This window comes from Periplaneta americana, chromosome 4, assembly GCF_040183065.1.
Source record: "Periplaneta americana isolate PAMFEO1 chromosome 4, P.americana_PAMFEO1_priV1, whole genome shotgun sequence".
Classification (NCBI taxonomy): domain Eukaryota; kingdom Metazoa; phylum Arthropoda; class Insecta; order Blattodea; family Blattidae; genus Periplaneta; species Periplaneta americana.
The window spans coordinates 57,383,579-57,527,757 of record NC_091120.1 but is presented as its reverse complement, the minus strand read 5'-3'; positions in this window follow the sequence as shown (position 1 = coordinate 57,527,757).

Sequence of the window (144,179 nt, the reverse complement as noted above, 5' to 3'; positions counted from 1 at the left end):
TTAATGTAGATGTAGGAGGTTTGTTACATTTTTCAGATAATGAGAATGGAATAATGGTGGTTTTATTTTCGTTGATAGAAAAATAATTTATGTCAAACCATTTTTTATTAATTTAAGACCATTATTTGAATTATTATATGCATCATACTAGGTTTTTCCACCAAAAAGTAAAACTGTGTCATCTGCATAAGAATAGTGAACACCATTGTATTGTTGTAAGTCAATTTTTAATAAGTCATTAATATATATTAAAAATAATAGGACCTAGAACTGTGCCTTGGGGAACACCTATATTCATAATTAAAGGTTCACTTGAATAATTGTCAATTTTCGTTATTTGAATTCTGTCGTTAAGATACGATTTTATTAAATTTCAAGTATTACCTTTGATTCCTAATAAGTCTAATTTCTCAATTAAGATATCATGTTTCACTGTATCAAATGCTTTTCTTATGTCCAGGAAAATACCAATACATTTGTTACCTTGATCAAATTCTCTAACAACTTTTTAGTAACTTGATATATTGCATTATCTGTACTGAATTTTTTTCGAAAACCAAATTGATTATCACTTAATATATTATGTTTATCAAGATAATTCATTAATCGAACTTTAATGCATTTTTCTAGTAATTTTGAAATACATGAAAGTAATGGTATTGGTCTATAATTGTTCATATTTCTTTTGTCTCCTGTTTTAAAAATAGGTTTCACAATTGCATTTTAAAATTTATTTGGGAATTTGCCATTTAGAAAACATAAATTAAAAATATGAGTTAGAGGTTTGGCAATATAATTTATAACCATCTTAAGTATTTTAGCACTAATGTTATCAGGACCAGGTGATACATTATTTTTTAAAGATATATTCATACAGTTCGTACAGAATTGTTAAATAACTGATAAAAGAACTACAACTTGTAACACATCTTAGAGATAACATATATGACCATATTTTACTTTCTTATCTTTTTAAATGGTTCATGGCAAGAATAAAGAAAGTACATTGCCACATATATTATTTTATAAATATTAAGTGTTTATATGAAGGCTTCAGAGCCATAGTGGGCCAAGTGCCATTTATTAAAAGCAGAGAAAGCAAGGGTTAAAGTTAAGTGATTACCATAGTTTAATGAAGATTGACATATCATTCAGGTTTAATTTGCATACTTTATATTACTTGCTACATGTTTAATTAAATTATGGTATTGATTTAATGTTAACTCTTGTTTTTTTATGTTTTTAATATATGGCGCTTGGCCCACTATGGCTCTGAACTCTTCATATACTAAATGTTATTATAATTGCAGTATTATTTTAAGTGTAAATGTTAGTGAAAGCATTATCCTTTAGCCTTATTGCATGCAGAATCCAGTCTTTAAAATATGAAACATCTTGGAAACAAAGCCCTTGTGGTGTGAACCTCAGTGCATAATTTTATTAAGACTGGATATGAGTAGAATGGAATCAACGGGATGTGACGCGTGGCGAGGCAGCACATACAATTTGTAAAGCACGTCTTTCCGCTTAGGTCCAAATCAATGGATTCAGGTCATGTCCCAATTACATGTGAATGTCAATACATCATGTCATCCATACTGGAACTTGAGCTTGTATAGCGTATTAAACGCGGTATTCGAACCGAGGACACAGGAGGAATTCTGAGAGGCGTGGTATAGTAGATTTTACCTACCTAGACAGTAGAACTCCCTTGATGTACAGAACGGGGTTTCTATTCTAATCTGGGCAAAGATCTATCACAATGCATTCCATGCAATTTCGTGGCTATACAAGCTGTCACAAAATTCAACAAACAATCCTTTAGAACGCGTTCTGCTGAATAATATGAGTAAAAATTACCAAAACAAGTAGTTTCCTGGTATCAGGATTTATTTATTTATTTATTTATTATTGCTAGTAAGTTTGAAATGAATACAAATTAATAAATATAATGAAAGATAAACTAGCCCACTCCTGAATGAGTAAGACTCGTGCTCAGGAGGGGATTCCAATAGAGACAAAAATAAAATTAAAATTGAGAGTGAATACAGATTAAATATTGTTGAATATGTTTAAACCCAAACTATAAATCCAATAATTTTTTTTTAATTTTTTTATTAATTTGGAGAGGATTCGTGGTTGAAATATTATTGGAATAAAATTTGTTTAATAATCTGGGACCTTGACTCATGCTATGATAAAAAGCTGCATTGGTTTTACATTTTGGTTCAGACAAACGCAGAGAATTGATATTTTTAGTTCTATATTTATGTATATACCTTTCAAAGTTATTAAAATTTCTATGAAAATATTTTAATTAAATAAAATGATACATTTGTTTAATGTTGAAAACTTTGAAATGTTTAAACAACAATTCAGTTGGGTAATCTTTATGCTTTTTTAAACACATTTTTAATACTTTTTTCTGTAGTAAAATTAACGGATAAAGGTTGGATTTATAAGTTCCATCCCAACCTATAATACCATACATAAATAGATTGAAATAATGCTAAATAAATTACACGTAAACAGTTAATTGACAAAATATTTCTTAGAATGACAAAGTAACCTAATGTTTTACGTAATTTATTACAAATATAATGAATATGATTATTCCATTTTAAATGATTATCAATAATTATACCAAAGTATTTAACCTCATTAACTTCATTAATAACTGAACAATTGCAATTTATATCGGAACAATCAGAATTATGCATTTTAATTTGTAGTATAGATGAAATTGGTTTATTACCTTTATTATTTAGAGAAAATGGGATAGCTATTGTTTTATCTTTATTAATTGCAAGTGAATTTAAATCGAACAATTTTTTATTAATAAGCCTCAAGTTTAAAAGTGCAAGAAATAAGCCTAGTTGTGACGCCATCATCGGTAATTATATCTCGCGATTTGAGGTGTACAGTTCTGTTGTTTCTATTGTTCACAAAATTAAATTAACAAACTGTTAAAGTGAGAAATGCTGAATAGAAAATTTCTAAGTGAGGGTCAGAAGCAAAGAGGTACAAGTGACATTTCTAAGAACAAGAGTTAAGTGCATCCAGAGCAAGATAAAGCATCTAAAATTTTAGTGGCAAAGGAATATATCTTTTAACCAAATCACACACTAAGATTGAAATAAAAAAATCACTGAATTTACAAAAGCTTAAGTACTTTCAACCACATTTTCTCAAAAATCACTTAAGTGCACTTATACCCATTTGCTTCTGACCCCCTCAAATAAGAATTGGTCTATTCCTCATTCATAGTATAAAAATGCAAAAATTATATTCAGTTGTGGCTATAACAACAGTGTTTTCAAAATGTTCTCAGCGACATCGAGAAGTTAATCAAGTACAGATCGAGAGGCGAGACCTGGCATGTAAGCTATGCGAGAGGGGAAAGGATGGGAGACCAGAAACGAAGTTCGTTTCAGTTTGGTTAATATTACACAAATCTACCGACTCTGAAGTTTATCTCAGACTAAAAACTTATTTCCCCCCTCCATATTCATTGGTGATATAGACACGGTGCGTGATAAGGTTACAGGGCAGGTCTTTCCTCCCGTACTATATGAATCAGGGATTGCAGAAACAGCACATGTCACTATTTGTGGCGAAATGAGTTTATTCGAGTTTCATGGACTGTTGATGTAGGGCTAACTTTCCAAGCAGAAACCATTTAGGACCAGTATAGCCGTCTCACATTTAGAGACCTGTGAAATCCTGGAAGGGCGCAGAAACAACTCATGTCAAAGACATTTGCCGACACATTGGTTCCGATTCCATACGGCAGACATCTACGACACAAGGATACAAAAATTTGTCCCACTGAATGACAAATGTCTCAGTTCTGGTGGTGAATACGTTGAATAATAACTCAACAGTTGCTATATCTGTTCCAATAAAACTTTCCATGAAATTCTGTGTTCTTTCTGTAAACGGCCCCAGAGAAACTTATTTTTTACTACTTCGTAATTGCGCTCGAGTGGCCAAAATTTGTGTAAGCACTTTTTTGACGTTATTAAAATGGTGGAAGAAAAAAGGTTAATTTTTTTATCTGCTTCCATGAGAATGTTTGCTTGTAACTACAAAGTAGAATACCATATTTACCTTCTTCATTGGCATATCCAGACAAAATCGTGCCAATTCAAAGAGAGAAGCTTGACGATATACGCAAACTAATGTGTTACATACCACATGAATATCAAGAATTTTATAATAATATTCTTCAGTGGCCTATTGTGGAAAAATAAGTTCATTTATATGCTGAACTTATGTATTAAGTACGCAGTAAGCCTATGCATATATTATATTCCTAATTTGACAAATAAACTTTATTATAGATTTATTAATTTGTCCTACAGGATAATATCTGTAATATTGACAATTAATATTTGAGGAGAAATAACTTTAGTTGAACTGAAATTATTATACTACAATTTTGATTCCTTGCAGAAACAGCACATGTCAAGCTAATATATATTGATTTATTTAATTAACAATTCGCCAGGAATACCGTTTTTTGTGTCTACTGAAAAATTTAGTTTTCATGACGTGCTGTTTCTGCAATCCCCGATTCATATGTACCTATACTCATGGATGAATTCTTGAACAAGGAATGGTAGGCCATCAAAGTTGGGGTCACTGAAAATTACCTGTAATATTTCAACTAATTTTTATGTAGTTTGGCGTGCTGATTTTACATATGACCATCATTTTTCTCTGTCACGTAAAGATTTTCTACAAAGTGAATCGGAATAAATGGGGAAAGAGTAGTGAATACGTATTCCTGTTATTCCAGTTTCTTAAAAAAAGAAAATTTCAATGGTTTAATACGAATAACAGTAATTAACAGAGTATCATTCACAACACTTGTCAATTTCATTTTCAACACTTTTTGACCTTTAGAAGTCCTTACACAGACTTTTTTGTTTCTCTTGTAAGCTCCTTTTCGTGTTTCTATCTTGTAAGCATCTTGTGTCTGTTCTCTGTACAGCATCCAACAATCTATCTGTAATCATGTGGACGTCAATCAACTCTGGTATCTGTGTTTCATCTCCTTGACATTTTGATGAAATACTCGTAGTCCTAATGAGAATGCAGGAAGTGCACTTTCAAGCTAATCGAACATCCTGAATGTTTGATATTAATTAGCTATTTTCCATCACATAAATTACTTAATTTGGAGTCCTTATAGTTCCAAGAAAAGTTTTGCATCACTTCTCTGAAAGCTTTCCGTGCCTCTACTTGAATTGTTTCCAATTTTAAATACTTCATCTTTCATTTCGGGGTTTTCACGGAAATACATATTTTCAATACCCTGAGTTTTCTGCGTACAGGTTACTTACTTACTGGCCTTTAAGGAACCCGGAGGTTCATTGCCGCTCTCACATAAGCCCGCCAATGGTCCCTATCCTGAGCAAGATTAATCCAGTCTCTATCATATCCCACCTACCTCAAATCCATTTTAATATTATCTTCCCATCTACGTCTCGGCCTTCCCAGAGGTCTTTTTCCTCCGGCCTCCCAACTAACACTCTATATGCATTTCTGGATTCGCCCATACGTGCTACATGCCCTGCCCATCTCAAACGTCTGGATTTAATGTTCCTAATTATGTCAGGTGAAGGATACAATGCGTGCAGCTCTGCGTTGTGTAACTTTCTCCAGTCTCCTATAACTTCTTCCGTCTTAGCCCCAAATGTTTTCCTAAGAACCCTATTCTCAAACACCCTCAATGTCTGTTCCTCTTTCAAAGTGAGAGTCCAAGTTTCAGAACCATACAGAACAACCGGTACTGTAATATAACTGTTTTATAAATTCTAACTTTCAGATTTTTTGAGGACAAAAGCTTCTCAACCGAATAATAACAGGCATTTCCCATATTTATTCTGCGTTTAATTTCTTCCCGAGTGTCATTTATATTTGTTACTGTTGCTCCAAGATATCTGAATTTTTCCACCTCTTCGAAGGATAAATCTCCAACTTTTATAGTTCCATTTCGTACAATATTCTGGTCATGGGACATAATCATATACTTAGTCTTTTCGGGATTTAGCGTGTAGGTTATCTTTAAAAATTTATTGTTGCCGAATAGGCGATAAAATGGCTAATATCAGCTTATTCACCGGCAGCTCATTAGACAAGTTGTGCGTAACAATGACTAGAAATACTACTTGCTCGTTTATATTTGAAAAAAAAAAAAACATGCGGCTTGGAGCCTAATGTATTTCCAAATGTCTGAATTTATGTAACTCATACACTCTAGAAAAATCTCGATTGAATTTTATAGTAAATATGCAAGAACGTGTATTGTGAATCTTTAACAAGCGAATAGTTATACTTCACAATTGACACATTTTTGCGGTTAAATATCTAAAAAACTGTAAAATCTAGGGTGCTAGGGTGTTAACCCTCATGATCCCGGCCACTTAGTCACTCGTAATGAGTGCACCTCTGCACATAGTGTGTTGGACATTGTGCCACTGTCACACATCTGTGACACAGTGCATGAAGGTTGGCCACTAAAGGGAAACTAAGAGGTGGAACTTAAACTGAGAGGATTCAATCCAGTATCGGAAATGGAATCCGGTGTGGCTTAGTGAATAAAGCGTCAGAACGTAGAGCTGAAATCCCGGGTTCGAGTCCCGGTGTCGGAGAGAATTTTTCTCCGCTCCAACCATCCTTCATCATAAGAAAATTCAGGATCAATACTAAAACCAATCACTTTAAGAAGTAGAAGATATAAGAAAAAATGTAGGATTTACGGGCAGGGAAATGCCAAAAATAAAGAGGAAATTTTACAACATTTAAACTCATAAATGGACGTTTAAACTGAACGTAGCAAATTCTCAGTTTGTGCAGAACATATATCCACGTTAAATGATAATGGAAGTATTTGACAGTCTCGTATAATGGTAGACGTTGAACTGTATAACCGCCATCTATTTAATGCAATTGGATAAAAACGAAATATTTGGTTAACTACATATCATAACTTGAATTAAGATTGGGTTTAAATATTTTTTTTGAAATAAGATCAACATACACTTCACTTCACTTCACTTCACTTCACTTACTTCAGAAAGAGTTTCAGCATACGCTACAGGTACAGTATTTTATTTCCTTTTTATTCTTGCAGTTACTTTAGTGAACGTACTGTGTTGACGACGGAGATATATAACCTATCGCAGAAGAGCAATTTTCTTAAAAGTAGAGTTAACCGAATTTACATTCAACAAACCAACCAAGTGGATGTAAATTAAATTGGAAAGGACTATAAAATTACTTCAACTGCAAATGTCTACAATTCCTTGGAGGATAGGATATCGAAAGTTACTATCGTTTATGAATTGTATAACGGCTTGAACCTAATTGGAAATTAGTCAGCCCATGGCTTTGTCACTAAGGACATAGGATTAGATCTCCGTTAAATCATGTGAGTGTTATAAATTAAACGACTACTTCGTAATCGTCATGTTAGTTTTTCGTCTATAGTTTAAAAATAATCTTAAGTAAATAATTATCTAAAAGAAAAATACATTGCATGACAGCCCATGGAGGGTCAAGATGTACTAGCTGACTGCTGTCCTCACGTCCATATGTCTTAGCAGAGGTTAACGATAATCAAGTACGGAGAAAACGTGTGATTAGCACAATGATCCTCACAGTCTTGCGAAACCGGATTTCGCTCTAGCTTCCCAAATTCATTACGATACTGGGTGGGGACTATTCCCATACATTGGCCGAAATTTCAAGAGAAAATGTCTTCTCCTATGAAGGCTGGAACCAGCGCTTATTCAGTAACATCAGTTCAAGTATTATTTCTAGGGCTAGGATTTTGATGACCTATAAATCATGAAAAAATGTCCTAAAACAATGCATTTATGACCTAAAAATCTTTCAAAAATGCCTTTAAAATGCCCTAAAATTGATCTTGCATAATTGGCTTAGTAGGGAAAGAGGATTTGTACTATTTAATGTTAATACTACTGTATCTTCTATTTATATTGCTTGTATTATTTTATTTCTATTTCTCTTGTTTGTTTATATTCTTTATTCTGTATATTTAAATTTCTATTTCTAACTTAAATTAAATTATAATACGAACATTTAAGTTAATTTAATTTTACATAATTTTTTCTAAATGGTACACTTTAATTAATTATTTTACCTGATGTAGTTTCCATGTAGTTCACTACAAGATCACTCTTATCCGGAATTAGCAGGTATAGAGGAGTCTCTATTCAAGGGTTGGTTGGAGTGTACTACGTTAAAATGGCAATATTTGTGTGGAAAAACAATTAAAATATTATACAAAATAATGGTGCTTGCCTGCCGATCCGGAGTTGCGCTCTGTCGCGGGTTCGATTCCCGCTCGGGCTGATAACCTGGATAGCTTTTTTCCGAGGTTTTTCCCAACTGTAAGACAAATGTCAGGTAATCTATGGCGAATCTCGGCCTCATCTCGCCAAATATCATATCACTATCACCAATTCTATCGACGCTAAATAACCTCGTAGTTTATACAGCGTCATTAAATAACCAAGAAAAAAAAATAATGGGTATTAATGGACAAAAATGTAGACAAAATATCAAAGGAAATATACATTATTTTGTATTAATAGTGGGGATTTATGGCCAAATTAAATGAAAATGCCTAAAAAATGTCCGAATAAAACAAAATATGTTCTTATGAGTTGAAACAGGCAAAAAATGCAAAAAAAAAAATGCCTTAACAAATATGTCTTAAAACACTCAGTTTATCATATAACATATAAATACTAAAGCAGCTATGTTTCTGGCTTACTAGAAAAAGATGAAATTTCATCAAAATCCTAGATTATTTCCTTATACCCCGTGTACAATTCTGAATGGGAGCTTCTCGCACTTCTTTCTGTACTGGGTAATTTAGTAAAAGCGTGTAAAAATTAACCAGGAAATAGAGGATGCCCTACTGAACATTTTGAGATAAGGAACTTGGGATCTGGGAAACTGTACATACTAATTAACTCTTCGAATGATATGAAAGTGCCTGTCGTTGACTCATAGCATGTTTTGCTGTGTGACATTTTAAAGGTGAAATGAATGTTACAACAGAACATTACAAATTTATTCTTGATACTTACTTCGGCACAGGTGTTTTAGTTGGAGAGCAGTATCGTTATGATTTTGATCATTGCGTGAACGAATTTCTGGCCAATTGGCCACAATTCCAGCAACTTCTTCGACGAAACCTTCTCAGAATTGTTAACAGGTACCTACATTCAATATTTTCTTATGTGACAAAATAATACGCTTTTTTAACCGGGCATAATTAAAAAAAAAACTAACTGCGAAACTTAGACATTCCAAAATACACTATCTACCAAAAAGTAATTGGGCACTGTTTTTGTCTCTTTAGAAATTCGTGGTACCACCTCTTGTTGCTATAACAACAGCCACCCTGTCAGGCATCCTCTCCACTAATTTGTATAGGATATCCACTGGAATGCGTCGCCATTCCTCTTTCAAAATGGCACTCAGTTGGACAATGGAAGTTGGCCACATCTCCCGAGACCTCAATCGCCGGTCCAATTCGTCCCAAAGGTGTTCAATGGGATTGAGATCAGGACTCTGTGCAGGCCAGTCTAACATTATTGTCTGCATACCACTACATAGTAGCCACCGAAATATGGAGCCAACTTCCATTGTCCAACTGAGTGCCATGTTGCAAGAGGAATGGCGACGCATTCCAGTGGATATCCTACACAAACTAGTGGAGAGCATGCCTGACAGGGTGGCTGCTGTTATAGCAACAAGAGGTGGTACCACGAGGTTCTAAAGGAGAAAAAACTGTGCCCAATTACTTTTTGGTAGATAGTGTACCATGCATTATTAAATTAGTAAAATCGTCTGTCTTTGGTTAGATCCAGTAAACAAAACTATGACGTTGTGAACATAAAAAGAAGTACCCTATAGGAACCCCCATTCAGAATTGAAGTTTGTTTATTAAAGCACCTGAAGTAATTTCAACTTTTTCTCCGCATTCGTAACACAGTTTCAAGATATCGCGTACAGGACGTACGCTGAAGTAGAAATGAAAATGTTTAGAGTGCACGGTCGGTTGCCGTTGTGTCGAAATAAACAACTGCGGTCTAAATAGATTTTGTTTCCAGAGCAGCGGGCTGAAAATAATGCTAAAAGAGATTCAGTAATGTGCCTATTATTTGTGTGCTAAGTGAAAACAAGCTACAGACTTATCCGATGGATTACTTAACACTCGGTTGAGTCCTGCGTCACCTGAATATACACCGCAGCGGTACCGATTCATAGAAACGTGAATGCGAGAGGGTTTGACTTTTTTTTCCCCAAGTCCTATTCCACTGTAATAATTAGCCGCGAGCATTGAACTGTAAAGGGATACAAGTCATGACAGATATTGTTGTAGCTGACGTGCGAATTATACGTTAATGCTAGAGATGCAAATGTGATTCTGCACTTCACTTAAAACCAGTGTTGCCAACTTAGGGGTTTTCCCCTCAAATCTGGGGAGGTTTGGGGGGATAAAAATGTTAGGAGAATTTTCAGGGGAAAGATAAATTTTATAGGGTTTTCTTGGGGTGTTTTTTAAACTACGTCATTAATTTTTTTAATTAATTGCAGTCAAACTACTGTGTTGTGTAATTGAACAATGAATATCATGATCATGAATCCTCTCTTCGGCCGGTATCGCATATTTCCTCATTTGCAAGCATAATATTTCCTCACTTGCTCTCTTTATTACTCGTATTATATTATTATGACGCTCTGTCCCGCCCACTGTCGCGTTGCACACGTGTTCTCATTGTCTTACTTAAGTCATGGCCTGCACAACAATAGTGCCTCCAGTAAAATGCAGTTAAACAATTTCTCCAATCTAAATTTATGCTTTTGATACAACTGATTTTCATTTCTTTTATATTCTACATATATGTGTTCTTAATTAGATTTCTATACTATAGTCGCGACGCTGTTATTCCCGGCGTGACTCCTCCTCTTTGCTTACGTCTTAGGAAGTGAAGGCTCTATAAAGTCTAGGTAGGTAGTTTCGTTCGCCATTTTTGTTCTTTCGTTGCCGAGCTACCAAACGAGGAATCTATTTGCCACACCGTTAAATATTATCATGTCGTAGCTCCTATGATAAAAATCAAACGCACTGTAATTCAGCAAATAATTGAGAGGCAAATAACGTCCTCATGTGATTTCTGCGAACGCGAACGAAAGAGTCAAAATGGCGTAGATTTTATTAAGTATTTATCGAGCCTTAGGAAATGCATAACGTCATCATCAGCGAATCACAAGACACACACGTTTAAATGTAGCCGACCTGCAACGTGATTGCCTGCCGGAAATAAGAGCGACGGGACTTTAAATATTATAAGCAAGAAATACCAGTCATGTGAGCTGTGATAACATTTTTAGTTTCAAACTGTCTGCTTTCCAGAGTAAAACTCGGCACTCAGCAAGATGCAAGTGTTAGGGACTTCCAGTGTACTGTGGCAATACTTGCAGAATGCAACACAATGTTGTCCCGATGCATCAGGAGCCAACCAGATCGTACTGCAAGGACATATTATGAGAAGTACAAAGAGTATTCTATTCTGTTGCATGTCAGTGTGCAGGATGTGACTATTTTTTCTATTCAATTGTGTATGTATGGAATGGAATGGAATTTAACTGAGGGGGGGACGGATGGCCCAGCACTGCGACCTGTTGAGATCTACTGCGCTAACCCTCGATATGGAATGAGTTGCATGCCACAGATCCCCTAACCGCCCTAACCACATCACTCCCTTTAACGACCGGTCCTTACAGCCGACAAAAATCCATATATCATTCCTGCTTCGGCAACTTCCCCCAAGGCCCCCCTGTCGGTCCGAAGAGAAATTCTTCCCCCGAGTAGGTCTGCCTCGGGTGCTCGTTGTAGAAGCCATCCAACGTCGCTTAACTACATTCCACGGAGGCCGGTCGAGAGAGCCAGTGACTTCGGAAGGCCGCCTGTAGAGTGATCTGAAAAACCAGAAACGGGATGATGAGGAAAGGATGATGGGGGAGGAAAGGAAGTCACGAAGATGAGTGGGGTTCCAATCGCCTGATCAAGTTACCCGATATTCATCTATAGGTGTGAGGGAAAAATCTCGAAAAAAACCGGGACCGCTGGGTTCGGAGTTAGATCGCTAACCTCTCAACCACAACGGTGGACGTTGTATATGTATAATCACATTTTCTAATTTTTATGTTGCGTTTTTTCAATACAAATTATAAAATTTAGGAGGTTTCTCTAAATTTTAGGGGGATTTTAAATATGATATTTGAGAATTTCTAGTTCCTTGGTTGGCAACACTGCTAAAACACTGCAGTAAGTCAGATACTGCGGAAAATAGAAGACTCAGCGAACTAGTTACCACAAACAAAGTGGGTGGCTTTCTACATTTTAAAGTGCATTGCAACATAGTCCTGGTTTCTAATTCCATATAAGACAATTTAGTGTTGCCCTGTTGTGTCTGAAATAGATGAACACAATGAACTTTGCCAAGGGAAAGCTTGGCAATGTCTTCCTCAGTTGTCTATCCTTGCACTTCTCTCTCTTACTTTAACGTTTATCCAACTCCTACAATTTCCCCTTTTCTTCTTCATCCAGATTTTCATGTTTTTCCTTTATATACGCCATTCCCTTCTTTTCCTCTGTATCTTTTTCACTTTTTATCTCTTAACTACCTCTCTTCTGTTCTTCATCTTCCTTTCCTTAACAACTTTGTATCCGTTGCATCAATCCTTTCGTACTAATTACTTATCCTATTCCTAATACTATTTTTTTCTTCGACTATTTATCTTCCTTGTTTTATTTTCTAGTCCTATTTATTCATTCTCCTTCTCAGTCTAATTCTCTTTCTAACACTAATTCTTTTAATCAATTGAATTGTCTTCATACTCTTAATTTTCTTCTTCGTTCTACTTCTTTTACTAATCCTACATCTCTTCTTCATACTTTTCTTTCTTATGTTCATGTTTATGATCTTCTTATCTCCATCATTTTTGCCACTGTGTTTCTTTACTTAATTGAATACTTATCTACTTTTCTTGAATATTAACAAGACGAGATATATTCACTTTCATAATTCTTAAAACAAAAATTTGAAGGGCATTAATGTTTCTATTTCTATTCATTTACTTACGCACATTTTTGAGTGTTACATTTGATGATTGTTTGTCTTGGAGACCCCATTGTATAAGTTTGATTTCTAAACTTAACAGCATTTGTTATCAAATCCGAATTTTGAGGACTATAATTAATCATGATGTATCAATGTCTTTTTTTATTTTGCACAAGTTGAGTCAAGGATTTCACATGGCATTCATTTCTGGGAATCTGGAACCATGTTGAACCACATTTTTATGGCTCAGAAGAGTATTTTCAGTTGCATAGCGGGTGTTGATAGTAGAACTTCTTGTAGGGAATATTTTTTACATTATAATATAATATTCTTACTGTTTATAGTATATATATATAATATATATAAGATTTGAATAAATTAATTGCAATACAATATATATATATATATATATATATATATATATATATATATATATATATATATATATATATATATATATATATTGTATTGCAATTAATTTATTCAAATCTTTCTGACTTTCACCAAAATAGTAACTTTCGTATTTATGATATTCGCAATAAGAATAGTTGAATACTTAATATTTTAGGAGAAAAATTCGCTCCGAAGCCGGGGATCGAACCCGGGTCCTTGGTTCTACGTATCAAGCGCTCTGACCACTGAGCTACGCCGAATTCAATCCACAGCACCGGACCGAACCTTCCTCCTTCGATGTTTCTCTTTGTGGCCTGACTCCAAGTTAGACATATGTTGACGTATATGTCTAATGTCAACTGCCATTATACTAGGAGCGCACTCAGTTGAGTTGGCCGGGAATCCGCAGTTATTATGCACTGCTAGCTGAGAGACTATTATAGACATATTAATTTATCCCACAGAATTTATCTGTAGGGGAGAGTCGGGTAGTATCGGACATCGGGTAATATCGGACAGTGAGTTTCTTTAATCTACCACACGATGATAGTACCTGATTGACATGGTTATGTTTCTGTGATGTCGCATAGAGAAACATAACCATGTCATTCAGGTACTACCATATGGTGGTAGATGAAAGAAACGCACTGTCCGATACTACCCGATGTCCGATACTACCCGACTCTCCCCTAATGTTGACACTTAATATTTTAGGATACACGTCAACATATATATGCCTCACTTGGAGTCAGGCCACAAAGGGGAACATCAAAGGAGGAAGGTTCGGTCCGGTGCTGTGGATTGAATTCGGCATAGCTCAGTGGTCAGAGCGCTTGGCACGTAGAACCAAGGACTCGGGTTCGATCCCCGGCGCCGGGGCGAATTTTTCTCCTAAAATATTAAGTGTCAACATTACAGATAAATTCTGTGGGATAAATTAATATATCTATAATAGTAATAGTTGAATAGTTTAAGTATTCCGGTACACCGCCTTACAAATATTAGCAGCTTGCCTGAGGATATTAAATATATAAATAATACTCTTAAATTCAGGACATATATAAACAATAAATTGATGCAATTGTGTCCCTACAGTCTAGAGGATGCACGTGTGAGCATTTTAACTCTTGCCTAATATATTTTATATTTGACTTTATTGTAATTTTAATGTATTTTATTGACAATGTCTATGCATTTTTATGCCTCTGACAATAAAGTTTATCTTAGCTTATCTCTTCTTTATCCAGCTACTTTTTCACACTATTTCTCTTCCTCACCCTATTTATCTCCTTCATCATACTACTCTTTTTCATCCTGCTATTCTTCCACACTAACTCATCTTTTTCTTCTCGTTAATCATACACCTCTTATTAAATTTCCTATTCTTCTATAATCTATTTCTCTTTCTCGTTTTATTTATCTTTGAATCATACTTCTCTCCTTGCTTCTGCTCCTATTCGACAACCTATCTTTCTTCATCATCCTAATCCTTTTCTTAATCCTAAATCTCTTTCTCATCCATGACTTTAATTTCCATATCTTCCTCCTTTTGGTGAAATTTGAAGATATTTATAGCTATACTACGCAGGGACACGTTAATACAAACTGTGTAAGAAGAGGTGCCTCAGGAAGAGCAAATCGACTGGCTTGATAATTTATGAGAGCGACCATCTTTCCGGTGCGCGGACCAAGCTCTCACAGTTGCTCTGTGCGAGGGTCTAAATAATTGAAATAGTCGTGACGTGGGGTCTGCAGGTAGAATGGGCTTATTTATAAAATACGAATCACTGTGCACAGTCGAGCGAGTGAAAGCAGTGTTGCCCACTTCTGTGTCAGGTGAGGATTTGATATATAGGAATCTGTACCGCTTTGCTCAGAAAGATAGAAAAATAGCTCAGGCCCACCTTTTAACTACTTTACACATAAATTCTTCACACACTCTGCTGGACCTAGCTCCCTGGCACTATAAAGTCATCGAGGACATGTAACTGAATACTAAACGTTTTGATTGGATGCTTTCTTTTTATTCCCGCTTTATACAATTACTACCTATACATACTAAAGTTCTTTATTCCTTTTTCAAACTCTCCTAGCTTTCTATTGCATCTTGAGCTGTTAAAGTGTACCGATTTTCAGAACCTAACAAATGGATTTCTTCTTTCTGCTTGTATTTTATCATAATATGTTACAAATTTTCGCAATCATAAATATTATTTACTACTGCACTAGAAGTAACGGTGAACGGGAGAAGAGTTCGGGACAGAGGAAGATATCAGATGATAGACAACATTAAGATATTTCGATCAAATGTGGAGACTAAGAGAAAGGCAGAAAGTAGGAAAGATTGAAAAATGCTGGGTTTGTAGTAGACGACCTGCCCTTGAGCAGAATACTATGTATAAAGGGTGGAACGGAATGGAATTTAAGTGAGGGGGGCACGGATGGCCTAATACTGCGACCTGTTGAGATCTATTGCGCTAACCCTCGATATGGAATGAGTTGCGTGTCATAGATCCCCTACACGCACCAACCCAATCACATGACTCCCTAACGACCGGTCCCTACAGCCAACAGAAATCCATATACCATTCCTGCTTCGGCAACTTCTCCCAAGGCCCCCCTGTAGGTCCGAGGCGAAACTCCTCCGCCTCGGATGCTCGTTGCAGAAGCCATCCAACTTTGCTGAACTACATTCCACGGAAGCCGGTCGAGAGAGCCAGTAGTTTCGGGAGGCCGCCTATAGAGTGATCTGAAAAACCAGAAACGGGATGATGATGAAGGATGATGGGGGAGGAAAGGAAGTGGCGAAGATGAGTGGGGTTCCAATCGCCTGATAAAGTCACCATAGTAGTGAGGGGAAAACCCCGAAAAAACCTCACCTCATTCTGACCGGGAATCGAACCCGGGACCGCTGGGTTTGGAATTAGACTCAGCCACAACGGTGGAAGAGAACTTATTACGTTAATTAACAGAGGTAATAGATAAAGTCAATGTGAACAAGTTTAGTCAAATTTTTTGATATGTCCGATAGTTTTGAGAATACAAAATATAACGTGTTGCAATGCTGCAAAGAGTAGCAGTGCTCCTTAAGATTGGTACCTATAAAACAGTAACATTTGAAGTTAAAAATTTTCATAAAATATTGTTGTAATATAGGCTTAAACATTTAATTAAGAGTAGTGCAAGTAAAAAAGTAACATTTAATTTAAAAGTTTACAGCAAAGGTTATGTTTATTTTTTTTGTAATACACAATACAGTCCCGTCCTTGATGCGGGGGTAGTCTGTTCTAATCGTACAGCACCACGCGCTACTACTTTTCGTTAAGTCATTTGGCACATTACACAAACTCCGTACTCACTTAACTTCAAAGAGTAGTGGTTAAGATTGCGGTCTCTAGTTACAACATTGCAAATTGCACATACACGCGCGCACACACACATGTGCGCAAACAGACACACACAGACGGACAGACTATATATTCAAAACTCCCTTTTTTATCAGAGATGCTCAAGATGTGTGGCATAATTTTTTAAAAACTTCGAAATCGATTTTTAGCATCATCACTGTACTTTCTCCATAAACTTCGCATATAATAGAAAGTAAAGTCTTGTGTTATCCGAGCTAGATGCAACAATCACAGCTAAAATATCTTCCGAAACTGTAGCAGGAGAGGTCTGCTGTACATCAGCATAACGCGGTACTAAATTAGTGATACTTGGTCTAAATGAGATTGCAGAAATACAACCTTTAAGTCCCAGACATCGTAAAAGGAGAATAAACTGGTTTCTTCATTCCGTAAATGAGGGCGTTTATAAATGTTTCAGACACAATTTTAGTGACTAGAGACAGCTGCCTCCGGCATTGCAAATCAAGTGTTTATTACTGTAGTATATGCATTAGTTCATAAGTTCGAGAAAATAAGAAAGCTGGAAATAACGTGTTTCAGTAATGAATATTAGAATAATTCTATGAGAAGTAATAATGTACAAGCCACAGATAAAACAAAAATATTGGCGGACAATGTAGGCCTAAGTGATGAAGCGATTCATGAGTTCAGAACAGGAAGATAGTCCACCGCTGTAGAGTAACGGTTAGCATGCCTGACCGTAAAACGAGCGGGCCTGGGCTCAAATCTTGGTTGGGACAAGTTACCTGGTTGAGGTTTTTTGGGGGTTTTTCTTCAACCCATTAACACCAAAGGGTGGACAACTTTCGGCGTTGGACCCTGGAATCATTTTGCTGGCATTATCACCTTCTTCTCCTTCAGACGCCAGATAACCATTGCAGTTGATAAAGCGTCGTAAAATAACCAATAAAACAGGAAGTAGGTTTCCTAATTCTTCAGTGAAAAAGTAAAAGGAGATATGTATAGTAAGATTTAAATTTGAGTTTTATTTGTAATATTATATATATTATAATATTGTACATGGATAAATGTTTTAATTACTGAATATTTTTGAAGTAGCTTATTATTTTTCCTTTTTTGCACCTAGAGAAATTGTTCTCGGTTTATGTATTTTACTTACTGTAATTCACAAATATGGCCACCTTCATTTTCAAGTACAAAAATTATAAAAAGTCTCTTAAAATATATCGAAGACTGGCTATTAAAATTAGGCCTAATATATAACCATCGAAGTTTATTTTCAGGTATAAAAACGTCAGTAAACTTCAACAAGTCTCGGCAGTGTCTGATTGGTCAGACTTTCGACCTGCCACCTGCAGCGGGTCCGGATTCGAGTCCGGTCACTGAAAATCTACAGTGACACTTGTGGCGAACATGATCACAGTTGGTGGTTTTCTTGGGGTTCCCCGTTCGCCCACGTTAGGCTTAACATAATTGCTTCCGACCTCAACTTCATTATCATTTCATAGCATTCTTCGATCGCCTAGAGCAGGAATGCAAAACTGTGCTCCAATTGAAGCACGCGTCATAACCCGAAACACGTAACTCATCCCTTCCCTTCAGCTCTCGTGACATTATACGGTAGGGGGAGAGGAGAAGAGAGAACAGTGTGTATTCCAAACGTCATTGAAGGCTCCGGCCTTGTGGACTGGGGAACGAACTCTTTCCCATGTTTCCACCCTTCTCTTCCCCAGTTTTGCAACCCTGCCCTAGGGTCTAGGAACGAGTGGGGGTTGCCTTCTCGAAATCTCAATACTCAGCGAACTTTAGTATAGTCAGCTTGTGTGGATTGGGAATGCGCTTAGATAGAGGGTAAGATAGATGTACTAATAGATGTACTAGGTCGCAGCGCTGGATTGTTATGACCCCTCCCAATAAATAATAATAATAATAATAATAATAATAATAATAATAATAATAATAATAATAATAATGAACTTCATCTGCGAATTCTTTCTAACTTATATATCTTACTCCCAATTCACCTCAGGCTCTCTCTGTGCATTTTTTAATTGACAACAGTCCATCAACTTATTATAAATGAAGGGTTGAGAACCATAGTGGGCCAAGCGCCATTTACTAAAACCGTAGAAAATAAGGGTTAAAATTAAGTTATCAACAGTAATCTCACTAGACGTTTTGATTTTATCGATAAATCTGCGAGTGGAACACGAGCAGATTTATCTAGAGAAAATCAAAACTCGAGTGGGATTTAATTGACTATTACACGATTAGAAGAAAGTATATAAAGATTAGAAGTAACGAAGTACTCCAATACAATAAAATATTAATTGACTTACGAAAATACAACTGTCTTCAAATGTATTATTGTACCATCTCAACATTACAAATATTACGCTAGATGTATGCTAGATGGCAGTAGTGTCTTTATACAGACACTGTAATGATTACTATTCAATAAATCTTAATATTAAACAATCTCTGATACGAGACTATCCATAATATCATATAGCAGAAGTTCTTTTTATCCTCTCAGAGCAGAAGCTATAACATAACCTAACTAATATACACAAGTGTTAGGAAAGTTTTAATTAACGACGATGACATAAAAAATAAACATGAATAATTTTAAAAGGAATAATTATTGAATGTACAATTTTCAAATTTGGTTGGTGGTTCAATTGATGTTATATTGGACGTCTGCGTAATAGAAGTGGAACTCGTTGATTTAGGCCTACATGGTGTATTCAACTTATTCAGAATTTCCGAATGAATAATTTTAAAAGGAATACTATTGAATTACAAGTTTCAAATTTGAATGTGGTTGGTGGTTCAATTGATGTTATATTGGACGTGTGCATAATACAAGTGGAACTCGTTGATTTAGGCCTACATGGTGCATTCAAACTTATTCAGGATTTCCGAATGGTTCTCTTCATTTATTTGTAAATCGGATTTCAGAAGATGCATAGGTATGATCAGTGATTTTTATTAATTCTTGTTCTTGAATGCCAATGCGAGTCATATTTGAAACTGCTGTGCATCGACTGGAGTGGTTTGTAATTTTATATATATTTTTGACGTCCAGACCAGCGCAGTTTCAAATGTTGGCAAACAAAGAAACAAATGCTAGGGACGCGATAAAATTGTGCGATAAGCAGCCATGATTGGTTGAAATACGTCCTTTCGTAACGTTTTATTGGTCAAAAGTAGTATGACGTAGTAAGAGTGTAATAGTCACCATAATTCAATGGAAACATATAGCATGAAATATAAAATATACACATTCAAACTAAATGATATGTCAATCTTCACTAAACTATGGTATTCACTTAACTTTAACCCTTGCTTTCTCCGTTTTTAATAAATGGCACTTGGCACACTATGGCTCTGAACCCTTCAAATATGGTTTCAGTAGCAAAGTCGGAAAACAATATAAATAAACAATTCTTTTTCGTTTCAAGCTATGAAGTAAAAACTCACTTATTCTACAGCCAAGCAGATTGAACGACTTAAACATTTAATAATGAAAAAATGTACCAAGTTTCATACTGAGAGCTTAGAAGTACAAAAACAGTTGCTATGAATAGCACGGACCTTCCTACGCAGCTTTCATTGTTTGAAAACGAAGATCTGACGTAGATACTAAGAAGATTATATATACCGTATATGAAATAATAATAAATGCTAAAAGCAGACTTCCAATAGTTCTGGGAAAAACTATGGAATTCTGAGGTACTGAAATCTTACAGTGGGAAAAATGAAACGAGTTCACATACTGACTTATTTGTTTTGGAGTAATTACATTTTTATTAAATTAATGCAATCTGTTGTACAGAATTTTACAACCTGATGTCAATGCTTCGAGTTTCAGATTTTATACTACTATTAATAGTGTTACTGACATTATTTAAACCTTGCCAATCTCTACGTCTACTGTCTGCATGTATCCAGCTGACGGTATCTGAGCCTGCCCAGAGAATGGGACGCCTGTGTGAATGACTATGGATCAGTGGCGATGCGTCCTATGCCTTCAATGGTTCAGAGAACCTCCAGGAAAAACAAGGAAAACCAATGTAATTGTTTACATACATTTATTTATAATTTACACTATCATTCTTTGTTTCTTGTTCATCTTTAATAAATTTACTTGCGGGTCTGATGTATTTTTGTAGTATGAACCACAGAGAACGAATACCTACATGCTTGTAAGCTCCCGAGGTTCAATTTGTCCTCTGAACCTTGCCGAATCAGCTTCAGGACTCGATTGCGGGGCGAGAGGTAAATGGAAATGCTGCATGGTAGATGTGTAGTTGCGCTGGTGTTTGCACCAGCGCAGTTGTAGTCACGTGATCGTGAGACAGCCGACACGCGAAAGACTTCGTGATGCAAATCGGAAGTTAGCTCCAATCTGTAGCTGAGATCGCGCTTTTAGCACGTGTACGTGTGTGTTATTAATTGTTGAATTTATTAATGGTTTCTTACAATCCTCTAAATGTCCATTTAGTCTTTCTTCGTGTTTTAGTCTAATATATTCATCTGTGAGTGTGACCAGTGTTAGTTTCCAAAGAAAATGAATAGTGTTTAATATCATTTACAAACAAATTTTTCAGTTTTATTCTTGGAAGATAAGTGTAAAATAAAGAAGTTTGGAAGGCCGTTACATCAACTAGATTTAAAGAAAGCACAAACAAGCCGAGGTAAGACATTTTTCAGGATTTTTAATGTAAAGATATATGAAAGAAACAGCTGGATTTGCGGTTGTGAATCTACAAATAAGTTATTTTGTTTCCCTTGCCTGCTAATTTGTTAAGGGTAAAGGTACGAGCAGTACATCAGTTATTCATAGATTTCAAAAAGGCATATGACTCGGTTAAGAGGGAAGTATTATATGATATTCTTATTGAATTTGGTATTCCCAAGAAACTAGTTCGATTAATTAAAATATGTCTCAGTGAAACATACAGCAGAGTCCGTATAGGTCAGTTTCTATCTGATGCTTTTCCAATTCACTGCGGGCTAAAGCAAGGAGATGCACTATCACCTTTACTTTTTAACTTCGCTCTAGAATATGCCATTAGGACAGATCAGGATAACAGGCAAGATTTAGAATTGAACGGGTTACATCAGCTTCTTGTCTATGCTGATGACGTGAATATGTTAGGAGAAAATACACAAACGATTAGGGAAAACACGGAAATTTTACTTGAAGCAAGTAAAGCGATTGATTTGGAAGTAAATCCCGAAAAGACAAAGTATATGATTATGTCTCGTGATCAGAATATTGCACGCAATGGAAATATAAAAATTGGAGATTTATCCTTCGAAGAGGTGGAAAATTTCAAATATCTTGGAGCAACAGTAACAAATATAAATGACACTCGGGAGGAAATTAAACGCAGAATAAATATGGGAAATGCGTGTTATTATTCGGTTGAGAAGCTCTTATCATCCAGTTTGCTGTCCAAAAATCTGAAAGTTAGAATTTATAAAACAGTTATATTACCGGTTGTACTGTATGGTTGTGAAATTTGGACTCTCACTCTGAGAGAGGAACATAGGTTAAAGGTGTTTGAGAATAAGGTTCTTAGGAAAATATTTGGGGCTAAGCGGGATGAAGTTACAGGAGAATGGAGAAAGTTGCACAACACAGAACTGCACGCATTGTATTCTTCACCTGACATAAGTAGGAACTTAAAATCCAGACGTTTGAGATGGGCAGGGCATGTAGCACGTATGGGCGAATCCAGAAATGCATATAGAGTGTTAGTTGGGAGACCGGAGGGGAAAAAACCTTTGGGGAGGCCGAGACGTAGATGGGAGGATAATATTAAAATGGATTTCAGAGAGGTGGGGTGTGATGATAGAGATTGGATTAATCTTGCACAGGATAGGGACCGATGGCGGGCTTATGTGAGGGCGGCAATGAACCTTCGGGTTCCTTAAAAGCCATTTGTAAGTAAGTAAGTAAGTAAGTAAGTAAAGGTACGAGCTGGACATACACTGATGTGTCAGATTTAAGCCTTTGACACAGAAAAGTAAGAAGCATGACGAATCTATTGCTCATAAGAATGCTTGCCTAGATTTATCAGTCCTTGGAAGAACAGAAATTAGGCAACAGCATAGCTCAGCTTTCAGGCAGAATATTGAAAGACAGAATGAAAACATAAGGAAATCGCTACTTTCTTTCAAAGATCAATTGATCATCATCATTATTATCATCATCATATTTTTTTTCGTAAGGAAAATCGCTATGTTCTTTCAAAGATAAATTGATCATCATCATCATCATCATCATCATCATCATCATCATCATCATCATCATAATTTTTAGTAGGTTATTTTACGGCGCTTTATCAACATCTTAGGCTATTTAGCGTCTGAATGAGATAAAGGTGATAATGCCGGTGAAATGAGTCCAGGATCCAGCACCGAAAGTTACCCAGCATTTGTTCATATTGGGTTCAGGGAAAACCCCGGAAAAAAACCTTAACCAGATAACTTGTCTCGACCGAGAATCGAACCCGGGCCACCTGGTTTCGCGGCCAGACGAGCTAGTCGTTACTCCATAAAGTGTGGACATAATCATTATCATCATCAGACTCATCAATTATCTACTTTAAAGAACTGTAGTATTTTTTTAATGTTTCAGAAATGAGATATTGTTTAAATTGTTGCAAAACTATGTAATATCATAAAAGTAAGTGAACCACTTGTCATTTTAGGCACGAACCGCCACTGCTATGGGGACTTCTAAGTAAATCTACTATCTACATATATCCACTAACGTTTCTGATGCCTGCCCAGAGAATGGGACGCTTGTGTGAATGACTATGGAGACTTCTAAGGAAACCTATGCTTGCATGTACTGTATCCAGCTGACAGTACCTGATGTCTGCCCACACAATGGAACGCCAATGGATGCTTCTAAGGAAATCTACTGCATGCATATATCCTTAAATATTTATCTTCCTAAATCTGTAATACTTTTTATTTGAATGAATGAATGGATGTTAGCCATGATGTCCGATGTTGGGCACAGGCCTCCTGAAATGGGGTTAGAACCCCTTCGACAGGGATGGCTCAAGTGTACTCGCTTGGTGAGCCAATCCAGGCCAGCTTGTCATGTATACTACTTTTGTGACATGGTTAATAACCCTGTTAGACTTTCACTAGTCTCAGCACTCTGTTCTTTGTTCATTTTTTGCACTACCCACATTATACTAACACCAGCACTTTGACAAACACTGATTGCTATTTACATTATATAACTAATACTTTCTCAACACTGACTTTACTATTTACAAAACTTATCTTACACTTTCGCTAATGCTGACTTTACTATTTACAATATCTTAACACTGATTACGTTATCGATTTACAATAACCTTGCCTAATTCTTTCCACAAAACTCTGTTCTTTGCTGTCCTCGATCATTGTTTCCCCGCCTCTTTGGTAAACATGTCAGACCATCTGGACGTGGTCTTCCCTGTCCTCTCTTTCCGACGTAGGGGTCCCACATCGTGACTGTATGGGTCCGTTTTGCCTGGTGTAGTCTCGCCACATGTCCCCCCCCCCCCAGGTCCACTTCGTTGCCGTGGCTCGTTCTGCTGCGTCAGTAGTGTTCGTCAGTCTTTGTAGTGTTTCGTTTGTCGTTCTGTCTCGTAGCGTGGTGCCCAGTATTTTTCTTTGCATCTTCCTCTCGCATGTTTGTATATTTGAGCGTTGTCTCTCGGACAATGTCCAAGTTTGGCAGCCGTATATATCTTGAAAAATAAATTTATAAATCGACTCAAACGAGTTTCATTTGATAATACGTCTAAAAAGTAAAACGTTGAATATATAACATTTACGTGGTGTATATAGCCTATTTTTAAACATGGTTCGAACAGTTGTAAGTCAGCTGCTCTGTTGTATATTTATTTTTAAATCAGGGCAGTTGTTTAAAATGTAACAGAGTTACTGATGAGAAATAATGCAGACGAGTTGAAGATCGGAACAAGAGAATGAAGCAAGAATAAGAAGCTGAACGGGCAAAGATCTTATGCTAATCTCAAAGAGCAGCGAGGAGCAAGCTGACGCGGTTATCCATATTCAGACAATAGTAGAATTTAATAGATAAGGAGGGCTCATGACGTCAAGAAGCGTCGATATTAAAACCGGCGCGGGCATCTGAGGAGCGGAGAGCTCCAGAGCGGTGAAAACGGGATGATATGTTGCTCCATTGTGTTCGAAATCGATGAACTCGTAGCTGATAATGAATAAGAAACTTGTGTCTTTGAATGCGTCTACTTCGTAGAACAAGATCCCACATCACAACTGCGACAATCCATTCGAGCTGGGGTTCGCATAACTTTGCACAAGTTGGATAATTAGGTTTCCGGCCATCGTATACGCATTGGCCAAAGCGCTACTTTAACGCTACGTGAAAGTAAAGGCTGCGGATTCGAATGCTGCATATGGCAAGGATGTCTGTCCGCTTTTAATGTGTTTTATCATTTATTTGTCTATAACAGGACAAAGATCAAATTACAATAGAGAGTATAAAATTATACTTGCTTAAAATAATAATAATAATAATAATAATAATAATAATAATAATAATAATAATAATAGCATAATAAAATCGACATTAAACAACATGAAAATAATACCATAACAGAAAAAAGGAAAGTCAAATACATTGGAATATAGTAAAAGCAACTCATTTAGTACAAATGATTAATATGGAAAACGTAAGGAAGAATATAACAAAATGGAATGTAATAAGATAATAATAAAAATGAAAAGAAATAGGAAAATTAAAGAAAATTCACAATAAAAAGGCTATGATAATAAATTCATCGGCTGATAAAGAGAACAAAAAGGGGAAAGGAAGGAAAGAAATATATAATATAATCTAATAATATTTTATTTAGAGTGCAGTCTAATTGACATATCTTACTTACTTACAAATGGCTTTTAAGGAACACGAAGGTTCTTTGCCGCCCTCACGTAAGCCCGCCATCGGTCCCTATCCTGTGCAAGATTAATCCAGTCTCTATCATCATATCCCACCTCCCTCAAATCCATTTTAATATTATCCTCCCATCTACGTCTCGGCCTCCCTAAAGGTCTTTTTCCCTCCGGTCTCCCAACTAACACTCTATATGTATTTCTGGATTCGCCCATACGTGCTACATGCCCTGCCCATCTCAAACGTCTGGATTTTAAGTTCCTAATTATGTCAGGTGAAGAATACAATGCGTGCAGTTCTGTGTTGTGTAACTTTCTCCATTCTCCTGTAACTTTATCCCGCTTAGCCCCAAATATTTTCCTAAGCACCTTATTCTCAAACACCCTTAACTTATGTTCCTCTCTCAAAGTGAGAGTCCAAGTTTCACAACCATACAGAACAACCGGTAATATAACTGTTTTATAAATTCTAACTTTCAGATTTTTTGACAGCAGACTGGATGATAAAAGCGTCTCAACCGAATAATAACAGGCATTTCCCATATTTATTCTATATTTAATTTCTTCCCGAGTATCATTTATATTTGTTACTATTGCTCCAAGATATTTGAATTTCTCCACTTCTTCAAAAGATAAATTTCCAATTTTTATAATTCCATTTCGTAAAATTTCCGTGTTTTCCCTAATCGTTTGTGGATTTTCTCCTAACATATTCACGTCATCCGCATAGACAACCAGCTGATGTAACCCGTTCAATTCCAAATCCTGCCTGTTATCCTGAACTTTCCTAATGGAATATTCTAAAGCGAAGTTAAAAAGTAAAGGTTTTAGTGAATCTCTCTGCTTTAGCCCGCAGTGAATTGGAAAAGCATTAGATAGAAACTGACCTATACGGACTCTGCTGTATGTTTCACTGAGACACATTTTAATTAATCGAACTAGTTTCTTGGGAATACCAAATTCAATAAGAATATCATATAATACTTCCCTCTTAACCGAGTCATATGCCTTTTTGAAATCTATGAATAACTGATGTACTGTACCCTTATACTCTCATTTTTTCTCCGTTATCTGTCCAATACAAAAAATCTGATCAATAGTCGATCTATTACGCCTAAAACCACATTGATGATCCCCAATAATTTCATCTACGTACGGAGTTAATCTTCTCAAAAGAATATTGGACAAAATTTTGTACGACGTCAACAAAAGTGATATTCCTCGAAAGTTACCACAGTTGGTTTTAATAATAATAATAATAATAATAATAATAATAATAATAATAATAATAATAATAATAATAATACTTTATTTATACTGGCAGAGTTAATGCCACAGGGCCTTCTCTTACACTCTACCAGGTCACAAAGTATACAAGCAGTTAAAATTTAGCAAAAAGTTAATGAACAGAATACTAACATATTACAAAAAAAATAATAATAGCATAATAAAATCGACACTAAACAACATGAAAATAATACCACAATAAAAAAAGAAAGTAAAATACATTGGAATATAGTAAAAGCAACTCATTTAGTACAAATGGTTAATATGAAAAACGTAAGGAAGAAAATAACAAAATGGAATGTAATAAAATAATAATAAAGAAAAAAAAAGAAATACGAAAATTAAATAAAATTCACAAAAAAAGGCTATGATAATAAATTCATCTGCTGATAAAGAGAACAAAAAGGGGAAAGGAATGAAAGACATATATAGGCTACATTTTTACAAAACTATCGCAGAGAAAAGGGCCTATAACTGAAAGGAATCTGAATTGAAAACGTGCAATTTTAATTTATTTTTGAAACTAGACAATGTCCGACAGTCTCTGACATGTTGTTGTAGAGAGTTCCAGAGATGAGCTGCAGAGTCGGTGAAAGATGAAGAGTAGAAGGATGTTCTGTGTTTAGGAATGGAGAGTGTGATATGGTGTTGTGAGCGAGTATCTATTTCGTGATATGAGGACAAATGTTGAAAACGAGAAGCTAGGTAGCTAGGGTTAGAGGTTTGAAGAATATTGAAGAGTAAAGTGAGAGATTGAATAGTTCTTCGCTCTTTGAGACGGACAAAGAGGTAAATACAGATATAAATAAAAGATACAAATGTATAAATGAAGGTTATGAAGTTAAAAAGAAACATAGCAATATTATTTTAAACCAACTACCTTCAATATTTTAATAAGAAGTTTAATGTAAAAAATGCTCAAATCTAAATCCCATATTTTACATAATTAATTGAATTAGGAATACTATTTTAACAGTGGTGAATTTTAATGTGATAAGGTGTTTGTTTTTTTTTTAGTTTAAAATTGACCATTTCTTAAATTTGATGTTCGAGAGTTAAGTTGGATTAGTGACAATATTTCGTATTATCCAGTAGACCGTTGAACACCTATGCAATAAAAGTTGTTCAGCATGTAATCTGCGACTGGCAATAGACATTAAATTAAATTCAGTAAATAGATTGTTGTACGGAATTTTGTTACGAAAGGCCGAATAATGATAGACTACTTTTTAAAAATAAAGGTATCTTGAAAATCGTGTGAAATTCGAACACAAAATCATGACTTGTGCACAACACTGAAGGTGCTGTTAGGTAGTACATAAACTAGAGAAAAAAGACTGTTCACAATATGCTGCTGGTAACACAGTAAACCTGACGAAATGAAAACAAGATGTAAAATGTCGCATTTGATCTTTAAAAGGTACGATTTAAATTTAATATAAAACTTATAATATAAAATGAAACTTACGATTATAAAAAAATAAATAAACTAATCTCCAAAATTGATTTTAAATGAACAACGGTTAGAAATACTACTTAATTCAAATCAAATAATTTATTTTAAATTGAAACAAAGTTGGAAATTTATCTTAGTTGACTCATACTGAATAGTAAACATAAAAATAATCCTTATAAACTAATACATGAATGACCACAAGAATCCTTAACTTTAATCACAACCAAAAGGTGTATCTTGTGTTACAATTAATAATTTGATAATTTAATTAACAATTTACAATACATACATTTCTACGTTAAAAGTAGAAAATGAAGCAGCTACAGTAGAGCGTCTCGTTTAGGCACAGTGAAAACGTAAGCAAAGTGCAGGTAACGTGGTGTGGGGGGGGGGGAGGATGAGCCGTACGATAAACACGAGGGATGCACAAGGTTTTAGTTACAACATTTATGGCGAAGCATTAATTGAAATTATATTTTCCAAAAACACACAAAACAAAAGAACACAAATTGCATAACGTTATCATATACACATTCTAACAACCAAGCAAACGTTAAAATAATTCAATATAATAAATCAAAGTTTGCTACTTATATGATGTTGCTTCCAAGCAGCATTTTTTACGGTCATGAATTTCATTCTCTGTATGACTAACATAATATCACCGTCTTTTGTGGCCGAATTAACAAAACTACAATACTGTAATTATGTTTAGGAAATAGTGTTGTCACTTCAGATGAATATATTGTAGTTGTGTTAATTCGACCACAGAAGACGGTGATATTATGTTAGTCATGCAGATAATGAAATTCATGACTAAAGGGCAAAAAATGTGCGTTATGACGCAAGTTCAGTGTCAACGGACTATACTGTTGTCATTCACTCACGTAAACACAGGCAAGAGAGTACAGTCTGGTAATGAGAACCTCAGCACTTCATTCAATCGATCTATAAATACTGGAATGACGTTTTAAAAACTTGCCTCAAATGTTAACTGCCACCGCCTGGATGATTAAAGGATGCATTATACTGAACCATAATATACATCCGTAAATTATCGACAGAGAAAGTTCGACGTCTGTCACTCAAACAGTTTTTCAACATCGAAAAGCTTCTTTCCGTATCACAAGGTGTTGATATTACAATGCCGTTCTATGTAATATTTCCTACGTATTTTCGTTTCACATTTGAATATGATACAGGAAATATTACTCCTTGCGGAATCAAACTCTCTCTTCCATATTTATTTCTTAGACTGTTTAATTGCAAATCTTTCGACTAAGGCATTTTCAATCACTTTTACATAATACTACCATCTGCACAAGGACACCGTACGACTAGAAGTTAACACTAAAAGTCATTTGTTGGTTCCTACTAGTATTGTCGTCCTCTCGTAGTGCATTTAGGTTATTATGCATGTACCGGTGACGTCATTCATACTTCAGACCAAACTAACCTGTATCGGGTGGTAACGCACATTTTTCCTCCCTCTATTCATGACCGTAAAAACGCTGTTTGAAAGCAACATCATATAAGCAGCAAACTTCGATTTGTTATATTGAATTATTTCAACGTTACAATTTCTTGTTTGTTAAAATGTATATATGATAACGTTACACAATGTGTATTCTTTTGTTTTGTGTCTTTCTGGAAAATATAATTTCAATTAATGCTCCGCCATAAATGTTGTAACTAAAACCTTGTGCATCCCTCGTGTTTATCCTACAGTTCGTCCTCCCTCCCCCCACATGTTATCTGCAGTTTGTTTACGTTTTCACTGTGCCTAAAAGAGACGCTCTACTCCATACCTGCACAAACAATGCTCAACGAGAGCGCGCGCTCCTTCGGAGCGGGAGAGCTGTGTTTACCGCTCGCCGAAACGGAGAGGAAGGTACGTCAGAATGACATAGACTTGCTATAGGTAGAGGAGAGGGAAACGACCACTCTGTTGTCTAGTGTAGTGCAGAGTGTATGCCTATTCTCAGTAACAGTTTCACGTTGCTTACCTACTGCGACAGTACAGTATGGAGGAATCTAAAAGACGTAACGTAACATTTAACATTTAACGATTTACAGCTCGAACTTATTGCTCTTCAATGTGACCTAAGAGCTAAAGATCGTTTTAATAATACTAGTAGTCTGGTTGAGTTTTACAAGACTAAAGCATAGCAATAATATTCACGACTACACAGGCTAGCTGTGAAAATGATTGCTATGTTTGGCTCAACATTTATATTTGTGAGCAACTGTTTTCTATAATCAACCATAATAAAGGCAGACATCGAACATTGTAACTGATGTTTCATTACGATCAGTAGGCTACTGTTCCTTTCAGCTGCCAACAGCATAAAACCTCGTTTTGATGTACTGATAAATAAAAATATAACAAAATGATATTGTACATTTAAGTAGCTATAGAATTTCTATTATTTCTGTAAAATAAATATTTCTTTATTAATTAATAATAGTCCAAGATAGTTTTGCAAACAGTGAACGGGAATTCATTTCATAAACATTCGTAATAGTACTTCTTTTGTGTATACTTTGTACGAGATCACCCCTTCTTCCAATCCATCCTTATACAGAGCGCAGCTAATATCTGCATTCCGCTCATGAGCTGTGAGCCGGCTCGGAGAGCGCAAACCTTATGCAGGCCTGCTCTACTCTATTGCATTTTAATTTGTAAACACCAGTTGAATTATATTTATTTGTATGTTTGAAGTGGTTATGTATATATTTCTTTGTTGTGTATTTTATTCTCTCCAAGTCATATGTACAACTGAGTTCACATTCCTGTCTTATTCATAATCTTCGATCTCCTATCGTTATAAGACAGAATGATACGGCGCGGCGCCGTACTTGCAACACAGAACATAATGACATTTAACAAAGAATGTAGACACAAATCTTAAATAAAAATCACGATAAAATATGATCCGAGTAATTTGACGTAACTTTGTGGCCTCCTTTAAAAACACATCGTCGTAAAATATACGGCTGTAAGCGCAGTTTCAGGCCAGGCTGTTAGGAAAACAGATTCAGAGCAATTCTTTCCCTGCCTCCGAAATGTGACCAGCAGTTACTGACACCACTGACCATGACAGTAACTCACGGCCATCTGTGAGCAACATTTCAATAGATTAACGTGCATAACTTAGCGGAAGGACAAAAGTAAGACCTTCTCCATTCCTTTATTCAGCCATATCTAACGCTCCATGTTGCATTGCACAAAAAAGTGGGTCAAAATCCACTTCTATTCTTGGCAGCAACTTCAATTTGGCTGGGGTTTCAAACTAAAATCACCCACACATCTGCATTGCAGTGCGCATTTCTCTTGTGTAGGGATCACGAGGATTATCTTCATGATCTGCCGTTATGTATGTGCATTGTTTCATAGGCGGTTACACGAGACTTCTTCATCTTCGATTGCAATGTCTTTGAGTTCGTAACTTGAAACAGTGACATTAAAATCAGTTCTTAGTGCTATGATTTTTTACTAAATGAGTTATTACCTTCACAATACAAGCAAAAGATAAAGGCCTTACAGGGGAGAGATATATCTCCACTTCTTGTCAAGAATGAAACCGGGTCAGCTGAATTTGTAGCTGGTGTCTCAAATTTCTTAATATTACGCTATGCAGATTTCTGTACAGTAATTTATTTCATTTTTATTGTATCTGTTAATGTGGTAACCGGTTTAAAAGTTTAGTTTCTTTATACATGTATTTAATTTAGATAGATAGGCTATTAGACTTGCTAAATCCCAAAAGAACTTTTGTCAAATGTCATTGAAGTTTGCAAATAAATTTCCATCACATATTTTTAATTTAAGCGGAGCTGCTCTCAAATTTCACACCTCTAGTAGGTTAATTTTAAATCCTTTTTATAATATTGACGAATTTTTTTTATTGTACAATCTCTTTGTAATTGTTCGATTTTAATTGACCTTGTCTATACATATTGCTTTTAGACATGTAATTTAAACTATTAAACTATTAAATAGTGTTGGTGATTGGGATAGACTTCTCTGACTTGATCATTCCTCTCCTGTTCATTTGCTTATGTGACATTTATTTCCGTAGTTAACAAAATAAAGACAATGAAGATAATTAAAACCTAAGGGCTTGGGAAGTGAGAAAAAATTTTATTGTAGATTTGTGTGTAAGTTGAATTCACATAAAAGTTAATTACACTAATTGATACCATTAATTAAATTGTTTTCTCCCAGTTATTTCTTTACGTTACAGAATGACAGATAATATACAGGGTGAACCATAAGTAATGCCATTAATTACAAGGGGATTCTTTGAGTAATTTTAAACAAAAAATTTAATACAATTTTGCTCGTTTTTGCTTCCTTTCCGACATAAAAATTGTTTTATATGAAACATTTCATAACGTGTTTTGGGAAAGCAATTAATTTAACTCCCAATATGCTCATTCAATTAAGAGAGCAGTGTATTATGATAATAAATGTCCCCCCTTACATGATCGCGTGCTTAAATTTAATGATTTCCTAGTTGTTATGTTCATTTCATTACTGGAAACATTTCCTCGAGTACACGCATGTCAAAGGTATCACGATAGTTAGTCATTTTGCAACTGTTAGGTTGGCACAATTTGAGATAATCAGATGAGAAAAAGCTACTCTAATTTAAATAAACCAGGTACCTTATTGAATGTACATTTTATATCGTGATTATAATATAACATAATATATTGCAGGAATATAATTATTATTCCTGCATATAGCGACTTGTGTGTGAAATTACTGTTTCATCATATCACTTAATACAGGATTGTGAAATAGTATTTCAAGTTCAAAGTTGGTAGCATTAAAATGTCAGCCATCTTTGATCTTTGGTATCTCATCATATATTGTTTTGATTGCATAAGAAAGCGAAAAGGATCTGTCACAAGAAAATATTAAACTGCCAAAAATATACAAGTTACTTGGATTTTGAAGGCCTAAGAAACAAATTTTTAAGGAGTGGAAATAAAATAAATATCAAGGAATAAAGAGCAAACAACCGGGCAATATTGATAACAGTATCTGGGGTCGCGCAGTATAGACGCTTCAAGACGGAAGGTCGCGGATTCGATTCCAGATCATGTCATGGATTTTCTCTAACATAAATAAGTAGTAGGGCCTAGAGAGAGTTTCTTGGAGGTAAAGGTGACGGGCACGTAGTTCTGACATCCATACTGCACTTAATGTCAAGTCGGAAGCCTTAAACTCTCGCTACCCTGTGAGCCTCCATGGCCTATAATGGGGATGATTTTACTTTACTTTAAACAGTTTGTTATTATAATTCAAATATTGAGTACAACTCCATTTCCTTCAAATTTTTATACACAAAACACTGACGAAACGGCCAGTACGTTTTACTAGCACGGTTGTTGGCGCATTAGCAACATAAATGTTTTGTAAAATAAAGTACTGAAAGTGAATAGAACATGGCGCCTGCCCATACCTGCCAGAAATAAAAGCATGCTTTCCACACAGTGCAGAGGTTTCATATTAATTAGAAGCTCGGGCGTAAAACATGATAACTGACATTTTGGTCAAAAATGAGATATGTAGCGTATAATATGGTATCTTACATTCTGCGTCTAATGCAGTAGTTATTTTTTCAACATCTCAACAGATGGCAGAAGAAGCCTATATTGATTTTACTTTCCCGGTAACTATACACTCTGTTGCATGTATAAAGGTTTATTTACCTAATAACTCCAAAGCACTAAAACGTCACTTATACCGGTATATGTTTTTTTCTCACGAACCGCTCTTTGAGCATTTCCTTCAACACTGAACAGGTAAGAGAGAAACAAAAACTGGTTTCATCAAATTATGTTCGTTAAATGAACAAAATCAAATCGAGAGTTATAAATAATAATACGGAACATAGAATATACTTGAGTTATATTTTATGAAATAGTTCATTAATAAATTTACGTACAAAATTCAAAACACTTGGGAAAAAATATTAATAAAGGATTGTCTCTTATTTTCATCTCATGCCACCGCTTAAGGCGCTCGCCTGCCCGTCTGAAGTTGCGCTCGGGCGCAGGTTCGATCCCCGCTTGTGCTGATTAACTGATAGGTTTTTTCCGAGGTTTTCCCCAACCGTAAGGTGAATGCCAGGTAATCTATGGCGAATCCTCGGCCTCATTTCGCCAAATACCATCTCGCTATCACTAAACTCATCTACGCTAAATAACCTAGTAGTTGATGCAGCGTCGTTAAATAAACAACTAAAAAAATTCATCTCATTATTATCAATAAATTGTATTCAATAATTTTCTTGGTCTATACCCACTCCTTTATAATCATTAATCGCATTAATCGAAGTCAGTAATTTTCCAAGACGTAGCCTATAGGATTTATTTATCATCTTCAATAAAGTTTCTAAAGCGATTCTTTTAATATTGTCTTTGTGGACGGTTGAAATCTCTTAGCATAAATTTTATCTGGCATTACAAACATATGTCTGTATATTACTCAATATCATGGCATAAATACATCATATTCGTTCATAAACCATTGATTCTGATGAATGTGTGACCATGTGAAGTGTTTTGAGAATACAGAACATGCAAGAATGAATTCGGATGTACATAAATTATTGTATGGGAAGTTAGCAGCGTGACGACTGTAAACAGAAATGGCGTTAATACTGTATGCATGTTCTGTCGCATGCAACAAATCTGAAAGTATAGTTACAGCTGTTCTTTATCTAACTGCCAGAAAAAAGTTGTGAGCAATTTAATTCTACTGTCCACTACAGGGGAAACTATTTCGTCGGAATAATAAAAATAACTGCATATCATTTAGCTGAATTGTAAACTTTTTCACTGTCAAGACCAGGGGCTGTGAAATCGCAGTCTGTAAACTGTAACAACTTAGACTCCGAACTCGACGTAGTCTACAATATTTTAAGAAAATATTGTGCAGTGTAACAGTATCGCTACCGTGTAAGTCTACAAACGTTTCACAATTAATAGACTTGGTAAAACATTGGGATTAGATTAGATTAGACAGGATAAGAAATTCTTTAAGAACAGGGACCCCTTAAGTGGAGTAGGTTAAGTTAAGCAGTTCCAGTAAACCTCTTCGGAAAATTTCAGCATATAATCTTTGCAGCCTTCTTAATGTAACAAGATAGTGTAAACCTGCCATAAAATACAGCAGTTGACATTGGCCTCTGCATCTCATTAACTTTTAAAGCTGTCCATTTGGAATTTTTAAGAAAGATTAAGGAAATTCTAGCGAACATAACCTATAAATTTTAATATATTAATAATAATAATAATAATAATAATAATAATAATAATAATAATAATAATAATAATAATGATTTATTTAACCTGGCAGAGTTAAGGCCATACGACCTTCTCTAACACTCAACCAGGAGTAAAACTGCGTTATAAAAAAACACTACAAATTTACAAAGTACGCTACAATTTTACACACAAAACTGAAAAACATAATAATAATGTAATGTAAACATAAGTAAGTAGACATCAGACATAATGTATAATATACAGAAAGAAAGGAAAAAGCATAATAAAATGTGAACAACAGGTCAAAATAAATGAGACTTACAAAGTATAAAAAAGCTAAGACAATTATTGATGATAATAAAAATGATAAATAATAAGAATAGTAATAATAATAATAATAATAATAATAGTAATAAAATAGTGCAGTACAATACAATATTTTTAGGTACACATAGTAAGGAAAAATTACAATTATATATAGCTCAAGTTATCACGTTATAGATATACCATTATCGGGAAATATGAAAACAAAAAGATAAAATAAGTTAAATATCACTAGAACATAAACAAATGTGAATACGTGGAAACATGCAATACAACACTTGTCATAATAGTAAGTTAGTTTGGCAACTCGTCATAAGATAATTTTCTAACTTGGATTTGAAAGATTTCAATGTTTGGCAGCCATTGACTTCAGGCGGCAGAGAGTTCCAGTGACGAGAGGTAGCAACAGTGAAAGTTGAGGAATACAGAGATGATGTGTGAAGTGGAATATCCTAGTAAACATATAGTAATTTCAATAAAGGAAAAGTTAATTACCAGAATTGCATAGAAATATCTTTTCCAAAGCCTCCTTAGTACTGTACCATGTTACAAAATATCTGCAGATGCAGTAACTAATGTTTGTGTCATTATGATAGTTATTTTAAAATAAGTTGAAAACGATTAGAGATATCTCAAAACAGATTGCACCATTGTTTTTTTTTCAGGAAATTGCACATGATTTTAAGTATTTATATGACCCTCTTTCCATTTAAAATTTCAAAGTTGCATCCAAAATGGCAGCTTTTGAGATAGCTGAGGGCTAGAATCGAATGTGTCAATGGTAGAGCATTTGGTCTTACAAATATTGGTAACACCTATAGTAATCGAAAATCAAGCATATGGAAGATATTTATATGGTTCCAGACTTTTTATTCATTCTGTATATTAGGCGAACATGACACTGTACTGATCTCATATCGCGAGAGTCCTATACTGTGTCCGTGTTTTATCAGCCTAAGGTAAAGTTAATATATAGACTTGCCTTAAAGATCACCAAATGTTTTTTAGTGATAAGAAGTCCGTAATCGTAGACTTCAATGAATATAAAATATGGCAATATTATTTTAGTGTAATATTCTGGAGCAAGAATTCAGTGTAACCTAATTTTTAACACAAGGATAGATTTTTTCGACTCGCGTAAAAAGAGAAGTAGAAAGCATAGTAACAGCTTAGAGACATTCACGTTATTGTGTATTTGTTACTTTTTCCCTTCCAATGGGTAGTAGGGAAATGTTTTCAATGAAACTACGTATATTAATTCCCACATTTTATATCCCATAATGTAGACAATCTTTTCATTAAAAATTTCCGAGTGTGCAAATCAAACGCTTGGGGCTACAAAAAGGAGAAAAATTATTACTAAACCTCTATAATCATAGCAACAAGCGTCTATGTAACTTAAGGGGCTCAGAACGTTACATTCCAGTTCGGACGAAGTATTAATGATTTCTACTTCAAAGGGCGAAGTCAATCGAACAACCTAACCATATACCTATAACTGAAATAATATAAAATAAATTGTGATGTAATGTAATGGTGGCGAGTTCTGTTGCCATAATTTTGAGTTATATTCTCTTCGATTTAGCATAGAATGAAAAAAACACCGAATCTCCTCAACCTAAAGGCTCGATTTGCAAGAAAATCCAGGGAAAGTCATGTTATAGTTTCCTTTTTTTTTTTTTTTTTTTTTTTTTTTTTTTTTTAATTATCGATGTCAATTTTTTGTAAATGACTCGGATAATCTAGAAAATTAACAGCTCCAGTAAGCTCCAAGGTACAAATACTAATTTCTACTCAATTTCTTTTTATTTTTGGTCCAGGTGAAAAAGGCCTACTTGTCTTTTATGACAACATTTGTAAAAAAAATATGATTATATTCCATGGACCAAAAAAATAAATCTAGTAATAAGTAATATATTACATGGACCAAATAAAGTTAAAATACCATATACATTACAGTACCTCACGCAAATATGTAATTAAGCAATAAAATATGTACCGTTATATTACTGAATTAATATTTAATATGTATGTGTCGCGTGTACTAGTAATATGCGTTACAAGAGCGGTATGTTGAAGTTTTCATGTTCGAGGAAAAGTTTGAAAAAGCGAAACGTAGTTGAGCTTTTTTAATTTCCGAGAATTGAAAGAAAACATACCGCTCGTGTATCGCACATTATTTTGTGCGAAGATTGTTTATTACATACCTGAAAGAGGAATTTCTAATTAGTTGCAATGAAATCTCCATCTTGGTTTCTGTTCAATGACGGCAAATTTGCAAAACAAAAATATCTATCTTCCATATTGTTGCTTTCAAATGTTTTCTGTGTTTACTATACTCCAGCAGGCCATGATATACGTTTGTCTTTTTTTCCCCCGGTCTATGATGACTCTGGAATCTTGTTGATTTTTTCACGAATGCAGTAACTTTAGTGGAGTTGTAGAGTTTACTTAATTTTTGCAAATATTTAAAAACAATAATTAACATTGCAATTTAGGTGAATTTGCAGTGGTAAGTTTCCAATTTATAATTATTACTATATTGAACGTCTCTAAAAATAATATGTTAAAAGCCTAAAGCAGTAAAATCAATATGTCACTTAAGCGGTAAGGAGAGGGAAATTGTTATGTGTGTTAGGTTGGGAATACTGAATGTGGAATTTTAGACTTTCCGCGGATTGGTTTTGTGCGGAAACCAAGCAAATACGCACGATCTCGCACAAAATATATTTGTAAAATTATTCCATCCGTGACTATCACTGGTTCATAAATAAACGCAACGCAAAGCAGACATAACATTTTATTACCTTCTAATAACATTAAATTTAACTACATATCGCTCATTCATCATTAGTTCCGACAGTACGAGTATATCAAGTTCTTCTGTTCGCAAGAGTTTGTTTAATTATACCTTATTGCTAGCGAAATTTCTGGAGCGTGAACAAATGATCATATACAGCGCATATTCTCGGGTATCTTAGACAAAACATCAAGAATAAACGCTGTTGCCTCTTGACAAGAAGAGTGATTTTTCTCATACTATCAAAACAAGAGACGCGTTGCAAAAGTTTCGCCAGCCCAGACTTATCTCTATGCGATTTTCATATTGTTGGAGATTTGAAGAAAACCTGAAAGGAACGGCATTTCCACTGAAACATTGGTTCGCCTCCAGGTCACAGGGATTCTATGAAGCCGATAACCGTCACCGGGTGCCATAGTGGGAGAAGTGTGCTAACAACCGTGGCGAATATTAAGCAGAAAATTTAATTTCTTTTTTTATATTAGCAATGTTGAGTTTCATTTGTACGATCTAATGGTTAAAATCCCGGTACGAAAATGAACATTTATACGCATTCCTAGATACTATATTTATATTTCTCATCTTGCTTTCATCTCACTATCTGAAGCATTAGTATCGCATTACTCTATCACATAAGAAGGAAGTACCGAAAATTGTGAGTGTACACTGTAGTTTCTCACAAGAAGGATAACGAAATGAGCTAAACAAGGAACGAAATTCATTGATGACGATGATGATAACGACGACGATGAAAAAAACGAATACGACGATATTACTCTATATAGAGTGCGTTCGTAGCTCGGCCGTTCTGCGGCGGCCTTGGACTGGGTGAAGATTGGCACACCTGCCGCCAGAATAGCGCTGTAGCTACCACTGACGCGCGGAACGGTCCGGCCGAGCTACGAACGCACTGTATCATATGATGACTTTTAAGGGGACACTCAACTATATTTTGGAACTTTTTTCCTATTTGACCAATCTTTTTCAAATTTGGAGAAAAAGTTTAATACCTTATACACATGGAAAGTAACATGCAAAATCTCAGCTCATTAGATCCAATACTTTTCAAAATAAAAAAATATTTCAATTTTTAATCGATCATTAATTGAAATATCACTTTTAATTATCATTTTTTATTTTTTGGCTTTGTGCATTTGACTGTGACTTCTCAATGAATAGGGGAAGAATTCTGCTTATTGATTTAGTTCTGTCACTTAAATTAGTGTAGAAATTTAATTTTTCATTTCTATGATACTTTTTCTCCAATTTTTAAGTTTAGTGTCCCCTTAATTATCAGCAATTGAAAAGTGTTTCTTTCTCCTCGAGGCGCTATATCATCTTAAATGTTTTGGCCTTCGTTTGAACCAACAGTAGCTCTCATATGGCGAGTCTCCCTGACAATGTAGCCAAGGCAGGACCACAGGACAAGTACAAGTCAAGGGACAACCATCCAATCCAGAGGAATGAAGATAAATCTCTGCCAGGAATCGAACCACGGATCGTTCAGTTGGAAAATGCAGGCAGTATTTACTTGACCGTAGAAGCGATTAAATAATAATAATAATAATAATAATAATAATAATAATAATAATAATAATAATAATAATAATGATAATAATAATAATAATAATAATAATAATAATAATAATAATAATAATTACTATTATTATTACTTACTTACAAATTGTTTTTAAGGAACCCGCAGGTTCATTGCCGCCCTCACATAAGCCCACCATCGGTCTCTATCCTGAGCAAGATTAATCTAGTCTCTATCATCATATCCCACCTCCCTCAAATCCATTTTAATATTATCCTCCCATCTACACGTCTTGGCCTCCCCAAAGTTCTTTTTCCCTCCGGTCTCCCAACCAACATTCTATATGCATTTCTGGATTCGCCCATATGTACTACATGCCCTGCCCATCTCAAACGTCTGGATTTAATGTTCCTAATTATGTCAGATGAAGAATACAATGCGTGCAGTTCTGCGTTGTGTAACTTTCTCCATTCTTCTGTAACTTCATCCCTCTTAGCCCTAAATATTTTCCTAAGAACCTTATCCTTAAACACCCTTAATCTCTGTTCCTCTCTCAAAGTGAGAGTTCAAGTTTCACAACCATACAGAGCAACCAGTAATATAACTGTTTTATAAATTGTAACTTTTCAGATTTTTGACAGAAGACTAGGTGACAAAAGCTTCTCAACCGAATAATAACAGGCATTTCCCATATTTATTCTGCGTTTAATTTCCTCCAGAGTATCATTTATATTTGTTAAATACCAACTGCGACCTTCTCTCCCACAATGAAAAATTCCAGATCTGACCGGGGCTCGAATCCGCGCCTGCGTGAGAGGCCGGAGGTGTGACCACTCAGCCATCGCAGGAGTGATTTAGCAACTTAGTTTTAATTTAACACTAGAAAGTTTGTTCTATAACTAAATATCAAATTAAAAATATATATATATATACTATATTTCTTTCACGTGTTGAAATTAGGTACCTTGTTGTTGACTAGTTTCAATCTGTTGTAGGTTATCTTCAGAACGCAGGAAAATTTTGACACGTGAAAGAAATACAGTATATATTGCGAAGTGATATAGCTAGTGTTAAAAGTTGTGTAATCAAGATTTATAAAAATAATTAAATTTGTGTTTCGCCGATTCCGAATATTAAAACAAGATAGTACCCTATAGGAACTTGTACTGAACTAATATGATGGGCAGAGGAAAGTGCATGACAGAGGAATTGCATATCACATAACAGATACACAATATTACGACATATGACAGCGTTCTAATATGGTTGTCCTATGCCTCTGAGGCCTGTATATTCAATATGAAATGCCCTCAGTTACTGGTAATTGGATTCAGTGACCTGAATCTGGGAATTATATAATTACTGAAGTTTCCTTTATTGCACGTTAGCGTTTATACGTCTGCAGACGACATTGAGAGAGTACGACTCATTCATTTCTTGGCATGAAAGAAATGTGAAGAGTGTCTGAACTATTGTACCAGGTGTGACAACGCAATGAATAGAAGAAAGAAATTCTGATAGCAATGAAAGAATGTAATGAATGTATCAAAGAAGGAAGCTCATATAAGAATGAACTATTGATATCTTAGGTAAGAATACGAAGACATTCCGCAAGCAGTTAATAGGTTAAGACAGTGTTTATCTCTAAACGTACGCATCTCCTTAAACTTCTAATATTTTTAAGTATTCCCATAGTGAATATTATAAATATAAATGATGATTTTAATGTCAACAATATTGGGCTGGTGCAAAAGTTCGTAGAGTTTCTTATTGCTGTAGGCCTATTTCTTTAGTTACTTTATTAGATTTAAGTTGTATCAAGTTATATTGTTTTAATCTTGAGATTGTGTTTAGGCCAAAGATAAATTATCTATGAACCTGTCGAATAAATAAATAAATAAATAAACAAATAAATAAACAAATAAATAAATAAATAACTAAGTAAGCAAACAACTAAATAAGCAAACAAATAAACAAATAACTAAATAAACAAATAAACAAACAAATAAATAAACAAATAAATAAATAAACAAATAAATAAATAAACAACTAAATAAACAAATAAACAAACAAATAAATAAATAAACAACTAAATAAACAAACAAATAAACAAATAAATAAATAAATAAACACCTAAATAAACAAATAAATAAACAAACAAATAAATAAATAACTAAATAAACAAATAAATAAATAAACAACTAAATAAACAAACTAATAAACAAATAAATAAATAAACAACTAAATAAACAAATAAATAAATAAACAACTAAATAAACAAATAAACAAATAAATAAATAACTAACTAAATAAACAAATAAACAAATAAATAAATAAACAACTAAATAAAGAAACAAATAAACAAATAAATAAATAAACTAAATAAACAAATAAACAAACAAATAAATAAATAAACAACTGAATAAACAAACAAATAAACAAATAAATAAATAAACAACTAAATAAACAAATAAATAAGCAAACAAATAAATAAATAACTAAATAAACAAATAAATAAACAACTAAATAAACAAACAAATAAACAAATAAATAAACAACTAAATAAACAAATAAATAAACAAATAAATAAATAAACAAATAAATAAATAAGTAAATAACTAAGTAAGTAAATAAATAAATAAATAAATAAATAAATAAGTAAGTAAGTAAATAAATAAGTAAATAAATAAATGAATAAATCAATAAACGGAACAATTTTTCCCTTTACAGGGAGCTTTACCTGAAAGACTAGATTTGCATAATATATACGTCACTGTGTACGTTAACAGAAAACCACAATTCCAAGTCACACAGAGATTGTGTGCACTCGATGTGGGTCTCTGGCGGTTCGTCAGCCCACGCGAGTTGTGTGGATATAAAGGGAAAAGTTGAGACGGTGTCAGGTGGAGTTCCCGGGTAGCTCAGTTGGTAGAGCGCTGGTACGTTCAACCAGAGGTCCCGGGATCGATTCCCGACCCCGGAACGATTTTTCCCTTGAAATTATTCAAATCAATAAACGAATAAATAAATAAAGGAATAAATAAATAATAAATAAATAAATAATGTATAAGTAAATAAATAAATAAATAAAGTTTTTATTTGAGATGAATAGAAGACAGAAATTAATTAATAATATATTCTCCTACATTATCTATGATTTTCTGCTACGAAGCGGTAGTTTTTTAATTCTGCATCTGAATAATCTGCTGGTTTCAAGTTAAAGAAGTCGTCAAGCCAAGTTTGCAAAGAATCTTCGTTATCAAAGAAGTTCCATTGAAGATTGTTGGATGAAGAACGAAAAAGATAGAAATCTGAGGGCGCAAGATCGGGACAATGTGGGGAATGTGGAATTACCTCCCAAACAAGCTCCTTGATAGCTGCTTTCGTCATGTTAGCGGAGTGAGAACGTGCATTATCGTATTTATGCAGGATTTGATGCAGTCTTCTATTGAGGCCACAAGGCGTCTGAGTTGTTGGCAATAAATGCCAGCAGTTATGGTCACATTCCTGGGAAGCAATTCGTAGTACACAACACCTTTTTCATTCCACCAGTCGCATAACATATTTTGTGAATGGACACTAACTTTTGTACGGGGTATTGCGTGTTGAAACGATAGAACCATTTTCTTGCAGTGTTTTCTCCGATGGAATAGTCTCCGTACACCGCACAAATGTTTCGAATCGCGTCCGCTGCCTTTCATCCTCTATTAAACTCAAATAGAAGAATATGTCGGAAGTGTTTTTTCCACTTGACATTCCATCTACTTTAACCCATAAATAACATACACTTTTTTTTTCTAAATACGCATAATTCAAGGGGTATTTAGAAGCACAATACTCCAAATAACAAAGTTAAACAATCTCCTACGTATTGATGTGATAACGAACAAAAACGCTACGAACTTATAAATATGCATCAACCTATAACATATTATTTCGTTCCATAATGCCTGACAGGAGATATAAACATTACCGGCAGACGAGGAGATCGGCAGTTACCCAGCAATTCTGCTTCAATTGGTTGAGGAAAAACCGCGGAAAAACTCCAACCAGGTAACTTGTCCCAACCGGGATTTGAATCCGGGCTCGTTAGTTTCACGGCCGGACGCGCTAACCGTTACTCCACAGCGGTGGAGTTGGTTGTTGTTAGACTAAGTCCTAGTTTTTTTTTTCCACTGCTTTCTATCTTTTGCTTTTCTTGACCAGTGGTTGTCTGCTGTTGTCACTAACAAATTTTCCCATCGGAGTCTTGGTCTACCTTCGTTTCTTCTTCCTATGCGTGGGTCCCATATGATGCCGCGTAGGTCCATCTTGACTGCTCCATTCTTGCCACGTGGTCTTCCCATTTCCACTTCATTATCCTGACTCGTTGTGCTGCGTCAGCTATGTTGGTCATTTTTTGTAGGTTGACGTTTGAGATTCTTACTTTCAGAGTGACTTCTTGTATTTTCCTTTGCATCTTTATTATGTATATTACTTACTTACTGGCTTTTAAGGAACCCGGAGGTTCATTGTCGCCCTCACATAAGCCCGCCATTGGTCCCTATCCTGAGCAACATTAATCCAGTCTCTATCATCATATCCCACCTCCCTCAAATCCATTTTAATATTATCTTCCCATCTACATCTCGGCCTCCCTAAAGGTCTTTTTCCCTCTGGCCTCCCAACTAACACTCTATATGCATTTCTGGATTCGCCCATACGTGCTACATGCCCTGCCCATCTCAAACGTCTGGATTTAATGTTCCTAATTATGTCAGGTGAAGAATACAATGCGTGCAGTTCTGCGTTGTGTAACTTTCTCCATTCTCCTGTAACTTCATCCCTCTTAGCCCCAAATATTTTCCTAAGTACCTTATTCTCAAACACCCTTAATCTCTGTCCCTCTCTCAAAGTGAGAGACCAAGTTTCACAACCATAAAGAACAACCGGTAATATAACTGTTTTATAAATTCTAACTTTCAGATTTTTTGACAGCAGACTGAATGATAAAAGTTTCTCAACCGAATAATAACACGCATTTCCCATATTTATTCTGCGTTTAGTTTCCTCCCGAGTGTCATTTATATTTGTTACTGTTGCTCCAAGATATTTGAATTTCTCCACTTCTTCAAAAGATAAATTTCCAATTTTTATATTTCCATTTCGTACAATATTGTCGTCACAATATAATCATATACTTTGTCTTTTCTGGATTTACTTCCAAACCGATCGCTTTACTTGCTTCAAGTAAAATTTCCGTGTTTTCCCTAATCGTTTGTGGATTTTTTCCTAACATATTCACGTCATCCGCATAGACAACCAGATGATGTAACCCGTTCAATTCCAAACCCTCTCTGTTATCTTGGACTTTCCTAATGGCATACTGTAGAGCAAAGTTAAAAAGTAAAGGAGATAGTGCATCTCCTTGCTTCAGCCCACAGTGAATTGGAAACGCATCTGACAGAAACTGATCTATACGAACTCTGCTGTACGTTTAACTGAGACACATTTTAATTAATCGAACTAGTTTCTTGGGAATACCAAATTCCATAAGAATATCATATAAAACTTCTCTCTTAACCGAGTCATATGCCTTTTTTAAATCTATGAATAACTGATGCACTGTACCCTTATACTCTCATTTTTTCTCCATTATCTGTCGAATACAAAATATCTGGTCAATAGTTGATCTGTTACGCCTAAAACCACACTGATGATCCCCGATAATTTCATCTACATATGGAGTTAACCTTCTCAAAATTATGTATATTTGGATCACTAATTATTGTTTGAAAGTTAGGGCCTATGTTTGATATCCACATAGAATTACTTAGAAAATGCATCGTTAATAATATAATATAAATTAAATAATATCGGAGAAATAGGACAGTCCTGTCTCACTCCTTTATTTATTTATTTTCCATTGTTAATTGAATTATATATATTTATATTGTCAGAATTAAAGCTTTATAATCAACTTCCTTTTTAATTAGTTGTGGAAATTCAAACTAATAACGATTGTGTGGCATGGGAATTTGTTGTTACACATAGGTCTATTATTTTTGTATTAATTCAGTAAGGATATATGCTTCCATACTTCAATTTGAAAAACAGGGAATACCGTACTGATTTGCATTAAATAGTAATTCTACTAGAATTTCAGCAGCTAAATTAAAAAAAAGTATTTGTTTTAAAATACGCTGTCCCTTTTGAACTAATCACTGAAGCAGAACACTAGGCCTACAGCATACAAAAAGCAAAACGTTTTGTTTCATATTGATCCCGACAGCTTACAAAGGGTACATTATGAATTTCGTCGCAAATGATCGATAATTGGAAAACAACTGAACGTGAAATCAATGAAGCCAACTTGAAACAATGATGGCAGCAAGGGAAAATGTAAATATAACATGCGCATGGTCAGCGCTCCATACAGCAATGGAATACGCTAGACACATACTGTTAGAAATGTGATTAAATGTAGTTAAATATTACAACTGAACAAGGCATAAGTGATGCACTACTGTATGACCAAACTTTCCGAAGAGTTCACACATCACTAATGAACATAGATTCATTAAAATATATTTTATGTTCTCGTTATTGATTCCGTTTTTTAATATGGCGCATTGTAAAAAAAAGTTCCTATAGGTCTGGGAAATATTTTCAGAGTAAACAGTACACTTTACCTGTACTTAAGCTAATTCCTAACATAAACAACTTAATTACGATGAGAAAGCTAGAAACCACGGCTTTAAATGCAACAGTTTATAATTCTCGTGCATTATGGATATGTTACCAGTAGTGAAGCAAGTTTAGAAGTTCGGTAGATCTAAGTTTTTATTTTAACGTTCAAATACGCACCTATCCAGGAAAAATATCGTTACTATTTATGTAATACTGTAATACAGTGATGTCAAAGTAAGCGGATTTTTCTGATCTTGACATGCGCGGGCATCAAGCGCTAGGTATGGAAGGAGGAAGAATTATGTATACGAATAAGCAGCCTGTTGAATTAAGAAAAGAGTGGTGCACAAACTTCAAACGGAACGTGAAATTTTATGTTGTTATTTTTATATGAATTCTTTCTGTTTAATATTCTATTTATTGTCTGTAAAACAAAACTATTAACATCAATTTCTTAATATTGCAGTTGTGTGTTAAATGTTAATAACATAATAAAGAATTAAGAAGGAATATTCACATAACTTCCATAGTAGTACAACTATGCTTTACTAAGTGAATGAAATATAATTTATGAAGAAAATGATATCCCAAAGAAAGAAATTGAGTATGACATAGTAAGTTGAAATTAATGTTGATGGTATCTTTAACCTTATAAAAGTAATCAATAAACTAATCATAACAATATTATAGTACAAAGCAAAGTTACCTAGGTATATGTTTTAACTGTAGCTAATATTACATAACAAAACTCTTATCGCATTATGTTTTTAAGGTAATATTGGTGTGCAACTTCCTGTCATCGGAATATTAAATTATTTTCTCGAAATCTGCTGAAGCTATAGAGATGACGTTTTTACAACACATCGGCACATACTTTTGTTTATGATGTAACAGTAGTTGCTTTGTTAATTCATTTCCTTACAAATATTTTCTACGCGAATATTTTCAAAAATTTCAATCAATATTACGTATTTACGATATATTAGATTTACGAAAACATTATTTCAGTACCTGTAAGGCTACTAAATAAACATATCTGAAAATTTCACTTTTCTGTAAAAAAAAAAGTTGAGAAAATATTTATTTTAATAAAAAAGCAAATTTGTAAACAAATGAGCATTAAAATTAAAACTTACATTCTTATAATGCACTTTTATCTCTCAGACAAACATAAAAATTAACAGGGATACAGTTTTAATAAGTTCTCTTCCCATTTTCCATTGAATCAGTGCTGGCCATCCTTGTATATATCTCGACCAAGCGGCATATGCTACCTCTTTCGTCTGCCTGTTTCCTTTCCGTTGTAAAGCGCTCAGGCTCTTCTGAGCTCTAAAGCGCGCTCTTGCGCCTATGGGCATCAGTTGACATGACTGCTCTAATCGCATCTTACTCCTTAGCAGGATCGCGTCAATGCAGCGCGCAACATATCATTGCTCCTTAGCGGCAGCGGGCTGATGCAACCCTCAACATAGCATAAAGAATACAAATACTCGTGATATAACTCAACAATTCTACACGCATAATGATCTTTAATTTTTTTCATTGCGTTGGGGTAATTATTCTACTCGTGTCTGGTAATTCAGCTGCTATATATTTCATTAATTGGTTATATATCATTCTATTTTATTAGTCCCCCTTGAGGGCAGGGGCACGGACTGGGGACTGTCCTCGGATGTAGATCGCTTGGATAGATCCACTGTACTGGAATGAAATGGTGTGCATGCCCTAAGGCTACCCTGCACTACATATTCCCCTGCGATCCGCTCCCGAACTCTCTTGCAGCCTGCAGATACCTTTCCGCTTAGGCATCACAGCGGTCTCTCAACCCCAGGTCCCAGGAGAACTATGAGCCCCACGGGAGAGCTCATGGTACACAGCACTACCACCAGCAACTAATGATCACATATCACGAAGTCCAAGTTCGTTGGCGGCCTGCAGCCAACTCTACTTCGGAGGAAGCTCGAAATATGGGAAAGAAAAGGAAATGATGAAAGAGGAGAAGTGTAATTGTAATGAGAAATAAGTCCGAATCCAACGCCGAAAGTTACCCAACAATTCTCCTTCAATCAGTTTTGAATCCTGCCCGCGCGTTACATGGTTAGATGTGCTAACCGTTACACCATAGCTGTGAACACTTATAGGCTATATTAACTTGTTTATATTAACTACTTAGTCTTTGTCATTGGAAACAACAAACGTTTTACACAGACATTTCTAATGCTCAGATAAAATCTAGTTATTAGTTGCTTATGGAATATAACTTGGGTTCGTATCCCGACGCGGTTACATGGAGACGTCGCTATTTTCTTAGTACCGGTACTGGAATCGCGTAACGGCAATAACTAACATAAATATAGGCGTAATTAAATTATTAATAACCAGGCTTCGGCCTAGGGACACAAAGTAGCCAGTATGAGGTTTAGAGTACACGGAGTATAAATGACGTCATGACCCGTGTGGAAGGGTGACTGCAACAGCACAGGTGGGTCCGTGATGTGCATTACCGTTGTGTGTAGACCTATTGCTGCTTGGCTGCGGTACGTGTAACAGGCTTCGGCGTAGGGACACCTGATTGAAGGTTACAACTCACCTTAATACTTTAATGGTAAACATTTATTGTCTACACTAGGAATGTACTGTATATACTGCATCTGTGCAGGATGAAATATATTTTGTGCCGTACTGTGACGGATTGTTTACATATTGAGACACGAAGTAACGGCGCGCTATATCTCCCACTCCACGCGACCAACACAACACTATAGTCAGTGCGTTCTGAACTTCATGTATTTCTGTGCCCAGGACCGAAGCCTATTAATAACATATAATCCTGATCATTGCCATTATTAACTGCAAATACCACAAGCAGGAGAATGTTTTATAGAATAACCGATAATGTCTTTCATAATATATCAGAAATTTTCAAACCTTCTAACATTAGACAGTTCTATTTCTGTTCCCTGGTTTTTGGAATGTAAGGAGAAATTTTTAATATATTCATACTACATCAATTTGTCAAATACTTCACCTTTGTGATGTTATGTAATTTCTAACTTTTATATTACCTTTGTCTAAAAGAGGAAAAAAATATCTGACTGCATAGTTCAGTAAAACTGTGTGTAAATATTTACCTCACCATACAACATCATTTCCTTCTCGGAATGCAAATTCCTATGGCGTCCGATACGTGTTTTATATTAGTTTTAAGTGAGAAATATGTAACTACAACCCTTACAAAGGACGCTCCTAGTTATGATATTGAATCCGCTCTCATACAGCCTTTTGTGATGCCTTTTACCCCTCAGCGCTTGGTTGGATATCGAACTCTGTATAGGGCTACATGGCATTGCGACGTTATTTTTATTCTGCTCTGATATTGCCTTTGTTAGTAGGCAGCGGTTATGGTGCTGTGGTACCAGAACGGGGATGGACACGCAAAAGAATGGAGTTCCAAATCTCAATCCTTTCCGCAGACAAGAGCCATGAGTAGGGGAGACTGTTGTACCTTTAGCATAGTGTACCTTTGAACATTTTTTGTTTTTTAATTTTTTCTGCTACCTAGGGGACTCAAACTGAAGTAGATTGTAGGAGAAAGCCCCTAAATAACTCTGGTCATAGTTTCAGTTTGATTTACTGCAAAATGTAAGTACCGTGGACAAAAGAAGTTTTTTTAGTACCAAAAGTAAACATTTCGTTCGTTGATATATGTTTTCTAACACAAAACCAGATTGCATTTTTGTTAATATCTTTCAAGTACGGTGTGTTCCCTATCACCTGGTGAGTAATAACATATTTTAATTTCCATGATTTATTCGAATCTCTAATTTTGGGAGCCATATTTGTTTACCATATTTGTACATTTGAACACAAAACATCTTGTACCATGGAACATGTTCCAAAGTACACGATACTATCGATTTTTGTTTTTCTTTTATTTTAAGATCATATCACGAAGTAAGTCTGTATTCAAGAGGCCCCCCAATTGATCCGGATGCCTTGAAGAAAGCTGTTGCTCCTCCAGGAATTAAAATCTCAATCAGAGAAGCCTGCTCTGGTTTATGATGGCAAATACATTTTAAATACGATTGTCAGTTTTTACAGGTATATTCCCACCTATATTTCATGTGTTCTAACTTACAATAGGATATGTTCGAAGGTACATGAACCTATTGTATCTTTGAACAGATTACATATGAAGGGTACACAGGAAAAACGAACAATGTCACATTTCCATTAAGGTTGAGATATTGATCTATTTCGGTATATTACTGCTACATTTACTGACGTTTCTATTTGAAATGAGGAAATGATGAATGTATCCGTGGTTTTAATTCTCCTTTACCACTTTTGGTAAAAATAACACTAAAGTTTGTAGTAATACAGTGAATTAGATAATGACATCACCCTTAACAGCATTGTGACATTGTTCGTTTTTCCCGTGTACCCTGCATATTACTTCATTTTATTTTTTCCATCCTTAATAGATCTGTAAAACAGGAAAATACATACAGGAAGTTGTAAATGAATTTTCAATAATTATTTCAAGCATTTTTTATTTTAAAAATTTCATTTCCCAAAATAAAAAAAAATAAAATGTGAAAAGTGTTTAAAGGCACAACAGTCTCCCCCAACTGTCAACTGCTTTCCAGTAAGAGACTGAGCTAGCTAGTCCGAACGATCATCACACCGAAACTACAGTGAAATTTTCCGTGATAAACGTTGCTTGTGGTGCGACACTGGGTGAAATCTAGGATAAAATAGGATGATGATAGTTGATTTAGAAATGGTATAATACAGAATGTCCCGCGGCGTGGCGTCGTGGTCTAAGGCATCCTGCCTGGGACACGCGTTACGGAATGCGCTCTGGTTCGAGTCCTCATGAGGAAGAAATTTTCTCAAGAAATTTCGGCCAGTGTATGGGACCGGTGTCCACCCAGCATCGCGATGCACTTGGGGAGCTACGATAGGTAGCGAAATCAGGTTACGCAAACCAGCTGTAACGGCTGGGGGGGGGCTCATCGTGCTAATCACACGATACCTCCACTCTGGTTGGATGATCGTCCACTTCTGCTTCAGCATGTGGCCATGAGGCCAGCAGCCGGCTGGTCGGTCTTGGCCCTTCGTGGGCTGTAGCGCCACGAATTATTATTATTATTATTATTATTATTATTATTATTATTATTATTATTATTATTATACAGGGTAATTCAGTAATTATGTTGCAACATTTTAGGGATGATAGAGGTCATCAATATGAACAACTTTCATGTAGGAACCTATGTCTGGAAACGTTCCTTTTCGTAGTTACAAATGTAGATATATTAGTCAGTGTAGCCAGCTAGGATCGAACTCAGTGGCCATCCTTTTGAAGTTTCTTTGCAGACGACCTGTTTCTGCAAACGTTGGTGATTTCTCATAAACATGATTTAAGTTAGTCAGCATAGTAAATGATATTTTGACCGATGAAACCTTGCAAATTTCCTTCCATTTCCTTCTGCTCTTCCATAAAATGAAATGCATATCAGCAAGTTTCAAGGTTTAATCAATCAAAATATCATTTACGATGCCAACTAGCTTACACCATGTTTATGAGAAATCACCAACGTTCATAGGAAGAAGTCGTCTGCAACCAAACTACAAAAGGATGACATTCAGTTCGAATCTAGCTGATTACATTGACTAACATATCTCGGCTTTTTACTACCAAACGAAACGTTTCCGGACATAGGTTCCTACATGAAAGTTGTTTATAATTGTGTCCTCTATCATCCTTAAAAGTTTGTAACATGGTCACTGAATCATCCTGTATAGTGGCTGCAGAAATAGGAGTGTCCTGTGTAAATTCAGCATAATCACAGTCTTTGACTATTAAAAATTCTAATTGGACACGACGGGATATAATATAACCTGATTTATCGGCGGAGAAAGCATCCTTCTCAAATAATTCCCTCAGATTTGATCGAGCCATACTTCAAAAAGCGAACTGGCTAGTTTTATAAAATGAGACAACTCATCCTGCCTGTGGATTTTTCGTGGTTTTCCTAAGGCACTAAGACAGATGTTGGGGTAAGCTCAAAAAGACCTACATCCTTCTGCCCACAAAAGTTTCGACATTTTGCCAAATAAAAATTTTCGAAATTTATTATGCATAGGCCTAGTGCCTTCGGTACATGGGCGAGTTTACTCCAGTTCCATTCGCACTGCAAAAAGACCCGGTACCTTTCAATATGCAGTCTTTTTAGATCTCCCTGCGTTCTTGTCCTGTGCTCTTCCGTCATGCTCCTCTCCCCCACCTTTTATGTGGTAGCTATTAGGTTACGCCCATTTTTGTCTTTCCCTTTCAGAATTCTCTAGAATTCCTTCAGTAGAACAGCTAAGCTTGGAGTGAGACAAGTGGTCAATAGGCTTGGAGCTCACATGTTCAATTTTTCTCAGCCCCAAACTCCCTTTCAAGTTACGTTTTCGCGTACCTTTTAATGTTTTTCCTCACATCTCCCCCTTCATCCGACCATCCATCCATCCATCCATCCATCCATCCATCCATCCATCCATCCATCCATCCATCCATCCATCCAGGCGAGGAAAGCCGTCGCTTTAGTCGTTCGACAAAGATATACATTGTGTGGAATTTGTGGCGAATTAATCGCCTCTAGTCGTCATCAGAATATATTGATTGCGATGTTCACCACTATATCCAAAATACCCGGGTTCAGTTCCTGCCAAGAGCTTCGTCCTCAGTGGTATAGTGGTTATCAGACCTCATTAGATTCGAGACAGCGGTTTCCTACGCGCCTAAGGACAAAGGTATTATAAGGACGATAAAAATTCTTGGAGCTTTAGTAACTCAGTCAATAGAGCAACGGACTGTAGACTGAAAGGTTCTGGGTTCGCGATCTATATTGGCGGGATTTTTGTCATCATCATGGGTTTCAAGATGTCTCCAGGATGCACTCATCCTCCTGCCAAGTTGAGTACCAGCTATTCCCAGGAGCAAAAAGACGCCAGGAGCATGGCGCTGATCATATTACCTCTTCCTCGTGCCGAGATCAAGAAAGAATGCGAAGTTTATATATATGCCTCCATACGCCGTACCGTACGGGTCACGGGAAACATTTACTTTTACTTTTATATAAAAGTTTATGCTGTTCGTGATTGTTAATGTGAGCACGATTGGGATTGTAAGGATGTTTGAGATTTAAAATAAAAGTTTATTATTTCTTTTCATTTCTGCTTTTATGCTATCCACATTTAAATTTAGCAGGGCGTAGCCTTTCTCATTCATTACATCACAATTGCTTCATCATTCCATGAGGCCTAGTCTGAGACATAAATGAAATTGATAGTCAGGATTCACACATCAATATGACGCCAATGAGTTGTTTGACATTGTAATGAATACTAGGCTTATGTCATTACATAGAAATGAATTCATTTGGAATTTAATACAACTTTGAAATCAGACTAAGTTAAATTAACAATTTTTGTCTTTGTACTCTCTGAATTTATTAATTACCCCTTTTGTGTACGAAACATAATTTATTAAATGATGAAATATGAGTGGAACGGAGAAAAATTCTCTCCGGCACCGGGATTTGAACCCGGGTTTTCAGCTCTACGTGCTGACAGTCTATCCACTAAGCCACACCGGATTCCATCCCGGTATCGGATCAAATCCTCTCAGTTTAAGTTCCACCTCTTTGGTTCCCTCTAGTGGCCTACCCTCATGCACTGCGTCATAGATGTATGACAGTGGCACAATGTCCACACATGTGCAGAGGTGCACTCGTTATGAGTGACAAGTGGCTCTATCCACTAAGCCACACAGGATTCCCATCCTGGTTTCGGATCGAATCCTCTCAGTTTAAGTTCCACCTCTTGAATTCCGTCGGATCCTAGTCACTTAGTGGGTTAGTGGATAGAGCATCAGCATGTAGAGCTGAAAACCTGGGTTCAAATCCCGGTACCGTAGAGAATTTTTCTCCGTTCCACTCATCTTTCATCATAAGATGACGCAGAATATCTGCACGGAAATATCATATGTACTTCGGTACATCATAATAATATATCATCATCATCATCATCCTTCATGCATTAGGAAATTGATTCCTGTAGCAGCTACTGAAATTGGTCCATCCATCTTTTCGCTGGTCTTCCAATATCTCTTCTTCCCCGAGGTTTATATTTCCAAAACTTATATGGTATCCTGTCCTCCTGCATCCTTGAAATGTGAGACATCCATGTATTTCTATATTCTTCTATTTTGTTGTTTAATTCATATATCTCAAGTTCTTCTCTTATTTCTTCGTTTCTTTTATGTTCTATTTTCCTGTAACCTGCTACGCTTCTCAAAAATTTCATCTCATTTGTTTGTAATCTAGAGGCATCTCTCTTTTTCATAACCCATGTTTCGCTTCCATATAGTAAACTGGGCACTGACATCACCTTATAAAATTTTAACAATGTATCTTTTCTAGCTTTTGATTTCAGGGTTCTTCTTATTGTTCCATTTATGTAATTAAATTTTTCTATTTTTTCTTTTTGATCATAGTCTCCTTTATAAGATAAGGTAACACCCAAAAATTTAAATTTATTTACCTGTTCTATGATATTGTTTCCTATTACTATTTTAGATCTTACAGGAGATTTGCCATAAAATGCCATAGTTTTAGTCTTATGTACAGATATCTCCATATTATAGTTCTTATTTATTTTCCATAACTCATGTACTGCTCTCTGTAGGTTATTTTCATTATTTGCTATTACTACCTGATCGTCAGCGAATAGCATCGTCATTATGAAATTATCTTCATTAAAATTCTGTGTATAGTTCTTTATTTTTATTTTCCATTTTCTTATTATTTCGTCCATATATATATTGAATAGAATCGGCGACATACTGCAGCCTTGTCTCAAACCTAAGTTAACTTCCTCTACTCTTATCTGTGTATCACCAGCTATTTGTATTTTAGAATTATTATATATGTTTCTAATCACTTCAACTAGATGCAATGGAATACCTCTATTATATAATATTCTCCATAATTCATTTCTATTTATTCTATCAAACGCCTTAATATAATCAATAAATGTTAAATGCGTTTCTCTATTAAATTCTTTATGCTTTTCTATTATTTGTTGTAATACAAATATGTTATCTATACAGCTTCTTCCTTTCCGAAAGCCTGCTTGTTCTTCCATTATTATCGCTTCACTTATAGGTTTTAGCCTTTCTGTTATTATTTTGGAGTAAATTTTATATGCTGCATTTAGTAGAGATATTCCTCTATAGTTTTCGCATTTAGATTTGTCTCCTTTTTTGAATATTGGTTGTATAATTGTCATTTTCCATTCTTCAGGTATTTGTCTCTGTATCCAACATTTATTCAGAAATTCCAGAAATCTTATTTTAAAATTTTTGGATGCATATTTAAATAATTCACTGTTCAGTTTATCACTTCCCGTTGCCTTCCTATTTCTTGTATTTCGCAAAGCTATCTCCAATTCCTCTAATTCTATTTCATCTACATTTGTTCCAGATCTGTTATTTATCTCTTCCTTTTCATTAATATTGTCTTTATCTTCTAACGTTAGCAGTTGTTTATAATATTCCAGCCATTGTTGATGTTTGATTATTTTAATATTTGCTACATCTCTTTCAGTACAATTCAGATGCCTAATTATTTTATAAGATAGTTCTTGCTTTCCATGTACATCATTTTCTATTTCCGTTATAAAATTTTCCCATCTATCTTTATGCATCTTCCGACTTAACCTTTTAACAACTGCTGCTTGTCTTTTATATTCAATTAAGCTGTCATTTGTCTGTTGTTGTAAATACTTTAAATATAATCTCTTTTTATTATTTACTTCTGTTTTAAGTTCTTCTGTCCATATCATTGGTCCTTTATTTCTCCTCTTCATTATTTTTTTCTTTCCCAAGGCTTCATGTGCTGCTGTGTTTAATATTAATTTCAATTGTTTCCATTCGTCTTCGATGTCATTCTTTTTTGGTACCTCCTTTGTTTTCTCTTCTAACCGTCTCTGGTATAATTCTTTGATAGATTGTTGTTTTAGTAAATATATTTTATATGCTTCCTTTTGTTCAGGATTCTGTTTCTTACTAGGCTTATACCACCTAGTTTTAAAGTTCACTTTTGCCTGCAACAGATAATGATCTGTATTTATTTCATACCCTCTATATACTCTAACGTCCTTGAAAAGTTTTGCTGTTTTATGATTAGCTAAGAAATAGTCAATAATTGTTCTTGTCTCTCTTGCTGCCCATGTGTATTTATGTATCTCCTTATGTTGGAAGAATGTATTCATTATCCTAAAGTTGTTATACAACGCAAAATCTCTCAAAAGACGTCCGTTACTGTTTATAACTTGTTCTCCTGAATGTCCTATTATATCTTGGATAGCTTCCTTCCCAATTCTTGCGTTATAGTCGCCTCCTATTATAATATAATCATTCTTATTTATTCTGTCTAATATATTTTGTACATCGTTGTAAAATTTTTCATTATCCTCTTTTCTTCCCTCTTCCGGGGCATATATTGCTATACATGATAGATATCCTCTTGCTATTTTGAACCTTGCAGTACATATTCTTTCATTAATCCAACTGTAACTTGTTAATCTATTTTTCCAAGATTTATGCAGCATGATAGCTACTCCCGCCTGTGCTCTTATATTTTGTTCTACTCCACTATATATAATTGTATATTCTCCTAAATCTTTTGTTCCATGAAGTTTTTTCTTAGTTTCGCTTAAAAATGCTATACTTATTTTCCTTTCATTTAGTATCGCTTCTATCTCATTTTCTTTATTCGCTAAACCTCTCACATTCCAAGTTATTATATTTACTTGTTCATGAATACCGAAATTCTTGTCCTTTTTCCATAGCTTAGTCGTCATATTATTATGTGATCGGGGTCCATTATTCTGTAGCTTACCAGTAATTGAGATTTCATCTGACCGCCTTACGAGGGCTGTGCAGATATAGTTGGACGGTGGGGTTGCCACCTTTCAGCATTCCAACCTGCATGGTTTTATTTCAGGGTACCTTCCCTTACGCAGTATCTAGTAATTAGATCTCCGATGTCGCCGTTGGTCCTTAAGAACTCTTCCGCCGCGCATCTAGATGCGGAGCCTGCTTCCACTTCGCATCATTCTGTCAGACCTTAGCTGAGGTAATCCTTAGCAGCTCTGACAGAACCCCCGTCTCTCATTTGTTCGCTGACCCATGTCGCCGAAGGGGTTAATACCACAACCTTGACATGGGTTACTCAGCTTAACAGGTTCCACCGCTAGTAGGTGAGAGTGGAGTTGAGATGCAGAGGCTAGAGGACCTCTCTTGTAGAGGTTCTTATAATCGCTTGCATCCCCTTGGAACCCCATAATAATAATATATAATTTATTAAATTAAAATTACAGTAAGTTTAATACTTCTTTGACATTCTACCAGTTAAAATGTTTCATGTCCCGCGCCGTGGCGTCGCGGTCTAAGGCATCCTGCCTAGGAGTCGCGTAACGGAATGCGCGCTGGTTCGAGTCCTCATAGGGGAAGAAATTTTCTCATAAAATTTCGGCCAGTGTATGGGACCGATGCTCACCCAGCATCGTGATGCACTTGGGGAGCTACGATAGGTAGCGAAATCCGGTTGCGAATACCAGCTATAACGGCTGGGGAGATCATCGTGCTAACCACACGATACCTCCGTTCTGGTTGGATGATCGTCCAGCTCTGCTTCGGCATGTGGGCGTGAGGCCAGCAGCCGGCTGGTCGGTCTAAGCTCTTCACGGACTGTAGCGCCACGGATTATTATAACATGTTTCATGTGAATATTTTCCAAATCCATCTGATACCGAAATCGGAGAACTACTCCAATATCTTTTAACACGTCCTTCTTTGTATGAAGATATAAATCATGAAATAGAGAAGCATAAAAATACTTTATTAATTTATTACTTATTAATATGTCATCGTTATTGTTATAATTACTTACATAAAGAGACGGGTCTCCCTAAATAATGTTTCTATTAGTTAAATTTATTATACGGTACAATTTTGGTTGTTTTCTGAATGTGAAATACTAAAATAAAATATTCAAACACAAAACTGGACAGTGCAGTTCTACAAAATTGGCAGACTGTCCCATTGTTTTCACGGCAATACAGATCCAGTGGGACACAGGAGATCTAAATCTAGCGTTCACAAAACCCTGGTTATAGTTACAAAGACATGGAAATCAGCCTTTTCAAGTTCAAATTTACTTCTTCTGTCACACGACACGGGAGCAACTGACCTTATTGAAAAGCATAGGTCAGTCCCACGTCGTTGTGATTGGGTTTGCTTGGTGTAAACTCACGAATGTTATATCGACATATTCTAGATACTGTATAGCGCTCGGAGTCAGACTTGTGATTGCCATCTTGCCGTTGTATCAGAGGTTTGTGGGTTTAAATCCGGGTCGAAGACTGGTTTTGTTAAGGACGATGAAAATCGTTAATATGAATTCATTTCAGTAGGCCTATAGTACATTTGGGTTATTCCATATGAAATCGATCAGTAAAAAACCTCGCATTTTTTTAATACTCTAATTTTTTCCCTATTTATACAAGGTGCTGAGGACAGTGCATTTTCAAAAATATACTATCGAAAGTCAAACGGTTTTCTTACTATTGAGCGACAAGTTTAGCGTATTTTATAAAAACAAGCCTATTTCAGCGCTCAGAACTCTGGGACCAATTACTGCAGAACATTGAACGGAAGCTCATTTTGAAGCTGACATTTGGTACGTTATGTTAAGAAGTAATCCTTATTTTCATTGTATACAGAGAGACAGATAATCTGATTTTACTTACTTTTAGGCTTTTTACCAATTTGTAAAAATGTAAAAAAATATTGAGAAAAATCTTGCATTATTAAGAGGGATTCGGCATTGTTTGCTTAGTGGCTCGGCAATAAGTTTCGAGGGTATTAAATAAATTATTTTCACACGTCTAGACTTGAACGGCGCAGTACCGCACGCACTGGCTGAGAGCTGAAGATAAGCGAGCGTTGGGTGTCATTTTACTCCTGTGTTTATGAAAACTTGTGATAAAGCTAGCCCAGCTATGCGCTACTAGACGAAACATCACGTGTTTGTCTCCTGGCCTTGCTTGTCTCGGCTAGCTCCCGTCTCACAGTCAGCTGGTTACTTCACGCGCGTACTATTTATTTTCTTTATTTGGTATTTTCAATACTTTCTTGTCAACGGTACACCAGTAGGAAATATTTTTAAAATATATTTTCGTGGTCAAAGGCGTCTTAATGAAGAAAAATTTAAATTTCTTCATTTCCATAAAAAGTAAGAAAAACTGCTTACATGTCAATATAAACTTTAATTTCTCAGCATCAAAATAAACTATGATTTTGATCATTGGGTAAAGGGTTTTGGAGTCACAACAGTTTAAAGTTGCTAATTTTATGAAAATACGATAAATTTAAATATTTTTAATTTAAACACTATGAAGTTCTGATGCCTCAAACTTTGCACAAAGCATTATATCACAGTTCTCTACGTACAAAAATGTTTCATTGTGTTTAAAATTTGCAAGGTCAATTTTCTCTATATTTCGGTCGATTTGAGATGGAATAGCCCATTTACAGTACGTCAAAGAACCTGTCCTGTATAAAGGATAAAGGAAAAAACTATGGGTCATTACTTGCCCACGTTGAATTTCAACGCTGAATTACCTCTGAAATTGAAAGTGTTTTAATTAAAATATAACTGCTACTACTACTATTACCTCCAGTAGGCTTACTGTTATCCCCTAGTACTATTACTACTGCTATTATAGTCCTTGGGTACTATAAAACTACTTCACAGATTATTCATGCACGTTCTTTAAAATGCCTGGAGCAGAATTCTGATTCATTAATTCATTCATAGTGTTCTGCCCATGAGCAGGTCATTCACTGCAAACCCAGCATTCTCCAGTCTTTCCTATTTTCTGCCTTCCTCTTTGTCTCCACATATTATCCATATAATATATGGCCATTAAGTTATTCGCTCCGGCGCCGGGGATCGAACCCGGGTCCTTGATTCTATGTACCAAGCGCTCTAACCATTGAGCTACGCCGAAGTTCAATCCACAGCACCGGATCGAATCCCTCTCCTCTAGTAGTTTTCCCTTTTATGGCCTTCTCCATGCTCGACATATATGTTGACATAATTACATTAAGTCTAGTGCCATTATACAAAGAAGGCACTTAATTGAGTGACTTGATGACCGGGATTTTATCCTCTAATAACCATTGTTCCCATAACAGATAAATTCTGTAGGACCAAAAATTAATCTTTACGTAGATTCTTAGTCCAATAATCTATATACTGTGGAATCCCGACCACCAAGTGACTCAATTGAGTGCACTCCTTGTATAATGGCAGTTGGTTTAATGTCATATGTCAACATATATGTCGAATATAGAGTAACGCCATAAAAGGGAAAAATACTTGAGGAGAGGGATTCGATCCGGTGCTCTGGATTGAAATACGGCATAACTCAGTGGTTAGAGCGCTTGGTACATAGAATTAAGGACCCGAGTTCGATCCCCGTCGCCAGAGCGAATTTTTCTCCTCTAATAAGCATTGTTGCCATAACAGATAAATTCTGTAGCACCAAAAATTAATCTTTACGTAGTTAAGTCAGAGAATTTTTTTAAAATTAATTATAACAACCTCAAGCTTTGTTGCTGACCTTCCAAGTAACCTGGAGGCAGTATGAGATGAGTTCAAAGCCGGTTCGCCATTTGTCCCAACATAAGTCGATGTTGCACTAAGGACAATTGAAATATTTCAAGGTCACCGGCGTAGCTCAGTTGGCTAAGGCGCTTGTCTGCCGGTCTGAAGTTGCGCTCGGGCGTGGATTCGATTCCCGCTTGGGCTGTTTACCTGGTTGTTTTTTTTTTCGAGGTTTTACTCAACCGTAAAGCAAATGTCAGGTAATCTATGTCGAATCCTCGGCCTCATCTCGCCAAATATCATCTCGCTACCACCAATCTCATCGACACTAAATAACCTCGTAGTTGATAAAGCGTCGTTAAATAACCAAGTAAAAATACTATACTTTTAAGAAGAATTATATATTTGGATAAGCAAGTGGGGTAAAGAAAATACATCTCAAATTGGTTACTCGTACATGAGGTCACCGTCTGTGATGAGTTCAGGTTTATATCAGCAAGTCCATCGCTCTCAGTCGTCGAGAGTCAAACCGGGGACTTTGTGGGTTCTGTTCTACACAATTCGGAAGTCGAACTTTGGGTCTTTTCAACGTTTCGTTCTTGCCGTAAAAGTCAGAATATAAGATGTGAAATGAATGTAGAGAACTTTATTTGAGCGGGTGACGATATCTGGGTACGAAATGTTTTGTACATCTTTATATATCCTGAAGGCGTGGAAATCTATTTTACATACTCATCAAATGCAACAGGTGGGCCCACCTGTAAAGTTCTCACGGTCACCCTACATCTCAAGCCTTGCGGTATTACGTCATAAAAATCGGTCGAATGGTTTAAACTTTATTGAGGAAAGAGACCGTCAGTCTGTAAAACACGCTGTCCTTTCTCATCCGGAAAAATCTGGAAATTCCAACAAATTTATCGAAACCTGACTTCTATCGTACTGCTCACAATTACTCCTTTATTAATTAATCTTTACGTAGATCATTCGGCCAACTGTGCATATGTAGGCCTACTGTAGAGTTCTGGCCACTCAAATGAGTGCGCTCCTTGTGTGATGACTGTTGACTTAATATAGTTTTAGTCCCGTCGCTCTAATTTCCGGCAACCAATCGCGTTGCAGGTCGGCTACATTTAAACGTGTGCGTCTTGTGATTCGCTGAGGAAGGCATTATTCATTTCTTAAGGCTCGATAAATAATTAATATAATCGCCCGCCATTTTCGCTCTTTCGTTGGCGTTCGCAGAAAGCACACAAAGACGTTATTTGCCGCTCAATTATTTGCTGAATTACAGTGCGTTTGATTTATTATCATAGGAGCTACGACATGATGTTTAACGGTGTGGCAAATAGATTCCTTGTATGGTAGCTCGGCAACGAAAGAACAAAAATGGCGAGCGATACTACCTACTTAGACTTTATAGAGCCTTCACTTCCTAAGACGTAAGCAAAGAGGAGGAGTCACGCCGGGAATAACAGCGTCGCGACTATAGTGAGTAGAGATACTGAGTAAGCAGAGGAACATAGTGAATCTCCAGTGATTTATATTGGGTGTGCAGTGTGTTGTAGTGAAAGCGCAGTGAGCTTAAAGGCAAATTATGAGAGTTACAGTGGCAGAGAAATGAGAAAGATTTATAGTGATGGGTGTGAGTTATAGTGAACATCCTAAATTGCTTGTAATGGGGTCTAGGCTGGCGATTTGAGGTTAATATAGTAAGTACAATTCTACGGAATATTAAGGGTGTAATTGATGTTTTGTTATTTGAAATGGTGTATCAGTGAAGAAGTGTGTTGTGTCAGTGAAATGTGTTTGTGTCAGTGAAGTCCTATAGTTTACAGTGGTAGTGCAAAGTATTTGAACAGTGAAATGTGTTTGAGGTGGTAGTGAAATCATGATAGTGTCAGTGAAATGTTTGATAGTTCCAGTGCAGTGAGTGAATTGATAGCGAAATGAGTGTAGTGCTGAACGGTACTTGTGCATGTATAAACATATCATATACTCGTGATTTTAAGTTCGAACTTAGGGTTAAGATAAAAACTAGATTTACTTTAATTTAATTTAAGTGATTCATTTAATTTAGGATGCTCCTTGTTAATATTATTATATATTGCTACTATTATTTTATTATTAATATTATGAATTGTAATTTATTATTAATTGTAATTATTGAGTGTAATTAGTTACCATTTCCACCGGGTATTTACCCATTTGCAGTGTGAATAAACACATACATACATAATATAAATATGTCAATATATATATATATATATATATATATATATATCGAACATGATGTTATGGATTGAACCTCGGCGTAGCTCAGTGGTTAGAGTGTCCAATGTGTAGAACTGGGGTACCGGCGCCGAAGCGAATTTTTCTACATTAATAACCAATTTATTAATTAAGTTTTCATGGGAATATATCACTAAATAAAAGTTTGTGACTCTCGACATCTGAACAAATTATGTGACAAGTTCGGTACTAAGCGATTCATTAAATAAGTTGGTGTTAGTCATTACGTTCAACAGAAAGATTGCTATAGATAAACAAATGAAATAACATTTACACTATCGTTTATTGTAGAAAGATTGCTATCGATAAACAAATAAAATCACATTTACACTATCATTTATTGGCATGCTAGTAATACTGAAATCCATACTGCTATCCACTGCCGACTGTTTTGTGTTATGGGACTCTTAAAATCTTGATATCTTAAGGGATCTATACCAGGGTAGCTCATAATATAAATATTTTATTTGCTTATCTTTAATTCTTGAATGACCTACTTGTTTTATTTTTTAACCAAAGTCCATTTCTAATCCTCTGAGAGGTTTAAGCTAAGGCACTTCTATTTGTGACTGGCCCCAGTACTGCCATGCATGTTTTTTTTAGTTGCTTATTTAACGGTGCTGTATCAACTACGAGATTATTTAGCGCCGATGAGATTGGTGATAGCGAGATGAGGCCGAGGATTAGCCATACATATCTGGCATTCACTTTACGGTTGGGGAAAACCTCGAAAAAACCCAACCAGGTAATCAGCCCAAACGGGGATCGAAACCGCGCCCGAGCGCAACTTCAGACCGACAGGCAAGCGCCTTAACCGACTGAGCCACGCCGGTGGCTCCCATGTATGGTAAAGTGAATCCTTCTTGAACTCTACTAGTCGGAGAATGTAGAGAAATTCTTTTCTGAGGCGGGAGAACATGTAAGGCTTAATTAATTACCAATAATTAGGAGATGATAAGCAAACATTATGACTTGTAGCGTTTACACACAATCACACGACCCACAGAACGCGAAAGTAAAAAAAATACAGTATTTAGTGATAACATAACAGACTAACACTAAAGGAAGTTTAAAGAAAGTACACCACGTAGAAAAAATAAAAGACATTACGCGATCAGATAGAAAAGTGTTTGAAAAAAATAATTAATTAAATATCAACTTTTGTGTTATTAATTTATCTGTTTGTACAATTTGTAGAATATATTATTTTGCAACCAATATAGTTTAATTCAGTCATGGTCTAATAAAATTCTGTTCCATTTAATTCAATTTCGTTTTATGTAAATGTTATTCCGTTATACTCTACTGAACGGAATTCTGTTGAATTTCAATTCAATTGAATCAATATCCATTCCAAACGATCCAATACCATTCCAAAGCCTGATAGGAATACAAGTCGAAGTTTCCATGGGAAACCATGAATGCAGTTACGCGACATGTAACAAAACAACTAATCGTGACTTCACGGTGCTTAGCCGGAATTGTGATAAGTTTACTCTTATGAGGTTTGATGACTTTCTCTTCGAATTGCATTCATCCATCTCTATTTTAACCTTCCCTTGTTGAGTAGAGAAGTATAACTTCGTATTATCTGTATCACTTCTACAGCATGAAAACATATTTGTCCAGAAGAACACAATTTTTATATTGAACTACTTTTTTCCTTCTTCTCCTATTTCTTCTTCTTCTTCTTCTTCTTCTTCTTCTTCTTCTTCTCCTCCTCTTCCATTTTTTCCTCTTTTTGCATTAATTATTTTCTTTGCATTCCAGTATACTTCTTCATTGCCATTTACGCATGTTTCTATCTTTTTTTCCTCTCTTCTCCTGCTTGGCCTTCTTTTTCTGTTAGTCTTATTATTATTATTATTATTATTATTATTATTATTATTATTATTATTATTATTATTATTATTACTTATCCCGAAAAGACAAAGTATATGATTATGTCTCGTGACCAGAATATTGTACGAAATGGAAATACAAAAATTGGAGATTTATCCTTCGAAGAGGTGGAAAAATTCAAATATCTTGGAGCTACAGTAACAAATATAAATGACACTCGGGAGGAAATTAAACGCAGAATAAATATGGGAAATGCGTGTTATTATTCGGTTGAGAAGCTCTTATCATCCAGTCTGCTGTCCAAAAATCTGAAAGTTAGGATTTATAAAACAGTTATATTACCGGTTCTTCTGTATGGTTGTGAAACTTGGACTCTTACTCTGAGAGAGGAACATAGGTTCAGGATGTTTGAGAATAAGGTGCTTAGGAAAATATTTGGGGCTAAGCGGGATGAAGTTACAGGAGAATGGAGAAAGTTACACAACACAGAACTGCACGCATTGTATTCTTCACCTGACATAATTAGGAACATTAAATCCAGACGTTTGAGATGGGCAGGGCATGTAGCACGTATGGGCGAATCCAGAAATGCATATAGAGTGTTAGTTGGGAGACCGGAGGGAAAAAGACCTTTAGGGAGGCCGAGACGTAGATGGGAGGATAATATTAAAATGGATTTGAGGGAGGTGGCATATGATGATAGAGACTGGATTAATCTTGCTCAGGATAGGGACCGCTGGCGGGCTTATGTGAGGGCGGAATGAACCTTCGGGTTCCTTAAAAGCCATTTGTAAGTAAGTAAGTAAGTACTTATGCTTTTTAAGGAACTAGGAAGTTCATTGCCGCCCTCACATAAGCCCGCCATCGGTCCCTATCCTGAGCATCTCCCTCAAATACATTTTAATATTATCCTCCCATCTACGTCTCGGTCTCCCCAAAGGTCTTTTTCCCTTCGGCCTCCTAACTAACACTCCATATGCATTTCTAGATTAGCTCATACGTGCTATATGGCCTAACCATCTCAAACGGCTGGATTTAATGTTCCTAATTATATCAGATGAAGAATATAATGCGTGCAGTTCTGCGTTGTGTAACTTTTTTCATTCTCCTATTTATTATTATTATTATTATTATTATTATTATTATTATTATTACTTATGGCTTTTAAGGAACCAAGAGGTTTATTGCCACCTTCAAATAAGCCCGCCATCGGTCCCTACAATCATATTCCACTTACCTCAAATACATGTTAATATTATCCTCCCATCTACGTGTCGGTCTTCCCAAAAGTATTTTTCCCTCCGGCGTCCAAAATAACACTCTATACCTATGCATTTCTGAATTCGCCCATGCGTGCTACATGCCCTGTCCAACTTAAACGTCTGGATTTAATGTTAATAATTATGTAAGATCAAGAATACAAGGCGTCGAGTTCTGTGTTGTGTAACTTTCTCCATTCTCCTATTTATTATTATTATTATTATTATTATTATTATTATTATTATTATTATTATTATTATTATTATTATTATTATTATTACTATTAGAATTGAGAATTATGTGGACTAAAATATGCTTTTAAAGTGCCGAAATATACATGTACAACTATGCACTAAAAGCTAAATAACCGACAAACTTACCATGACATAGGACCCAAAGAAAAAGCATTACCCATATAACGGAAAATATTCAAATTGAACATAAACAACGCACAGTCAGTTTAATTTCTTAGTTATTGCCTCATTGGCTGTTTCTAATTTTTCATTAAAACAAATCTGATACAGGCAATTCATTTTCTTTCATAACTGTAATTTTGTTTCAAAATAATCTTTTCCATGATTTCAGTATCCAATTTATTTCTCCTGTCCGTAAAAATAAACTTGTGCATAGATAAAGTTATTCCTACATTACATATGGGGTGGACAAATCTTACAATCTGGTAACACGGCAGGATTGACGTCCACATCATTATCGTATCCCTGAAGCATTTTGCTAATCTCCCTCATCTTCTTCAGGCCGTCACTCTTTACTTCTCGACATAATTTATTCAGAACTCCTTGCTTTGACTTGCAGAATACATACAGACTATCGAAATTGAGCGGAATAAACTGTTTTTTAATTTGCACAAATCAAAATGTTAGACCAATTTCTTAATAATTTACAATGTTCTCCATACAAGGAACATCAAGACAAACACACCAACTTCAGTCGTCCCCTGTCAACAATACCGGACACTAAAGTACAAAAAATACACACCTTAAATTCGTAAATACCTACCAACTAGAAAAAAATAAAAATAATTATTTTCCGCTCAATTTTAGTAGTTCGTATGTAGCCTATTCCCCCAAGTCAAATTAAGGCGTTAGGAATAAATCTGCCGTTAGCTAAATTAAATAATTGCTATAAAATCTAGAAAACTAGAAAACAATTTTCGCCACAAAAAAAATCTGCACGAAATATTCTTTTAATGTCGAAATGTGCACAAACGTCCAAAATGTACATATTTATGCACAATCATGCGTCAATCATTTTAATTAAACATGAGACATATAATTATTTACTTACAAATGCTTTTTAAACAACCCGGAGGTTCATTACCGCCCTCACATAAACCCACCATCGATACCTATCCTAAGCAAGACTAATCTAGTCCCTTCCGTCGTATCCCACCTCCCTCAAATACATTTTACTATTATCCTCCCATCTATGTCTCGGCCTCCCCAAAGGTCTTTTTTTCCTCCTGTCTCCTAACTGAAATTCTATATTCATTTCTGGATTTGCCCATTCGTGGTACATGCCCTACCCATCTCAAACGTCTGGATTTAATGTTCCTAATTATGTCAGGTGAAGAATGCAATGCGTGCAGTTCTGCGTTGTGTAACTTTCTCTATTTTCCAGTAACTTAATTCCCTTTTAGTTCCAAATATTTTCCTAAGCACCTTATTCTCAAACACCCTTAACCTCTGTACCTCTCTCAAAGTAACAGTCCGACATGTAATTACTAAGTTTCATTAAGATATGCAGCTCCGATACAAATACATGCATGTTGTATATTTCTCACTACTACTACTACTACTACTACTACTACTACTACTACTACTACTACTACTACTACTACTACTACTACTACTACTACTACTACTACTACTACTACTACTACTACTACTACTACTACTACTACTACTACTACTACTACTACTACTACTACTACTACTACTACTACTACTACTACTACTACTACTACTACTACTACTACTACTACTACTACTACTACTACTACTACTACTACTACTACTACTACTACTACTACTACTACTACTACTACTACTACTACTACTACTACTACTACTACTACTACTACTACTACTACTACTACTACTACTACTACTACTACTACTACTACTACTACTACTACTACTACTACTACTACTACTACTACTACTACTACTACTACTACTACTACTACTACTACTACTACTACTACTACTACTACTACTACTACTACTACTACTACTACTACTACTACTACTACTACTACTACTACTACTACTACTACTACTACTACTACTACTACTACTACTACTACTACTACTACTACTACTACTACTACTACTACTACTACTACTACTACTACTACTACTACTACTACTACTACTACTACTACTACTACTACTACTACTACTACTACTACTACTACTACTACTACTACTACTACTACTACTACTACTACTACTACTACTACTACTACTACTACTACTACTACTACTACTACTACTACTACTACTACTACTACTACTACTACTACTACTACTACTACTACTACTACTACTACTACTACTACTACTACTACTACTACTACTACTACTACTACTCTACTACTACTACTACTACTACTACTACTACTACTACTACTACTACTACTACTACTACTACTACTACTACTACTACTACTACTACTACTACTACTACTACTACTACTACTACTACTACTACTACTACTACTACTACTACTACTACTACTACTACTACTACTACTACTACTACTACTACTACTACTACTACTACTACTACTACTACTACTACTACTACTACTACTACTACTACTACTACTACTACTACTACTACTACTACTACTACTACTACTACTACTACTACTACTACTACTACTACTACTACTACTACTACTACTACTACTACTACTACTACTACTACTACTACTACTACTACTACTACTACTACTACTACTACTACTACTACTACTACTACTACTACTACTACTACTACTACTACTACTACTACTACTACTACTACTACTACTACTACTACTACTACTACTACTACTACTACTACTACTACTACTACTACTACTACTACTACTACTACTACTACTACTACTACTACTACTACTACTACTACTACTACTACTACTACTACTACTACTACTACTACTACTACTACTACTACTACTACTACTACTACTACTACTACTACTACTACTACTACTACTACTACTACTACTACTACTACTACTACTACTACTACTACTACTACTACTACTACTACTACTACTACTACTACTACTACTACTACTACTACTACTACTACTACTACTACTACTACTACTACTACTACTACTACTACTACTACTACTACTACTACTACTACTACTACTACTACTACTACTACTACTACTACTACTACTACTACTACTACTACTACTACTACTACTACTACTACTACTACTACTACTACTACTACTACTACTACTACTACTACTACTACTACTACTACTACTACTACTACTACTACTACTACTACTACTACTACTACTACTACTACTACTACTACTACTACTACTACTACTACTACTACTACTACTACTACTACTACTACTACTACTACTACTACTACTACTACTACTACTACTACTACTACTACTACTACTACTACTACTACTACTACTACTACTACTACTACTACTACTACTACTACTACTACTACTACTACTACTACTACTACTACTACTACTACTACTACTACTACTACTACTACTACTACTACTACTACTACTACTACTACTACTACTACTACTACTACTACTACTACTACTACTACTACTACTACTACTACTACTACTACTACTACTACTACTACTACTACTACTACTACTACTACTACTACTACTACTACTACTACTACTACTACTACTACTACTACTACTACTACTACTACTACTACTACTACTACTACTACTACTACTACTACTACTACTACTACTACTACTACTACTACTACTACTACTACTACTACTACTACTACTACTACTACTACTACTACTACTACTACTACTACTACTACTACTACTACTACTACTACTACTACTACTACTACTACTACTACTACTACTACTACTACTACTACTACTACTACTACTACTACTACTACTACTACTACTACTACTACTACTACTACTACTACTACTACTACTACTACTACTACTACTACTACTACTACTACTACTACTACTACTACTACTACTACTACTACTACTACTACTACTACTACTACTACTACTACTACTACTACTACTACTACTACTACTACTACTACTACTACTACTACTACTACTACTACTACTACTACTACTACTACTACTACTACTACTACTACTACTACTACTACTACTACTACTACTACTACTACTACTACTACTACTACTACTACTACTACTACTACTACTACTACTACTACTACTACTACTACTACTACTACTACTACTACTACTACTACTACTACTACTACTACTACTACTACTACTACTACTACTACTACTACTACTACTACTACTACTACTACTACTACTACTACTACTACTACTACTACTACTACTACTACTACTACTACTACTACTACTACTACTACTACTACTACTACTACTACTACTACTACTACTACTACTACTACTACTACTACTACTACTACTACTACTACTACTACTACTACTACTACTACTACTACTACTACTACTACTACTACTACTACTACTACTACTACTACTACTACTACTACTACTACTACTACTACTACTACTACTACTACTACTACTACTACTACTACTACTACTACTACTACTACTACTACTACTACTACTACTACTACTACTACTACTACTACTACTACTACTACTACTACTACTACTACTACTACTACTACTACTACTACTACTACTACTACTACTACTACTACTACTACTACTACTACTACTACTACTACTACTACTACTACTACTACTACTACTACTACTACTACTACTACTACTACTACTACTACTACTACTACTACTACTACTACTACTACTACTACTACTACTACTACTACTACTACTACTACTACTACTACTACTACTACTACTACTACTACTACTACTACTACTACTACTACTACTACTACTACTACTACTACTACTACTACTACTACTACTACTACTACTACTACTACTACTACTACTACTACTACTACTACTACTACTACTACTACTACTACTACTACTACTACTACTACTACTACTACTACTACTACTACTACTACTACTACTACTACTACTACTACTACTACTACTACTACTACTACTACTACTACTACTACTACTACTACTACTACTACTACTACTACTACTACTACTACTACTACTACTACTACTACTACTACTACTACTACTACTACTACTACTACTACTACTACTACTACTACTACTACTACTACTACTACTACTACTACTACTACTACTACTACTACTACTACTACTACTACTACTACTACTACTACTACTACTACTACTACTACTACTACTACTACTACTACTACTACTACTACTACTACTACTACTACTACTACTACTACTACTACTACTACTACTACTACTACTACTACTACTACTACTACTACTACTACTACTACTATACTACTACTACTACTACTACTACTACTACTACTACTACTATACTACTACTACTACTACTACTACTATACTACTACTATACTACTACTATACTACTACTATACTACTACTATACTACTACTATACTACTACTATACTACTACTATACTACTACTATACTACTACTATACTACTACTATACTACTACTATACTACTACTATACTACTACTACTACTACTACTATACTACTACTATACTACTACTACTACTACTACTACTACTACTACTACTACTACTACTACTACTACTACTACTACTACTACTACTACTACTACTACTACTACTACTACTACTACTACTACTACTACTACTACTACTACTACTACTACTACTACTACTACTACTACTACTACTACTACTACTACTACTACTACTACTACTACTACTACTACTACTACTACTACTACTACTACTACTACTACTACTACTACTACTACTACTACTACTACTACTACTACTACTACTACTACTACTACTACTACTACTACTACTACTACTACTACTACTACTACTACTACTACTACTACTACTACTACTACTACTACTACTACTACTACTACTACTACTACTACTACTACTACTACTACTACTACTACTACTACTACTACTACTACTACTACTACTACTACTACTACTACTACTACTACTACTACTACTACTACTACTACTACTACTACTACTACTACTACTACTACTACTACTACTACTACTACTACTACTACTACTACTACTACTACTACTACTACTACTACTACTACTACTACTACTACTACTACTACTACTACTACTACTACTACTACTACTACTACTACTACTACTACTACTACTACTACTACTACTACTACTACTACTACTACTACTACTACTACTACTACTACTACTACTACTACTACTACTACTACTACTACTACTACTACTACTACTACTACTACTACTACTACTACTACTACTACTACTACTACTACTACTACTACTACTACTACTACTACTACTACTACTACTACTACTACTACTACTACTACTACTACTACTACTACTACTACTACTACTACTACTACTACTACTACTACTACTACTACTACTACTACTACTACTACTACTACTACTACTACTACTACTACTACTACTACTACTACTACTACTACTACTACTACTACTACTACTACTACTACTACTACTACTACTACTACTACTACTACTACTACTACTACTACTACTACTACTACTACTACTACTACTACTACTACTACTACTACTACTACTACTACTACTACTACTACTACTACTACTACTACTACTACTACTACTACTACTACTACTACTACTACTACTACTACTACTACTACTACTACTACTACTACTACTACTACTACTACTACTACTACTACTACTACTACTACTACTACTACTACTACTACTACTACTACTACTACTACTACTACTACTACTACTACTACTACTACTACTACTACTACTACTACTACTACTACTACTACTACTACTACTACTACTACTACTACTACTACTACTACTACTACTACTACTACTACTACTACTACTACTACTACTACTACTACTACTACTACTACTACTACTACTACTACTACTACTACTACTACTACTACTACTACTACTACTACTACTACTACTACTACTACTACTACTACTACTACTACTACTACTACTACTACTACTACTACTACTACTACTACTACTACTACTACTACTACTACTACTACTACTACTACTACTACTACTACTACTACTACTACTACTACTACTACTACTACTACTACTACTACTACTACTACTACTACTACTACTACTACTACTACTACTACTACTACTACTACTACTACTACTACTACTACTACTACTACTACTACTACTACTACTACTACTACTACTACTACTACTACTACTACTACTACTACTACTACTACTACTACTACTACTACTACTACTACTACTACTACTACTACTACTACTACTACTACTACTACTACTACTACTACTACTACTACTACTACTACTACTACTACTACTACTACTACTACTACTACTACTACTACTACTACTACTACTACTACTACTACTACTACTACTACTACTACTACTACTACTACTACTACTACTACTACTACTACTACTACTACTACTACTACTACTACTACTACTACTACTACTACTACTACTACTACTACTACTACTACTACTACTACTACTACTACTACTACTACTACTACTACTACTACTACTACTACTACTACTACTACTACTACTACTACTACTACTACTACTACTACTACTACTACTACTACTACTACTACTACTACTACTACTACTACTACTACTACTACTACTACTACTACTACTACTACTACTACTACTACTACTACTACTACTACTACTACTACTACTACTACTACTACTACTACTACTACTACTACTACTACTACTACTACTACTACTACTACTACTACTACTACTACTACTACTACTACTACTACTACTACTACTACTACTACTACTACTACTACTACTACTACTACTACTACTACTACTACTACTACTACTACTACTACTACTACTACTACTACTACTACTACTACTACTACTACTACTACTACTACTACTACTACTACTACTACTACTACTACTACTACTACTACTACTACTACTACTACTACTACTACTACTACTACTACTACTACTACTACTACTACTACTACTACTACTACTACTACTACTACTACTACTACTACTACTACTACTACTACTACTACTACTACTACTACTACTACTACTACTACTACTACTACTACTACTACTACTACTACTACTACTACTACTACTACTACTACTACTACTACTACTACTACTACTACTACTACTACTACTACTACTACTACTACTACTACTACTACTACTACTACTACTACTACTACTACTACTACTACTACTACTACTACTACTACTACTACTACTACTACTACTACTACTACTACTACTACTACTACTACTACTACTACTACTACTACTACTACTACTACTACTACTACTACTACTACTACTACTACTACTACTACTACTACTACTACTACTACTACTACTACTACTACTACTACTACTACTACTACTACTACTACTACTACTACTACTACTACTACTACTACTACTACTACTACTACTACTACTACTACTACTACTACTACTACTACTACTACTACTACTACTACTACTACTACTACTACTACTACTACTACTACTACTACTACTACTACTACTACTACTACTACTACTACTACTACTACTACTACTACTACTACTACTACTACTACTACTACTACTACTACTACTACTACTACTACTACTACTACTACTACTACTACTACTACTACTACTACTACTACTACTACTACTACTACTACTACTACTACTACTACTACTACTACTACTACTACTACTACTACTACTACTACTACTACTACTACTACTACTACTACTACTACTACTACTACTACTACTACTACTACTACTACTACTACTACTACTACTACTACTACTACTACTACTACTACTACTACTACTACTACTACTACTACTACTACTACTACTACTACTACTACTACTACTACTACTACTACTACTACTACTACTACTACTACTACTACTACTACTACTACTACTACTACTACTACTACTACTACTACTACTACTACTACTACTACTACTACTACTACTACTACTACTACTACTACTACTACTACTACTACTACTACTACTACTACTACTACTACTACTACTACTACTACTACTACTACTACTACTACTACTACTACTACTACTACTACTACTACTACTACTACTACTACTACTACTACTACTACTACTACTACTACTACTACTACTACTACTACTACTACTACTACTACTACTACTACTACTACTACTACTACTACTACTACTACTACTACTACTACTACTACTACTACTACTACTACTACTACTACTACTACTACTACTACTACTACTACTACTACTACTACTACTACTACTACTACTACTACTACTACTACTACTACTACTACTACTACTACTACTACTACTACTACTACTACTACTACTACTACTACTACTACTACTACTACTACTACTACTACTACTACTACTACTACTACTACTACTACTACTACTACTACTACTACTACTACTACTACTACTACTACTACTACTACTACTACTACTACTACTACTACTACTACTACTACTACTACTACTACTACTACTACTACTACTACTACTACTACTACTACTACTACTACTACTACTACTACTACTACTACTACTACTACTACTACTACTACTACTACTACTACTACTACTACTACTACTACTACTACTACTACTACTACTACTACTACTACTACTACTACTACTACTACTACTACTACTACTACTACTACTACTACTACTACTACTACTACTACTACTACTACTACTACTACTACTACTACTACTACTACTACTACTACTACTACTACTACTACTACTACTACTACTACTACTACTACTACTACTACTACTACTACTACTACTACTACTACTACTACTACTACTACTACTACTACTACTACTACTACTACTACTACTACTACTACTACTACTACTACTACTACTACTACTACTACTACTACTACTACTACTACTACTAATATTTTCACACAGAATTGAGAAAATTGTAAATATAAGGTTTTTCTAATATTAATGCTTTGCATTGAAGGTAGCATATTAATAAATCAGTTGATAAGGATAATTTTGACTGTTGTGTTGCAAGTGAGTTTGGTTTTATTCATACCGAAATTAAAATAATTGCAGCCAATTTAACTTTTCTCTGCTGTCAATTTTCGTTAGTTTTATTTTAATTACGGGGTATTTAATAAATTACCTTAACTAAATATTGTAATTACGATTATTATTGTCTTCGAAAATTCTTCTAGAGATCTAAACTGTCGGTTATCACAGGGGCCACTGAAAGAGAATTAAAGGAATGTTGAACACAGCATCAGAAAGTGCTTTGCACGTAGTTTAGGATCTCTTTTGTTAAGTTACATTTGGATTGCCTTGGAGTCTTGTGAACTTTTCTATGACAAGAGAGGCCAAATGCAAACATGCTGTGTATTCTCTTAATACTGGTTCTTTATAAATTGAGAGTTCTGATTTCACGGCACGACGGTTGAGAAACGTTGATTTACAAAGCCGGGTATGGTAACACAGCAGAAGAGAAACGCTAAGCTAAATTAAAGAGTGAGAAATAGAGGTTTCAGAGTAGAACAGAAGAGCTGAGAGAAGCTACAAGAATACACGATGTTTGTGACGAACAAACAAAGCACCTGAAAGGAAGACAAACAGACAAGAGCAGACAAAATGGCAGACAGATACATACATTTTAACACAATACGAAGAAGTCTGGTACGTACATAAATGGGATATAATACAGAGATCTCTAGTAGCGGGTGATTTTAAGGCCACTGCTTGAGAACTTCAATGACTCCATTGCTATTGTACCTGTCAGCGTTATAATTGAATAACCGTTGTCATCCACTTTCACATTTACTTTTTTATTATTATCTATACTATACGCGTTTGCCAACAATTCATCTCTTTATGATATTAAGATGGTACTTCAGTTTATGGTTTATTATCTTAAATTATCATTCACTTTCAAATCAAGAAAGAGCATAACTATCGTTTTCTGGATTACATGCAAAATAAATAGATAGACAGACAGACAGACAGACAGACAGACAGACAGACAGACAGACAGATAGATAGATAGATAGATAGATAGATAGATAGATAGATAGATAGATAGATAGATAGATAGATAGATAGATAGATAGATAGATAGATAGATAGATAGATAGATAGATAGTAAACTGCCCCCCCCCCATTGAGGGTAGACCTTACGGACTCAGTATATCCTCAAAAAAAAATTATTATACATATGTAAACATAGATATTAAATTTTAAAGAAGGGAAACAAAGAAAAGGGCATGAAAAATTACAATTGCTATTAATGTGGCACCATGCGATTAATTAGGATTTGGCAGGATTTTTTAACACAATTATCACAATGTCATCCCTCAGAGATGTTGGCAGAGCAAACTTCCGTCGAAATTCTTCGAAAAAGCTGGTATAGTCCCTCGAGCACCTATGAGCAAGCCGAATACCTCAACGTGAATTAAGGCATATTTCAGCTTGAAATAGTTGACTGTAGGCTCATAGATCGACTTCTTCTCAAGGTGGACCTCGGCTGACTGATGATATTCTACTTCAAAACGATCGTGGGGTCCACAATGATGCCCTGTTTAGTGTCAGCATTGTACGCTAAAATATCTACTCGTCTCGTTGACCCATTTTCAGCTAGACAGGAGATTTCTTCTTCTACTATCCAGCCCTTACTTCTTAATGCGGCAGCAATTTTGGATCTTACAAGATGATGTCTAGGGTTCCTCAAGAGCAATCCCTGTTCACAGAATCCCAAGATGTGTGCTAAAGTTTCAATCTCCGGGCAACAACAAGAATTTTGCTCTGATTAAAAAAAATTTGTCCCTTATAGTTTGATGAGCGCTGAATCCGAAAATGCATCTCTTTTCTTCTTATCACGTAAGGTTTTAAAGATATAGTATGATTTCTCTTTTCGATAAGCGCTCCCCCAGGAAATATCTGGCGCGGGTTGTGGGTATAAACCATAACAAAAGCTAATGAATTTTATGAGTTTATGACCTATTTCCGGTTTATTATGGTTGTTGGCATGTTCTTTTGTACTTCTAATAAATAAACAGATATTGGGTCCCTTCTATTAAATAAATTTCATATCAGTTGTAAGTGAGGTCTATGCAATGAACAAACAAGGGTGTGGTTTTCAGTATTTAAAGGAAAAGTTTATCAGTTTGAGTGAAGGCAAATTAAAAGAAGGCATTTTCATCGGTCCACAAATTCACAAAGTTATGGCTGACCCTTTGTTTGAGGAAAAACTTTCCGTTACAGAAAGAATGACGTGGCGCGCTTTCAAAGACGTTTACTCAAATTTCCTTGGAAATTCTAGGACAGAGAACTACACAGAACTTGTTGTGGAAACCATGTTAAGTTATATGACAAACTGGAGTGTAATATGTCTCTAAAAATACACTTTTTAATTCTCATTTGAATTTCTTTTCTCCTAAATTTGGAGCGGTAAGCTACGAACATGGGGAAATATTTCATCAAGAAATGTCTGAAATGGAAAGGCGATATAAAGGACGTTTATCATCCAGCATGCTTGCAGACTATTGTTGGTTCCTTGTAAAAGACAATCCCGGGTCTAGTTATAAATAGAAGTCATCCAAAAAAATACTTTAAACGAAAGTTCAAATTCCGAGATTTTTCTCGTTATACGCATGAAATATTTTTATTGTTGTTGTGTTTTAAACTATGTAACATCATTTTTGTATCCAGTACACATTTTTCTAGCATTATGAGAAATTTTGAATCCCTCATGTGTTGTAATTTTATCAGTAGCAGTGAAAAATTAAAAACAGATAAGTTTTGTCATAAAAAATTCAATTCATTTTCCACAGAAAATGGTACGTGATGAGGCAATTTGGATTTTAAATTCAGATTTAGGGCACACATATCAGTAATAGTCACCTATTTTTATTTCGGAGCAAGACAAAAAGTAAAAATTTGTTGTTCAGTGTAATCCAAAAAGTTACATATTTAACTTCATTTATAAATTGCCCAGTATAAGAAGGTATCATAAAATCGCCTATTTTTTTATTATAATCGCTTTATAGATTATATCGCGACTGTCATTAGTGTACTGTTGGAAATGCTTGTTGCTATTGTACTGTCTATTTTTTCGGTAGTAATTGGGTTCGATACGGAATTTGTCTTGATTTAACTGAAAATTAGTTACATTCAATTAATGAAAACCATGCAATAACCTCGACGAGATCGGTAAGAATCGAGAATCGAAGCTGAGTCCTCTTGAATGCAAGTGTAGTGCTTTACCACCCAGTCATCTCGCTCAATAAGAACAACTATTCTTATATTGTAATGACATTATAATATTACTGTTTACGAAAAATGGTATTCAAAAGTGCTACAAATATTAAAACGTATTTGATTTGTTACTTATTTGTCAAATAATCAGATATGATTTAAAATCAGGTCTCTGAAGAGTAAGTTATAAAACTACGAATGTATTCCGTTATAGACATTTATTTATTCATTCATTCATTCATTCATTTATTTATTTATTTATTTATCTATTTATTTATTTATTTATTTATCTATTTATTTATTTATCTATTTATTTATTTATTTACTTATTTATTATTGCTAGTAAGTTTGAAATGAATATAAATTAATAAATACAATGAAAGATAAACCAGCCCACTCCTGAATGAGTAAGATTCGTGCTCAGGAGGGGATTCCAATAGACAAAAATAAAATTAAAATTGAGAGTGAATACAGATTAAATAGTGTTTAATATATTTAAACCCAAACTATAAATCCAATACAATTTTTAAAATTTTTTTTATTAAATTGTAGAGGATTCGTGGTTGAAATATTATTGGAATAAAATTTATTTAATAATCTGGGACCTTGACTCATGCTATGATAAAAAGCTGCATTGGTTTTACATTTTGGTTCAGACAAACGCAGAGAATTCATATTTTTAGTTCTATATTTATGTATATTCCTTTCAAAGTTATTAAAATTGCTATGAAAATATTTTAATAAAATAAAATAATACATTTGTTTAATGTTGAAAACTCTGAAATGCTTAAACAACAATTCAGTTGGATAATCTTTCTGCTTTTTTAAACAAATTTTTAATACTTTTTTCTGTAGTAAAATTAACGGATAAAGGTTGGATTTATAAGTTCCACCCCAACCTATAATACCATATATAAATATAGATAGACATTCCACGCATATAAAAAATGGGGTCTTTAGAACTGTTTAAAGTTAACTTAGAAAGCATGATGGAGATATTCAGATTGTCAATTAATATAGATAAACACAATATAATATTTGTTACTCAGCCAAATGACAAATCAATGTAAAATAACGACTTATATTATATGGTCATTAAGTTTTATATACATGAATTACAAATTGCAAACGTTTTCGCCCATTCAGACGAAAAGTGATGAGAAATATTTAGTCAGTATGTCTGACTTTTAAATTATTTGTAGCAAAAAACAATCTGAAACGGCAGATTTGGGAGTTCGTCTAAGAAAATAAAAATTTAAAGAAAAATTCAGCATTTTTATTTAGCTGAAAATATATACATTACAGCATCGATTATCCGAAACAATTGGGGACGGGGGTGTTCGGATAACTGAATTTTCGGATAACCAATCATTTAAGAAAACAAATTTTACCGGTGTCATAGGAGCAGTATGAAACAAAGAAACACTGATATTAAACATAAAACTGTACACACAGTATATATTTTGTATCACACGTCTTAAAAGTAACACACAGAACTGATTAGCCTAGTTTGACAAGTTCAAGACGGTCATTAAAGTAGACCTACATTTAAGGAAAAGAAGAGCTTCAGCACTGAGACTTTTTTTTTTGCCGCTATATCTCGCAAATAGCGCTAGCGAAACTTCTACATGGTGCGCATTCAAATTTGAATTTGCAGACTGGAACTCTTTCGGTTAACCGATGTTTCGGTTGATCGGTATTCGGATAATCGATGTATGTATACACACACTGAATACCATCAATGTTTTTTTTATGAATTTTTCTGTTAGAACAATTGAAGAGCGTGATCCCAAAACGCGTTCAGTCATTATGAAAGAACTGGACTAGTTTTTTTTTTCCACAGGTCTGCGGACTGAGCGAGTTTTCAGGTGACATGCACAATAACACAAAATTTTAGACAACTACAGGCGTTGTTTTGAAAGAAGAGAAGCTTAAAATATAACGCTAGAGGTCTAAAAAATATCATATATAAGCTAGCCTATATATAAATAATAAAAATGGCCAAATGAACTAAGCGAGTTTTAGTAGCACACTTTTCAATAAATTATGCAAATGAAAATTGCTTTAAATATTTTTCAGAGAGATACATATACTTTTAGCAAAGGAAACCTTAACTAGGTAATTTGTACCAATCAGGATTTGAACCCAGACCTGTTCGTTTCACGGTCAAACGTCTAAACGTTACTATACAGCGATGGACCAATAAGATTATATGTTCAGGGCATGCACTAGATCACTGTGGCAGTTCAGTAAACAGAGTGGAGTACATAACACAAAAAAGGAATAAAATATAAATTTCAACAGTTTTTATCACACTGATAATTTCGTAAGATCCCGATGTATCTCATGGCTTTTTCTCATAATGGTGTTATTGAGACCTAATTTTTTTACATGATTTAGTAAAGAAGAAGCTATGGATCCCCGAGTTCCCATCTTCAGACCGATAATCTCTATTTTTGAAAGGTTAGTATTCTTCTTTATAGTATGGGATTGCCGGTAAGTGTAAGTTTCTTTTCGGCATCCATCTCGGCCGTTTCTGTTTCGAATCTGATCGTGGGGTCAAGAATGAAAGTCGAGCTGTAATTATTGGACAAACATTAATATTTTAAAGACCTTGAAAAGGCTTTATACAAATTACTCTTGCTAAAGGAGACAGGCTTGTTGAAAACAGCGTACTTTCACTGAGATAAAAACAGAACAAAAAGATAGGGAGGTGCATGAAAGAAACAGAACAAAACAAAAGAAGATGCAGGGAAATCTCCGAGCACTGTATAGAACTTCTACAAGCCCTGATGAACTGAGAGACTGTGAAGATATGAGGCAATGCAATTAGGAGGCTTATCAACTGTGTTGCTTTCTTTTCCTTCTCTCTTGGTCGCATGAACATCCTGCAATTTGTTCCCTCAGTGTGAAATTTATTTGTAAAGTTTAACATTCCGCGTTTTCATTTAGGGAATTCTTTGTAGGTTATTTACAACACCATCCACGAGCTGTCAATAAAGCGGCGTGACTTTCCCAATACTTCCAGCCCAAACCCTTTCAGTATACATATCCCCAGGTACCGCACATCCTTCCCTGTCTCAGTATAAGTGGTTTGATCTATTTATCAATTAAAATCGTTGCTCTAATATTTAACATTCTAGGCAATTAAGTCATGAAAAATAAATATAACAACTAATAACACAAATAATTGCTTGTTAACTCGTCGAAATATACATGATTATTGTATAAATAAAACTGGCAATAAATTGTATCCATTACTCTGCAATTATGTTGTTTTAAAATATACTAAAAAGCTGTAATTGAATCAGAATTTTAATAGGGGAAAGGACTCTAAGAGTACGCACATAAATTAATTTGCTTTCCAGCATTAAAGTTGCTGGATACAGAAGGAGCACCATTCAACATACAGCGAGGGGTGAGACAAGGAGATCCCTTGTCACCGTAGATCTTCAACTGTGTATTGGAGGTCTTTCGCAAGCTACCTTGGGGTCGCAAGCACGGTATATCTATTGACGGAAGAAAACTGACCAATCTACGCTTCGCTGATGATGTGGTTCTGTTTGCCAGATCCAGGAAAAGATTGGAAGAGATGCTAAACGAATTGTGCGAAGTAAGCATGGCAGTAGGCCTAAAAATCAACACCAGCAAAACCAAAGTACTGACAAATGACGCAGAAGGGCAGATGATCGTCAACAATGCGAACATCGAATTTGTCACGCAATACATTTACCTTGGCCAGACCATATCATTTCAGAACAGCATGGATAAAGAAATTGATAGACGAATAGCATCGGCATGGAGAAAGTTTTGGAGTCTGTCCTTCATCCTAATGGACAAGAGCCAGAAAATGCAGAACAAGAGGCAGGTCTACAACAGCTGCATTGCACCTGTACTTCTGTATGGGGCGCAATCCTGGTCACTCACCAAGAAACAGGAATTAAAATTAGGAAGATGCCAAAGAAGAATGGAAAGGAAAATACTCGGAATAAGCCTGAAGGACAGAATCAGAAACGAAGAAGTACGGCGACGAAGCGGCGTAGAGGACGTGCTCACACTAGCTGATAGGATGAAATGGCGCTGGGGAGGACACGTGGTACGAATGCAACCTACCAGATGGGCACACACGGCGACACTGTGGGATCCAAGAATTGGCTGGAGAAACCGTGGACGACCGAGAACCAGATGGGGGGACGACTTCAAGTTCAGCTAGGAGGACTGTGGACCAGAATAGGACGCCAAAGAACACGGTGGAAGGACGCAGTCAACCAACTTTGAGCGGCAGCAACAACCAGTGCTAGTGAAATTGTGGACAAAGAACTAGGAATGCAAATAGACCATCAGGTCAGCTCTTCTGATGGTCAAGACTTGAGCCACCCCTGCCCAAGCAGGAGGCCTTGCCCCACTGGGGATTTACGGCTTTTATTATTATTATTATTATTATTATTATTATTATTATTATTATTATTATTATTATTAAAGTTGAGTGATAAAGTAAAAACTTTTTATGGCATTGAAGTTATTGAACATTGTTTATTTAAACATAAAACACAAGTCAGTTACACAAGATTTTATAGTTGAGAATTGGCCCTTTAATCAAAATCTGGGCATTGCGCACTCTTGTAGGAACAAGCATCTAAGAGTGCGCATACAGACCTTCAAGAGTACGCGCTAACATATATCACACATAAATACACCAGTTCCTTCATAGCATGAGCAGGTTTCATGCCACCATTCTTTGCAGTTTTCACATTGCACCCAGTCTACTGTCAACGGTTCCTGATATTTTTCACCACAACCTGGACAGTAAATACCGTAATTTTCTTTGGGTGTTGTGGGAGTTTCTGGGTCAATCCTCAGTCGCTTTTTCTCTTTCAACCGAATGGACTCTTTGTTCATGAATCCAGAATCCGATTAGGTGCAAGGAGCTTTCAGGAGCATCTCTGTACAATTCAGGATTGAGTCTCTTCCTTCCTAAAATAATAGCTGAATGAATATATATGCCTGTTGGAGACAGTCAACATACAATTGAAACTGTCTGTCCTCTCTCAGCTGATGCAACTTTCCCTACGACGTTTCCCTTTTGGTGAAATGACTTTGGGGATGTGATTAGGAACTGTGGAGATTCCACTTTCGTCCATATTATATATACGATGAGGAGGAAAGTTTCTTTGTTCCATTACATTTCTCAGATTTTCAAAAAATCTGGTGCACTGAATCTTGTTGAAACGCATGATCCGCCCCATACTAACTTTCTCCGGGTTACGAACAGAGAAGTTATGATGTTTGCAGAATCCATACACCCAGTTTTCCCCTGCTAATCCTTTAACTGAGTTGAAATTATGCTCTATTTTGTTCTCTTCTGCGAAGTCAAATGCAAACTTCATGAGCTGGGTGCCGGTAATACCATAAAATCTGGTATCTAAGTCTCGCACATCCTGGGCAAGTTCTCGTTCCTGGTCAGGATTGAATACTGGTTTCAGTCTACAAGAGACGTTGGAACTGTGCCCTATAATAAATAGTATTATTGAAAATATTAGGTTATAAGTTGTTTAAATTGAATCATATTAAGACAAATGATATCAGCGTTCTACGAAATTATGTGGATAATAATCATAATAATGATGATTATGGTAACAATAGCCTAATAGGGTAAGAATAGCAACAATTTCAGGTAAATAATGCAAATGTCAAAATAAACACTTACAGCTTTCAGCCTTTTCCTTAATGTTGACTCGTTAAACCTGAGGCATGAGGCAATCTTCCTTTTACTTTCTCCATTATTATTCGCCTCTACAGTCCCTCCTTAATATTTCTTCTGTGAAAATTAATTTTCTATCTGATTTTCTTTTATAGAAACTCATTTTCGCACTGCAGGCCTAAAATGAAGAATGACACTATGTTTATTCTACAAAATTGTAAATATACTGAAGTAGAAAATTTTATATAAAAATTAATCTTTATAATCAACAAGAAACATTAACATTTCTAGAAGAAGTGTAATAAGTTTAAACTGATTTATTTATCCAACAATGCTGGAAATGTTACTGTCTTCCAGCAGTACGCACGCACTTTTGAGGGATCCAGCAGTGCGCCCTATTTGAGGCCTGGTTGTACTGCAAAAAATTGACGAATGGAAGTAGCATGCAATAACTGATTTCCGGCTTTATGCGAACTTATAGGCTATGGAAGAACGTTTTCCATGCGTAGATTGTAAAATCTATTTCAAAATTATTTCCTGAGAAAGAAACTAATTTCAAAATACACAAAATTACAAGATTATTATAAAAAAAATTGCAACTTACCCATAACTAATATAATTCTCAGCAATAAAAACTGACTTCTATATCAGAACATCGCTTATGAAGACACCTTCTTACAAGTTACACTTCAGCTCGTTGCAATTCAGCCATCATAGAAAACTATAGCTGCGTACTCTTGTAGGACTGCGCGCTCTTTGGGTAACTATCCCTAAGACTTTCAAATATAAATCCTTCGCGTGTTTATTTCAGAAAGGTAGGCCTATATTTCAATAGATAGCTATTTTATTATTATTATTATTATTATTATTATTATTATTATTATTATTATTATTATTATTATTATTATAGAAAACTCAATCTAAACTTTTTTTTTTTGCAATTCATTTTGAAAGATTCTTTCCGATAAGTCTTAGTAACTCAAATAGTTTTTATTATTTTTCAGTCTGTGACTTAACATGCCATATACAAGGTATAATTCCTTTATATTACACAATTAACTGTTTGTATAAACGTTTTCGTCGCTCTTATCGTGACATTATCAGACATTTTCAATATGTTAACCTCATTTTAGTTCTAGCGTAATAACAATCAAATACCAATGTCAATAAAGTTAAAATAAAAATCTTAAAAATTAAGAATTAAAAGATAAAAGTACAGATATTTAAAATATATATTATAAATCTTCACCTACTTATTTGCAACCTTTTGAAATATTTTATGATTAAAATGCAAATATGCTATGTTAATGCACTGTACATGATTTGTAAACGAGTCTTCATGTAGGCCTACATTAACATAACATATTTGCGTAAAGATACGCAGCATAGTAAATTTATGCACCTGTCAATTTTTCCTTCCCAATTGAATAATTGTTTCTTACTTCTTTTATCTTTATAGGCCGCGTCACCGTTTTTGGCATGTGAAATAAGTAATGGGAACCTTAAGTGTGAGTGTCTTACATTTGTAGCACTCTATGGGCGATAAAGCTGATAATTTTGATTGGCAGATTGTTGATGTGACGTGTATTTAGGAGGAGGTATTGTTCTCAGCTGCAGTGACGACATAAACTCACTGACTGGACACTTTACTCAAGGACACACCGCAGGGGAAGTTAAGTGCGAGTATCTTACTTTTTCTACACAGCGTATTCCGAATCTCACCGGACCGGTGGACAACAATGACGTCACGCTGCAGCGAAATGGGAACAAAACTGCTAGATTCGATGGCGGCTGTACAAGTTGTTGTCTGTGCTACGCTAGCAAAATTTTGCTAAATTTCTGTACAGTCATCTCGTTCAAAGAAAAGAGAGCATAAACAATTTATTTCTTGAAGTGGTAGTAACAACTGGTCCGTTGACATGTTCGCTCATAAGACATTAACATATTGTTTTTTACATTGTGCTCATTACAAACAATACAGCAGAACACACCACCATGACACAACAGTGCACGATGTCATTCGTCTGATAATTCCCGCCCTGCACAAGAACCAATCAGATTCACTGATGGATACTGCCACCACCTCTGCAAGCTGATGGAACCGGTGCGGCACCAGTGGAGCATCAGTGACGTCATCGTTGAAATTCGGAACACCATGATGCCATCAGATTGCTCAGCGCTGAAATTTGGAATACGCTCACAGTCTGGGCAGCAAGACTGGCAACTGTGGTTGGCAAATTGCTGACGTGACATGTAGGCGTATAGGAGGTGGTACCATTCTCAGCTACACTATCAACAGATGCTCGCAGACTGTGCAGTGTACTCAAGGACACGCGTCAGGAACGCTGGCATCAGCAATACTGTTTTTTTAATCTAAACTCACCCATCGTAGTTCAATTATGGGAGAAAATCTCATTATAATGAACATTCCAAAAATCTGTGAATATTCATGACATTGACTAAAAAAAACGACATTTGTAGTGAGAGTATTAAATAAAGTATAGTCTATGATTTACTGAGTGCCATCCTGACTCGAACACTTGTCTTCGGCGTGAAAAGGCGATACTCGTTTGATTTGTTAGTAGTAGCTCATAAATATATAAATTTCACACATAAAATTAACTGCCGAACCAAAACGATTGTCTTTCACTCAAACTCGTAAACAAGTCTCGTTGCCTGTGAGATTAGAACGGGACGAGACATTTGTTGTTACGTATTTTTATTTGTGCGAAGCGTGCAAAGCAGAGCAGGTGAAAACGAACGCCTGCGGGGGCACAGCTTGAGCCCTTTGTTCTGACAAACTTGCGTGCTTTCAACCGACTCGGCATGGTAGGTGTGTGGGATGCATTGGATCTTTTATTGCGTATACACTCTGAAGCTCGGAATAATCACACCACCACCAGTGCAACAATGGCACAAATTAACACTCTTTAAAGATCTTCTTCCGAATTATTTTTAAACGATTATCGGCTAACAATCTCTACTTCGCATCTGCTAATATTAGATATATTACGATGGTTGTGCCGATGTCAATAATAATAATAATAATAATAATAATAATAATAATAATAATAATAATAATAATAATAATAATAAGTGCTGTTGATCGATCAAAATATTTAATTGATTAACTATTTGAATTTAATCGAGTAATCGAGTTTTGATCGAGTTGAAAAAATATTTTAATGTAACTGTAATACACACTTACTGTTATATTTAATTTGTGTCTGATGACAAGCACAAGTATTAAATGTTATTTATCTGTATACATTGTATCGTTATATTATAAAACAACTATTTTAATTACTTACTAACATATTTATTATGAGGCTTATAATTTATTGTATCAATTTCTCCGGGAATCTTTGAGACTAACGTAAATAACAAAAAGTATGAAGACTCACCTAGTTAATACTGCTTCATCCATGATTTTAAACATGTGAGTGCATTCACATGCTCCGAATTAAGTGCCGCTCTACGTTTAGTGACAGTTTTTCCTGAATTAATAAACACGAAAAAACTTTTTTTTTCTGTCAAGCACTTCTCCACGATCGTTCAATTTAAATCCTAACGTTTCACCGAGTTTGCCTCTCAAATTCTCATAATTATGACATAATGGAGTTTACACTTTTCACAAACCACAGAAAACTGATTTTTTTTTCTTTATCAAACTAAACACACAACCTTGACATACAAACTCAGTATAGAAACTGCAACTTCTGTAAAAGTACAGCGGTCGAAACAGAAGACTGGCCCCTATTGTAATCGAATTACCAGATTGTAGAAAGAGAAGAAGGTAGTTACGCTCTCATTTGCACAGTGTAGACATGGCTATTTTATAAGGGATGAGGGGGACGAATTCCTGAAAAGTATGTATTTCATATGCTATGAAGACGAGGTGACAACACGGTAGAAGTTTTCTTGGAAAACCATAAAACTTAATAAGGGTTTCGAATTGTGTTTCAACTGTCAATAGAGGTAAACTAGGTCACTGTCCTCATATCTCCATCTCTTTCTGAAATGTTTGTGCAAAGATTTTTCCTACACTACCTGCTTTGCAGTTAGAAAATAACAGTACTATTGTTATTTTAAGTACGCAATTTTCGAGAAAGAAATATTATCGGAATTTTTAGTATGAGTTTATATTAATAAAATAATAATTAATATCAACTACAACGGATTAATTTTAATCGACTCGGTTATTCGATTAAATATTTTTCATCGATTAATCTTACAACTTAAATTTATCGATTAATCGATTAAATCCCACAACACTAATAATAATAATAATAATAATAATAATAATAATAATAATAATAATAATAATAATATCTTCTGGAATCCATTATACGAGGACGTGCTGAAAAGTAAAGCCTCCTATTTTTTTTGTCGCTGTGAATATAGTTAAAAATTTTAGTGATAGTACATTGTATTCAGTGAACTTCCTGCTTTCAGTAACGCAAGTTTCGTATCTCTGCCAATTGACAGCACTGAGTTAAAGCCTGAAACATGGCGTCGTGTACCAGCACTATGTTTAGCTGAAGCAGCGTCTCGTGATCGGGTTTTTAACAGTAGAAATGTGCCCCCGACAGACATTCATCTGAGAATGAAGGCTGTTATCGTGATCAATGTGTCGAAATCAGTACAGTGCGACGTTGGTCTGTAATCACTTTTATGTCTACCTGACTATAGTTGTGAGTTTGTTTTAATTCCTGTTGCATTTTCAACATTTTCAATTCTACAACTTTTTATCTGTTTTATATTTTAGTAGGTTTTGTACCTCTAAGTTCTAATGAAGGTTAGGTTATCCCATTAAAGGCCATGGAGGCTCCAGAGTGGCGAGAGGTTAAAGGCCCACCTACAAAGACAATCGCCAATAATGATAGTAGGGACAATAGTCCTACGTGCTCGCCGACTTCTCCCCCAAGGAAATACGTCTGGTACTAATTTCTGTTAGAGGCTGAGCAAACCCAGGGCTATAGTACGGCAGGAAGAATTAGATCAACGCAAAAAATCCATGATGGAACCGCGACTCTTTAAGTTCTAATATCCTTCAAATTACAAAAATTTGCTTGAAAACATCGTATGTCTTATTCTTTCGTAATCCTAGTTTTAATTTCCATTAAGTGTCGATAGAAAAGCCTCAGTTCTATAAAACTAATTACATTTTCATATAGGCTACTTTAACCTCTACGTTTTCTCCTCAAAAATATTACACAAAACATTCAACCATATATTTCTTATAGGCCAGGCCTGCAGAACCTGTAAGTAGGGGAAATATGGCTTCAGTCTTCTGCGCAGAGTTGTTGATATTCTTTGCGTGTGGAAGGTCCATCAATGACGGCACTGTAGTTTCCAAAAAGATTGTAATAAAGTCATTGTATTTTAATGCTTTATGTCGTTTCAGGTTTTACGATTATGCTACATTTTCTGTCGGTAGTTTCTTTCAGATTTCTTTCCGTCTAACCTACTTTAACTTTTCCAAAACCTTCCTCCTATCATCACCTACGGAAACATAAATTTGTAACATTTAAGTAATGAACTTTGAAATTAATATAAATGTCACTATTCATTTCAATACGAAATGAACACACGAGTGGTGTCCTTAATTTAACAGTATATAAATAAATGTTCAATATATAGTCCGTAATAATGAACTTACCCGAAAGTTTGTCTATTTCATTATTAATAGGCCTATGGGATTTGTTGAAATGTCGTTTAGTATTGAAATGACGAGTAGAAAGAAATTGGACGGGTCACAGCAAATAAGAAATTCTTTCGTCTTCTTCAACAACAAAATAATTATATTCCCATTTCCTTTGGAAGTAGTATTTATTCACGGGTTTAGATTTTGCCATGTTCCAGTTCTCTTCAAACTGCAGTACACGTATTGTGTATTTATTTATTTGGCTGCAGTGTGTTACAATGTTGAATGACAGCATTGACCTCCGGTCATATAGCTATCACTCACCTATCAACATACAATTTTTATATATACATAGGTAGACCTTCTTACATTAGCCTATATGCACACATACATTTTAAAATTTATTTTACATGTCTTTTAACTTATTTATTTCCCTCATTCGTTTTCTCTTACTTTTCAAAGGTATGTTCCTAAGGATTTTATTATCTGTTCATTTGTAATTCTTGATAGGGTATTGTGTACCTGTCGCCGCGAGAAGAAATGTTGATATAGCCGAACGCAACTAGAATGCTATGACCACACTGGTAGAAAAGGTGGGTGGGGTAGAAGGGGTACGAAGGCAGTCGCTCTGAAGAGCTGCAGTTGTGCAGGTCTGCTACAGGCACTCAAAGAATCGCCAGTGCGTTCAAATGCTACAGCCAGTATAACGCATACTTATCTCGAGGCATAAATCTGTCAAATCCAATATTATAATATCCTCTCCAAAGCGATAACAAATTTGATTTGGAAGTGTTTTGCGTTGCCATTTATTGGTGATGTTATTTTGTTAGCCACGACAACAAAATATTTAATAAGGTGGTTGTTATATAACGGAAGCATTGTGATACGAATGCTCTGCGACCTGTAAAGCAACAACCATGTGTCCGATAGTTATGTTGACCACAATCCTGCACGGTGAGTTTACCTGCTAGCACATAATTTCGAGATATAGTACGAAAACCTGTCAGGAACTCGTGACTCCGAACCCAGGAAATTAAGCTGTCACTATATCCGTAAGAATCGGAAAACCAAGTTCATTTCCATGAAATGTGGTATTGTGTTATATTATTCTGTATTTGTATAGCCTGTTACATACAGAATAGGACAATATGAAAGGTAAAATTTCTAGTTAAATTTGTACGAAAAATATATTGAAACTTATAGGTGAAATTTTCTTAATAACATTTATTTTCTTTTATACTATGGAAGCCATTCAGACACGATTTGGTGATGATACAGTGAACATGAAGCAATAGAGAAATTAGGATGACAGAAAAAATCTATGTACAATAGTATACAGAGTGAACTGTAAGCAATGTCATTAAATTCAGGGAGTTATTCTTTGAGATACTTCAAACAAAAAAATTTAATGCAATTATCTTACTCGTTTTTGCTTCCTTTTGCAGTCAAAAATTGTTTTATACGTGTTTTGAGAAAATTATTGAATTAATTCCCAATATGCCCAGTCAATTTAAGAGAGCGGAGTATTATCATCATATTGAATTTTTATTCTTTATTATTGTCACTTTGTCAATGTCATATTCTTAACTTATTATGTTTATGTATGTATGTATTTATTTACACTGCATGTGGGCAAGGACCCGGTGGCAGTGGTATACACAATATATAAACAATACGCAATAAAATTTACAATACACGATACAATTACACAATACACAATACAATTTTATGCACAATACAATATGAATACACAATACAATTTAACACAATAATAATAAAACATAAATACCTAATTTTACAATACAACCTACATAATTTATGTATAGCCCTACATAAGTTTCAATAGTCTTTCACTTTACTCTCATCTCACTCACTGTAGTGGCACTATGACGCATTTCACTGACACTTTAGGACACATTTCACTGACACTCTATAACACATTTCACTGACACTATAGAACACATTTCATTGACGCTATAAATTATCACTGATCGGAACTATTCACTGCACTGTGAAACCATAACTTCACTGACTCACCTCGCTTCACTGATAAAACATTTCAAATAAGTCAAATAATTACACTCTTATGCATACTTATAAACAGTACTACATTTAAACTAAACATTTCTAGTCTAAGGCCCTCTTACACGCTATTTTTAAATCATTTACAATTCAAACCAAGGAAGTAACTCGTCAGGCTAAATAAATACATGTCACCTTAAAAAATGAAATGTTAAATGTCACCTTAATTTTAATTTGCACTTTATACATAACTTTTTAAGTTATCCTTGAATCTCCTTAAGGAAGGACAACCCTCAAAGACCGCTGCAGGTAGGCATTCCAATCATTTATAGTTCTATTTAAAAATGAGAATTTACCTACATCCGTTTTCTGTTTCCGACATTTGATTTTAAAATCATGATCGTTCCTACCATAGTACGTTGGCTTTTCTAACCGAGCCGTTATGTCTACTCATGCTTTCTGACCTAGATGTGCTCTATACAATGATGTTATTCTAGTTTTCCTACGTCTGTTTTCCAAAGTTTCCCATTTATAGATAATGAATGATTGAAGAAATTTTAAGTTTTGTCTTTTAAATATGTAGAAATTTCATCCCAACAAATGTAACATTGTAAAATTTCTTAGCAGGATGAAAAGTTACATTTGTTCGGATCAAGTTTATGCACATTTAAAAGACAAAACTAAAATTCCTTCAATCATTCATTATCATGTCCACACCTGTCGAGTAATGGTTAGCTAGTCTGGCCGCGAAACCAGGTGGCCCGGGTTCGATTCACGGTCGGGGCAAGTTACCTGGTTGGGTTTTTTTCCGGTGTTTTCCCTCAACCCAATATGAGCAAAGGCTGGGTAACTTTCGGTCTTGGACCCCGGACTCATTTTACCGGCATTATCACCTTCATCTCATTCAGACGCTAAATAACCTAGATGTTGATAAAGCGTCGTAAAATAACCTACTAAAATAAAAAAAATCATTATCATAATACTCCGCTTTCTTAAATTTACTGATATTTTCCCCACAGGAAATGAGAGAAATTACAAACCCCAAGGGTCATTAAATATTTTAAAAATATTTAATTACTATTATTCTTTTTTGCAATGCTACGTCCCTTAACTTACCGTTATTCGTCCCGACCCTACTAGCGTGACCCATAGATGTTGCTAGTACCGATAAGTGTAGACAACTTAGTTCGTCAGAGATATTCTAGAGTACACCACAGGCGGTGAGTCCACATTACACTGGTGAATGAATGAATGAATGAATGAATGAATGAATGAATGAATGAATGAATGAATGAATGAATGAATATACTCGCAAAATGACGATGAAGAAGAAGGAGAAAGAAAGAAAGAAAGAAAGAAAGAAAGAAAGAAAGAAAGAAAGAAAGAAAGAAAGAAAGAAAGAAAGAAAGAATTGTTTGCATGTCACGGGGGTTGCCTGGACCATGCACTAGCTCAACAAAAGTTTTAAAGTCTTGCTGGATCGATCGGGATTCGAACGCGGGCTCCCCGTCTTAAAAGCCCAGCACGGTACCACTAGCCACTTACTTCCTTACAAATAGCTTTTAAGGAACCCGCAGGTTCATTGCCGCCCTCACATAAGCGTGCCATCGGTCCCTAACCTGTGCAAGATTAATCCTGTCTCTATCATCATAATCCACCTCCCTCAAATCCATTTTAATATTATCCTCCCATCTACGTCTCGACCTCCCCAAAGATCTTTTTCCCTCCGGCCTCCCAACTAATACTCTATATACATTTTTGGATTCGCCCATACGTGCTACATGTCCTGTCCATCTCAAACGTCTGGATTTAAAGTTCCTAATTATGTCAGGTGAAGAATATAATGCATGCAATTCTGCGTTGTGTAACTTTCTCCATTCTCCTGTAACTTCATCCCTTTTAGCCCCAAATATTTTCCTAAGAACCTTATTCTCAAATCCCTTTAATCTCTCTTCCTCTCTCGAAGTGAGAGTCCAAGTTTCACAATCATACACAACAACCGGTAATATAACCGTTTTGTAAATTCTAACTTTCAGATTTTTTGACAGCAGACTAGATGACAAAAGCTTCTCAACCGAATAATAACAGGCATTTCCAATATTTATTCTACGTTTAATTTCCTCCCGAGTGTCATTTATATTTGTTACTGTTGCTCCAAAATATTTGAATTTTTCCATCTCTTCGAAACATAAATCTCCAATTTTTATATTTCCATTTCGTAGAATATTCTGGTCACGAGACATAATCATATACTTCGTCTTTTCGGGGTTTACTTCCAAGCCTACCGCTTTACTTGCTTCAAGTAAAATTTCCGTGTTTTCCCTAATAATTTGTGGATTTCCTCCTAACATATTCACGTCATCCGCATAGAGAAAAAGCTGATGTAGCCCGTTCAATTCCAAACCCTCTGTGTTATCCTGAACTGCCCTAATGGCATATTCTAGCCACTGCGAGGGTAAGTATTTTATTATTATATTTTCAGTTAAAGAGACATTAAGAGATAGGATACGATGACAGAACATAATGGGGTGTTGTGAAGATGACTCAAGCATATTAAATATTCAGAGAAAGACCCGCTAAATACTTTTTTCCCCTCCAGAAACTCCCGAAGATCGACATGAGATCGAATCGATCCTAAACTACAACACTGAGGAAATAGTTGTTTACAAACCCCTGCAGAATACGTATATTATCTTTTTTATTCTCAGATTTCTTCTACCTTGCCGGCGGCGATCTTTTGTGTAGGAATCGTCACTTGAATAAGGAAGTAAGAGGCCCTGAAGAGTACATGTGACAAAAGGAACCCAGAAGAGGCAGAAAACGCTGTGCGTGCAAGATTACAAATGCGAGATTATATCAAGCATTCTTTCGCTATTACCATTTTGTTGACACTACTCTCTACTCTACCACGAAATATTCATAAGTGACCGTGTTCGCTTCTCTGTTTGGACTTGGATTCGGTATAAAAATGTTCGGTAAGGTGGATACATAAAGTTTTCAGAGCATGGCAGAACCCTTCAGTCTAACTTTGTTTACGACGGCGCCTACGCTCTTGTATTTTCCTCTCTCTTGTCATATGTTGTTTGCTATAATAAAGCATAAAATTGCCGCTTTTGAAATTCTCCAGCTGTCGAAAATCTTTTCTCCTGAATACAGGGATACACAGAAAAAACCCAAATTCAGACGGGTGACGACTGTTTATCCAGAATAACCGATAGCAGATACCTGGAAGAGTCTACGAGCTTTATGTTGTGCAATCTTTCTTCATTCCCTTTGACATTTTCATACCACTCTTTCCATCGTTATGGAAATTACTATCTAGTTTTAGCAAAAAGTAATTTTTGTTGAATGGATATGTCAAATAAATAATATTACTTACTTACTGGCTTTTAAGGAACTCGAAGGTTCATTGCCGCCCTCACATAAGCCCGCCATCGGTCCCTATTCTGAGCAAGATCAATCCAGTCTCTAACATCATATCCCACCTTCCTCAAATCCATTTTAATATTATCTTCCCATCTACGTCTCGGCCTCCCCAAAGGTCTTTTTCCCGCCGACCTCCCAACTAACACTCCATATGCATTTCTGGATTCGCCCATACGTCCTACATGTCCTGCTCATCTCAAACGTCTGGATTTAATTTTCCTAATTATGTCAGGTGAAGAATACAATGCGTGCAGTTCTGCGTTGTGTAACTTTCTCCATTCTCCTGTAACTTCATCCCTTTTAGCACCAAATATTTTCCTAAGAACCTTATTCTCAAACACCCTTAACCTATGTTCCTCTCTCAAAGTGAGAGTCCAAGTTTCACAACCACAAAGAACAACCGGTTTTATAAATTCTAACTTTCAGATTTTTTGACAGCAGACTGGATGATAAAAGCTTCTCAACCGAATAATAACAGGCATTTTCCATATTTATTCTTGTTTAATTTCCTCCCGAGTATCATTTATATTTGTTACTGTTGCTCCCAGGTATTTTAATTTTTCCACCTCTTCAAACAAATAAATAATAATAAATGTATAAATTAAAAAAAACCAAGGTTATAGCATTCCAAGGCAAACAACAAATCAGATCCAAAATAAGAATAGAAAACAAAATCATTGAACAAATAAACCATTTTAATTATCTAGGATTTGACATCTGATTTGGTTATGACAATGATATATTGAATAAGGTATCAAAATTTCAAGAAATATGTGGAAAGATAAAACGATTACTAAACAGCAAAGGGATAAAAAGACTCAATTAAAATTCTAAGGAACATTAGCAGTAAGCCTACCAATTTTTCTCTATGGTTCTGTATCCCGGGAAAAACAAGGTCCAAATAAGAAAACAGCAGCAGAAATGAAAATGTTACGTTCTGTTAAAGCAGTGACCGGCATGTTCCGTGCTCTGTGACGTCATACGACGTAGCCTCCTTGCTCTTTGCTCGGCAATCTGTGCATACTGAGCACAGCGTGGAGAGAAGGTTCAACTAAACAGTGGTGGTGCGGGTCTATGCACTGACAGAGCGCGATCCATTCTTCTGAGATAGTATGGGAACAGCACAATTACAATACATTTGTACGAAAACAAAACTGTATATCCGTGATAAATCAATGTAACAAAATATTTTGGTTTGTAATCAAATTTAATGTACTTACAATAATATGAAACTCATAATACAGCCACTTGCAGAAGCGTTTGCATATATAAATGAAATCCCGAAACTGCTATAAACATACAAACATATAAATAAATACTTTAAGCAGTACTGCAACACTTTATCTACTCGGAAACTTAAAAACAGTGTTTTTAACACACATTTTTCTACATAATATACAGATTAAACTATATAGGCCCTATCTTGGTGAGTAGTATGCAAAGTATATTTCAACTTTTGAAACACACCATCACTTTGTGTAACTACCGTGCCCAAGCTAAACGCTTTGTGGAGATTTTTTTCCTCTTTTCTCGCGTACTAATTTTGCAACATTTGGAGTAATAGCCTGGCTAACACACAAGGGAAGAATATGTTTCAAGTTCAGATCAGACAGGTGGTTTCTATGTTGTGGTTTGCAGATCTTCATACAGAAAAGAACTGTTCACATACATACGTAGATCCGAATATGCTCAACATCCTAGCAGCAAATCTATGCGATCGAGGGAATCTTGCCTGGGTAAATCTTCTATAAAATGTAGATAGATCATTTTGTTTTCAACAGTCCCGTTCTACTGCCGCACTGACGCCACTGCGCTGGTGTGTGCTAACATTAATACGACTCAACTGCTCGCTCTCCCAAGGTCTTGCGATCTGACTGGCTCTTACGTCACAACTGCAGCATCTACCGGCCACTGTGTTAAAGGCTTTACAAGGGAAGACAGAGTTGAAAATATATAAATATACATGAATGAAATAAGTATAATAAATCCTTCAATAACTGTCTATTTTAACCTAATGAGTAGTACAAGAAATTAAATTAGGTCATTACACAATAAAAATATCACTAGCGCTTTCGCCAATTAAATGGCATCTTCAGGTCTAATTAGCATATGGTAATGCTTTAAGCATAAAGACGTAGGTAAAATGGAACATAATAAAATATGATAAAATACATGATGTGTGATAATTACAACATTATGAATAACTGCACAAACAGAAAGCAATGTGATAATAATAACTTGAAAAAGGCATGGTAGTTGTGGTAATTAAACCTCATATAGAGTCTAGATGTTAAAATATAGAATCTGCGCCTTTAATAGAAGTCTGCAAAAACATGTGTGCAGCTTATGAGTATAAAGATGACACGGTTAAAATGGGTAAAAAGTTGCAGCAGTCATCACGACGCAAAGAATGGTAGCGTGTTATGAATGAAATTTTGGAGCTGCAGGAAGAATCGATGTTACATGGCCAGTTGCGTCAATCAACACCACGCAACTGGCCATGTAGAAAGCGCTAGTCATATTTTTATTATGTAATGACCTAATGTAATTTCTTGTACTACTCATTAGGTTAAAACAGACAGTTATTGAAGGATTTATTATACTTATTTCATTTATATGCTAACTTGTCGGACCAATATGCCTCTCAAATAATAGAAATATACATACAAAACTAGAAAGATCATATGGACAGAATCAATGAAGAAATATATCCTACAAATGCCAAAAGAAAACGAGATGTAGACAGACTAAGGAAGCGATAGGCTGAGGTCGGAACAGGTTTAACATAATTCGTGAATGAAGATGATGATGACAAAACTCTTTCATAATATTGTGCTGTTTTCTTTAGCTCTTCAACATGAATACTTTCATTCATAGTGTTTTGTCCAAGGGCAGGTCTTTCACTGCAAATCCAGCATTCTCCAATTTTTCCCATTTTCTACCTTCCTCTTTGTCTCCGCATATGAACCACACATCGTAATGTCACCTATCATTTGATATCTTCTTCTTCTCCGAACTCTTCTCCCGTTCACCATTCCTTCCAATGCATCTTCAGTAGGCAGTTTCTTCTCAGTCAGTGATCAAAACAATTTATTCTTATCTTCCTGATCAGTTTCAGCGTTATTCTTTTTCATCCACTCTTTCTAGCACAGTTTCGTTTCTTATTCTGTCTGCCCAATTCAAACGCTCCATTCTTCTCCGTATCCACATTTCAAGTGAGTCTAGTCGCTTCTCTCCAATTACTTGTAATGCACATGTTTCTGCCCCATACTGTGCTACACTCCGCACAAAGCACTTCACTAGTATTTTCCTTAGTTCTTTTTCCAGAGGTCCGTAGATGCTCCCTTTTCTATTAAAAGCTTCCTTTGCCATTACTATTCTCCATTTGACTTCCTGGCAGAAGCTCATCTTGCTGGTTATAGTATATCCCAAATATTTGAAACTGTCCACTTGCTCTACTGCCTAATTTAGAATTCGCAAGTTCACCTTCTTTACTTTTTTCCTATGACCATGGTCTTCGTCTTGTTTGCATTTATCTTCATCTCCTCAATGTATTCTTAAAAATATTTGTAAGTCACTATGGGTTTCTCTTCAATAGAAATAGGCATTAATGAAGAGCGTAGCCTATGAGATCTCAGTTGACAAAATTTCTAGCATCACATTTTCTCAAAAATACTTCATTTTCGCTAATATTCGCATTCGACTTTCGCTTTATTATCTTTAAAGCACAAAATTTCGAAAAGACGAAATAAATGAATCCAAAAATATTTTACTAGTCTTTCTTGTTTGCTAAAATTTCCTCTTGATTGTCTGGTTCTATCCTATATATCAAAAATAAAAATTTGGTGGTCTAGTCACCTAACAACACAAATTGAAATATGCTTGAATGCAAAAGTACAGGTGAACCTTATAATCGTCATCCGAAAGAATTTGAAACCATATAATTTCCGTAACTGTGAAGTAGTCCAGTTTCTTAAAATTTATTTTGTTAATTGTCTCCCAATTCTTTTTTCATCCACTCTTTCTAGCACAGTTTCGTTTCTTATTCTGTCTGCCCAATTCAAACGCTTCGATTTCCGACACGTAATACTCAGTACAATCAAACATAAGAATAGTGAGAGACGATAGAAATATCAAGTACAATATTGAAAACTTTAGCAAGAAACCGAAACGCAATATTACAGACATTCAAAGGAAAAATACAGGTGCTGTTGCTTTAAATAAACAGTCTCTGAAACATGTTATTACCTAGAGTGGTGTTCCATTTGAGCGTGGAAGAACTCCCTAGGGAAAACGACGAAAAGACTTAATACCTAAAATAGGAAATAAAAAAATGTTAAAATGTTGTTATTCGAGAAACTGTTAGAAATTCGAAAACATTATATCATTACACAAACTGTGTTGAATGACGGTTAAATACCAATTAAAATATATTATATTTTATATACCTACACTATCAACACTATCATACTAAAGCTTAATTGAATAATTTATTTTTTCCGTTCAAATTGACGAGGACCACAGACGCTTATCAGATACAGTACACCAATGATCTGTAATTGTAGAGCTTGTGAATGATGGATGGAGCGGAGAAAAATCCTCTCCGGCACTGGGACCCGAACCCGGGTTTTCAGCTCTACGTACTGACGCTTTATCCATTAAGCCACACCGGATTCTAGCTCCGATGCCGGATTGAATCCCTTTCAGTTTAAGTTCCACTTCTCAGTTTCCTTTTTGTCTTTTTCTTTTTCCCTTTTATGGCCAACCCTCATGCATTGTGTCACAGATGTGTGATAGTGGCACAATGTCCAACACACTATATGCATAAGTGCACTCATTACGAGTGACTAAGTGGCCGAGATCCGACAGAATGAGCGCAGTCTTAAATCACATGAAACTGAGATAAAGTGGGTTAATGGATAAAGCGTCAGCACGTAGAGCTGAAAACCCGGGCTCGGGTCCCGGTGCCGGAGAGAATTTTTCTCCGCTCCACCCATCCTTCATCATATGGTAACGCAGAATTCCTGCATGGAAATATCATATGTACTTCGGTACATCACAACAATATGTAGGCTAATGCAAAGCTTGTGAATGATGTTGGGGAATCCGTGGAAAGGGGTTTTGGAATTTAAAATGAAAATTAGGATATTATGACTGTTTTTGTGGGATTGCACATTTTATTTTATATAACACTTTATACGGAATTCTTTTTATAGTTTTTAATCTTCAATAGCTTAAATTAAAGACTAGGTTTCAAACAAGTGTTTAGAACAATAAGTATTAGTAGATGAAAACAAAAGTTTTACAGAGGTAATCAGTCGCTAATGACCGCCTGCTATTCTAATATAAATGTACAATAATTATTAAATCAGAGAGTTATTAAACAGTTTAAGCTGAGACATATTCACAATCTTATATGCATGTATAAATTAATATGCAATATATATATATATATATATATATATATATATATATATAATTTGCTTATATTTATAAGTTTCGGTGCAGCGTGAATCGATGTTTCTAATTGCCGATAAACCAACTTTGCAACTTATCAAGTCACAGATATAAAGAAAAAAACTTATAGATTATCTTGCAAGTAATGAACTGTGCTTACCGATATCGAACCATTATTCGAAGTTACTTTTTAATATTTGAAGAAAGTTTAAACTCACCAAGATTCCATGATTTGAGTTACTCTGCTCCTGTGAAGCGTATACTTCTCCTACTTGTATGTGAAGCGCTTTGCCTAGTTCAGAACTTGCAGGCGTTCAACAAGACCTGCAATAATACAAATAGCATGTTATTTCTATAACGCTAAGCGACAATTATTTCTCGAGATATATTACGAGATTCCATTACGCGCCTCATGCTGTCTATTTTGTCTAATATCAAGGCCGGAGATAACGACAAGATAACAGAGGACAAATACAAAACAACAGGACAAACTCAGTTACCATAAGGTGAGGCCTACGCGTAAAGATAAAGGTATCATGTACGGTGTGGCGGACTTCGTGGGCGTCACGCAGGGGGATCTGTAGTGCGGGAGGCCTTAGGGCAGCCATCGTCAACTGGCCTGCATACTAGTTAGGAGCGCCGAGACGCTGGCTGAGGTGGTGATAGTGTTCAGTGTGTCGAGCCAAGCCAACGCAACCCATCACAGAAGCCAACTTTCTGACCATAATTTACAATGCCTTTTTCGATTGTGTTCTACACGAGAGTTGACACCTAACATAAACCAATTAGTGAGGGAAAAACGAATTAAAAAATCCAGGAAAACCAATGCTAATGATCGGCGAAAATAATTTTTATCATTTGTTATTTACATTGTAATAAAATAATTTAGGCCTACTTCAGTCTTGTAACAGAAACGACAATATGTTTCATATGTTATACAAAATAACAAATAATCGGTTTTGTGATATATAGTGTCAGATAAAAAATGGATAATTAATTTTATTTTATTGACGATACTTAAACAAAGGAATAGGATGACAGGATTTAAATATTAGTAATGGGTTCGATTTGTTTAATATTTTGTAACAGTGAAAATGTATTATAGGTCTGTAAGTTCTCAATTACTTTAATATGAAAAAAAAACTACTCGTATTTGTTTTCAAAACCGCTGCAATACATAACGAAAAAGTGCAACTTGCTTGTTGTCTTAAACTAAAAAGTGATTTAAAAATCCAGGAAAAGCAATGCTAACGAACAGCGAAAATAAATTTTATAATTTGTTATTTACATTGTAATAAAATAATTTAAGCCTATTTTATCCTTGTAATAGAAACGATAATATGTTTCGTATGTAATACATAATAACAAATAATTGGTTTTGTGATATATAGTGTCAGATAAAAAATGGATAATTAATTTTATTTTATTGACGACACTTGAACAAAGGAATAGGATGACATGATTTAAATATTACTAATGGATTCGATTTGTTTAATATTTCGTAATAGTGAAAATGCATTAGGCATATGGGTCTGTAAGTTCTCAATTACTTTAACATAAAAAAAACTATTTACTTTCAAAACCGATACAATACATAACGGCAAAATACATATTGTTTCTTGTCTTAAACTGAAAAGCGGTTTACTTATTACACAGTTCCTCTTGAAATAAATTAAGTACATGCTTCTTCCGTGTTTATTATAATTATTAGAGATTGATTAAAAGGGTTGAACAAGTGAACGGACGCCACTGCCATCACCTGATTCCTTCCCCCCCCCCAACTCCTGCTGCACAGTTGATGTTTAAGGGATAGAACTGAGCAGCGAGCAAACTGTCCCTGCACCATAGTGCACTGAGATCTCCTGCCTTAGGGCATGCACACCATCCCATCCTGGGTAGTACAATGGGCCCATCCGAGCGGCCTGCGTGTGAGGACAGTTCCAGTCCGTATCCTCCCCGAAGAACAACTAATAGAAATAGAACCCAAGCCTAATGAGATTATGATTTGTGTCCATCAGATCGTCTAAATCACTACTATGTACATGAACCAACTGAGATAATGTTAGACTACTTAATATACAGTGACAGTAAAAGGCATTTGAATTCGCATTTCTTGTTTCTTAAAGGAAAAAAGTGACACAAATTATGAAAGAAATTTAAAAAATTCTGCGTCAGAGTTAAAAATGATGCAGACTTTAATTTAACTGAAGTCCTCGAAACAAAATTCGTTTAATTTTTCATCAACACATAACAATATCATATGTATGTATGCATTTATTCACACTTCAAATGGGTATATACCCGTTGGCAGAGGTAATAATTACACTCAATAATGACAATAATAAACCCAATTAATAATAAATTAATAATAATACTAATAATAATTATACGAATTAATAATAATAATAATAATAATAATAATAATAATAATAATAATAATAACAGGGAGCATCCTATATCCAATGAAGCACGATCACTTAAAATAACATTTAAAGTAAATCTAATTTGTATCTTAATCCTAAGTTCGAATTAAAACGCACGAGTATGATATATTCGTACCTGCACAAGTACCTTTCAGCACTACGCTCATTTCGCTGTCAATTCACTCATACCACTGGAACTACGACACATTTTATTGATTCTATCCTGATTTCACTAACACTTCAAAAACATTTCACTGTTCAAATACTTTGCACTGCCACTATAAACTATAAAGCTTCACTGACAGAAACACACTTCACTGACACAACACACTTCTTCACTGATACACTTCAATAACAAAATATCAATTACACCCTTTAAATGGTGTGTATAATATACTACCGTCTATTAGTAAAGTCCTTAAGGCTATTTTTAAATACATTTTTGGTTATTGGTAAAGCCTTTAGTAAGTCTGCAGGTAAAGCATTCCAGTCCCTGATAGTACGATTGAGAAAAGAAAACATAGAAAGAATATTTCAGTTTCTTCACAAGAGCCAGGATAGTGTACTTCTATTGAAATATTGATCATTGTTTTGCTATTACGGTTACTGGTATTTTCATCTAATGTTTGGTTCATAGTACGTTAGAATATGGATTAAAACAATATTAATATAAATGTATGCAGAATCAAAAAACTGAAATTTAAAGAATTAATTAGTGATCTACTGTACGTGCGAATAAGATAAAGTTTGTTAACATACTATGACAGTAAAGAGTTTTAATTTGAATATCGTAATTCTTCTTCTTGAAGGAAAATAGACAAAAAATTAATTCATAAAAGACAGTTAAAAATTCTGCATTAGGATTAAAAATGAAGCGGACTATAATTTTAGGTCCTTGCAACGACATTTGTTTAATTTTTATAAACACGATACCATATCATAGGAAGGATATGTACCAAAAAATGTGTTCAGTTTCTTCAAGTGAGCCAAAACAGCACAATTTTATCGAAATATTGATCTCTGTGTTAATAATATTACAGTTACCACTATGTTAATCGAGTGTTACTTACTTATGACTTTTAAGGAACCCGGAGGTTCGTTGCTGTCCTCACATAAGCCTGCCATTGGTTCCTATCCTGAGAAAGATTAATCCAGTTTCTACAATCAAATCCCATCTCACTCAAATCCATTTTAATATTATCCTCTCATCTACGTCTCGGCCTCCCCAAAGGTCTTTTTTCCTCCGGCCTCCCAAATAACACTCTATATGCATTTATGAATTTTTCGACCTCTTCAAAGGATAAATTTCCAATTTTTATATTTCCATCTCGTACAATATTCTGGTCACGAGACATAATCATATACTTTGTCTTTTCGGTATTTACTTCCAAACCTATCGCTTTACTTGCTTCAAGTAAAATTCCCGTGTTTTCCCTAATAGTTTGTGGATTTTCTCCTAACATGTTCACGTCATCCTCATAGTCAAGCAGCTGATGTAAGCCGTTCAATATCCAAACCCTGTCTATTATCCTGGACTAATGGTATATTCTAGAGCGAAGTTAAAAAGTAAAGATAACAATATTGCATCTACTTGCTTTAGCCCGCAGTGAATTGGAAAAGCATAAGACAGAAACTGACCTATACGGATGTTCATAGAGTGTTTGGTTGATGAAATGTTAGAATTTGAATTAAGGCAACACTCATATTGCATGCAGAGCCGACAAAAAATAAAATGCATTGAATGAATTAGTTTCTATTGTTGTGCTAATTTCTTTACTGTTTTGAATGGAAAAGAAGCAACGCTAGATCAATCAGAAGAATTGATTTGTTTCTTTTATATTGCTGGTAAAATAGTAATAAATATGAATTTAGTTATTTGTAACGACTCGAATGTGTGGGATATCTTTTTCTTCTCATACTGCTTTTTTCACCTAATGACGAAGGAAAATCTAACCTTTTGAAATATTTCTTAGTTATTAGTCCAATTATAAAATTTTATTAATTCCCCTTTGTCCTACAGAATTTCTTTACTAATAGTTCAAGGCCAAGATTCTTAAGCCTAATATAATATGGGAAGTCATATTATATTTACCCCTTTTCAGACTGAAAGTGGAAGTTTATTCCATCTACTGTTACTTAAAGCAGTGATCACGATCCTTATACTTATACACACACATTTTTATAAGTCGGGTACACGAAGTTCCAACTCTATGCACATATTTCTTACTAAAAGCCTGGCTTGTGTTCATGATATTTCACTGTAATATTAAGGAGTTTGTTTCCACTCATGAAACCAACAACAGAAGCAACGTTTTTATATTTGTGTTGGAAACAAACTTACAGACTTCTCGAACTTTCAGAGACGAACAGAAAAGAGTTATATTCTAAGAAAATTTCTTTTGTCTCACGTGAAATCTTTAGGTCTTGGTTATGTAACTATAAATTATCATTTAAAAGGATGGTATTTCTCTTTTGATTTTTTTATGAATTTATTAAGTTACTTATTATGATATTTTAATTTATGGTATCTACTTATTTTAAGATGGTCTGATATGTTTGCGAAGGAGGCGGGCAAACAATGGTCGAGGACAGCAAAGGACACAATTTTATGGAGAGAACTAGGAAAGAGCATTGTAAATAGCGAACATCATCAGTGTTAAAATATTGTAAATACTAAAGTCAGTGTTTTGAAAGTGCTAGTTAAATATTGTAAATAGTAATCTTAGTGCTTGTCAAAGTGCTGGTTTAATTATTACTTGGACAGTGTGTAAAATGGACAAAGAACAAAGATTCGACTTTAACCCTTAAATTGGCAAAACTATATTTCTCACACTAGTTTATTAAACCGTGTCGGACTGTAAAGAAAACAACTATCGCAATATCCATATTTTATATGTTGTACAATATTATAGCATTGTGAAATTTTGATTAAATTTAATTTTCCTACCAATTTTTTTTCTATTGTTCTATTAAAATTATAGCATATAGCCTATTAACCTGTTGTATCCTATAGGATACATTGTGAATGAATTTAAGAGTTGACATTGTTAATAACCACATTACGATAGTATCCATGACAATACTATATCAACTGCCTAGATTCGCTCACCAAACGAGTACCCATGAACCACTGCTGTAAAGGGGGTCCTTTCCCCAGAACAGGTGGCCTTTGCCCAACATGGTACATCATGCCTAGCATTTATTAATTCACTTATTCTAATTACTAGCTGGACCCGTGCGCTCCGCTGCACCCGTTAGAAATAAATATAAAGTAATTACATAATTAAAATAGGACATTTGATCCAGGGAACATTAGTGTTTGATAGAAGGATATATCGTTTATTATGTTACTTAATTTAAATTGTATTAAAAAATTAAAATGGGATCATTTTGATCCAGAGACCACTCATTCGGTCATAAAAATTATTTTAGGAAATACAGGAAATTAATGTACAGAATAGGCTATCAAGTTTTCTGTGCATAAGAAGCTATTTTAATCTTACCTGTCCTCGATTCACTCAGACGTTACTGTAATAACATTATAGCATTATGTCCATATAGAGAAACTACACTTTCCAATGGTGAATTAATAATTAATTATACGAATCGGTTAATTTAGCTTCCGATATTACTTCATACAAACACAGAAACATTCTCTGTAGGCTATGTTTCATAGCTTTCGATTGTTGTTGTCCAAGGCCCCTTATAGATGAAGTCATTTGTTTTTCATTTCATTACACCATCTTAGATGACGTTGTTATTGTAATTCTGAAACTCATTTATCTCATTAAATATCAGTCCTATCAAAATTTTGCATTGAATAAAACTTATCGGAAATTATTTTTAAAGAAACTTTTGTTATGTAATATTTTTCACGAAAATTAATAATAAGGGAGATATTTCGATTCATTTAATTCAAGTCCCGTTATAACCCCCCTTTTAAATAAAATATTTTGAATGCCATATAGCCTAAATTCTAAGTTACAACAAACTTAATTTATATTCCAGTTTTCATATAAATCGGTTCAGCCATTATCGCGTGAAAAGGTAACAAACATCCAGACAGACAGACAGACATACATACATACAAACAAACAAAAATTTCAAAAAAGGGATTTTCGGTTTCAGAGCGGTTAATTATATATGTTAGGACCAATTATTTTTGGAAAATCGAAAATTACCAGAAAAATTTCGGCTACAGATTTATTATTAGTATAGATTTCCTGTCCGGTAGTTTTTTTTTTTTTTCCATTTACCGATTTTATATATCACAATTTACAAATTGTTCATTAACTATACTGTTTGAAGTAGACGAAATATGACATTTGAAATAACTAAAAGCGAAGGAAGAAGGGTTAAGTTTGTTCTATAAAAACAAGATGAGCAGTTAAGACTTTTATTGCTCCCACTGAAGAAGAAATAAAATACTGCAGTTTTGCCTTATTTTATTATCAAATAAAGGCAAATTTACATTAACTCTTGAGTACTTATTCCTACTCAACTAGATTTACGATCACTAAATGTTGTTATGTACAACGCAAAATGGCTCTTTAGGTCTCTGTTAACTCAGTGTAGGTATAGCTTTGTCAGTTAATTGAATATTTGTTGTCGGCGTGCAATCCATTGGCAGATTATATGAGATTCTTGTGGAAAAAAGTGGCTGCAGGATCGATTTCTTTGTTTCTCCTGTAATTCAGATAACTTTTCTCGGTCATTCACATATTATCTTGCCATCTTCTCTCATTTCTATGTTATGAAATGGTATTGAGATACTTTGTAAAATATTCCTGGATTTCTTAAATTGAAAGAAGCGTTTCACCAAATACTCAAGTGAAATCGAAGACCTAATTCATTCATTTAGTGTTCTGCCTAAGGGCAGCTCTTTTATTGTAAACCCAGCTTTCTCCAATCTTGCCGATTTTCTGCCTTCCTCTTCGTTTCCTCATATGATCCATATATCTTAATGTGGTCTATGATCTGATATCTTCTTCTATCCCGAACTCTTCTCCCGTTCACCATTCCTTGCAGTGCGTCCTTCAGTAGGCAGTTTCTTCTCAGCCAGTGACCCAACCAATTCCTTTTTCACTTCCTGATCAGTTTCAGCATCATTCTTTCTTCACCCACTCTTTCCAACACAACTTCATTTTTTATTGTCTGTCCACTTCACACGTTCCATTCTCCAAGACCTAATTAATAACCGTATATTTATTCGAAAGAGGACTTATTGTGATAAAATGCAGCCTAGATTTAATTGGAACAAAACTTTATTAAAAAAAACATATAGACAATATAAATAAAAGTGCAAGAAAAATTATTATTTAATATTCCATCAAGTAAATGAAGAAATGAACTCTACTCTTACTCATATCAATATGCCTACCACGAAAATTACACTTCTTTGAAATTACTAAGTGCATTAGAAAAAGAATGTGTTGATGCCCCATCAAAGTGAATGATAATGTTTACTAAATATGCAAGGCCGTGAGTTTTGTAGCACATCCATAACTTATTTACTCGTTAACATTTTCTCGTTAAGAAAAAACGCCCGACGACTCTCTCATCTGTTAATGCACATCGCACATTTACTTTATGACTGCCTCTTTTACATTCTAAAAATTTTCTGAGAGGCTTTATGCCCCAAATAATGTAGTTATGACGAGATAAATGAAAACATTTTCACGTCCATATAGATAATATGGCTCCATTATATCTGCATATTCTTCAATTTTTTACACGTCTTTATAAGCTAAAACCTTAGCTATGTATATCTTTGTTAAAAAATCTCTAAACTACTTGAATTATTACTATTTTAAAGGCATACTTTTTCGAATAATCCTGAGGGCAGAAAAAATTATGGGACACGTATTTCAACACTTTCTCTGGTCGTAGTTTGTTTTAACTTAACTGGAAAGCTTCCAGAATACTTTCAATGAATTCATTTTACGTGCCCAGTACATCTGTGGTTTTCGTGTTCACACTTCTTTTTCTTTAAATACACCATACAATCTTTTCATGCTCTTCTCTGTATTAAATTTCTTTACAAACACATACATTTACCATGTACCTCAATAAGAAATTAAATCGGAAATCTTGTAGTTTGTAGCACGGAAGTCAAATTGGCGATTTCTTCAATACGCAGTGCATCACTACAGCTTCTTATATTTCCTTACTTATAAATTTTGTATCCTTCTTGAGAAGGCCAAAGGAATATACAGTTGTCGGAGTTGTACACATTAAACGTTAATACAAGAATAAGCTACATCACTGGAAATACCCATTCTAATAGGTTTTATTCACTTCCTTAAGAGATTTGGGTAAAATATGTTATTTTAATGCAATGTCAGTATCAAGTTTCAATATAAGAAGAGCCGGAATCGAGATAAAAATTCAAATTTATTTAAATAAGAGATAAATATCAGCTTTATCCAAATATGTTTTTATTTTTATTTTATTGGGTTATTTTACGACGCTGTATCAACATCTAGGTTATTTAGCGTCTGAATGAAATGAAGGTGATAATGCCGGTGAAATGAGTCCGGGGTCCAGCACCGAAAGTTACCCAGCATTTGCTCGTATTGGGTTGAGGGAAAACCCCGGAAAAAAAACCAGATAATTTGCCCCAACCGGGATTCGAACCCAGGCCACCTGGTTTCGCGGCCAGACGCGCTGACCGTTACTCCACAGGTGTGGACTCCAAATATGTTCTTATTTCTTAATATAAAATCATATTGTTTCCATGACAGATTGCCACCTAAAAATTCTGCGCTGTATCAAGGATACAACGGCACGTAGAATGCGTCACCAAGTTTCGGGAATGAAACTACACTTCGTTCCATAATATCTGACAGGGGAAATAAACATTGCCGGCAGAGGAGGAGAAAAGTAGAACGCTTCACACTGCCCAACTTCAAGTCAAGCGTGGAATGAGACCTATGCCATTGGTTGAATAGCAAATTGCTCTTTTCCTCTGCCGGCAATGTTTACGTCTCCTGTCAGACATTATGGAACGAAGTATAGTTCTGTTGATTTGAATGTTTTATTTTTGTTTCGGTTTAAAATATGTATAGTATAGGTATATGTCTATGATAAGCCAATTAATTAATGAAGGACATGCAACATATTTTCTGTTCATATGCAGCGACTTTCTGAATTTAATCCCAACTCACAGCAGAATTTTTACAATCGTTTACTCGTACGTGCTTATCATCATTTTAAAAGCTAGGCTTGCGTAACTCGCGAATACACATCAAAAGAATGGTCGCACAAGTCTGTAGTTACTTTCTATGCCGTGATATTACTGAGAGAGTGCGAGTGGCACGGTTAATTTTATACTCAACTTCGGCACAATCATGCCTGTAGCAAGAGGAGGTGGCGTCATTAGGCGTGGACACACAAGTTACATTGGTTCATTGCCTAACTCAGGGCTGGGCACATTACGTGATTCTGAAAAAATGAGCGCTGTTTACCTTGAAGAGCAATTCTCCCGAGCAATGTGACGCTTGCATACTGTACGCCACTCACTGCCAGTGCAGTGGTTGACTCTGTAGTAGTATGGCGAACTTTGAAGATGGATCCGCCTGAGAAGCTGTATGTCAGACGAAAACCTAAATTATATTCTGAGATTGAACATGGCTAATTCATATGTTGCAAACATTGAACGGCTTCTGCAAATAAAACAATCTCGTAAGTCTCGGAAAACAAACACATAATTATTTTGGTTGTTGAGTTTCAAGAAGTTTTGTTTCAATAGTAAATATTTATTGATTTCAGATCGATAGAAGTAAGATTATGTTACAATAGTTTATTCATGCAAAAGAAAAGTGTAAGATGATATTTATTAATAATTTTCTTCTTATGTTTCTGATTGAAATCATTTATTATATAATATGTTTGTATTATTAATACCATTATATAATTGTTAAAGCACTGTTCATATAGATTGTGTAAATAAGCCTAATGATTTGTGTATGTGCGTGTGTGTATGTGTGTGAAGAGCGAAGTTTATTTCATTAAATTAACAAGAGCGTTATAAAGTCTGTACTATACAATGGATTGATGTAATATCTTTATAAACTATTATGTACTGACAGACTGAATGACTAGAACAACCGTGGCTCTTATTATATTAATGCAGGGAAGGTAGCTGTAATGCGAGTCCGCCACTGCGTTAGCGTTCTGTTTCGGCTTGGAATTGAACTGCCTTGCGGAGCGAGAGCAGCTCTGGCAGACTAAATGGAGCCGCTCTCATGCCCGGCGCTGGCCTAACTACTAATAACATTAGCATTGGACGGTGGCATAGTATTGTTGCAGTAAACATTTGAAACTCTGTCATATTTTGTTTCACTACGAATCCGGGAACGGGTGCCCATACTCTACGTCAAAAATTAAAGAGGAGGTTTGAAATTACATAGATGCCATGTTCGTGATTTCTTAGCTCGAAGATGGAGTGCAAAGATCATGATAAGATAATAAAATTTCAGGCGACGAGTCCTCGATGAAGGTTTAGTAGAGTTGTCCCATGTAATTTGTCCGCGACGCAGAAACCAATTCCTGGTCAGTCACTCCAATCGTCAGATGACGTGACAGGAGTCTTCCCCTTTCTACACTCCGCTCCCCGATACTGCTCCCAGCCGCTCAGACACGCTCATCTCACATGTGGCTGATCAGGCTATAAGTTCCACCCTCCCGTTCCGCCCGCCCGCCACCATCTGCGCACCTCACGGACAAATTACATGGCGACATCTCTAACTATATGACGAAGCCATTATTAGTGACCGTTATGTTTCTTTCCAATAGACGATAATTTAATTTGTACTATTTTTGCCACTGTTTGTATTTGTTGTATTTCTATGTGCTATCTGCTAGGATAGAAGAAAAGTCCCTACGGCCTTAATCCTGCTAGATTAAATAAATTAATATATAATGGATGGAAGCCAGAAGTCTGTTTACACGAACAAATTTATATAGAATGTGCTTTCACGTTGCACAGCATACAAACTAAGTGGTGTTTAATTACATTTGTCACTTAAGGAAAGGATTCATTTTGTCCATAAACATTTAACGAAGAATTAAATGTGCTTCATCACGTCTTGCTAGGTAAAACGAAACAAAATTATAATTCCGCTTGAAAAGTACACTAATAAGTGTGTCGTTGGATATTAACAAAAAACGGCGGACACAATTTTGCCTCGTAAAACCATTCAACCGAAGTTTTAATAGGTTTTGTACATCACTGTTTATGTGACTGACCTGCATCTATGCGCGGACAACGAAGTGGAAGCTGTGAGCTACATGATTATTAGATTATTCTGGAGTTCATCTCGCAGCTATCAAAATAAATATAGCCATAAAAATGTTCGCTGTAATTTTACAAAAAAAGTGTACACTTTAAAATAATGGACTAGGATGGGAGAATGCGACAGCTATATTCCGTGTTAATTTTACAGTAACAATATTAATGCCAAAAGCGACGTGGGAAAAAAAACCTTCATTGATATCAGGCAATAGAGAACTAGGGGGCATATAAAAAAGATATGTGGTAATTTCATCTATGACGAGCATCGAATTATAATGGGTATAATAAACGTACTTTTCATATCGATTCAATTCAGTGAAAACCAATTTTATATTTAGTAACGAAACAGTTTGAGAAATTGTGTTGGAAACTTTAGTAGACTATATTTAGGAAAACATTACAAAACAGTTATGTTAATATAAAATATGTTAGATAACATAGGCACTTCATGTTATTTAATACCTCTCCCTTAATTTTAATTGGTTCAAATTATGTATGATCATAAATAAATCCTTACTGCATGTTAGTTTCAATATTAACCTTCGAGCGGGCGCGCCGAAGTATAAAGTGCGCCACTTTGACACAAAATAATTCTAACCGTTTTTTTCCCCCGTCGACAATTTACTCTTACCTATTCCTTTAGCGTTGCTCTAGACGGCAAAGTGAGAAGTTATGTTGTGCAGGGCGAAGCTAAAAGCAAAAATTGAAATCATCTAAGACAATGTCACTCCTGTGCATGAAGTTCGCCCGAACATACAGTATTTTGTAGACTTCTTTCTTTTTTAAATTTTGACACGGTCGATTAAATAGAATCTGTTCAAATAATATCCGAACTTTTGAAACTGCTCGCGAATGGATAATTAGACTGATATGTATTTGATTACATCTCAGCATAATTTGTAATTTGATACACTAACTAAAGTTAATGGGTTACAAACACAAGGATATCTGTTAGGTATGCATTTGTTGGTTGCTAATTAAACTGAAAAATATAACACTACAAACACTGATTTTCATCGTTTAAACAAAGTTATTCCTAGAATTACATAAAGTGCGCCGCGAGCTTGCTCATGTGTAGGGAGAGAACGCTTCAGGCCCATGATTAGCTCATGTAGTTTTATTCGTTTAGGAATCAAAATATTTAAACGATGAAATTATAATTTATTATATATTCATAAACCGTATTTTCATTCATTTTAAATTGACCAAATGGTATTAATTTATAATTTAAAAAATTGACGCTCGCAACTGTCGAGTTTATATCAGCGTCGCCGATTGCCAGTAAATCTACTGAAATGAGCCTGTCGCATTTAAGTACACTTAAATGCCGTCGACCTCGGTCGGGATCGAACCCGCAACCTCGAGCACAGAAGGCCAGCAGTCTGCCGACTGTGCCAACCAGACCGACTTTAAGTTATAATTTAAAATACTTTAATCCCATGAACAAATGCGCAACTTTATTCACTTAATAGTCCAAATATTTTAATTTCAGCATTACTATTATATTTGTTTAATTAGGAACCACAATTTGATTATATTGGCATAATTTTTACTAATTTCCCAACTAAAATATTTTATTTCCAATAGAATTCTACTCCTTTTATTTATGCCAAAATATTTTAATCTCAGTACTATTGCACAAAATAATATTTCTATATGAGCAAAATTTTAATTCCATTATAAATTCTGTCAAATTTTGTTAATTTATGTTATAGTGCTATCTCTTATGTTCGGGAACTTCCGTTATGAGGAGATGACGATGTGATGACGATTAAGAATTTGTGAAATAATAGGAGAAAAACGAGTATTCACAACTATTTTCATTCCTACTTTCTCATTATATAATGTGTAGGGAAACAATTCTGAAGCAACAAAAATAGTTTAGAAAATTTCGACGGAAATGCGAGTCTTCAGCATTTCCGATACAGAAAAAGTGTTTTTAGAATATCAGTTTCTTTGTCCGTGTAAAATCAGTTTTCTGAACAGTTTGAGAAATTAAGTTTATAGGTAGGTATTTTTTTTTTTCTCTTGATGTTATTTATACTCGCTTTAACATCTCTGGTCATATCGCGAGTTAATCTTGTGTGTGAAATCCGAAGGCCTGTGTACTATTGTTGAGATTGGTGCTATTGCTGTGAACTAGATGGTGACCGTATATGTATGACTGATTTGTTATGAATGTGATTTCGATTATGAATGAGGCCGGTGATATTCTGAGATGTTGTGGCCCGAATTTCCTGGCATTTGCCTTACGGCTGAGGGAAAACCCTGAAAAAAAAATCTCAACCAGGAAATTCAACCCCACCGGGAATAGAACCCGGGTCCTCTGCATAAGAGACCAGCATACTGATCTCTACGCTACAGAGGTGGTCTTTGTATGTGTTAATATGTACGATTAATTGGTTTAAAAAAGAACATAAAATAAGTATAACCATGTTACTCCATAAACAATACGCCCTATTAAAACACTTAAAATATTTATGCTAAATTGTATTAAAAATCGTTATAATATTCGTAAAAGTACACTAAATACAACACTACAAGCATTGGTCGAAACATAATGGTAAACCACATTCTAATAAATAATTTAATACGAAGTATTAATATAGTTGAACAATCCACCTATTTCTTGTATAATTTTAAACTGCACTTATTTCAAAATTAATGTTGTCATCTGTATAAGCATATAATTATATTTAATATAAAATTCAAAATATAATAACAATGATAATAATAATAATAATAATAATAATAATAATAATAATAATAATAATAATAATAATAAATTCTAAAGCAATCGAATTGTGCAATTTTATATACACAAAATATTCAGATATATTTTCCACATTAAAAATAATCCGTGGCGCTACAGCCCGTGAAGGGCCTAGACCGACCAGCCGGCTGCTGACCTCACGCCCACATGCCGAAGCAGAGTTGGACGATCATCCAACCAGAATGGAGGTATCGTGTGGTTAGCACGATGAAACCCCCCCCCCCCAGCCGTTATAGCTGGTATTCGCAACCGGATTTCGCTACCTATCATAGCTCCCCAAGTGCATCACGATGCTGGGTGAGCACCGGTCCCATACACTGGCCGAAATTTCATGAGAAAATTTCTTCTCCCATGAGGACTCGAACCAGCGCGCATTCCGTAACGCGAGCCCTAGGCAGGATGCTTAGACCACGACGCCATGGCGCGGGACGTTTTCCACATCACTACAAGTATTTACCAAGTCATGGTGAAACCGATTTCGAAAAATGTGCAATTACTTTTCCGTTGTGCAAAGTTGTTACTTGAAAAGGCAGGCATTCACGAAGGACAGAAACTGAAAATTAATTCCCACTCTAACAGTAAGAATGCAAAATTTTATTTCACATGTTACATTAAGAAATATTGGTGCATATCTAGAGGGAATAGTGACTATAGAAATTTCAGCGTTAAATTTACATATATAATGAGAATATGTTGTACATGCCATTTAATAACCAAGTTTATTTTCATACCACATCTAAAAATATTTCTTCACCTCAAAATATATTTCATTTGTGAGATCTCTATTTTGTGGCAGATGTTATATTACATTGCAACAAACTAAATATCCCATTAAATCTTAATAGAAGATAAGAGATGCATGCGGATGAATTCTAACTAAATTTCTGTCTTAAACTTACCATATGCTTCTCTGAATTCCAAGAGCTAAACTTTTCCTTCAAAAGACTCGATCTCCGTTACTTCAAACAGGGGCTAAAGAGCTCCAGATTACAAGAACACTTGAAAGTAGATCGCTAATGGATCATACCGCACAAACAATCGATGTTGTACCGTTCTAAATATTGGAATCTGAAAGCGCAAGAACAATCGCAGAAGTTGGTATCCCATTCAACGCTCGCTGAGAAGAGAACAAGAAATTCCAACGGGAGGATGATCTTGTTCTATTGTCTGCGCATGGCTCCACTGGCATATAGAAAAGGCAGTAGAAAAGCCTGCCTAATCGCTTTCAAGAATGCTGCACGTGTATGAAATGGTATGATGCGAGCTTCTTCAGACGGCTGATCTGGAGTTCAGTAAGCTGACGACTTCTCAAACAAGGAGACTGAAGGTTAGACTTTAGTATGGTCCTGTGAGAATTGTGACGAACAAGTAAAGACATTTTTAACAATTACTCTGGCCTGTCATCTCTAGGGGTCGTACTTTGTTCCACAAGGCTACGAGGTTAAGTATTAATAGATTTTTTACTGTAGCAGATGAGTGCGTGCATGTAACAAACGAAGAACTTGTGTCTGCTCACGCGCCTCCCGTTTGGTCAAATTGGGCAGAACAAAACATAGATCACTTTAATAATTCCATTAATATTTACAATTTATATTATTTAAACTATGTACATTACATAGAATGAGCCATTTTTACTGTTTACACTATGATACAGAATGTACGCCTATTGATCTAACATTATTTACAATATTATGTACAGTGTTTTGTATTTAATGAAACGTATTTTATTTCATAATACTATAGCCTACTTCTTTTGTAAATAGTGTGTAACAGTGCATAAAGGGGATTCAGACAATGACTATTTTCAAAAACCGATTGTGAAAAAGAATGCTTTACGTCTCTACAATATGATCTTTCTTCATATATATCTTTTGTGGAATATTATTTTTATTTTTAATCTTATTAATTTATCCTTCATTATGAAATATTATTTCTTTGATACAAATTGTCTTATTTAACATTTAAATTGTAGTTGACTCTTGAAATAACATGCAACTAAACACGTCTATATTTTTCTATTATTATTATTATTATTATTATTATTATTATTATTATTATTATTATTACTAGCTGTACCCGTGCGCTCCGCTGCACTTATCTATACTAATAATAAATCTGTAGCCGAAATTTTTCTGGTAATTTTCGATTTTCCAAAAATAATTGGTCATAACATATATAATTAACCACCCTGAAACCGAAAATCGCTTTTTTGAAATTTTTGTTTGTATGTCTGTCTGTCTGTCTGTCTGTATGTTTGTTACCTTTTCACGCGATAATGGCTGAACCGATTTCGATGAAAATTGGAATATAAATTAAGTTCGTTGTAACTTAGATTGTAGGCTATATGGCATTCAAAATACATTATTTAAAAGGGGGGTTATAAGGGGAGTTTGAATTAAATAAATCGAAACATCTCGCTTATTATTGATTTTTTGTGAAAAATGTTACATATCAAACATTTCTTTAAAAATCATTTTCGATAAGTTTTACTCTTTGAAAAATTTTGATAGGACAGATATTTAATGAGATAAATGAGTTTTAAAATTAAAATAACTGCCATCTAAGGCGGTGTATTGAAATAAAAAACAAATGGCTTCGTCTATAAGGGGCCTTGGACACAACAATCGAAAGCTATGAAACATAGCCTACAGAGAATGTTTCTGTGTTTGTATGAAGTAATATCAGAAGCTAAATTAACCGATTTGTATAATTAATTATTAATTCATCATTGGAAAGTGTAGTTTCTCTAGATGGACATAATGCTATAATGTTATTACAGTAACTTGTGAGTGAATTGAGGACAGGTAAGATTAAAATAGCTTCTTATGCACAGTAAACTTGATAGGTTATTCTGTATATTCATTTCCTGTATTTCTGAAAATAATGTTTATGAACATATTCATTTTTATCTCAGAGAATTAACGAACAACGAGAGTGTATTGATTTAGTATGCAGTAATAGTACTTTAGCTTAGAAATCCATTATTGTATAATTCAAATTATAACTATGCTCAATTGAATCGTGTTAAAATACATAAAATATATATGCAATAAATGCAATGCAAAAAAATTGGGTAATGAGCCAAGCAGATTATGTTGCGCTGTTGTAAAAGCTGTTCCTTCTGAGATTCAAGAGCTCCCACAACAAATTAAAAACTTTCTAATTCGAGTACATCCGTTATCAACACACTTTTTACATAATATAATATAATATAATATAATATAATATAATATAATATAATATAATATAATATAATATAAACATAATAATAAATCTGTAGCCAACATTTTTCTGTTAATTTTCGCTTTTCCAAAAATAATTGGTAATAACAATTAAGAATCATGTTAAAGGAATTGTCATTGCACCAAATGAGTGGTCTCTGAATCAAAATGATCGCATTTTAATATTTTAAATACAATTTCAATTAAGTATCATATTAAACGATTTATCCTTCTATCAAACACGAATGTTCCCTGGATCAAATGTCCTATTTTAATTATGTAATTACTTTATATTTATTTCTAACGGGTGCAGCGGAGCGCACGGGTACGGCTAGTTAGAAATAAATATAAAGTAATTACATAATTAAAATAGAACGTTGGGTCCAGGGAATATTCGTGTTTGATAGAAGAATAAATCGTTTAATATGCTACTTAATTTAAATTGTATTTAAATAATTAAAATGCTATCATTCTGGTCCAGAGACCACTCATTTGGTGCAAATATAATTCTATTAACATTTTTCTAAATTAGTCTTGAATGCATCCTCTAATAAATCACTCCAAATTAATAGAGTTGATTGTGTACGAAGATCATTTTTATGTTAACCCTACTGTGCATCTTTTTTTTTTGTTAAGTTTATTTTATTCACGCCTTAACATCTGTGGTCATGTTGCGTGTTTAGAATGTATGGGTATATCAGTAGGCCGTTTTTACTCTTATTGAGTTCCTGTTTCTATTGTGTGTTGTAGATGGCTTGTGTTCATGTAACTGATTATAGACTTTGATTAATGTTTTTGGTATTGGTAATTGAGGCGGTGATGAATAATGGCATGTATCTTTACAAACCGGCATTTGCCTTTATGACTAAGGGAAATCATGAAAAACCTCAGTCAGATTGGTCGGCCACGGGGTTTGAACCCGGGACCCCGAATGCGTGTCTCAAATGCTAACGCCTGGACCAACTCGCTCGGTTGTATATCATTGTTTATGAAAATAAAAAAATGAGGTACCCTATATAAATATTATTTTAAGAAACACAGGAAACGAATAATTATGATAATAATAATTATAATTATGAGCGCAGGAACGCCATTTCATGACACTTTTTAAAATACCTCAGCGCCAGTGATCTCTATGGTAAAATGAGTGTATAAAATTAGAGTATTTTATGTGGACCAAATAAAGTTCCAATAATCAAGTTATACAATATTTCGCAGAATATCAAGTTTTCTGTGCGTACAGATTTATTTTTATCTTACCTCAGTCCTCATTTGTAGCATTACACCCATCTAGAGAAACTAACAATTTCGAATAGTGAAGGTTAATTAGCTGCTGATATTACTCCATACAAACACACAAAATATTCTCTGTATATTAATATTGATAAACGTCAAGGCCGCCTTAAATAGACGAAGTCATTTGTTTTGATTTCATTGTGGCCACTGTCGTCGTTCCTGCAATAACTCCTATGTCATATATCGATTTTAAGATTTTTGCTGTATTAAATAACTTACAAATAATACAATCTACTATATGTAACTTAATTATATTTCTTTCTTTCGAAAATGTAAGAATTTACGATCTCCTATGCACTAATGCCATAGAATGAATAAATTAGTTTTTCTTCCTACTAAAAAATTTAATATTTTGCACATAGAAGTTACGGAACAACGACACTATAATCTGAGGCGGCGGTGGAAATGTATTGTATAGTTATTTTAAAACTCTTGTATGTCCTTAAATATCAGTCCTATCAAAATTTTGCACGGAATAAAACTTATCGGATATCATTTTTAAAGAAACGTTTGTTATGTAACATTTTTCACAATAATCAATAATAAGCGAGATATTTCGGTTTATTTAATTCAGGCCCCCTTATGACCTCCCTTTTAAATGAAGTATTTTGAATGCTATATAGCCTAAAATCTAAGTTACAACGAACTTAATTTATATTCCAATTTTCATCGAAATCCGTTCAGCCATTATCGCGTAAAAAGGTAACAAACATCCAGACAGACAGACAGACTTAAATATCAGTCCTATCAAAATTTTTCCTGGGACAAAACTTATCGGAAATCATTTTTAAAGAAACTTTTGTTATGTAACATTTTTCACAAAAATCAATAATAAGCGAGATATTTCGGTTTGTTTAATTCAGGTCCCCTTATAACCCCTCCCTTTTAAATAAAGTATTTTGAATGCCATATAGCCTAAAATCTAAGATACAAAGAACTTAATTTATGTTCCAATTTTCATCGAAATCCGTTCAGCCATTATCGCGTGAAAAGGTAACAAACATCCAGACAGACATACAAACAAAAATTTAAAAAAAGCGATTTTCGGTATCAGGGTGGTTAATTATATATGTTATGACCAATTATTTTTGGGAAATCGAAAATTACCAGAAAAATGTCGGCTGCAGATTTATTATTAGTATACATATTATATTATATTATATTATATTATATTATATTATATTATATTATATTACTTACTTACAAATGGCTTTTAAGGAACCCGAAGGTTCATTGCCGCCCTCACATAAGCCCGCCAGCGGCCCCTATCCTGTGCAAGATTAATTCAGTCTCTATCATCATACCCCACCTCCCTCAAATCCATTTTAATATTATCCTCCCATCTACGTCTCAGCCTCCCTAAAGGTCTTTTTCCCTCCGGTCTCCCAACTAACACTCTATATGCATTTCTGGATTCGCCCATACGTGCTACATGCCATGCCCATCTCAAACGTCTGGATTTAATGTTCCTAATTATGTCAGGTGAAGAATACAATGCGTGCAGTTCTGTGTTGTGTAACTTTCTCCATTCTCCTGTAACTTCATCCCGCGTAGCCCCAAATATTTTCCTTAGCACCTTATTCTCAAACACCCTGAACCTATGTTCCTCTCTCAGAGTGAGAGTCCAAGTTTCACAACCATACAGAAGAACCGGTAATATAACTGTTTTATAAATTCTAACTTTCAGATTTTTGGACAGCAGACTGGATGATAAGAGCTTCTCAACCGAATAATAACACGCATTTCCCATATTTATTCTGCGTTTACTTTCCTCCCGAGTATCATTTATATTTGTTACTGTTGCTCCAAGATATTTGAATTTTTCCACCTCTTCGAAGGATAAATCTCCAATTTTTATATTTCCATTTCGTACAATATTCTGGTCACGAGACATAATCATATACTTTGTCTTTTCGGGATTTACTTCCAAACCGATCGCTCTACTTGCTTCAAGTAAAATTTCCGTGTTTTCCCTAATCGTTTGTGTATTTTCTCCTAACATATTCACGTCATCCGCATATTATATTATTATTATATTATATTATATTATATTATATTATATTATATTATATTATATTATATTACATTATATCAGAAGTTACTGTAATAACATTATAGCATTATGTCCATCTAGAGAAACTATACTTTCCAATGGTGAAATAATAATTAATTATACAAATCGGTTAATTTAGCTTTCGATATTACTTCATACAAACACAGAAACATTCTCTGTAGGCTATCTTTCATAGCTTTCGATTGTTGCTTTCCAAGGCCCCTTATAGACGAAGTCATTTGTTTTTTATTTCAATACACCGCCTTAGATGGCAGTTATTTTAATTTTAAAACTCATTTATCTCATTAAATATCAGTTCACAAAAATCAATAATAAGCGAGATATTTCGATTTATTTAATTCAGGCCCCCTTATAACCCCCCTTTCAAATAATGTATTTTGAATGCCATATAGCCTAAAATCTAAGTTACAACGAACTTAATTTATATTCCAATTTTCATCGAAATCGGTTCAGCCATTATCGCGTGAAAAGGTAACAAACATACAGACCGACAGACAGACAGACATACAAATAAAAATTTCAAAAATGCGATTTTCGGTTTCAGGGTGGTTAATTATATATGTCAGGATCAATTATTTTTGGAAAATCGAAAATTACCAGAAAAATTTCGGCTACAGATTTATTATTAGTATAGATATAGATTATTCCAGTGTTTTATTTATATTTGCTATACATTTTTATACTGATTGAGTGGAAAAGAAGGTCTTATGGTCTTAACTCTGCCAGTAAAAATAAATGAATTAAATTAATGAACAAATAACTTAAATTGTAGGAAACATCAATGTAGTATCAGCCTTTATCTATAGTAATGTCACGACAGGTTTGAGATTTATCTGGGAAATCTCAGACCTTGAGTGACATTTATTGGGACTATTTCGTGAATAAAATAAAAATGTAAATAATGTAACTCTAAAATTCTCTCACAAAATTTTAATAATTATTGTACATTTATGAATACTTCAACTATTCAGATATTGTGAAGTTGAAACAGATGAATAGGCCTATCGATTACTGTAATGAAGAAATTAGATGTTATTCAGTAATGCCAATTACGAAAAGCGAAATACAGGTTTAATAATGTTAATTACAAGTACTGAGCTTTTTTCTTATTATTATACCTAACAGAAATACATTTTCATTATCTGCTGAAATCATAATTTAATTAAAACATTTTATAATATAAGTGTTCGCGTAGGCTTCAGCGGCTGGTGTACATGGTGTGTGGATAAGCTTCAGGGCTTCTACCGCGTTGTCGTGGTGTTATTGGCTGACGTTTCGGCCACAACACAGCGGTCGAAACATCAGCCAATAACACCAAGACAACGCGGTAGAAGCCCTGAAGCTTATCCACACACCATTTTATAATATAGTTACAAGTAACCTGACTAATACATTAATTAAATGAAGAATTTGTGAAAACGCAGTTATCAAATCCGAATGAAGGAATGTAATTTTTTCAGATAGCCTACAATGGACATGGAATAAGAAGATGAAGATGTAGATTGGAAGTAGAATTTCGCACTTTATTTAGTACTTCATCGTTACATTAACACACTACATCGAGAAACAAAGAACTGTGTAATATGTGTGGGGACAGCTATATAGCAATGTTTATGTATTCACAGCGAGATATATGTTGCTCTGTATGGATAATTAACACAAATTTTATTACGCCATACGGAAGGCAGTTTGATCAAAGACCTTGTATATATTACTGACTTTCTATTAATTGTTTAATTTCATTCACATAATACAAATTTTATATGCTACAATTATAGGTTAGGTTACCTGTGGGAGCAAGACCAAAGTGAGCTGTCCTTATTTTGACCGTTACTCTGTGCTATAGGAAGCATTTCTTAAAACTCGACAAACGCATTCTCGCTGTAGTGTGTAACGGAACTAAAGCTGCATCTACACAGTTCAATATTCCAATTGCGTATGCATGCAATCTGGGAAGCATATTGAAAGAATCAATTTTAAAACGTACGTTCAATTAAGATGCATGAAGATTTTGTTTCTACATGGTGCGCCGTTTTGAACGTCGTCTTCACTGCGTAAATATATTAATTAATATTAAATATTAATCTTGCATTCATTGCTTTAAAGTTGAAAGAAAAGTTTAACCGTGTAGTTGCGTCTCAATGTATTCATGATCGATTTACGGGGGAACAGTTGGCGACAACGACTAAACAAAAGAACGGTCATGCGATAAATTGATAGCGATAAATCTAGCTGCAAAAATTATCGCAAAGTGTGGCTGTGATTGGTTGGAATTCAAAATTTCAATACACTTCATTGGTCGAAAATGGAATGACGTCATATAAACGAAATAGTCAATATAATGCATTGTAAACAGTCTATGAGGTCTAGTTTTGAATCTTGAATACAATGTCAACTTCAGCACAAACAAGATGCTGTGGCACGCGTGTCAGTTTTGACCACCACAAATTCCAACCAGACATAACCGGGCATCGAACCGGAATCGCCTGGATGGAAGGCCAGTGCGCTAGCATTTTAGCCACAGACGCTTGCTTACCTACAGATTTATCACTAACGTAAGGACAGATAGAAACATTATAATAAATATTACAAATTGATAAATGGGACAATCAATAGGTCTCATAAAATTATGTTTAGTGTTTAAGCTCACTTTTATGACATCACAATCAGTGTAAAATAAATCAATTAATAATATTTTTATAGCTAGATTAAAGATACAGACAGTTTTTTATATATAAAAATCACTCTAGCATCCCCAGAAACAGTACATACTCGTGCTCAGGGAGTATTCCACAAAATTTTAAAACATTTAATTAATTAACAAAAAATAAAAAGTAAAAAGAGAAAAAGAAAAATAGAGATATTACAGTAATTGAAACTTTATACATAGCCTCTCTAAACAATATTTTTTATTTACTTTTTTTTTTAATAAGGAGCATTAGCAAATTGAATGTTTGATAATTTAGTTGTTATCTCGTTTTAAAGTCTCGGACTGGAGTTGCTATTATGATTATAAGCTACAATTGTGGTATATTTAGGTTTTGTCAAGCATATATTGTCTAATATTTTAGTTCTGTATTTATGTGAATACAAATTAAATATATTACGGTTTTTACGTACGAAACTCAATAAGACATCGTTGTAAAACTTGGTGGATGCTAAATACTTTACATTCAGAATACAACAGTTCTGGGGATAATCAAGAGGCTTATTAAGACATTTTTATAATTATTTTCTGTAGCAGAGTTATTGGAGGAGGTAGGTACTAAACGGACAACCCCATCTTGCAATACCTTATTGTAATAGCTTGTACCAATGGGAGGTAAATAATTCGTAAAGTATGGATAGTCAAATAATTTCGTAGGATAACAAAATGGTGAATAATTTTTCTTAATCTATTGCAAAGAAAAATAACATGTTCGATAAAGGTTCCCTTTTTAAGGGACTTATATTTTAATTCATCATACTTTTTTTCAGTTTCCCTACATATTTAAATGTGTATTTTTTACTTCATATTGCTTCAAATTCGGTCTCTGCTCATGAGGAAGAACTGAGCGCTGCAGAAATAAATAGACACCACATAGCTACTTGCTTTATCAATAATATAGTGTATACATTTTATCTTTCCACGCTCGCATGTGTGCACTTTCGCTGTTCACTGTCGCGTCCTTTCTATGTCCAAGAGAGTGGAAAGATGAAATGTATGGTCTACAGACACCTTAGAGCTCTGCAGGTATTGGTTTTTGGATCTATATTTGTGAATATTCTTTACTGTGATAGCCTTTAACCATATTTTAACATTCTACATACATGTAAAGCTATCAGACAATAAATATTTATGTATCTAATGTAAAGATAACGTCATGTGCCGATAAATTGATAGAGATGCTGAAGAATCTAAATGAAAATTTACCCAATATACCAGGTATGCTCAAAATTGTAAAAGCACCGATTACACGGATGATGCTGCACCGTATAACACACACAGTGTAGGGACTGGGCTCCGCAACTACATTGCATCGTACTGTACATTGCAGCACCAGCAGTGGCATAGTTCTAACACTCTTACAAATACGGATAATAAACTGAATTTGAAAAAGGAAAGAACATACACTGTAATATTCAGTTATTACATTATTTATTATACAGTACATAATATAGTTATGATATAATAATATAATAGATAATGTTATTTTCATATTTCACCATACATTGCGTTCTATTCAACATATGTATTCTTTTCTGCAAGTAATCGGAAATCTATTCCAACGAATTTACTGCAATGCGCTGCTGGCACAAAAGATGATCATCTGTTAATCGGGATCTAAGTTTCGATTAAGCAACCTTCATTCTCGGAAATAATTGTTCGCACACGTATGTCGAGGAGAAGGTAGCTAACATAGTGACAGCGAATAAGCTCATCTTGGAATATTTCGTTTTGTTCATTTTTTAATTATATGCTTGTCAAGTCATATTCTCTCTATTTAGTTCTGAATTCTACGTTACTCTGTAGCTCAATTAACTCGTCCTGGAACGGCACTCTCACGGATTGTACTAAATTTACTACGAAAGGATTAACAAAAAGATTAATATCACTCTCCATACGTTCAAAATCACTAAATCTATATTCTGTGAATTCAAATTTGAACTGTTCCAGTAGACCACAGAGATATAATTAACTATATTTTGATCAGGCACCATACATCTCTTTACAAGTTCACCATCCGCGAAGGGTTTTAGTGCCTTAGCTAATTCTCAACATACTACATGACTTGCTCCTAAACATAGATTCTGAATTGTTCGACTTTCTTCAATGTTTGACCTTTCTTTAATGCTTTCAATTCTTGAAGTTGTAGTACACATTGCACCCTGAACAATTATTTTATCAAAACATGTATTTCTGCTGGAATAAAATCACTACAATAATAATAATAATAATAGTAATAACAACGTTGGTATATCAATACATATTACAGAAAACAGCATGTTCTGGATGGCAGACCTTATAATGTTATTTTATGTTGCTCAGTACTGACAGTACTTTACAACATAGTAAACACTTTACGTTTTCACAGAACGCACAAGAAAAATAGTCTTCCTCTCAAACTGCACGGAATGATCGTTTGCTTACAGAAGGGTTTGACTCTGTCGTCCCGCACTGTTCGTACGTTTACTAAATACTTGAACTGCCTTCCGCAGTCATCCGTCGAGCTTCGAACGAGGAACAGCACGCTCTACATTCGAAGGTTGTGATTACAGAACGTAATCGGGAGTCAGAGAATGAGCAAACCTGCAATATACTATTCGCTGCTTTCCTTAGTGTGGAAGCAAACATGGTGAACACAACATAAATTTAGTTTTTACTGAAAAATTCGCATTTGATTCTAATTTATCTGTGATTCACAGAAAGGAACAAGCAAACAGAAATATGCTACTGAAGAGTTCGTTCGTAGCACGACCGCAGCAGGATCAATTTAAAAGCAGGGACAGAGTTGCGGATGAAGGCTCCTCTAAATAAGTCCACAATATGGGGCTTTATACTGTTTTCACGTAGACAAAGTGGGGGAATCTTGAGCAAACGACTCGCCTCACTCCTGGACGCGTCTGTCGTGCGTAGATCCCTTGTGGCGGCAGCGGCGCCTCCTTACATAGCGGCTACACAATGAATCAATAACAATGATAACAGGACGACGCGAGGGGTGTGCAAGACGCACCGAATTTAAAATCAAAATTGCTCCACGTAATTAAACTTCAAGTTCGCCACCGTTATCGTCGCAGTAAATAATGTTTCTGTGTAATATTACACTGCTCTGCCGATTTAGTAGAATGCTTTTAAGTTTAAAGAAAGCAAAAACAGTATAACGTGATCTGTTGTTGTGACGAGAATCTAAGCTCCTGCATACCGGTAAGGTATCATGTTACAAAACGTTCACGTCTGAGTATTTTTGACAACGTAAATATTATTCAACGCCCAGAAATCGGCGCAAATATTAAGGATATTATATGAAAGTTTAAAGTAATATTTATTTACTTACTCATTTATTAGAGAATGCGAACAAAAGACTGGATTGTTTCTCTTGAAGGTGAGACAGATTAGAACTTCAGCTGTTGAAGTTTATGATGCAAACTGACGAAGGGATATTGGTAACTACTCAATTATACATTTTTATGCCTGTTTTAGGTTATGATATATTATATAATGTGTTTTGTTTGTGCCATTTTCATTTTAATCTGTGTGTTCTTTTGAAGAGTGGTTGGGGGGGGGGGCGAGTGAAAACTACAAAGTAGGACTTGTTTTACACAGCACGTACGGTCAGAAGACCCGTGCATGGGATTTAGGAGAAAATTCTGATAATGTAGTACATCTTAGGTATAATATTGCTCAATAGAACCATCTATCTATCTATCTATCTATCTATCTATCTATCTATCTATCTATCTATCTATCTATCTATCTATCTATCTATCTATCTATCTATCTATCTATCTATCTATCTATCTATCTATCTATCTATCTATCTATCTATCTATCTATCTATCTATCTATCTATCTATCTATCTATCTATCTATCTATCTATCTATCTATCTATCTATCTATCTATCTATCTATCTATCTATCTATCTATGTATCTATCTATTTATCTATCTACTTATTTATTTATACTTCGTTCCATAATGCCTGACAGGATATGTAAACATTGTCGGGAGAGGAGGAGAGAAGTATAATTGCTATTCAACCAATAGCAGAGGTCTCACTCCACGTTTATCTTAAAGTTGGGTGGTCTGAAGCGTTCTACCCCCGCCAACTTCAAGGCAAGCATGAAATGAGACATTCTACCATTGGTTGAATAGCAAAGTTATACTTCTCTCCTTCTCTGCCGGCAATGTTTACATCCCCTGTCAGGCACTATGAAATGAAGTGTAGGTATTTATTTATACACAGTGGGCCAAAAAGCGCCACAAAATTTAAATGGTTATATTCCAGTAGCTAATGATTTTATTTGAAAGTTTATTTCACAGGCAAATTTCACAGTCCTTGTAGACCGGGAAAGTACTGTAATATTTAATTTTTTACCATTTATTAAATATTATTTTTTATTTTTTGTAAGACAATGCAAAATCGATCGTTTATGCCGAACTAATCATTATGGTCTTACGAGTTCAGCAGGCTAAGCCGTTTGTTGTGCTATCATCATTTGTTTTCTTCCGTTTTTAGTTCTCATTTTGTAAATAATGGGTCGCTTAACGAACGAAGACAAGATTTTAATTAAACATTTGCACCAATATAATAATTTATCTGCCCGTCAAATTGTAAGGAACTACGCTCAGCGAGAATAGTCTGTTTCAAGTGTACAACGATTGATTAGCAAGATACGGACATGATATCCCTCCTGAGAGATTATTGCGTGAAATATCGCAGTTCTCAGATTCTCTGATGGTTTCCGCTGGAGTTTCAAACGAGATCTTAACCCTATGGACTATTTTTATGAAGTCAACTACAAAAAGCAGTTTACTACAAAACAAGAATTCGTAATATTGAACATTTAAGACAACGCCTTCTTGAATGTTGGGACCGGCTTGATCAAAGACAGATATCCAGTGCTTTTGGACAATGGAGAAGACGCCTACAAATGGTTGTGCGGGCAAATGGCGGTCACATTGAGCATCATTTTTAATTTTGATTGTTTGAAAGATCATTAATTATTATTAATTTTACCAACATTCAGTTTCTGCATTTTAAAGTAATAAATTGTCTTCAAAAACAACATTTTTCGCATCATTGTGTATTGACCTTCATAAGATTTTAATTGAGCCTCAAAAAACATAATAAAAAGTTCTGCTCATCTTTAAAGTCTACTCTTTCCAACAGCGTATTCATAATAAATTAATGTTATGTATTTCCGAAAATAGAGTAGCCTATTTCTAACTTTGTGTCTTTTTTTTGGCCCATATTTATTTACTTAAATATTTATGAACTTATTTATTTATTTTCTTATTTATTTACACATTTATTTATGTATAATTGTATTTTAGGTGGATATATTATAGGAAATAAAAGTAATTACGTAGTATTAACGTTGTATCAAATTCACTTTTTATAATTAATTAACAACTCTTAAATACCCATTCCCGTATGCTCGATGTTTTTCTGTCTATAATATTTCTCGACTTTCATGCTCTGCCTCATGGCAATTGCAAGGAAATTCCTCTGCGTTTATATCTAAGTAGGCGAACATTTACTTTCTCCTATATCGACGGAGCAGTGTATTTACATTAATGTTTTATGTGAAGGTTTATAAATTATAATTATTACAGTCACTACTTCTCGTGCAGTAATTTAAAATTCAATTTATAATAATTATTTTAGCAATTATTTGTCATCCGCGAGCAATATGACTTTTGAAATGCTTTAAATTCTACTTGCGAGTTAATTCAGTCTCGCTACCTTAGCAGTATATCGATTCTCTTGTCTACCTGCAAGTATTTTTCTCTAAGATTTACAGCTGCTGTCACCTCCATTCGGCTCCCAATCTCCATAAGCCACTACACGAAGTTCTTATTCTGTCAAATTTATTTCTTCAAATGTTTCTGTACGCCAACATGATGGATTTTCCTGAATTTCACTCTGTTTACTATTATGCGCAGAGAACAAGCAATGGATTTGGCAATTCTATATTTAACACACATTTTCAGCTACTTAGAATATTTAAACTGCCTTCGCTTTCCATCAATTGTTTGATCATAAAGACAGTAACAATATGATGACGAGAAGAAAATAACTTAGCCTACATATTAAAGGCAGGGAAAACAACAGAAAACATAATCCAACACTAAGTCTATACTTTACGTCATAAACTCAATTTACTTTCTCCAAACCCGAGCGAGGTGACCCGTGCGTTAAGCATGTGACTCGCATTTTGGAGGTCCTCGGTTCGAATCCCCGGATCGACAACGTGGCTGTGGTTTTCCGTGGTTTCCCACAGTTATTTAGGAAAATTTCGGGTTGGAAATTTCATTTCTTCGGTCCATTTGTCTTTTTTTTTAGTTTGTTATTTAACGACGCTGTATCAACTACTAGGTCATTTAGCGTCGATTAGATTGGTGATAGCGAGACGGTATTTGGCGAAATGAGGCCGAGGATTCGCCATAGATTATCTGGCATTCACCTTACGGTTGGGGAAAACCTCGGAAAAAACCCAACCAGATAATCAGCCCAAGCGGGAAGCGAACCCGTGCCCTAGCGCAACTTCATACGGGAAGGCAAGCGCCTTAACCGACTGAACCACGCCGGTGGCCCATTTGTCTTGAAAAATTAGATACTGTAAATGTAAATCAAAACCTGATAATGCCTCAAGGCGAAAATGTTAGCTTTCAATAACAATAAAATACAATGACAAAATATTATATTCTATAATATTTGTTTTATTGTACAGTAGTGGCAAAAAAAAACCGGACCGATCCTTGTAGCTGATACAAAAGAATCCTGTGCTGTGTATTGTGTCAAACTGTGGTAATTTCAATATGGATAGTGAAGCCAGAGGTATGTACTGCTATTTAATGTAAAAATAAGCAGTTATCCTTGACGAATAGAGGTAGAAATGTAATACTGATGCCAGATGAAAATAAAACTCTCAAAGCTTTTCGTCTGTAAGTTTGAGGCACTGAAGGAAACAAAAGACGGTAAGAATCGAACAAATGCAATAAATTTCAGTGTTACAATTAATTATACAAGCTGGATGTGTTTTCTGACTAGCAAAATTTGAATCTGTGACTCTGAAATCTGCTAGATGGGTCGGTCCGGTTTTTTGCCACTACTGTACAGTTACCCTTAAAAAGAATGAGACGATTCTTGGTCGTCGGAAGTTAAAGTTCTACAGCGCGGTTCACTCGATATCGACGTAACGATAAGTACCATGAAAAATAGAACAAGAATTGTTACAAGGACCACAAGGACAAGGACCAGAATAAGGATCACGAAGAAGACAGCCATTTAAGGCCACGATTTCACAACTTAGCTCGGGTAACAAAATATCATTGCTTCTCTGTACCGAATGGCAAATGCCTGCTATCGGATCTACATTCTGGACTGCTGCTGTCACTGTCTTGTCTCGGTAGCTCATATAGTAGCGTGTCGGTTCCTTCGTATAACCGACACGTCTCGTGTTCGATCCCAGATGAAACTTTTTTTTTATTGAGTTGTAATTAATTTGTTCAGAGTTCCTCTACTATCTAATTTGTTGAAAAATATGGAATAATTTATGTCCAATTTTTGGGTCTTACAAGTGGACTGAACCTTGTCAAAAAAAAAATAAATCTTACTTGGAAGTTAAAAGTATTCTTTCTCAAACAAAAATCATAAAAAACTAAAAGAGACCTGTTAACTTAAAATCTTGTCAACATACCATCAGCTTCTATTACAGCTCTAAGTCAATCCGGCATGAATGTTACGAGATTGTGGAATAAGTTCTGATCCCCGGCGAGATCTTCCCAGGTGTCAACAACTTGATCCCAAAATTCGTCTCGATTTCGAGGGCGTCGGTGGGCATAGGTAGCTATCCTTCTCTTTTTCAATTCCGCCCATAAATTTTCGATGACATTCAAATCAGGTGACTTCGGAGGCCAATTAATGATTTCGATCTCGGGTCTCCTTTGAAACCATCTTAGAATGCTTGCGGCATAGTGCACGGGATGGTTATCCTGTTGGAACAGCAATGTTCCTTCGCAAAAACGTTCTCGGACGGAAGGAAGGAAAATATTTTCCAGAATGTGCTCGTAAGTTCCCGTATTAAACCGGCCATCGACGCGTTCTATAACGCCAGGTCCAACGTAAGACATCCACCCCCAACACGATATGCTAAAGCGCCCCGATCTTTCACGTCGGTGCACATAGCGCTGATCATGTCGGAGACCATCCTCACGATAGACACGGACAGGACCTTCGTAATCACTCGAGGTGGTTGTTTCTTCGGAGAAAATTACATTTCTCCAATCGAAATCCACTCGATTGGTAGCGAAGGCAAGATGGTTGACAGCTTGTGCTTCCCCCAATATTTCCATTTGCGCAGCCCTCCGGCTCCTAATACCACGGTTCCTCAACCTGCTGATCACAGTCTGTGAAGAACCGGGAAAGTAAGATGCTGCTCTTATTTCGTTAGCAATCCGAAAGGGGTCCAGTCTAACTGTCTCGAATAAGAGAGCATCCTCTTCCAATGAAGAAATCCGGAGACGCCCAGGAATAGGCCGATTTTCGACCTCCCCTGAATTTTGGTAACGATGAACCCCCTCGCGGCTGTACTTCCAGGAACACCGACCAAACGGCCAGCAGATCTAGCCCCATATCCAGCTCCAACTAGAGCTATAACTCGCTGTCTCATGTCACGTCGGTTCGCCATTAAGATGAGAAATGAGGGATGACGATAATACTTTAGTGTAGACATGACTATTTAACGTGATATAGAATTATTGAAATAAGGGTCATCTTGCACAGTAAGAGTTAATAAATCAACCCTAAATTAAATATTTAAATAACAGGATATAACAGGAAGTCCAATTGTTGCGAAACTAATCAAATTAAATCTAATTACATTAAGTAAACCAATCCCAAGTTATGACACCACATTGCTACAGCTAAATTGTACGTTATTGAAATAAGAATTGAATAGGTCCGTGCTTATGCGTTGGACGACAAAACCAAACATCGAAAGTTCGAGTCTTGCCGAGGAATATAACTTCTTGCTTTTTATAACGTAAATCAAACTTCTAACTACATTCATATTTCTTACATTATTTATTAATATTTATAGCCAACATTGAATTTTTAAAGAAAAGACTTTAGAAATCTCATATGGAATTTCTGATCTGTAGTGACATAAACATAGATTATCTCTCGGAACTTTTCCGTAAAAGCAAATTAAATTCACTCCTTGAAACTGGAAATCTTAGTCGTAGAGTCATTTTCCCACCTGCATACAAGCTGAAGTAGCACAGCCATTGATAAAAGTTTTGTACACAGAATTAGACTGACAGAACCTATAATCAATGGCTTGTCTGAACATGATAAACAAATCCTAAGTGTTTCCAATGTGTCTGAACAATTTCAAAATATTAATTTAAAAACTAAAAAGGGTCGTAAATGCTGTAGCCTATCTAGTGATTATTTACATTTATGTCTACGAAATGAATCTTGGGAAAACGTATATGATACTGATACTACTGATATTAATAATAAATGTATTGTATTTCTCACTTAATATCAGAATCACTTCACAATGTTGTAAAAAAATTCAAAAGTAAAAACATGTAGATAACACAGGGACTTAAAAATCTCATGTATTAAAAAGAAGAACCTATATGTAATGAGTTGCAATGTAATGATCCTCATGTTCTTAAATACTACAAGAAGTACAGTGTAATTTATCAAAAATTATGAAAGAGGGAAATAGAATACATTTGAATAGAAAAGTACAAAATTCAGATAATGCAATTAAAGCTATTCGGAATATTATTAAAGTTATAATTGTAGATATCCTAAGAAAGAAAATATTTTTTTCATTAAAACCAGTGATTATAAAGTAGAGGATCCCAAATCTATTGCAAATTCTTTTAACGTCTTATAGTATATAGTAAAGAAATATTATTGACAACTTAAACATTCAAGATGTTGCAAAAGATGCTGCAATTGGTAACTTAATGGATGCATTTAATAATTAGTATTAATATATGCAATTAGTCAATAACTGCAAAAGTGCTTTTTCATTCAATCATAACATGAATTAAATTGAATGCACATTAAATTAAACACTATTGCAAACACGTAGATAAAATAGTTCAAATCAACTGAAGGGGTAAGAATGAAATAATCCAAAGCCACACTTTTAACAAAAATTGTTTTTGTGCGAGTGCATTTCTTACACATATGGGAAAGCTACTAATAAAATATTGCAATAATTACTCAACAAATGACATAGCCTAAGGACTCTAAACCTTTATAAAAGTGTGTCTGTGTGGCTTAGGAATATTTTTTAATTTCATTTTAATTGTTAGTTTTTAATATATATACATTTGCATTGTATGTGTGTGTATGTATAAATGCATTCATTAGATTAACGTTTATAATATTATAACTTGTAATTTTGTATTGTCTGTGTTCATTAACACTTAATCTGAGGACTTTTAAAACTCTATTTAAACGTTATTTAGCTATTCAAAGTTATTTAGAAAAAAAAACGTTGTTTAGACGAGGAATCGAACTCGCACTCTTCTACACACCACGCAGAAGTCTTAGCGTATGAGCTATTGAAACTTCACGAAAGCTTTCCTGTCTGTGCGGAGTTTCAATCTAGTCATGAAGGTCCATTGTCGATTTAACTACACGATTTATGTATATATTTATCTTTTATTTACGTAATATTATCATATTTTTTGCAGCTTTTGAAGTGAATTTTGGAACGATGCTAGTAACAAACCAAATAGCCTGAATTTAAGTAACTCAATATTCGTTATCTTGTGTATCAGTGCTCTGGTCTCTGATCATGCGCAGTGTCTTACATCTGAGACTTAGGAATATTCAATCGTCTCATCCTTTTCTAGGGAAACTGTACATAATTGAAAAGTCATTGATTTAAAATATAAATAACTATCAAAACATTACAAAGACTTATCGGAACAACAAAATGAATTTTAAGGTTGGATTTTGATCTGAGAGAGAAACGGAAATTCAATTTGTCTTTCAGTAATAAAAAATAGTGAGAAAATATTCATAAGAGGTACACTTGCAGCTTTATTCTATAACGAAGGAGCCATAGGTCGTCTTTAAGAATCAACTTATTTCAGTCGACTTTAAATCAGCGAACTTCACATCTAAAGATAATCGTAGTAACTATTGGGCCACCGAGGATTCGAACAAGAAACATAATAAAATTGTGATAAAATAATCAACACCTCGACTATAAGTCACGATTATCATCTAAATGCACTTGTATTTGCTGTGAAATCTTTTGTACTTGACTTAAAGAAACCAATCCATTGTTTTCACAGAAAAACAAAGAGCGGAGCAAACAACACAGACTGGCTATAAAAGACAGAGAGCTCCAACTAATGCAGATAGATTACTATGGATTGTGCACACATGACCTCCGTGCTGCATACTCGATACAGCTTTCACGTCCCACGGGTCAAGATTCCAAAGCCAAGAGGTAAGTACTCGCATTTTCAAACGTAGGAGTTACAGATGTGTATGACTCTATACCAATAAATTGAGCCTCTCTGATTTATTTTCTTTTATAAAAACAAAATAAATAGCAGTAGTTCAGCATGCAATTCTTCTTTCAAATAAGATATTGACAAAATGTAAATCTGAAAAATAAGTCAACATATGTTTTTTGTATTTTCTCTGTATAATGTAACACATTATTCAAATTTACTCTCTCAGTAAGGGACTGTACTATCCATATTCATTACGTTAAAAATTGCCAAGGTCTTTATTGCCTGTGTACGAAAAATTACATCGTGAATATAAAAAAACATACAAAAAATACAAATAAACACAGGCTATGAATAATACATTACAACTATAGCGGGGCTGTGTTAGAAATAAGAAATAACAAAATAAATTATAGATTAATATTGTAACTTTTATTTCAACAATGTGACTTTTATTTCCAACTTTAACCACACACCCGTCAACAATGGTATTTCACTCAACACAGCAACACAGTAGTCGTTATTGCACTCTACCGAACGACAATGACAATTCACGTGTATTATTCAGAAGAACAACAATGTACTCCTAAGTTCAATTAATGTTCACAAAGCACTATGTACTGAACAAAACTGTCAGTTCTCAGTTCGTTCGCCTTGTCTAGTTGTTCTAGCTCACTCACTCAAGTTCACTGTACGTCGAAGCCAAGCCTTCCAGATACAGTTCACTGTACTTCGAACCGAAGACTTCCGGATACGCCGCACTCGCCTGGACGCTGCCACAGTTACGGACTCACTCAAGTTCACTGCACCTCGAACTCAGATCCTCTGGATACGTCTCCGCTGTCCAAGACTAACTAGCTCTCTCCCAGCTGACTGACTTCCTTTTATTTATTAAATCACACGTTCTCGAATCTTCGGTTCGCGTGGCTTTGCGAACCTTCCAGAGGGATACGTTTCAAGATATTCCCCCCTGCTCCCTTTGCTCCGCGTCGCCCCGCCCCACGTTACAGCGCCTTCCGAAGCAAGAGTTTCGTCTCCCCGCGCCTTCCCTCGCACTAGATGCGTGCACAACTTCCGAGGCAACCAGATCTTCCAACATGGAGCCACAATATTTTATTTCATGTTAATTGAAGCAAGAACTTAACTACAAAATCTTGAATTTGAGATACAGAGAATGAAACATTTTTAGATCTCGTATAACAGAATTTCTCAGAAGGACAATGATATGTTTCTAGAGGGCGCTGTATTTGTTGGAAGGGAAAATGTTTAGTCAGGAGGGAAATGTGTTATTAAGGATAGGCTGGAAACGGAAAAAGGACATGACGTACGTTAAGTTGTTAGTCCAGGGAACACCTCAATTATCAATTTTTAATATATATATTGCAAAGTAAGCCTTTCAAATGAAATTTATTTACTTAAAAATGAAAATGAGTTATTTGTAAGATATTTGATTTTTTAAGAAAATCATTATATTCTCGCTGCATTCAACACAGCATCTCATGGGCATATAGATATGACTCAACACTGAGAGGTGTAGTAAAAGTATTGAGAAATAGAAAACAAATCAACCTATTTGTAGAAAAATAGAGTTTTATGCTTACTGTATCATCATATCGATTATAATTTTATTTTTTTCATTATAAGAAGACAGGTACTGCAAAATTTCGATTTCAAGATTTTCGCGGCATTACACGTTTCCAGTATCACTAATACCGAACAATTATTCTGGGTTTGCTATCTGTCCGCCTGTTTGTCTCTGCATAACCATATGTCCCAACAACTAAACTGGCTTTGTTCGCATTTAGTAGGTCTATCTAAGACGCAATTTTTCTAGAATGATGGGTATGAAATATAATACATACTTTTAGTAAAAATATGTGAAATAAATTAATATTAATAAACAGTGAAAAGGAAAATAAATTAAATGTTCTCTGCTTACTTTTATAGAGTAACGTAAACAATTTAAATAAATACCTCAGTACTTAAGTTATGTAATCTAATACTTCTATTAAAAATTGATGCATCGTTATTTGAAATCAGAAACCTGTAATGGCACCTCATTCCAACACAAACACAACTCCTTTCTTAGTACATAAAATAGTTCGGGAAACTTTGTGTACATCCCTGAAATGCCACATCCTGGAAGCATGGAATCCATGCAACAAATATCTTGGCAACGGCAGCCCGAGGGACTATAACTTAGGATTCGAGAATAACAGCAACACAAAAGATGTGCGCGACACGTTAAAACGAAAGAATGACGACCGACCGGCGTGCCGTCTTGTGCACAAATAATGAACAAAATGAGTCATGGGAACGCTCAAGATATTACTCAATAAAAAACAAGATCTGGTTCTATTGTATTCGGCTTCTCCGCCTAATTCCTGTGTCAGACGTGCACACCTTCACACCGGAACAATGAATGTGACGCATAGGCCTACTCAGCAACAACTGAAAGTGCTACATATTCCTGCTTTTTCATATAGGATATGATCTGATCTCTACTTATCAAGAATTATATATTGTTTTTTACGCATGATAAACGAATAAGCGAATAATAGCGAGCATTTTCCATATTTATTTTGCGTTTAATTTCCTCCCGAGTATCATTTATATTTGTTACTGTAGCTCCAAGGTATTTGAATTTTTCCAACTTTTGAAACGATAAATTTCCTATTTTTATATTTCCATTTCATACTATGCTTTGATCACGAGACGTAATCATGTGCTTTGTTTCATCGAAGTTTACTTCCAAACCTATCTCATTACTTCCTTCAAGTAAAATTGCCATGTTTTCCCTAATCGTTTGTGAATTTTCTCCTAACATATTCACGTCATCCGCATAAACAAGCAGCAGATGTAACCTATTTAATTCCAAACTCACTCTGTTATCCTGGACTTTCCTAATGGCATATTCTAGATAGAGCAAAGTTAAAAAGTAAAGGTTGGAATGCATCTCTTTGCTTTAGCCCACAGCAATTTGGAAAAGCGTCAGACAGAAACTGGCCTATACGAACTCTGCTGTATGTTTCACTGAGACACGTTTTAATTAATCGCACTAGCTTCTTGGAAATACTAAATTCAATAAGAATATTATATATAACTTCTCTCTTAAGACAGTCATATGTCTTTTTGAAATCTATGAATAACTGATGTACTGTGCCCAAACACTCCCATTTTCTCCAGTATCTGTCGAATACAAAAAATCTTATCAATAGTCGATCTAGCATGCCTAAAACCACAATGATAATCCCTAATAATTTCATCTACATAAAAAGTTAATCTTCTCAAACGAATATTGGACAACGTTTGTTTGACGCCAATATAAGTGATATTCCTTGAAAGTTAGTACAGTTAGTCTTTTCCCTCTTCTTAGAGATAGATGCAATTATGGACCGGTTCCCCTGTTCTGGTACAACGAGGGAAAACACGGGAATTTTAACTGAAGCAAGTAAGGAGATAGGTTTGGAACTAAAACCCGATAGGACAAAGTATATGATTATGTCTCGTCATCAGAACTTGCCACGAAATAGGAATATAAAAACCGGAAATTTGTGCTTTGAGAAGGTGGAAAAATTTAAATATGTTGGAGCAACAGTAATAAAAATATAAATGACACTCCAGAGGAAATTAAACGTAGAATAAATGTGGGAAAATACCACTATCATTCGGTTGAGAAGCTTTTGTCATCCAGTCTGCTCTCAAAAAAGCGAAAATTTAGAATTTATAAAACAGTTATACTACCGGTTGTTCTGTATGGTTATTAAACTTAGACTCTCACTTTGAGAGAGGAACAGAGGTTAAGTGTGTTCGAGAATAAAGTGCTTAGAAAAATATTTGAGGATAAGAGGGTTGAAGTTACAGAAGAATGGAGAAAGTTACACAACGCAGAACTGCACGCATTGTATTCTTCGCATAGGCCCTAATATAATTAGTAACATTAAATCCAGACGTTTGAGATGGGCATGACCGTGCTTGCAGAATGAATGGATGAATAAATGAATGAATGAATGAATAAATTAATTAATTAATTAAAGAATGAATGAATGAATGAATGCATGAAGGAATAGATAAATAAATAAATAAATAAATAAATAAATAAATAAATAATAAATACTACAGACATATAGAAGGACGTAGAACGAACATGCAGATAGACGGACAGAGGGACGGACGGACGAACAGATATACTGACTGACAGACAGACAGACAGATAAGTAGATAAATACATAGACAGATAAAAAGAGATGCACAAATATATAGAATAATAAATATTATATTTATCACTATCGACCTTGAGGAAGTAGAAACGTAGGACAAAAGAAAAAGCCTGGAGTGATACACTGTAATAATGGAACAGGCAATTTGACTATGCCTATTATAACTACATTTTCTACCACAGACCTCACACAATCTGTCAGATCGAACACTGACCACTTTTCTTGGAAATTCATTAGCTAACACACTGAGGAATATCAGGGTCTTCTGAATGACCGACAGAAAGTTTTAACTAAATAACAAAAATTCTTGTCAATATCTAAAATTATTCATTTTCACAGGAACTTAACAAGACTATTACATAATTAGAATACATAGCCAGACTACATGTATGAACGATAGCAGTAAGTTCTCTCCATCACACGCATTGTTTTAGACACAACACTTCTTTACTCAGAGTACAAGTTTCAATGAAAATAAAAGAAAAGAAAGAGAGAAGGGCGATAGAAAAGTCTGGCATTTTGAAGAGCCAGACGCCGCTTCGTCATTTAGATGCTTTCTTTAATGACGAGCGCAACTAAGAAAACGGAAGTGGAGGGAGATGAAAAGAACATCACACATTTATCCCCATAAAAATTGCGAGAGAAGAGTCCACAACGTTACAACAATGGAAGAGAGAAGAGGAAGGAGATACTTTTCCTGTTCTATATATACGCATATTAAAATTCCATCTCTTCTATTTGAAAAGGAGACTCTGAAAGCTTTAGCTTTTTTTTTTATAAATATTTATGTGCTGTATTTAAATGTGCAATCCCGCGCCATGGCCGTGTGGTCTAAGACGTCATGCTTTGGACTGGTGATAGGAATGCGCACTGGTTCGACTCTTTCTGTGGGAATAAAGTTTTGAATGAAGCTGGGCTGTGAGACCGGTGCCCAATGGTGAGCTATAATGAGTAGTGTGATCCGGTCTGGAAAAAGGCTTTAACGAATGGAGGAATCAAAATGCTGACCACACGTTACCTTCGTACTGTCGGATGACCGTCAACCTATACTGCCAGCAGGCGCACGTTGGCGTCAGGCCATCAATCGAATGGTAGGCATTGGCTCTATTATGACTATTGCGCCGTGGATTATTATTTAACAGGACGCATTACTGGGTTTTCGTCAATTTTGGTCACCTTTAGATATGGTACCAAAAATCTACACTTTCTTTAGGTGTCCTGTAATGAAGATTTCATCAAGATATATTTATTCTAAGTTAGAAAGTCAAT